General features: G+C 47.3%; 4 protein-coding genes, 1 long non-coding RNA gene and 1 other non-coding gene across 29 annotated transcripts; 5 read left to right on the forward strand and 1 right to left on the reverse strand.

Annotated features, from left to right (window-relative positions):
- The first annotated feature begins 3815 nt into the window (after window positions 1–3815).
- XPO7 (exportin 7) lies at window positions 3816–40188 on the forward strand. 2 transcript variants are annotated; one of them, XM_025281820.3, is made up of 28 exons: window positions 3816–3851; window positions 4387–4533; window positions 6964–7057; window positions 7827–7993; window positions 8963–9055; window positions 11419–11523; window positions 12973–13138; window positions 13733–13806; window positions 15116–15235; window positions 16642–16788; window positions 17607–17779; window positions 19690–19883; window positions 20315–20420; window positions 22571–22706; window positions 23235–23308; window positions 24455–24535; window positions 25751–25814; window positions 26496–26604; window positions 27494–27600; window positions 29811–29899; window positions 30618–30725; window positions 32602–32684; window positions 32926–33140; window positions 33383–33521; window positions 35251–35411; window positions 36821–36919; window positions 37422–37549; window positions 38567–40188. In XM_025281820.3, the coding sequence occupies exons 1-28, from the start codon at window positions 3831–3833 to the stop codon at window positions 38658–38660; spliced, it is 3294 nt and encodes a 1097-aa protein (XP_025137605.1). In that variant the 5' UTR covers window positions 3816–3830; the 3' UTR covers window positions 38661–40188. The 2 variants fall into 2 exon arrangements, with proteins under 2 accessions (XP_025137605.1, XP_006047999.2); XM_006047937.4 differs by having other exon boundaries at window positions 8963–9028.
- Window positions 31424–49181, reverse strand: LOC123332882. Its single transcript, XR_006550038.2, has 4 exons — window positions 49058–49181; window positions 48850–48972; window positions 32022–32235; window positions 31424–31603 (listed from the first exon to the last, which is right to left on the reverse strand). It is a non-coding gene; the product is annotated as an uncharacterized LOC123332882 (long non-coding RNA).
- A 136-nt stretch (window positions 49182–49317) lies between these two features.
- NPM2 (nucleophosmin/nucleoplasmin 2) lies at window positions 49318–63574 on the forward strand. 5 transcript variants are annotated; one of them, XM_025281836.3, is made up of 9 exons: window positions 49318–49459; window positions 49678–49757; window positions 49904–49989; window positions 50156–50281; window positions 60541–60631; window positions 61737–61891; window positions 62027–62061; window positions 63218–63247; window positions 63370–63574. In XM_025281836.3, the coding sequence occupies exons 1-9, from the start codon at window positions 49455–49457 to the stop codon at window positions 63389–63391; spliced, it is 630 nt and encodes a 209-aa protein (XP_025137621.3). In that variant the 5' UTR covers window positions 49318–49454; the 3' UTR covers window positions 63392–63574. The 5 variants fall into 5 exon arrangements, with proteins under 5 accessions (XP_025137621.3, XP_044796030.2, XP_044796032.2 ...); XM_044940095.2 differs by having other exon boundaries at window positions 63222–63247; XM_044940097.2 differs by having other exon boundaries at window positions 49904–49953; window positions 63222–63247.
- Window positions 63575–63690: 116 nt separating this feature from the next.
- On the forward strand, window positions 63691–74805 carry FGF17 (fibroblast growth factor 17). 2 transcript variants are annotated; one of them, XM_025281839.3, is made up of 6 exons: window positions 63691–64722; window positions 69381–69515; window positions 69682–69718; window positions 72656–72833; window positions 73000–73106; window positions 74159–74805. In XM_025281839.3, exons 2-6 carry the CDS (start codon window positions 69481–69483, stop codon window positions 74450–74452), a joined length of 651 nt encoding a protein of 216 aa, XP_025137624.1. In that variant the 5' UTR covers window positions 63691–64722; window positions 69381–69480; the 3' UTR covers window positions 74453–74805. The 2 variants fall into 2 exon arrangements, with proteins under 2 accessions (XP_025137624.1, XP_025137625.1); XM_025281840.3 differs by having other exon boundaries at window positions 72689–72833.
- Window positions 74806–75215: 410 nt separating this feature from the next.
- Window positions 75216–107493, forward strand: DMTN (dematin actin binding protein). 18 transcript variants are annotated; one of them, XM_025281826.3, is made up of 16 exons: window positions 75216–75365; window positions 93130–93336; window positions 93582–93656; window positions 94394–94549; window positions 95486–95530; window positions 95870–95969; window positions 96372–96428; window positions 96676–96831; window positions 97298–97422; window positions 98510–98615; window positions 105224–105288; window positions 105448–105496; window positions 105672–105679; window positions 105863–105928; window positions 106203–106283; window positions 106409–107493. In XM_025281826.3, exons 2-16 carry the CDS (start codon window positions 93319–93321, stop codon window positions 106520–106522), a joined length of 1221 nt encoding a protein of 406 aa, XP_025137611.1. In that variant the 5' UTR covers window positions 75216–75365; window positions 93130–93318; the 3' UTR covers window positions 106523–107493. The 18 variants fall into 18 exon arrangements, with proteins under 18 accessions (XP_025137611.1, XP_025137607.1, XP_044796020.1 ...); XM_025281822.2 differs by lacking the exon at window positions 75216–75365 and adding an exon at window positions 80171–80336; XM_025281821.2 differs by lacking the exon at window positions 75216–75365 and adding an exon at window positions 81335–81498.
- Window positions 103504–103576, forward strand: TRNAG-CCC. Its single transcript has one exon. It is a non-coding gene; the product is annotated as a tRNA-Gly (tRNA).
- Window positions 107494–113242: the final 5749 nt, after the last annotated feature.

Below are 113242 nucleotides of genomic sequence, written 5' to 3' on the forward strand. Positions count from 1 at the left end.
TTGCTAACATGTATCACAGATGATATACTCTACATAGTTATTCCACTTACTTTTTTAAAATAAATTTTTATTGGAGTGTAGTTGATTTGCTTTGTGTTAGCTTCTGCTGTACAGCAAAGTGAATCAGTTTATTTATATATATATCTCCACTCTTTTTTAGATTCTTTTTCCATATGGGTCATTCCAGTGTCTTGAGTAGCTTTCCCTGTGCTATAGTAGATTCTGTTGTATGTGTTGTGTGCTCGTGCAGTTGTGTTCAACTCTTTACAACCCCACGGACTGTAGCCCACCAGGTTCCTCTGTCCATGGAATTTTCCAGGCAAGAATACTAGAATGGGTTGCCACTTCCTCCTTCAGGGAATCTTCTTGATCCAGGGACTGAACCCATGTCCCTTGTGTCTCCTGCATTGGCAGATGGATTCTTAGCACTGAACCACCTGGGAAGCCCAGGTTCTCATTAATTATCCCCTTTTTCTAGTTTATCCATCCCCTGCTTTCCAGTCTCATAACCAGAAGTTTTTCTATTTCTATTATGTAAATAAGTTCATTTGTATCATTTTGTTATGGATTCCACTTATGAGTCATATCAGACAAATTTTGTCTTTCTCTGCCACTTGCTTTTTTAAGCTAAGAATATTTGTTATTACTGGATTTTAGGGGTTTTTAAAAATATTATCTATGATGATTGCATATTCATTATTGACAGTAGGAATGCTTTATCGAATAGATAAAAATAAAATGTAATTAGTATATCAAATCAATTTTATTAGCCCTACACTTTTTAAATCATTTTTTTTCTGGCAGGTTAAGTATACATCTTTTGATTTACCTAACAGAGTTTTTTCCTAATACACAGAAAACTTCCAACTAAGGAAGATCTAAATTAATGGAGTTTATGAACAGGTTGAAAGTGGCTTGATTTTTTTCAAATTTCAGACATCCTGATCATGAAAATTCAGCTACCAAATTGGTAATTCTGACTGTATATCCTCCATGAGCGCTCCTCTGGTTTGAGGGTGTACGTCATACTTTGTACTAGAGCGGTGCTTCTGATCGTTTCAGGTGGTTTGGGTGGCAGTCAGATCAAGGATGTACTTTGCAGAAAACCTAGTCATCCAAAGCTTGTGCTTGTTTTCTAGTCACTACTCAGCACTATTGGGAAAGTCATCAAATCCTTCCTAAAAACGAGTATCCTGGTCTCTGATTAGAAATCTCCAAGTGGATTTTTTTTTCCCAAGCAGTGAGACTTAATTTAAAAATATATACTGTCAGGCTTTTTAAAAAAAGCAGAATGTGACAAAATAAGTTCCAGGATATGCTTTTTGGAGTTAGTATAACATCTAATGCAGAAACAGAAATCTTCATTTTCCCAAAAGGTACAGGCAACTCCTCAGATAAATCATTAATTTTGGAGGCCTGAAGTCTCAACTGATTGCACCTTATATCGAAATGAGAATAATTGAGCTGCATTTTTCTCTATCCTGGTTAAAAACTGTGTAAAATAACATTATTGCTAAATAATAGGATACATTCTTTTAATACTTTTTAATACCTTCATTGTAACTGAATTGTTGGTGAAATCCAAGTGCTGTAGGTTTGGAGGTTTGATTGTCTTGAGTGTCTTGTACTAAAGTAATGCTTTTCTAGTTGAAGATTGCTTTCCAGTTTTGTGAAGATTTCACCCAAACATGCTTTTATATTCCAGTGGGACCAGATGGAGGTTTCTCTGAGAATTATCAGTTTGGCAGCCTCAGGAATAGAAAATAGACTTGCTTCTCTGGAGTCTCTTCTGTGACTGAACCGGCATCGTGTAATAGATGTCCTTAATAAGAACTGGTTGAATGGGAGAAGGAACTGCGCCAGGGGGTGAGATGCAGTGGTGCTAAATGTGAAATAACTAGTTTTAATGGCTCAAACAATTGTAGGATAAATGGTTTTATTCTGGATCCCCCAGAGAGGTGATTCAAAATGATCTAACTATTAGATTTGCTTGCAAAACATTAGGATCCCAGAGAACATAAATGTAAATGTTTGATTCCCCTTTCCTTCGATGGGCAACCCAAATAAAATGACTATTCACCCTGCGGTTTTTAGACGTTTTCACTAATTGTTTGGGAAAACAAGATTGTTTCCCATTTGTTCTTTTGGAAACAAAGAAATAAAGCTTTTGTTCTTCTAAATGTTCATGTAAATGGTCAAATTACTCTTTTGGGGTTTTTTTTTTTTTTTTACGGTCTTGTTTCCTGAGCTGGGAACTCATTACCAGACTTAGCCTGCAGTGTGCTTTTGTCTACTACATTAAAACAAATCAAAACAAAGCAACAACCAAAAAGCCCACCATAACCTGCATGTAGGTTTCTAGCAGTAAGGAACTTAACTACCAGTGACAGATGCTTAGCCATCGTCATGTGAACTACTTTGTTGTAATAAATGTAAATAAGAGTGGCCCCCCGGGTGGGGGTTGCTCCTGGATCTGACTGATCAGACTTCAAGGAAAGTCATGATACCTTAAGCAGCCTGACCGTTTAGGGAGTTCTGTTCAGGATGCTTGTAGTGGGTGGTCAGAGGTTATGAGGCTGCTGCTGCTTACTGAAACCTCATACCACCCTTTGATGTCTTCTGTGTTAATTATTTTTTAAATAATTTGTTCCTGTTTTAGTTAATCATTTCACAGGCAGGGTGGGGGGTGGAGGTGGAACCCAGCCTGCTAGGTTGAAACAAAAACCTCCTGAAGGAGATTTAATCTCTTGCTTAGGAATGTGGGGATTTATAATTAAACGGATGCATTGGGAGTTTGGCCAGCAGTGGCAGACATAACACTGACTTGCACACATGTCTTATGGAGTTTATGGGATTAATTGGCCTTATCCTCTATTCCTCGTGTTTGTTTATAAGCTATATGAAAAAATCAGATTTCTCTCAATAGAACTTTGATCACTTGAGATCTGGCTTTATGAGTACAGTTTTCTCTGCTTTCACATTGAGGAAGGTATTAAGTGGGACCCCTGCAAGTCAGAGAGGAACAGATTAAATAGATACAGAGTCCCAAGATGTTTTGAAGAGTGGTTTGTTTATTTTGTTCTGCAGTGGAGGTGGTGGTTTTTACTCTTTGGAGGGCTTTCTGAAGTGCGACTGCTAATCCGAGTGTCAGCATCTGTCTTTCTTGTTTCCTTTAGGTTAATGTTTAAAATTTATTAATCAGATTGAGTAAAATAGGTATCCTGCCCCCAGGGCTTTCCTGCTTAGTAGAAAAGCTGTGATTTATATATAAAGTCCTAGTTTAATGAAATAAAGTGATAATGAAAAGCCTTGGGCAGACTGGCTGTGTGATATATTTTAGGCTATTTACACAGGTTGGTTTGCCTAATTATTATTTTGGTTCTTGTCAGAATTGTCATTTCTAATAGTAGTAGGATCCCTCAAACTATTTAAACCAGATCTTGCTTGCTGCTGTAGAAGTTCAAAATTTCTTCTTAAAGTCCAAACTGGTCCTTTAAAAACTTAACAGATGTTTGCCCTCCTCTCCAGTCAGTGAAAGGTGATAGTTACATGAACTCTTAGGGCTTTCCTCTTTGCTTTTAAACACCACACTAAGTGGAAGTGAATTTGTATCCCTTTGGGGTTTTGACCAAAGCACACACCCATCCCCTTCCTGCCTCCCTGGAACTGGTTCAAGATTTGGAAAGTAGGGTTTGTTTGGGGGCGTTTCCCATGTCTTATCTCTGCCTGAGCACATGCTCAGGTTGAATTTATTTTGACCCTGCGCTTTAAATTTGGAACCAAAGCACGAGTTTAAAGTACAACAGAAGAGAGTCTGCTGAACTTTAGACATGAGGGACCCGGGGAGGAAGGTGCGTACTTGCATTCTGAAACTTAGAGGTTGGCCATCTTTGCGTGTACACATAATTATAAGCTGATAGCTACAGGCAAAAGGAGAAATTTCAACCTATGTAAAGATCTGTGTGACGCTTACATTGTGTTTATGTGCTTAATTTTACAGTGATGACTTAGTAATCATAATCTTGAAATTGATGGCTGAGCAAGTAAATTCTGCATTTTTCTTTGAAAACATTTTGGAGAAGCTTAGGATAGGTATTTGCAAGGAAAAAAATGTATCATTTGTGTCTGAACTTTAAGCAAATGACTGAAAAAGTGTATAGATTTTAGGCATTCTGTCCTTTTGTCTTCTAAAGCATCAAATGAAGAGGGCTGTATGTGGTTATTTTTAGATAAAGGTCACCCAGATTCTCCTCCACATTGAGAAGCAAGTCTCTCTTCATTGATTATTATTTATCTCCATCTAGTAATTTCAAGCACAGTATGTATGTAGTCAACTTATGTATGTAGTAGACTGGACTGATTTCTTTTTTGACTGATCTTTTCCAGAGCCTGGCCCAACTAGAGAATCTGTGCAAACAGCTGTACGAAACAACAGATACGACCACTCGACTGCAGGCAGAGAAAGCCTTGGTTGAATTCACCAACAGCCCTGATTGCCTGAGCAAGTGCCAGCTACTCCTCGAAAGAGGAAGTGTACGTAAGATTTGAAAAATCCTAAAGAGGAACAGGTTTAGGAAGATACATTCTGGTTCTAAGTTTAGGGGTGGATTGGGATAACTTCTGTTCCTTGATTCTTCTAGGTACCTCTGCCTTCTTAATTTTCACTTTTAAAACAAACCAGACCTGCCACACTAGCAAAAAAGGCCTTCAGAGTCATCAGGAAAATCTCACTGAGTATATTTTTGTCCTATAATTTTTATTCTTGAATCAAATTTCTGGGACTCCTTTTCTGTTTTTTACACTTATGTATCACTTCACACCTTTTACAAAGAAGACAGGGCTATATATAAATGGCCTTTCTTATCCACAAAATTCTTGTCACCTTTCTGCTCTGTTTTTCCTCCCCTGTACCACAGCTGCTACTTTTTGTCTTAGATGTGCAGGGGAAAAATTTTCCTTCACAATGGAAATGACAGGAAGTTAGAATGTTTAAAATGAAATTAGAACTTCTTCCGGCTTAAAAATGGCATGCAGTGATCAAAATAATGCTTTCATGATACGTAATTTGATTAAGTTAATATTTTTGGCAGGACGGAGGTCTTAGGAAGGACAAGCATCCATCCAGGGTATCATGAAAGGGCATCAAGAAAGTTTAGAATCCCAGCTAGACCAGCAGCCAGCACTCTGCCAGAGACCAGAAGGAAGTGTGAAAAGGAGGAAAGCCATTACTTTATTGAGAGTATAGAATTCTCAATGGCTTCATTTTTAAATTTGCATTAATAGTGTTAGAGAATTTATGCAGTAAATAGAACAGACTACAGTTGGCTAAGTGATATCCTTAGTAGCTAAAGAAGTTGACTCTTTCCCAAGCGTCTGGAGGTTAAAGCATCATGGTCAGAGATAGGGTTGTGCTCTGTTCTGATTTTGCATATAGTATTTTTATATTTCTTTTCCATCACTTGGTTCTGGTATTGAACAGTTTGGATTCGTACTGTAGGAGATTCACAACTAACTCTCAGCTGACTGCCACTGAAGCCCCATGGTGTCATTTGTGACACTGTTAACCCCAGTTCCTCACCCTGATAGTCAGCAGGCTGGAATAACACAGGGGTGCTGCAGTACTGAAAGACTTAATTATAGTGGAGTCTTCCTCTGTCATCTCTATCGACTTCTTCATGATTTAGCAGATTTATTGGAGTCATATTCAGAAACCACTTTCATATTACATAGTTGACTGTTATACACTGTGTTCTACAGTTATAGTAGCCTCTTGCATTATTAGTGATCTGACACACCTGCTTTAATCAGTTTAAACAATGTTCAAGCATTGAATAAAAAATCACATGTCAGAGTCACTTTTTTTGGTGTGGAAGCCATTAACATACATTTTTTTTTTAAGTGGAATGTAATTGCTTTACAGTGTTGTGTTTCTGCTATACAACATGAATTAGCTATATGTATACATGTATCTCCTCCCTCTTGAACCTCCCTCCCATGCCCTCCAAAGTCCCTTTTATAGATTTTTTTCATAAGCTTAAGTTATTTTTATATTTGATGATATGATGTAATGCCTGTGAATAGCCTCTATAGATAGCCTACTGCCCTAAGGACTTACAGTTTCGTGGAAAATTATGTTCAACCCTTGATTAAATTATTTTGGTGATTCTGAGTCTATCCCTGTTATGTGATGTTATGTGTAACACAGCTGCATGGAGGAATTCGAATCTGCATATGGCTCCTTCTTATACATTATGATCAGATTGAATACTCGGCTTCTCCATAAGGTTAAAATTCATTAAAATCTACACTTGAGAATATGGTAATGCTATTCCTTTGCTTAGGGCATAGTTTTTTCTTTCTCATAAATAATTGTTATGAATTTACTACTAAAACCAGCATATACATTCCCCAAAGCAGTAGCTGATTGATAATTGTACTGATGGAAAGATACAATTTGGGGATTAACTACACAGCATAAGGCAGTGGTTCCTTCTAATACTACTTCTACTTTTTTTTTTTTTTTTTCTTCTTCTTTCTAATGCTATACTACAGGAATATTATGAGGCGAAACTTTTTTAAACATTGCTATAACAAGGCTATTGGAGAAGATTTCTTGATTTTAATGAAAGAAGAGATTTGTCTTCTATAGAGCTTAATATCTTTCTGTAAAGATCTCCTCTAACTTCTCCTCCGTCAAAATGATACAGATACTTGTATTAGATTCAGTTTGATCAGGCATTCACTTTATCCTGCCCTTTATTCATGACTGAAGTCAGCTTAATGAGTACAGATGATGAATGGGCTCATTTTTCCTTAGTATGAGACCCTTAAAAATCCAGAGGATCAAATGTAACAAAGCTGATTAAAATTCTTAAATCTGAACTCAGATCTCCAAGTTAAAAACTTTGACTGACTTACTTAATAAAATTGAATCCTAAGCCCTTTCCCCCTCTCTTTTCACAGTCATCTTACTCCCAGTTACTGGCAGCTACATGCCTTACAAAGCTTGTATCGCGCACAAATAACCCTCTACCATTGGAACAACGGATAGATATTCGTGAGTAGAAAGTTGTCTTTTCTCTCTTAAATTAGTTTGTTTAGTGATGTTCTAGTAATAGTTACGTTTATGTTGCTTGTTTGATAATGTTCTGAAGTTACTAGGCATACAGAATATCTAGAATATAGTTTCTTTCCAGAATTGGGCTTAAAAGTGAAGAGGGCCCAATATAATTGCTCCTAGATAAAGCCCAAGTTAGCTGTTTTGTTTTCAGAAAGTTTCTTTTACCTGGTCTTCACCATCACTGGTAACTAAGAAAAACATTGCTGAAGATTTTGAATCCTGTGCCAACCATGCTGTTTAACCATCAAGAGCTAGATTCAAGGCTCCCTTACTTCAGATTCTTCATTGTGACTTGTATACAATTCTGAGCTGAAAAGTTTGGTGGTGGTGGTTTAGTTGCTAAGTCGTGTCCGACTCTTGCAACCCCATGGACTGTAGCCTGCCAAGCTCCTCTGTCCATGAGATTCTCCAGGCAAGAATACTGGAGTGGGTTGCCATTTCTTTCTCCAGGGGATCTTCCTGACCCAGGAATTAAATCAGGGTCTCCTGCTTTTGCAGGCAGATGATTTACCAACTGAGCTATGAGGGAAGCCCTCATAGTTGGAAAGTTTAGTGAATCTTAAATTTAAAGTCCTGTTTCTCAGTAGTGTGAATAATTAAGGAAGTTTAGGGTAAAGAGTCTAGATTTACCACTTCTTAGACATTTAACAACACACACCCTTCCCTGGCAGAGCCATCTCCAATGTAGACTATTTCTGTTTTATAGGGAACTATGTGCTCAACTATCTTGCCACTCGGCCAAAGCTGGCCACTTTTGTGACGCAAGCACTTATCCAATTATATGCCAGGATCACAAAGTTGGGCTGGTTTGACTGTCAGAAGGATGACTACGTCTTCAGAAATGCAATCACAGATGTCACAAGGTTTTTACAGGTATGATGTATACATTCGATGAAATAGAAAGAAGTGAAGCAATATATGCTTACTTAGATATTGATCTGCAAATGGAATTGTTTGGTACATTTTCTTCCTTATCCTTTTAATTCTTAATGTCTTGGTTTTACATGTTTACATGTCAGCACAAACCCTACTTCATTCTTTCTATTGCTTACATACTATTCCAGTTTAAAACACTATAATTCATTTAACTCTTCTAGGCAAGTATTTAGTTAGTATCTATATCTAGACTGGTAAATAAATACTTGGGTGAATATTCCTTGTGTGTGTGTGTTTGTGTATTTATACTTCGAGCTAAGTGTGTTTATAGTGTGAATTCCTAGCCTTTGAATTATTCAGTGAGAAGACATGTGTATTTTGGGTTTACATGGATATTCCAAATTACCCTCAAAAAAAGTTATTCCCTCCAACAGTTAATATGTCTGTTTCCCTGTACCTCCACCCTGTGAGCTCAGCTTTCTTATTTTTCCAGTTTCATAGGTAGAAAGAATTGGTAGCTCAGCATTTGAGTTATGAATGAGACAAACAAATTTTCATATGCTCATTTACTACTTATTTTTGCTTTTTGTGAACTTCCTGTTTATATCTTAGGTACATTTTTTTAATCAGTTCTTTGCCCTTTTTTGTATACAGCCTTTCATATAAATTATCTTACACATTCATTTGTCTTTTATCTCAGATGTGATTTGCTAATTTCTCTTCCTACAATATGTATAGTGTAAAGCTTGTGGATATTTTTAACATACAAAAGGTTTCAATTTTGATGCAGTCAGATTTAGCAGTCCTCTTATATATCAGTTAGATTTTGTGTCCTGCAAAGCAGCAGTTTTAAAATACCAATTTCTCATACCTTGTCTAGGCAGTTTAAGTATGACTGCATTCCAGATGCTGAAATCAAGCTGCACAGGCCAACTCTTTCTGCCTTACCTTTTTTTTTTAAACCAGGATAGTGTTGAATACTGCATCATTGGTGTCACGATTTTATCGCAGCTAACCAATGAAATTAATCAAGTAAGTGCTACAGCCTTCCTCATTGAAGTAAGTGCCATATTTTTACTTAGTATTGGTGTTTTCTGCCTGTGTGTGGGATGATCTTTTTTGGCAGTTGTGTGCTTTTGCGGTAAGTGATTAATGCCCTTTTGAAACAAAATAGTTCCATGGGGTTTTCCTCTGTGAGTGAAGTCCGGATGCCCTTCCATCTCCAGAATATTTTTTCTCTCATCTCAGCCTTCCTCAGTGGTATTAATGTTTAATGTTAGAGAAGAGCGCAATGATCCTAAGTCAGAACTTAGGAAACCCGCATCATTGGTGTGCTCTTTCTGCTGTATAAGTTAATGTATTTATAATCATTCAAAAATCAGTTCTCATTTGCCTTTATTAAAGATTTTGCTGATAATCTTCTCAGAATGCACAAAACATTCTGCTAAATATCAAATAATTTTTTAAAATAGTCATCGATGTCACAGATTACTACAGAGGAAACACCAGTGGCTTTCTTTTGCTCTGGCTATAATATTTTTTAGTCATTTACTTTTGTATCCAGCCAAAATGTTATAATTATTGAACAGGCCTGAATTAATTGTAACAGCTCACCCTTCAGCTGTCAGCTATTAATTACATTGGCATCACTGTTGCTATTGCTCATACTTATGCAGACGTTTTAATTAACCCTGAGAAATTTAACTGAGTTGGTATTTTAAATACACTCACTAGCTTAGAGCCTATTAAAATCTGGAGTCCATATTGTATTCTCTGTCACATGCAATCCACACTACGATTGGTAATTATTAAAATAATAATTTATACTTTTGAGTGATTTCTGTGTGGCAGGCACTGTTCTAAGCACTTATATTAATTTTATTCTCATAGTAGTCCTATGAGATAGAGACTCTGGTTATGCTGTTTTCTGGATAAGGAAACCAAGGCACATAAAGATTAACTAATTTGCCTATGATATCACAGTTACCAGGCGACAAACAGTGTATGAATTCAGACCCGCATAGGCTTATTGCAGAGCCTTTGCTCTTAATTTGCTTATTATTTAAGCACTCCTGTCCTTGTAGTAACTGGAATAGGAAATGGCAACCCACTACAGTATTCTTGCCTGGAAAACTCCATGGACAGAGACGCCTGGCAGGCTATAGTCCATGGGGTCGCAGAGTCAGACACGATTGAACACACACACAAACACACACCCTTGTTATAAGAGAGCATGCATTTTTACGTACAGATTGTAGGGTTAATGCTCTTCCTTTGGAAGCTTGGCTCCACAAAATCCATCAGTGTTGGTATTTTAGAATCTTTTCAAAGTTTTGTATTTATCTTTCTTAAGAAAGCAATAGAAATGTGTGTGATGTACTTAAGATGTAATTATTCTCTGGATTATGATCTGTGTAACAGATTGTATATGGCATCTGGTATATAATCTAGTGATATCTTTTTATCTAAGACATTTGTAACACAGTGACACTGAGGCTAAAATCAGAATATCTTGAACTCTGTGCAACTGAATTTTCTATTGGCTTTTTTTTTTTTTTTTTGCTTTAGATTTAAATTAGAAAGCATATTTCTGTTATCATTCCAATTTGAACTTAGAAATAAAATTGGGGGTGGATGTTCCATAATGTGCCAAAAGGAAGATGAGCTCCCTCCTGCATGAGTTGATCAGTATATAGAAGTGACTTGAGCTTACAATAAGTGGTTGGACTAAATATTGTTGGCAACCTTGAAATTCCTTTAACACTCTTATTGAGTACGTACTGTGTGTCAGTTATAGAGGACATACGAAAGAAGTAAGAGATTTAATCCCTGACCGCAAAAACCTTTAAAATATGACTGAAAAGACAAGGACAGAGGAGTGAGAGACCAGTACAGCCCCTTGATTGAAGTCCTCACTTCTGTGGAATAGACTGCATGTTGACATAGGTGAGAAAAGAAGGAGTATTATACAGGCTATTGCCATTTATCTTAAGTTCATGGCTGTAGTAACTTCAGCTCTGACTGGGTTATTTAGCAAAATCCAAGCCTTATGACTGTCTGTTTTTGAGACTCAGCCTCAAAAGAGCATGATAATAATTATTAACAAAGCTTGCAACAGTTTGTTAAATATTACCTCCCTAAGTGCAGAGGAAAGGGAAACCTTGCAGTGGAGTCACTGTGCTTTCTTCCTATCTTCCCTCTGTAAATGGTAGAGACATGATGTCCTGCGGAGCTGTTGCCGCTTACCGTCATCCTCAGTCTCTCACTAAATAGAGTTTAATAGTAACTTAAATGTTTAAAATGTATTTTGTTATTTTTGTTGATCTTATTGAAAAATCTTTCTACTTTATTTGAAGTCTACATGAAAAATTTTTTCTTTGCCATTAATTTTAAAACTTGTGTTGGTTTGTTTTTCTGCACAGGCAGACACCACGCATCCTTTAACCAAGCACAGAAAAATAGCCTCTTCTTTCCGAGATTCATCGTTATTCGATATCTTCACACTTTCGTGCAATTTACTAAAACAGGTGAGATTGTGTGTTGGTACCTGCTTCCCGGTTCCTTTGAAAGAATCAGAGTAAGTGGGGACTTGTTAGATGTCAGCTCTTCACTGACCCGTGAGAGTGTATGTATCTCTTTAATTATCATCTCTCACATAATATATATGTCCGAGATGTTGATGACCTTCCAGTCTGAGAGAAAGAATTATTTCCTGATTTCACATCTGTTCCCCTAGGTAAGGAGCCGAAAGTGAACACTTATCCCATGCTCCTATTTTAAAGAAACTAGTTTGCCATGAAGCTTGAGGTTTTTGTTGTTTGGTCTTTTTAATATCCACATAAGACCTTCCTATATGGAGTTAAAGCATCTTCCTTTTATGGTGTTTGATTCTCAGTGCTCTGAACACAGGCTCAGACTGCATTGTTAGCACATTAAAACTAGGCTGGCTCCCCTGTCCCCTGCTGAGTTACAGGCAGTGAATAAACAAGCAGCATCTGTAAGGAAAAGCAGATTTTGAATTTTTAACATCCATTTAGATTTCATAACCTGAAGGGGCAGACAGTATCACCGAAGGAAATTAACTGTTTTAAAATAGAAAGTTGGTATTTCAATTCATATATTGATAGTCTTGAACTAAGGAAGAAATGTTAACCTGTAAATTGTACACATTTATAGCTGTGTTTGGATGTTTTGTCCATATAGAAAGCCAAATGGAATTACCCTCTGATTTTGTGTTCATTTGGGGTTTCTGTTTGTTTTATTGTTCTTGTTCTCATTTTCCAGTGTGTCTCAATTGTAATATGAGAAGCAAGGTTGGATTTTTCTTTTGTCCCAATTGATGATGTCCATCCATCTTTTCCTTCGGCTACCTAGTTTTACTTCAGAATTCCCCAAAAGTCCTCAGTTTGGGCAAGCTGCCTTGTAAAAACTGTTGTACCCTCTAGAGGGGGAAAAAGCTTGTGAGAAAACAGGATTGAATCCTCTTCTGATACTGATGCTATCAGAAACGAACCAGCTAGTCCCTGAGGTCACAACTGGTAGAAACTTGAATCTCATAGTCACCATAGCTCTGGGGCATTATTGAGCTGTAGGCAGGTACACTGCTGATGAATAAATAAAAAGGCTCTAACATGCAAATGAAGTAACCATTCATCCCATATTGCTTCAGAATTATCTGCGGCCACGATGTCTGCAGCATGTAAAGAGTAAATGTCAAAGAGGGAGTTTCTTTAAATACTAGCTTCATGTTTTTATGAACATGAAATACGTTTTAATAGTAAATAAGGAGCCAGGAGTTTCATGGTGATGGAAGGACTTTGAAGGTACTAGAAGTGCTGCATCTCCTGGCAGAGAACCACCACTCAACTGTGCTGAGCCACCTCCTTTTCTGGCTCAGCAGCCTCCTTGTAAGTCTGGTAGCAAGCTTGGAAGAAAGGAGTGACTGTTTGGGGCTCATTATGTGGTCATTTTTACAGGCTTCTGGAAAGAATCTGAACTTGAATGATGAAAGTCAGCATGGCTTGCTGATGCAACTGCTCAAGCTCACTCATAACTGCCTAAACTTTGATTTCATTGGCACTTCCACTGACGAGTCCTCAGATGACCTGTGCACGGTACAGATCCCCACCAGCTGGAGATCAGGTAACACGGCCACACCCTCACACCAGGCTGCTGCTCCCCTCTACCTGGAGTCAGCAGAGTGGGCTCAGGATCCCTTGGCAGATCCCCTGCTTGCTGTCAGAGAAAACTTGGGAGACTGGTGTGGGTCTTTATAAAGTTAGGGAGCTGCACTTGGGAGGATCCCCCAGCTGGGGCAAACTCTTGGTTACCCGGTTTCTGATGGATGTGAGTTTGACCTTATATTTCTCACCTAGAGACTTCTGCTTTCTTGCTCATTTGAGAGAGTTTCTAGCTTTAAAAACAAAGAACCTGTGCATGTGCTTGGTATTGTGTTCCTAAAAGATAAAAATTCTTTCTATGAAGAATCCTGCTTGTCTTACATTGTTTGAGAATCAGAAAAAATGAATCCATTTCTTAGAGGAACTAAAAACTAATGCTTTTGTAAAAAAAAGAAAGGAAAACAAAAAGCCCCCATTAGTTTGTCACTTTCAAAGGAAATAAACATTCTGTAAGATAAGAAAGCAGGAAGATAACGCTCCCCGATGACTGTAGAGCGCCAGAGTGCACCGGCCCCAGTGTGCAGACAATTCAGTAATGTGCTCTTTTCTCTTTCAGCGTTCTTAGATTCTTCAACTCTGCAGCTGTTTTTTGACCTCTATCATTCCATCCCTCCTTCGTTTTCACCTCTGGTGAGTCAGGACTACAGTTTCTGTTTCTGGAATGTAGTAGTAGCAAATGAGCTTTATGTTCATTGTGTTGTACAAAATCATAGAAGTAAAGTTTCTTCCTAGGAATACTAGGGTTAGTTATCTAGCTTGTTGAGATAAAGCTTGTCAGTTAAAGGTTCTCACTATAAAGTCTTGATTCCTTTTAAACTGTTCCTGTCTAATGACAAATTGCTACAGGTGTCAAGTTCTTTGGTCCCCTTTGTGTCTGACTTTGTACTGTACCTCAAATTGCCAAAGGCTAGAGTGTGGGGAATTCATCTTATGTGGTCTAGTAGAAGATTGCCAAGACTGAGATTTCTGAAAATCCCTCAGGCCTATGTTATGTAAGTGATCAGTGGAAGCTGCATTGGAAAGGCAGGTTTGCATACTTGTCCTTAATAAAATTGGAAAGCTCTTGGGAATGCTGCATTTCTCCTTTAAAGCAATAATTAACCTCAAATCCCAAAATTCATTTGGGTCCTAAAAAGTCAGTGATCTGATATTTCAGATTGTTGGTGTAAAATGTTGTTGTACAAAACTTAGAAAGTAAAGGAACGTCAGTGGGTGTTTTGCACAGTGCTTCTGCGTAGACTGCTTTCCTGGTCACTATGTCACTTTTCCAAATTAATGCGGACTTGCACTTTAGCAGAAACATGAATTTGTGTTGCTTGTATCATTACATTTACTTCTGCTGTTAGTCAACAGAGGTCCACCTCCCGGAGTAGAAAGTAGGGAGAAGAAGGGCAGAAAATAGATCAAGAGGGGCTAACAGAATGTAAATTTCTAGCACAATGGGGAAAGGGGAAAATGTTTCATTGTAAAACCTGTTTTCTTTTGAGCATAGCTCTGACTTGGTTATTTCATGATAGCACTACATAGCAAAACCTGATTAGCCAAAAGGCCTTAATAAAACAGAAAAAAAAAAAAAAAAAAACTATGTCTAAAGCATTGTTTACTGTCAGTTGCTTGGTATTTTCAAGTTTAAATATGTATCTTAAACACAAAGAAGCCGTAGGGGTGGTTGAAAAATAATACCTGTATGAATTTCCAAACTGTGGATTTAACTAGTTGTTATGCTCACTGTGAGTCTAATGCCCTTTATTTTTCTTTAAATAAAGCTGTTTCAGATATCCTCAACTACACCTTCCTTGATCTTTTTTTTAATATCATTATAATGATAGCAGAGGGTGACAAAACAGAGAAGAAGAATATTTATAGCAAGGGAAAGAGTAATGAAAAGAGCTATACCATCTTTTCTGCTCATTTGTGTTTTGGTTGTGCCCTGCTCTAGGTGTTATCCTGCTTAGTACAGATTGCCTCAGTTAGAAGATCCCTATTCAACAATGCAGAGAGGGCCAAGTTTCTCTCTCACCTTGTTGATGGTGTTAAACGTATACTGGAAAACCCACAGGTATGACTTTTGAGAATTTACTTTTATTTTATGTGTATGTGTGTATAAGCATGTATGATTAGTATATACCTCTCTGTTATAATGCAAAAGCTCAATCTAGAGGTCACACATAGCAAAAACCCTAGAAAACAGTTCAATCTGTTATCCTTCAGAAGATTTAAGTGAATGTCTGTACATAGATTTTTAACATTTACCCAGAAAAGGAGCTTGTCCCTAGATTCAGGAGTGTTGAAATTATTGAAAGGGTCACTTTGAAGGAAAATAAGGAGAGAACTAGTCATTTTGTGTGTTTTTTGTTTTTGTTTCCATGATTTTGAATGTAAATTATTTACCTATTTGAATAGAGCTACTTTTAGCTAGGAAGGGAGATTTCTCATTCAAATATTATTCATTCCTAACTCAGTTGTCCTTCTTATCTTTTTCAGTCCGAAAGATTCAGCTAACACCTCCTTTTTTTAAGTATCACTTCCCCACACTAGGAAATATCATAAATAAGACCCACTCACTTTTAAATATACTCAGTTCTGGGACTCCCGTGGCAGTCCAGTGGTTAAGACTGCATGCCTTCACTGCGGAGGGCGTTAAGTTCGATCAGGGGTCGGGGAACTAAGATCCCTCATGCCATGTGGCGTGGCCAAAAAAAAGAAAAGAAAAAGAAAAAAAAAAACATTACTCAGTTCTTTCCTTTTTAAAAAATCATTTTTTCTGTCAGCAAATTGTATGGAGTCACTACCACGGGCCAGAGATGTACTGACAAGCAGAACAACCACCCCCCCCACCCCACCCGCCTTCTCTAATGTAGGAGAACATGTGTAAGGAAACAAATATACTGGTGTAGTGTGCAAACAAAAATGTCTCATATAAGTAGATAACAAGATACATAAATGTACTAATACAGTGAGTTTGTTGTTATGAATGTGGGATAATAAAATACATGAAATATTTGTGTAACTTTGCCATTCTAGTTGTGCTTAATGATAAATTAGACAGCTGTGAAAATGAAAATTTCATTACTTTTCATTCGATCAGTGGGAAGCAAACAAGCCTGTTAAATCTGAGATTGTGCCCCTTTCTGCCATTAATCAACATTACAGCCCTGGCAAGTAGTATGGTCCTTCTGGGCTTCTGTTTCAGACTCTGCCAACTGAGGCCAATAACCCCATCTTCCAACATGATTATTGTGAACAAATGAGATAATAGATGCAATAGTCCCCTTTAAAAGTGACTTTTTTAAAAATTGTTTTTTAATCATACAAATGTGTCGTTCAGAATGATGGCCAGCATCTCAGAAGTTAAAGCACATCTCCCACCGCCTCCCCATCCCCCATGCCATCCCACATGTCCTTTGGGAAGCAGTTTAGTGAGTCATGCTTTACATTTTCTTTTCCTCCCTGTACTGTCACCAGAGTTTGTCAGACCCAAACAATTACCATGAGTTTTGCAGACTATTGGCCCGCTTGAAGAGTAACTATCAACTGGGAGAATTGGTGAAGGTGGAAAACTACCCCGAAGTCATCCGATTGATAGCTAACTTCACGGTGACCAGCCTACAGGTTTGTCGTGGATTGCTTGTCTCTTTATTCCTAAACATTGGAACCTCTTCCCTTGCTTGTTGGTTTTATTTAACCTTGTGGCATTACAAAGAGTGTGGTTAGGAGAACATGAGGGAATTGCAAGAATAATACTTAGATTCAAGGCTGGGAGAATTCTTTCATAGTCCCCCTAAAAGAAACAGGCAGAAGAGTGAAAGGAGACTCAGCACCCTCTCTTTCTTAGCCGTGTGTAGGCAGTGGTTCTCTAAAGTGATGGCTTGTATCAGAATCATCCAGAGAGCTTGATGAGAAATGCAGGTGCTTGGGTCCTATTCCCATCATTTCTGGTTCACTCGGTCTAGAGGGGGAACCTTGGGACCTCTATTTCTAACAGGCTTCCTACGAGACTATCTTGCATACTGATGTCTGAGAGCCACTTACTCAACCAGCTCAGGACAGCTCTTCTCACTGGACGATTAGTCTCTGAAATACCAGTAAACACATTAGACTGGTTCCCGTACATAGAACAAAGCCCATCAAAGTTTATCCTTTTTTTTTTTTTTAAATCCTTTATTCTTTATGTCAAGTGGCTTGAGACTAATGTACTATGTACACAAATGAGAGCTAACATCTGATTCTACGGATCCCTTTAATAGACTTTGCTGTGTCCATCCAGGCACGATTCTTTCTCCTCTTCCTTCCTTTTAGAGCATCTGTGGTTTGATGCTTCTGGGACTTCTAGGAGGTCACATCAGAGCATCTTAAGAGATACTAAATTTAAGATTGGACCTCTAGGCAATATGGTGGTAACAGAGGCCTACTCTCTTGGTTTTCTTTAGCATTGGGAATTTGCCCCAAATAGCGTGCACTATCTCCTGAGCCTTTGGCAGCGGCTGGCAGCCTCCGTGCCATATGTGAAAGCCACCGAGCCCCACATGCTGGAGACGTATACTCCTGAGGTCACCAAAGCCTACATCACATCCCGTCTGGAATCTGTGCACATCATACTCAGGTAAGGAAATGGGCAGCCTCCCTTTTTCCCTACACATGGCTTGGTGTCAGACTTGTGAGGGACCCAACACCCAGTTGGTAGACGCATCCTTGATATGAATCTTACTGGAGCTAACACCAGAATGGGTATTTTTTCCTGTCAGTACAACAGCTGATGAGAGCATAATGTCTGAAAGAAGAGTCTTTTTCTCTTTAACATCCTGTTCACGTATGTCCCTTCTTCACCCACCATAGCAGCATCTTGGAATATGAAGCATATCCACTGATTTTCATTAAACATGAGAGAAGCATTTCTAAGCTGTAGGTGACAACAGTTATAACGTGTAACATATAGGTGTTTAATGTGAACTTCTCAAGAAATAAGTGGATAAATAAAGCATGCTATCCAGAGCTTACTAGAAGATACAAGAATCCCAGGCAGCTGGCCACTGATTGCATTAACCTGACACATGGGTTCTGTCTTCTTGACTGCCAACTGGACCAGAACTCTATAGTAAAGAAATGTCAGACCCTTTCAGAAATGACCTATATAAAAGACAGTTATTCTTGGTGTAGAGACCTTTCTTATATATTTTTTCATTGGCTGTTTCTCAGGAGAATTTACCTGAACTCTGAAGGTCTGGTTGTTTTTTCATTTTTAAGTTGCATGCATAATTTGCTCAAATCAAGTAAATTTGTCATAATAATTATAGTCTCAGTTGTGTATGACTTGAATCATTTCAGAATCTGGGTATTGGTGAAGCCTGCTGGAAAGCATTGTTCTGTTAGTGGCATAGTTTTTATTCCTAAGGACTCAGGTTTCAGGCAGGCCATGTTAGGGAGTGGGGACATGTATGGGCTCTGGGCCCAGTTACTCAACTAATAGCTGTGTGCTCTTGGGCCACATTATAATAGGGATTAAATTACTGTGTCCTGGTCTAGTGTATGGACCATGGTTAACACACAGCTCTGAGCTGCCCGTTGTAGTGGCAGTGATGCTGCGGGATTGTCGTATAACCTTGTCGTAACAGTAGACAGGTTATGATATGATAAGATTTTTAAGTCTAGGAAACCAGTGGATACGACAGGACATGGTATAGATCCACAGTGCCTTGTCTGCATTTCTGAAACTTAAGATGTGAATGTTTAATTTTATAATAAGTTTGACACAAAACTCATTTGATGGCAAAACTTGACCTGTGCTGATATGAGACCACTTAATCTCAGGTGGCGCCAGTGGTAAAGAATCTGCAGTTCAATCCCTGGGTCGGGAAGATTCCCTGGAAGAGAGTATAGCAACCCACTCTAGTATTCTTGCTGGAAAAATCCCATAGACAGAGGAGCCTGGCAGCCTACAGTCCATGGGGTTGCACAAGAGTCAGACACAATTGAAGCAACTTAGCACACACACATAGTAGTGTTTTTAAAAAATTTTATTTAGTGTGACTATTCATAATATTTATATATTTTGATGCAGGAATATTGTATATGACATGTCACAGCCCATGGAGGGTTCATGTCACATGTAGAAGCATACAGTACCTCCCTAAAATCTGAAGATTTCTGAATTCCAAAACCCATCTGATCACAGAACAAGTGGCCTCACAGCAGGGACAGGCCACTTGTAGTTAGAGTTTACTATAGTCAGGACCAAACGAGAGGCTGAGAGCTGGGAGCTTTCAGGGTTGAGAAGCATAGGACTGGGAAAATCACTGCAGACAAATGTTACGGGGCTAGGGATTGAAAGATACTTCAGGAGACTGATGCTTGGGTGAGACCCCTGCCTGCAGCCCGTTCTTACCTTCCTTGGTAAAAAGTTGTATTGGGCCTCTACGGCGGCACGTGGTGGCAGAATGGAGGAGGAGAGCTGCTATGACAGGGAAGTCAGCAACATCCTTTAAGAGGGCTCCTTCCTTCTTCTGTTGGGAGTAGAGATGGACTAGAAGATCCCCTGGAGGATACGGGTCTGGTCCAGCAGCAGTTGGACCAGCTGTCTACCATCGGGCGCTGTGAATACGAGAAGACGTGTGCACTGCTCGTGCAGTTGTTTGACCAGTCTGCCCAGTCCTACCAGGAGCTGCTCCAGAGTGCCAGCGCCAGCCCCATGGACATCGCAGTGCAGGAAGGTAAGTGGACACCCGACTGCCGTCCGTACCCTTTCACTCACTGTCACCTCCCTCTCACCTCCCCGATTCAGAAAACTTTCCATCCTCAGTTAGCTTCATATAAACAAGAATATTTGATAATAAATGCCATGGGGAACTAGGGAAGAGCAACTGAAGTCATATCTGTAGTGGATGTGTTTAAGGAACTACTGCATTCTAAAACTAATGACCCTGTCTGATAGGGGAGCCTTGGTTATAATGAGTTTCACCCTTGGTATCACCCTTACTAAAGCAGAGGAGTAGCTGTTCTCTGAAGGAACAGTCTGACTTCAGGGCCTTTTCGCTTTCTTAAGATTAAGGGAGTTCAGAGTAAGAAATGAACCTCACAGTGAGGAATTACTTCTTGCAGTGATGACAGAAGGTGACACTAATGGGCCTTCTTCCTGTTGCAGGAAGGCTGACGTGGCTGGTTTACATCATTGGTGCAGTGATTGGTGGCCGGGTCTCTTTTGCCAGCACTGATGAGCAGGATGCTATGGACGGCGAGCTTGTCTGTCGGTAAGTGCTCGCACGGAGGCATCCCGTTTCACTGCTCTCACCCTCCCACCCCCTTTTGGGTCCTGAGACCATGGGAATTTGACATACTTCTGTTAGTGCTTTTCTTCCCATTTACAAAGTATAATTTTATGAAGCTGATTGCCGGTGAAAATGAAAAACTGTTACAGGTCCAGATTCCAAAGTTTTTATACAAACAGCAACAGCCATGCCTACAATCTTTACCAAAAAACCGTCTGCAGTAATTCAGCTAGAAAATAAATTGTGGATATAGAATTAAGAGTATAAGTAGGATACAGAGTGGAGAGTAGCTTTTAGTTCTGTTTAAGTGCACTGTCTCAGAGTTAATGAAAATGTGGACTGCTTTTGCCTTGCCTAATAGTCTAATAGGAAGTCTAATAGGAAACTTTGGGTCTTCAAATATCCCTAAAGATGAATTACAGAATTTCTACAGCCTTTCAGATGTCTTGACATACCCTTTTCCATCTACAGGATTTCAAGTTATTTTGTGTCTGTGTGATTCTCATCTTACTAAAAACCTGTAAATGAGCATTTAGTGATTTCTGAAAGTCTACTTACCGTTGAAATAAAAAGACAGAATTTTTTAAAATCTTTTTAAACCTCTGCAGCAGAGATTCTCAGACCTTTTTCTTTAGGACTCTTTACCATCTTAAAAAGTATAGAGGTCCTCAAAGAACTTGTTCATGTGAGCTATATCTATCAATATTTAACTATATTTTTCAGAAGAAATGAATGAGAAGAGTAGCTTTGTTTTAATGTCTGGCACAGTAAAAGTCAGCTGGATTCTTCTCTCTTCTTCTGCATTCAGACTGTAGTGATATCACACAGCTTATAGCCTCTGGAAAAACCCCACTGCACCCTCCTGTGAGAATGCAAGTGAAAGGGCAAATAATGTGTTAGTATTTTTATGAAGGGCTTTCCAGGTGACTGACTGTAGAGAATCCACCTCCCAAGCAGGAGACTTGGGTGGAGAGGATCCCCTGGAGGAGGAAATGGCAAGCCACTCCAGTATTCTTGCTTGGGAAATCCCATGGACAGGGGATCCTGGCGGGCTATAGTCCATGGGGTTGATAAAGAGTCGGACACGACTGAGCAACTAAATAACAACAATTTTTATGAATGTGGTTTGTGACCTTACAAGGAACTGCTACCCTGAAGGGTTCTAAAGTTTCAGATGCTCTCCTTAGATATATTGGTCCCTAGACATTTCAGTCCATAATTTTTATTCTTATGCTGAAAATCCCCATTTGCCTCTTTCTACCCCCACCTTATTTATCAGATGCTCATCTGCCCTAATTGAACAAAGATTAATAAGGATGAAATCCAATACCCTTCTGATTCTGTAGCCTTGTGTAATACTGTGTGTGTGTCATAATATAAATTGAGTTTAGACAATTTCTTGTATACTGGTTCTCAACTTGGGTGTTCCAGAACAGTGACTGAGTCCAGTGCACTCATGATGTCACAAAATGTTCAACAGTTTGTTACCTATTTTCACATTATCAAAATGTCAGATGACTCACTTGTAATAACATCATTCTTACTCATCCAGCATCCACTCACTTGCATTCCAATATGCTTGCTTTTGGGGGAATGGGTACAGGTGAAAGGGATGAAGTCACAGGTAGCATATCAGCTCTTAGTCCCTGGAAGTGTTCCCTGCCTGTGGGCATCGTCCTTCATGTGTCTCCTTTCCTTTTATGGCTCCGTGAGAAAAAGATTGAGAGCCATTGGCTTAGTCCTGTCACCCTCATTTTATAGCTGTGGAACTGGGGCTAAGAAAATAAAATTGCTGTACTTGAGTTCTCACGAAAGTTTCAGGGATGACCATTACCCTAGTACTAGTATTTTTCCCCACTGTTTTTAAGCAGTTACGAGTTCTGCTTCCATCTATAGAATCTCAGGGGACTGGAAGTTTTAAATATCTAGTCATTCATATTCCTTGGCTGTGGTTCCTGAGGCGCAGAAGGGGAGAATTTTGTTCCCTAGTGGAGCTTAGAGCCTGCAGAGAAGGCCTTTCCAATAGGATGATGGGTGAGGGGAGGGGGCGTGTGCCTGTTTCAGAGAGGTTGGTTTTCTGTGGTGACCAGGATATCCTGCTGTTGAGAGAATCATTGCTTTTCCTCCTCCAGGGTGCTCCAGCTGATGAACCTAACAGACTCTCGCTTGGCTCAGGCGGGTAACGAGAAACTAGAATTGGCCATGCTGAGCTTTTTTGAACAATTTCGGAAAATCTACATTGGGGACCAGGTGCAGAAATCCTCTAAGGTAACAGACTCTGAGTTGGCTCCCTTTAGTGCTCACTTCTGCTTGTGGAGTTTCTGAGTAAAAGAAATGGCTGTTAACAGTTTAGATATAGTCTCCATTATCAGAATAATCCAAATAGTTCCTCTTAGTCTGTAGAATTTCAGAAAGACTCCTGAAAGAGTACAAGTCAGCTAGATTCTCCTCTCTGCTTCACATTCAGTCTTCATGTGCTTAATAAATGACCAGTCACAACATCCATTGGTCTCCCCTAAATTGGCATTCTTAGTCCCTATGTACATGAATTGGATATTCAAAACAGCAGAAGGTTTTGAGAGTCTTTTTATCATTTTAGGATTGAAAATAACATGTACCCAGTATTTAGTAGTACTCAGAAACTAGCTCATTCCGTCAGTAAAGACTTCCCCAGGATTGTTGTTCATATTCTTCATATGGTTTTAACCTCCTGCATGAGGACAGAAACAGTATTGGGATATGGTTTTTCTTATCTGTATTTTCTGGTTACTTTCTCTTCCCCAAACACACCACCAGCTGTACCGCCGACTCTCAGAGGTTCTGGGCCTGAATGACGAGACCATGGTCCTCAGTGTCTTCATAGGAAAAATGTAAGTGTTCTGGCTCGCCCTCAGCAAGAGCCCCTTGCAGTCCTGTTGCAACTGTAAAATGTGGTCTTGGCATTGTGCTGCCAGTGCCTTCCAGCATTGATCGTTTGCGTCAGAAACTTGTGCATTTGAGTGTGTGACAAGCTGTGCTTAGAGATACGGCCCGGCCCCAGAGCATTCCAGGCTTGAACAGGCAAGGATTTCATTTTGTCCATATGGAATCTCATCGGCAGCCTCTGGAATCACGGGGAACCTGTTGGGGTGAACCTGTTGTGACATTAGCAAAATAGACCTTCCTCCCCAGCCTCTCGCCAGGTCACCCTCCTGCCCAGAGGCCGCGATCCAGCTTTCGTTTTCTGAATCTGATTGCTACTAGGTGTGCCCCCAGGAGGGGAGCCCCACTCTACTTGAAACGGGCTTACTCCTCTCAGGAACCGTCACACCCTTTCAGAGTCTTGAATCGCAAAAATCAAGTGCTGTTATTTGAATTATCTTCAAAGTTGGAGCTCCTGATTGGCCCTTTTTGGTTCTTTTCTTTTTTTAAGTTATACCACTTTGTTTACATTTCGCCCTTTTTTAGGAGCTCAATTTATCAACGCACACAGTAGTAGCCAAATAAATATATCACCCAGGGCTGTGTGCAGTGCACCATTTGCCTCCTTCCAACCATCCTGGACCTAAACACTCATATCCGTGAGCTGGTTAATCACTTAAGATGAAAAAAACAAAGGGGGTCTAAAGGACTCTGCCAGCCAAGAATCCAGAAGCAAGGGCTACTAGAATTCTGCAGCTGACAGTGGATGGTGCAGTTGCAGAATTGCATACGTCTGCATGTTATCACTGCCGCAGAAATCTCTTGCCCTTGCTGCAGAAATCAGCCCTGGAGTGCCCCAGAATTCCAAGGGCCTGGGTATGGGCCAGTGTAGCTTTGGAACCAAGTAGTGAAGATTATCTGAAGGATAATTTTTCTAGTCAACCAAATGTAAGTACAGAGATTTTATACCCATTTTTTGTGGTTGTGATGTCTGTGAATTGATGATGCAGGTGTGTGGTGACTCGTGATGGATGATTTTCTTCTTCTCCCAACTCTCCAGAACACCAGGCATATCAAAAGTGTCTCCTGCTTTTTCTTTTCTTTTTGTCCTCCAGCATCACCAACCTGAAGTACTGGGGCCGTTGTGAACCAATCACCTCCAAGACACTACAGCTTCTCAATGACCTCTCCATTGGATATCCTTTTCTAAGCTGGCTTCTGGGTGAAACAGGGACCATGGTGTTACACAGTCTGAGAAATCAGGGCCTCTTCCCTTTCTACCTTAATTTAGCTTTATGTATACCTAAGTATGGGCTTCCCAGGCGGTACTAGTGGTAAAGAACCCACCTACTGATGGAGGAGATGCAGGTTTGATCCCTGGGTTGGGAAGATCCCCTGGAGGAGGACATGGCAGCCCACTCCAGTATTCTTGCCTGGAGAATCCCATGAACAGAGAAGCCTGGCAGACTACAGTCCATAGGGTTGCAAAGAGTAACTGAAGCAATTTAGCGCACACACATACTTAAGTATTTTCCATTCTCCTCAGAACCAAAGGCAATGCCCACATACAATCCAGGACTAATTCCAGACCTTAAAAGTGAGCCAGCCGACAAACTAATCGTCTGTTGTTGTTAAGTCACTTAGTTGTGTCATAGTCTTTTGTGACCTCATGGACTGTAGCCCACCAAGCTCCTCTGCAATAGTCTCCCAAAGATTTATTCCTGGCTATCTCTGAGATCTAGAAATCCCCAACAGGTCTTTCTGATAGGTACACACTCTTTGAAGCCAAGGTTTTAGCATAGGTGGCAGTAAAGTCCTTCTGGATTTTTCTATCAGCTTATAGGTAGAAGCAGCCTGATCATAAACTTGGCAATAAAAGTAGTGGCTACACACCCTCTTGACTTGGATTCAGTCTGCTGTAAAGGTTGAATTGCTCCAAAACAGCTGATCACACCAGGGGTCTACAAGAGAAGTAAACCCTATAAAAATTATTTGGATGACTTTTGTCATACAGAGCTAGTCTCATTCTAAATGCATAGGAGAGAGGTTTATTCACACCTGCAGTGGGTGCTGTACACAGGCTTTAGCGCTTAATTCTCTTTCAGAAGCCCCGTTGAGAAAAGCTACTCTAGGATATCATGATTCTTGAGGGAAACTGCTGGGTTTTAGCTATTTTCTTACACATAGACTTCGAGATGGGTATTCTTTCATCTGTCAGTTAAAATGCTGTTAAGAAGAGAATTCCTTTTTCCCCCATTTGGCAGTATCATATTCAAATGGTTAAGACAAATAGGCTATCCAGGCATGGGATTCATAGTACAGGAAGAAACTGCTCTCACCTAGAAGGTGCCCATTCTGCAGCAGAGATTCTTACTTTGCATCACACTTTCCTTGACCCTCTTCCTCCTTACATACAGTAGTGTAAGGAAGCTAGTGAAGCTGAGTGCGGTACAGTTCATGCTGAACAATCATACGGTGAGTGGTTGAGCCCCTTTCCTGGTCCTGCTCTCCAGCCACCTCCCCTCCCACATACTCTCAGCAGTGGACATGTTCACATTGAGCTCCTTGGTGCTCAGTCCCTCATACTGCCTTCATACTGCCAGATGATGCTTACTGTCATCAGAGCTACTCTTTGGGATCCAGATAATCTGAGTTATGGTGAAGTCACGGACTATTGGAGAAGGCAATGGTAACCCACTCCAGTACTCTTGCCTGGAAAATCCCATGAGCGGAGGAGCCTGGTAGGCTACAGTCCATGGGGTCGCTAAGAGTCGGACATGACTGAGTGACTTCACTTTTCACTTTTCACTTTCATGCATTGGAGAAGGAAATGGCAACCCACTCCAGTGTTCTTGCCTGGAGAATCCCAGAGACGGGGGAGCCTGGTGGGCTGCCGTCTTTGGGGTCGCACAGAGTCGGACACGACTGAAGCGACTTAGCAGCAGCAGCACCAACTATTACTGTTACTAAAATAACTTAGTTGTAGGTAACAATAACAGTTTAAAAAAAATTTTTTTAATACTCCTCATTTACCATTAAGGAATGATGATACGGCCATTAGCGTGAAAGGGCTCAGTAATTCTAAAATTACTGGCTTGCATTCTGCTTCTAACCCTGTGTTTTTATTTTTGTAACTTGTTTTCTTTTTTTCAATAGAGCGAGCACTTTTCATTCTTGGGTATTAACAATCAGTCCAACCTGACAGACATGCGGTGTCGAACTACCTTCTACACAGCACTTGGGCGTCTCCTCATGGTGGATTTAGGTACTGCAATAAACCCTAGTGGCTAGTGAAGTAATTTGGCATTGTTCTCAATTTTTACGCGAGGATAGAAAACTAAATGTTGGGAGAAGTCTTTGCTGTTGTTTCAAAAATATCTGAAATTAGAGTTTGATTTCACCAACAACAGATTGTGGTATCATGATCCCTGTAACTGGAAGAGAATTACAGTATGTGTCTGAAGTTTTCATCTGATAGGTTTTAAAATTCTATTCATGATTCTCATCTATAAGATAAGGGAATTGAGAATTGAGATTCCTAAATGCATCTCATTGGCCAGATAATCCCTCCTGCCACATTGGGGTGCAGCCCACCTGAGACGGCCAGTGTTCCTCAGCACCTGCTTCCCTGGCACAGACGAACCAGGAGAGCTTATGTATCTTTCTGGCTCTGGTTGTGATATTAGCAGTTTGGGCTCAGCTTACAACCTGAAGCTTAATAGTATCACAATTTTTAGCTATTTAGGTTTATTCCTACTAGACTTACAAGGTAAAACCTTCTGTGTTTATGAAGGATTACTTAAAAAGGAAGGGGGGGGTAATAAAAAAACTCCACGTGTGCCTAATTCAGGTTCAGGTCTCATCTAGTTCTCATACACCAGACTCAGTCATTTCTCATCAGAATCTTTGATATTGAACCCCATTGGGGCATTCCTGAGTTAGATGATTTCTGCTGTGATGATTTTTCTAGTTTAAAAAATTACCTCTGTACATAATTTTATTCTGAAATTACTACTAGTACCTACTGGGATAATCAAGAGACTGCTCTGAATTATCCCTGGGTCTGTACTTCATTATAGCAACTTACTTTTCACACATACCACAGCCTTGCACGTTTTGTATTGGGGTCACAGCCCGGGTTATTTTCCTTACAGGAGAGGATGAAGACCAGTATGAGCAGTTCATGCTGCCGCTCACAGCGGCGTTTGAGGCTGTGGCCCAGATGTTTAGCACTAACAGTTTCAACGAACAGGAGGCAAAGGTAAGTCCTTCACACACTGATTGATCAGCTTCTGGTTGAGGGCTAGTCCCTGAGAGAGACTGGATTGGATAGCACTGCAGAAAATGGTGTTTTATCTGTAGATTTTCTACTGATACAGCTTTTTAATCAGTCTCTTAGATTCCTGGGATTTTTAAATAGAAGAACCAACATAAGTTTATAAACTCTTTATGTTAAAAGTGTTTATGTTCTTAAACAGTTCTTAGGATTTTTTATCTTTAAGTTTTCACATGTGTTAGCATAATGTTAATATGTTTTCTCATTGCCTTTTTAATCTCTGAAGTATATGTGGTCATGTCTCCTTTTCATTTTTAATACTGCTTATTAGTGCTTTCTTTCATTTTTCTAGATGTCTTGTGAGAGATTTGTTAGTCTGCTCACAGCACACAAAAGAATTCTTTTTTCATTTTCTTTGTTTTATTTCTGTTTTATCTGTGTTTTCTATTTCATTTATTTCTGCTCTTAATCTTTATCTTTGTACCTTTTACTTGAATCTATTCTGTGGTTGCCACTTCACTTTTCAAGCTCTTCTTTCCTAATACAGTCATTTAAAACTATAAATGTCTCTCTAGGTGTATTATTTCATAAATGTTGTTTTGTTTTGTTTTTTTAATTAATGTAAAAAAAAAAAAAACATATAAAACTTACCATCTCAGCCATATTTAAGTGGTTTAGTAGCAGTAAGTTTTCACATTGTTTTGAAACGGGTCTCCAGAATCCACAAGCTGTGATACATAGCATCTTTCATTATCATTCAGCTTTTTGCATTTTATTTCCTTTAAGATTTCGTCTTTGACCCATGAGTCATTTAGAAGGGTTTGTAAATGTCCATATAAATGGAATTTTAAAGTTACCTTCAGTTATTGATTTCTAGCTGTCAGAATAGCCATCTTTTTTTTTTTTTTTGCTTTCCTCCTCCTCTTGTTTCTTGCACATCTGCTCTCTTTACCTATAGATTTCTGTACCAAAACCAGAAACAATGGACTATTAATATTTGTAGGACTTTTCTGTAGTGTTCATGGCACTAATACTGAGTTTTAGAGCCACCAAATAGCCCAGTGATACTGCCCTCTAAAATGCCATACTTTACCTGACATTATAAAATTCTCCTTTTTCATCTCTAGAAAGCCTCTTGGTGTTCTCTCTTCAAATTAACAAGAAAGTCAGAGAGCAACGCCAGTTACCAGACTCTCTCGTCTTTACTCTGGTGTACTGGGATCTGAGATGGGTACTACTATCAAGGATAACTGAGGGATAGCAGCCCCTTCCCTGTCACATTAGTTCTGTACAAAAAAGTAAAATTAATGAAAGAACCACCTTGGCCATGAACTACAACCATCACTATGTCTTTGTCATGTCTCATGTAACAAGCCCATGTCTTAGACTTAAAGTTGAGCTTATGGTATCAGTTTAGGAATAGAGCTGTAAGCAGACCATTAGCAAAAATGCAGACATTTTTTACAAACGAATCAGTATACCCAGTGTGCCTACTCGTGGCTGTTAGCTTTTGGAAAGTGGTTTCATTGCTCTTCAGGGCCCACTAGTCAATATTTTGTTCAGAAAGAGAGCTTTGGATTTGGAATCTTGGTGTCCTAACCCTGGCCCTCTTGCTGCCTACGGCAGGACTGTAATTGGGTCACAGGCTCTTATTCTGTAAAGGCACAGTATTAGTACTTTATAGGTCCAAGATCCATCAGTATTCTTTCTAGATAGCCCAACCAAAAGGCAAATAGTCTTGCAGACTTCTGTCTTGCTCCTGGCGGGGTCTGCATTTGCATTCCTGTGGCACTGACGCCTTTGTAACTAGATGTGGTACCAGACCTTTAGGGATATGACTCTTCTCCGTCTTTTTGTATGTGCTTTTTTCTCCCCCACCTTTTCTTGAATAAGCTTTTTTGCTTTTCCATTTTTTACATAACAATTTATCACATTAATGTCTTAAAATCTTATCATCCTCTGTTTTTGCTATGATGGGCCAGGAAACTATCCCTTTCTCTGGATATAAAAAGCATCCAAAACTAGTTTTTCAACAGAAGAGATTGCACTTCTCTCTCTAGTATGGGAGAGATCGAGTCAGAATACTTGCGAAGGGATACTTGTTGAATGATGGGAGAAGGAAGATGAAATTCCCATTGAGTGGTGATAGGTTTGGTGTTTCTTCCGTCTTAACATATTTTTGCCTTCTGCCACAGCGAACTCTGGTTGGCCTCGTAAGAGACCTGAGAGGGATAGCTTTCGCCTTCAATGCCAAGACCAGCTTCATGATGCTGTTCGAATGGATGTATCCTAACTCAAGCTAGGCGTGCATCTCCACAAGCTTTACCTGAAGGGTAAATGGGTGACGGAGTCACTGGAGAAGGTGGGAGGAATGAATTGTGAGGCTGAGAAGGTGGAGTGTTACCCAGAAGGCAGCCGTATCTTTCGAGTTCTCAATTCCTCAGTGATCCAATGACGTGAAGCTGCCTGGTCATTGAGATTGAGGAGTGAGTGAGGTGGGGCTCCTCAGTTTCTATTTGGGGTCCCAGTTATAAATCCCTTTGGAATTCTTGCATGTGAATTTTGCTACACTGAGAAAAGAGACTTTTCAATCTACTAATGAATAAGACAGCTGTACTAGGAGTTAGAAAGGCTAACCTTACTAACTTCATAATCTGTAACAAAGCACTTAACATCTAAGTGCCTCTGTTTCCTCAAACAGTTATGTACAGTTATGCTTCCCTGTCACCTCACAGAAGTGGTAAGAGGACAGATAACAGGATGAAATGCATTGTGCTTCTCAGAAGAAAGGCATTATGTAAGGTAAAGTGTGTCTTTAGATGCCCGTTAAAAGGTAAAGGACACACAGTTGCTCTAGAACCTTCTGTTTAGAAAGACGCTAAGATTAGCAAGCAGGAGACAGGGGATCAGAGAACTGTAATTTGGCAGTTTGTGCCTGACCAGTGCTGAGAAATTCTGTACCTTTCTGGATTCAGAATTCTTCCTTAGCTTTTCATTTACAGCTACCCCTCCTACATGCCCATCCTGCAGCGGGCCATTGAGCTGTGGTACCATGACCCAGCTTGTACTACACCTGTGCTCAAGCTGATGGCTGAACTGGTCCACAACAGGTAAGCAGGGAGATTCTCAAAAGGCCCTGCCACCCTTCATCTGAGCGGGCCCTACGGTTGTTTGTTTTATCTAGTGTTTTCAGCAGATTATAGAGGGTACTAGGATGCACTGCTGTCAAACTTTGAAAACCTCTGATAGACTGTGTTCTGTTTTTGTTTGTTTGAAAGAAGGATGTCCCCACCCACACAAACCCATAGCGGCTTGCAGGAAGTAAGTCACTTTTTAAAAAGCGTCTCAAGATACCCACTCTTAAGTGAGTCTGGTGACCAAGAGTCTCATTTATAAATTTCTTTTTCATTTATTTATTTTTAATTGAAGGATAATTATAACAGGGATCAGCCATAAGTATACATATGTCCCATTATGTATTCATTGTTAGGCAGATGACAGCTGAGTCAGTGAAGGTTTATCTTAAATTAAGAAAGATTTCCAAAATAGTACATTTTAGATTTGCCCAGCAATTTAGGGGCGTAAAGAAAAGACAACTTCAGCACCTTGACTTCACTAGAACTTCAGCTCTGCATCTGCCTTGCATCTGTACCAGCACACCTGAGAGAATTAGTCATTTTTACAACTACCTTAGTGAAGAAGTGGGTGATAGTCACAGAAGCTGTAGCCACCTGTGAGGCTTATAGTTAAGACTTATTTATAAAATAAACATTGAAGAACATCTGCTCTTTGCCACTTATCACTTTGATATTGATTGTGCCAGACAAAACCTCACCCACTTAGATGTTACATTCTGGAGGGACGATAGGCAGTAAAACAAGTGTGGAAGATCATTTGACAAAAGTAAGATAATAAAACAAGGGAGTTGAAGAAGAGAAGGATTCTCAGAGACAGTAATATAGATGGACCAGAAGCATTCTGGTATTCCCTGCAAGGAGAGGGAAAAAGCAGTCAAAACACAGGAAAGAACTGCAGTGGTCCTGAGACAGAATGAGCTTGCTGGCTGAAGCCTAGGGAAGGAGGGGAGACCATGGTGGACGACCAGTCAGACACATCGAGCAGCAGCTCAGTACCGCAGTAGTGAAGCATGGTGTGTACTCTCAGTATGTGGGAAGCTACTGGAGTATGTTAAGCAGGGATTAAAATGATCTCCTTGACATTATTTAAAGGTGTCCTTCTAGCTTCACGCGGAGAATGAGACCCTAGGGGCAAGAGCGGAAGCAGAAGGACCTCACAGCTGGCGGGTGGGTTCAGGACATATTGGAGAGCTAGATCTTGACGGATTCTCTGTGGCGGGGGTGGGGGGAAGAAGAATCAAGAGGACTCATGTTGGTCTGAGGCCTTACCAGCCATGAGGTCAGCGACCTCGTTAAGCAGTAGAGGAGCAAGCTGAGGAGGAGAACTCTGGCCTAGGGGGCAGTCAGGAATGCAAAACTCAGGTTGATGACGTTGTTTGCCCTCCCGGCTTGACTCCTCAGGTAGCGCTCTCAGTCCCTTCACAGCTTTTCTTCTTCAGAAGTAGGGACGAGGCTTGTACCCCTCCCGCAGTCGCCAGTGAAGCTAGAGAGGTAATATATAATAGATTAAAGTCTGCAGGGCTGTGAGTGAGTACAACCAAGCAATGACTGTGCTAGAACCCATAATTTAATAAATCAAATTGAGAATTTTTAAAAATAATTTATTTCCAGCTTCATTTCCCTTGTTTTTTTTAAATGTTTTCGGTTTGAGCAGCAGAACTTGAATGTATCATGTTTTTCTTCAAGATACAACAAGCTACATCACTGGTTATCTTGTATTAACTTGGTTATTTCACATTAGGATAGGTAGTCTGTGTCTTCACGCTAAAAGTATCACCTAAGGTACTCAGGCAAGAGTGAGTCTTCCAGGAACATATCTCTGACTTTTATCTCCTCTGTGTTTGCTCAGATCCCAGCGACTCCAGTTTGATGTCTCATCCCCCAATGGCATCTTACTCTTCAGAGAAACCAGCAAGATGATAACAATGTATGGTAAGCAATTAAGAGGAACAGAACCCTGGAAGTGAATTCCAGCCCAGTCGCCACACTCCGCAGTATGGGTCTCGGGCCAGCCCTGGCAGTATCCAGGACAGCACTGCCAAGGCCTGCTGTGTTGCTCATGCACTCGTGTTACAGCGCCCCCGGTGCCAAGGGCTTTTGGACTAATAGGGTTGAGTTGGTATGTGAACTGTCAGCTACCACGTGATTGAATAAATGTATCTTGTCTACTCAGGCAATCGCATCCTGACACTAGGAGAGGTCCCGAAGGATCAGGTCTACGCACTGAAGCTCAAGGGCATCTCCATCTGTTTCTCCATGCTGAAGGCTGCTCTCAGCGGGAGCTATGTCAATTTTGGAGTCTTCCGTCTCTATGGGGATGATGCCCTGGACAATGCTCTACAGACCTTCATCAAGCTGCTCCTCTCTATCCCCCACAGCGACCTCCTGGTAAGCCCTGAGCTTCATCATTGACCGAATCTGAGCCCCTCATCATGTCAGTCTTTTTTTTTTTTTTTTTTTTTTTTTGGCTGAGGCCATGATTGAATGTTTCTCTGAAGAACTAGAAGCTAGCTTCACTGGGCCCTTCTGTCTTCCCATCCAAAGGGCACTAAGCTGTTTATTTCTGATCGTGCTCACACGTGCTGAGGTACACATGGCCTCCGCTGACTCTAACCCTGCTTCTCCCACAGGATTACCCCAAGCTCAGCCAGTCTTACTATTCACTACTGGAAGTCCTCACCCAGGACCACATGAACTTTATTGCAAGCCTGGAACCTCATGTCATCATGTATATTCTCTCTTCCATTTCTGAAGGACTTACTGCACTTGGTAAGCACCTGGGTGGGTGGGCGGGCTGGTCAATTGGCTTTTACCACCTCACTAAGCAGAAGGGAGAATCTTGCCTCAATAGGATTACTGCTTTGGGGAGTTGTCCCTCACACCAGAGTATATAACTCTTGAGAACATTCTCCTCCAGCACATACTTACTGATGCCCTCCTACAGACTAGGCACTAAGGACCTAGTAATTAGTCCCTGTCCCTTGGGAGCTTTTCATCTGGTAGATGAAATAGACATGTAAACAGATGACTGCCTGCTCCTGCCCTTACCTGTGTAAGCACAGCAGTGGGGTGAGTACAGAGTGCTGTGGGAGCACCCCAGAAGAATACCTGAACTCCTGGCCTTGAGGAGGGTGTCCTGCAAGGCGCTGAACGGGCATCATCAGATGAATTGGGGAAGAAGCCTCCTGGAAGCAGGAACAGCAAGTACTAGCCCCCAAAGGCAAGGAAGAACCAGGAACTCCAGATGGCAAGAGAGGAGTGAGGCGAAGCTGGAGGGAGAGAGGAGGCAGGGCAGATCTGGAGGTCATGGAGGCTGCCCTTCAGCTGGATCAGGGTGCTTGGATCCTAGCCTTAGGGCAGTGGAAGCAGTGGGGCATTTTACTCAGCGTACTCCGTAAGTCTTTTCATCCTACTCCACCTGGCTCTGGTCAACCATTTTGTTACCACACTGCCCGCCAGCCACCTGTCTTAGTTGGTGTGTATGTGTACAGAGAATAAAATACATTTTCACACTAAGCTGAGCAAAACATAAGTCAACTGAAAAATGATCATAATTTATTGCAAATGCACAGAGAATGACTTTTGAATTGTCTGCCATGGTGAGTTAGCCACACTTCTGTGCCACTTCCTTGATATGCACTTACCCCTAGCAGGGTGCATCTAGAACCATCCAGCCAGGTATCAGATCCTGCTTTAGAAGGCTGTTTTTTAGCTTCTTGAAAAACCTTGGCTTGCACAGAAGCAGCATGGTTTACTCGTTTAGGCCTGTGGTCTGAGCCTCACCAAGTCAGTGCTGTCTGCAGGCTGCACTGCAATGTCCCCTTTATAAATGCACAGACACCTGCAGCTTTACACCACACACTTCCCCAGAAATGCCAGAGAGAAAAGAATGTTTCAGCACCCACTCTTAACAAACCATAGTGTTGATAGGCTGTACTAAGCTGGGTTCAGTGACATCACCCAGGTAACTCGGAGCACAGGCTCACGTCGCGTGCTTGGATTCTAATCATTGCTCTTCCAATTACTTGCAGTTACTAGACCTTAAGGCAAGTCACAGAACCTCTACACGCTTCTGTTTACTCATTGGTAAAATGGAACACCTACCTCCTGGCGTTCTCAAAAGGATAAAATAGAGATAAAGTCCTTAGCACAGTATCTGACACAATAAAAGCACTTGCTCTACTATAAGCTATTTGTTACTTTTTATGAAGCAGAAGACATAAATCCACATCATATGAAGTCAATAATTTCAGTAGTATTTCTGTTATTAGCTATTATGAAGAGCTCATTTTCAGATTTGGCATTAAACCCAGCTGTAAGATGAGGGTGAGAGGTTAACAGACAGCATCCCCAGTGGTAGTGTTGGCTACACCGGCCATGTCCCCAGTCCAGCTAGGTGCCTCTGAGGGGTCTAAGCTTGGCATCTCACATTCAGCTGCATTGCCAGTGGCAGCTCAATATCCCTGCTCTGTTCCATCCCTGCCCTGCTCTCTTCCAGACACCATGGTATGCACAGGTTGCTGCTCCTGCCTGGACCACATCGTGACATACCTCTTCAAGCAGCTTTCACGCAGCACCAAGAAGAGGACGACGCCCCTGACCCAGGAGAGCGACCGCTTCCTGCATATCATGCAGCAGCATCCAGAGATGATCCAGCAGGTGAGGAGTGTGAGGGGCAGGAGGTGGCATGGGAGAGAGAACCTCTCTGAGAGGGGGAGGCCCAGCAAGATAATGAACTTGACCAACATCTCACCTGGTTAATGCTGCCAAGGAGAATTTTATGCCTTAAAATGATAGCAGATTTTTGAGTTTGCTGAGGAATCACTGAATGTGGATATAGAAAATCTGAAAAAATCAGGTTTTGAATTTTTCTTTTGAGTGTCACAGCAGCCCCCATGCCTTGGGCCTGTCCCATGAGCACCGTCCTCCTTCCATGACAGCGGCTTTGCTCATGAGTATCCAGCTGTAAAACTTGTGCTGCCACTTGAGGAATAGAATAGTGTAGGACAGGGAATTCCGGGCAGTCCAGTGGTTAGGACTCCAAGTATTCACTGCTGAGGACGTGGGTTTGAGAGTCCCTTGGACTGCAAGGAGATCCAACCAGTCCATTCTGAAGGAGATCAGCCCTGGGATTTCTTTGGAAGGAATGATGCTGAAGCTGAAACTCCAGTACTTTGGCCACCTCATGCGAAGAGTTGACTCATTGGAAAAGACTCTGATGCTGGGAGGGATTGGGGGCAGGAGGAGAAGGGGACGACAGAGGATGAGATGTTTGGATGGCATCACTGACTCGATGGACGTGAGTCTGAGTGAACTCCGGGAGTTGGTGATGGACAGGGAGGCCTGGCGTGGTGCGATTCATGGGGTTGCAAAGAATCGGACACGACTGAGCGACTGATCTGATCTGATCTGGGAGACTAAGATCCCTGCAAGCCACACTGTGCAGCCAAAAAACTTACATGTTGTTCTACCTTTCAAATAAAGCTCTTGGTTTAACAAAAAGAAAAAAGAGCACATGACAAAAGGAGATAACTGACCACACATGGAGATCAAACCGTATGCCTACCATTATTTAATTTGTATGCAACATATTTTCAAAAATAAGATTTGCAGAAATACACCAGATAAAAATAGATAAGGAAAAAGAATCAATGGAATAATTTAAGATTTTAGCCAATAATATTTTAACCAACCTCACCTTTATCTATGTTTTTCTCTAAGAAATAGTGAACATCCCCAAAATGTTATAAATCTCTCTCTTCTGATACAAGATCCTGAGAGCTTTAGTGCAGGGTGATTTTGCTTATTATAATCATTTACTTGACTGATCCCATTACCCACAAAAATCAGGGTCAACTGGAAAGGTCCATTTTTAAATGAATGATCAAACCAATTCCCTGGAAAGGGAATATCTTATAACTCACCTTATAAGAGATTTAAATGAAGTTTCATGAACTATTTGGTTTACTCTCAACAGAAAAGGCTTTAAGCCTAATAAACTCTGGGATCTGTAGTTCTGTTTTGGGTAGCCACACACCAGGTCACTGCCTCCGCTTCTCCGTTTCCAGATGCTGTCAACGGTGCTGAATATCATCATCTTCGAAGACTGTAGGAACCAGTGGTCTATGTCCCGACCCCTACTCGGCTTGATACTACTTAATGAAAAGGTAGGAGAACCAGCTCCCTGGTATCCAGGGCACTGTGGGAAAGACAAAAATACACCCACAGTGGTGAGAGAGAGAAAGTGGCCCATTTTCTGAGCATATCCTGTTAATGCGCTGAACAGAACATAATCACTTAAACATTAGAAGTCAGCACCTGTAGCAGTTCAGACAGAAGGGGAAGGATGAGGAAGTGTGACAAGGAGAGAAGCCTCTGGAGATCAGAGCACCTGAGGCCTACGTTCTAGTTCCAGTTCTGCCATAAACAGACATAAATCTAAAAATTCTTATAAAAGAAGAATCTGCATCAGGTGACCCTCGTAGCATTTATCACTTTAAGATTCTTGATTTTTAAGTAAGATAATGATAGCCTACAGGTGCTTGCATGAACTTAAAAAAAGTATCCAATTTTGTTTCTTCTAGAACACTCCTGTTCTTCAGATGATGAGGGGCTAGTCAGCCTTTCTGCCTCTTCTCTCCTTACCTTCTCTCTCTCTCTGCCCTGCAGTATTTTTCTGACCTAAGGAACAGTATCGTGAACAGCCAGCCACCAGAGAAGCAGCAGGCTATGCATCTGTGCTTTGAAAACTTGATGGAAGGCATCGAGCGAAACCTTCTAACGAAAAACAGAGACAGGTGTGTGTCGAAGGCTCTGCCAAGAAATCCTGGGCAACTGTTAGTTTTCAGATCATTGAAACATAGGAGATTCCTTCAAAGTCTTCTAGAGGCCATCTAAAAAGAAGTGCTGCCCAATAAAAAAGCAAGCCACAAAATAATTTTAAATTTTCTAGTTGCTGTAAAAAGAAACAATATTCATTTTATTATCTTTTATTTATTTAACCCATGTGTCTAAAATAATATGTTAATGTGTAATCAGTATTTTTAAACTGAGAATTTTAACATTCTTTTTATTGTGCTAAGTCTTCAAGATCTTGCGTATTTTACAATTAACAGGACATCTCAATTCAGATGCTAAATTTTCATCAGAAATACTTAATTTGTATTTAGATTTCCTAAGATTTACAGTTGACAAAGTAGACTCCCATACGTAAGTTGTTCTAGACATACTTAGTTGTCCAATAACTGAACTTATGTCAGGTTTTCCTAAATTGATTTTTTAAATTTTCTTTCATTTTAATTAATTTAAAATAGAGCTTTTAACTTCAAGTTAATTAAGGTACAGTTGGGGAACTGAATTTTAAATGTCTTTTCATTGCATTCAGTTCCTCAGTTGCTCTGAGCACTTCAAGTGCTGTACAGCCACCTGTGACTAATGGCTACCATACTGGACAGCACAGGTCTCTTGGCATTAAGACATGAGACAGCCTCGTTCTCGTCAAGCCCTCACCTCGTGAAGGTTACTTCCCATCTGACAAAGATGAGATTGAGATTCCTTTGTGCTGCCATGAGCCTGAAATGATCCTCAGAGCCCGGGATTTAACCAGATCTTGAGCCTGCCTTGAAGTTGTCAGGGAGAAAGGGGTGCAAAACTAGCCCAGCTTCTCCTTAGTTTTAGGACTGAAATTAACTGACCTGAGAACCTATTGTTTCAAACATTCTGCCTCTCAGTAGCCACTTGCTTGCTAGAAACATTTTTGGCAAAGACCTTTTCCTTCCACTCTGGTCCCCCAACTTACATGCTCCTCTCTGTAGGTTCACCCAGAACCTGTCAGCATTCCGTCGAGAAGTCAACGACTCGATGAAGAATTCCACGTATGGAGTGAATAGCAATGATATGATGAGCTGACACCTCCTTGGACTCTACCTGTACAGAGCAGTGCCCCTTTGGTCTGACCCAGGGGGCGAACAATTAAAACGGAGAGGGCTTGGCTGATCCTGGCCCCCTCCTCCAGGGGTATGGGGAAAATGGCAAAGGTCAACTAGCTTCTTCCCCAGGGAATAGGGGTGTGCGTGCACTCACTCGGGGGGCAGGGCGCTGCTGGTTCCTGGGGGATTGGGTGGGAAGGGTGGTGGGAGGAGATAAGGAGATAGAGGCACAAATGTGTGAGTCTCCAGCCCCCCTCCTCCTGGGGCCACCCACGGGGAAAGAACCCCCAGTGTCCTGCCACAACCTGCCTTGTATAAACATGTACATTTTTTCATAACATTTTGAACAAGGTTTATATTGACTCAAGTTTAAAAACAAAGTGTGACTGAAAAATTTTTACAGAGTCTAGTGCACCAATGCTGATGTGAGGGGTTGTGTATGCGAGTGAGGAAAAAATGTGTATTCTGGTGGCCTGAAGCTTTACTGGACAAGGATGTGTGAACGTGCAGAGATATATTTAGTGACACAGTGTAGAGAGGCAAAAAGAAAAAAAAAAAGTAAAAATTCCAAATGTATATTTTTTCTTATTGCCCTTCCCTTGGCCCCCCAAATTATCACTTCCTGTTACTATATTACCCTTGTTATTAGGAACTCTAAGCCATGCGGAGCACCACCCCTCCTCCCCTGTCAGCCTAGATGCCGCCCTCGGTTCCGTGGCCTCTTGCAGTGACTGTCAACTCCAGCTAAAAGTGTTTGGTGTTCTTAGCTTCATCCTCTTTCCCACTTTGCTGATCCCCCATCCTCAGACATATGCCTCTTGCTTTTAAAAGTCAGATGTAACTCTATAATTTAGGGTTCTTGGTCTCTGTTCAAAGTGGAGACCAGAGAAAAGGAGTTGAGCCAGTGGCTCTCCTGTTGAGCAATTTGGATGAGTCCACCAGAGGCCCAGTCACGTGTGGCCAATAACTTTTAGTCTTCCCCAGCCCTCGAGGCAGTGTGTGTGGATGTGTGCGTGTGGATATTTATATATGTACCCTGCACTCGTGAATGTATGAACTGGAGGAAGTTACTACAGTGGAGGGGTTCTTAATAACAAGGTCTGCCTAGCATGAAGTATTTAACATTCTCCCACCCCTTTAAAAATATACATTTTTATAAAATGAAAACCATAATAAATGTTTTGAATATTAAAAAAAATTAACCTACAGAGGAAAATTAACGGAGAAAGCTATTTGCCTTGTACTTTTTCCACAACTGTTGCTGCTAGTTGTACGCATCTCTAGTTCAGCTCTCGCCCATGGGACACTCATCAATTAGGTTTTATTTTTATTTTTCTCCTCTACCCCCAGAAACAAGCCTGTTAATTTTTTTTTTTTTTCCTTCTCCTCTGGCGACTGTGTGGTGAATCCTTTCTTGCGTGATCAGGTTGCGGATAGACTTGTAAGGGTGTTTGCTGCATACAGTGTAAGCATTGTGACCGCCAATAAACTTCAATGGTTTCTACTGACCTGGTTTCAGCAATCAAGTCTAGTGTGTTGGCAGGGACATGTCTCATTCTGAACACATGAAACATGCATTCCTGAAAGCCAGTGGGTGACAAAGGACCCCTCAACTCTGAAATTAGCTTGTTTCTCATTGGATGAAGTCTGAGTCTATGTCTTTTTAAAAGCAGGACTCTTAATCTATATATTCTCTATATAAAAAACATGCTGGGTCCACAGCTATAACAAGTGAAACCTCTCTAACTCTTTATGAGCTTCCAGGTAACAACAGGGTACCCAGGAGAGAAGTAGTAATTGCAAAGACCCCAGTTAATGTTCTGACATATGCTCGTGGGCTGGGTGTCACTCATAGACCCTGACAAGTTCAAGGATAAATATTATCCCCCAAAATATTTGGCAGATTTCATGAGCCAGAATTGTCAAATGAGGAACAGAACTGTCGTAAAAGGGACTATTTCTCATCCCCTTTGCTATGTAGGACCCAGATGTAAAAGCATTTAGTTTCCAGGAACATTGAAAAGTATTAAAGTACTACAATATCTTCCTGTACCTTAATGCAGAGTGACATTCAGTAATCACAGGCTCTAGAGAGCCACTCTTGTCCACTAGATATACCTTTGTCTGCTGTTTTGGTCTCTGGTCCAAAGTTATTTCACAGGCCAAAATATATATATATTCTAATACCTAGAAGGCAAGTAGAATTGATTCATCTTAGTCAAGTCTGTCTCTAAGCCTAATAGAAAATGGTCAGCCTTCATTAATATGCAGAACACTCCAGTCACATGCTCCCTTGACCTGGACTTCTAATTCTGCAGTAAATAAGACCAAAAAAAACTTTCTCACAGATACTTGAAGAAGAAACCCTCTCTCCCAACTATCCTGAAATTCTGACTGATCAGCAAAACCCCATACCCCTCCCTTTCCTTCCACAAAAACAATTTCAGAGGCAAGAACCTCACTAGAGATGGTGTCTCCCCAGTGCAGTCCTAAGCCCAGTCCAGTCATTACCAAGTGCCGCAGTTAAAATTTCCCCAACCACATCAGACTTTTTAAACAGTGAAGCTGCTCCTTTCTTGATAGTTGTAAGAGGGATACCCCCAAAAGAGGGTATCCCCTTTTTTCTTGATCAGTTATCAGCAATTTCACATGTCAACCTAATAAATGCAAAAGCCAGTTAGTGATCTTTAAACTTTGATTTCTTCAAGAAATCTTGTGGAGCTTTTATTCAGTTGAAGAATGAATTTCTTTCCAGGCTATCCTAGGCATCAAGTCAAATGTCTCTGGACAGTGTTTCCTGACACAAAGTTACCTTACATTGATAAAAACACCTAGAATCTTTACTGCAGATCATCAAACTGTATGTCTGTATTTGTTTTTATTGGCTCTGCCAACAAATAGCGTTATCCATTTTCACTAAAGTATAATTCAGACGAAGAAAGGTCAAATTTTAAGGTTTTTAGGTTTTAAGAAGTACTTTCAGCCAAGTACCAATTTTCTAATGACAAGTGACAGCCTACTAAGAAGTAATAGTTTTATGTTCTGCAAACTCAAACTTATTAAGAACTTGCTTTTTTCCCTATCAAGTGGTAAAATGTTCTAGTAACTTACAAAGTTTTAACCAAGAGTGGGAAAAGGACCACTTTTCAAAATACCCATGGTTGTGGGGTAAGATGAATTAACTCCAGAGAGCCAAAACACTTCTCTGTATCTCAACTACCACCAGCCAACCCGTCCTCCACCCAAGATTTTTAGCTAGATCTACAGCAAACCTACATTGCCACATGAAGTGTTACCCAAGTGCTAAAGCAGAAAGGGAAAGCAAAGATGATTACAGGGAGACTGCAAAAACCATAACCGATAACAAGGGCTGGAAAAAATGTAAATAAGTGTTACTTTAAAAGTCCTAGTTCTTTAAACCTTTCATGTTTAAAATATACTCACCAGCCATAATTAATACAACAACCAATCAGGTGCTAGATAATGTCTAAGAAGCTTCTTGCATCAGTAGCGTGTCTCCTGGGTCTACTATATTTATCTTGGGTTTCTTAGATAACCCTGGAATTCACTAGTCAGCCAGTTTGGTTTATTTCAGGATCAATGGGTCACTAAACAAATGAGCTGCCAGATAGTGGGACATCAGATGATCAAAAGGGAGGATGAAATCAAGCCTCGGATATTATCCTCTTCCTCAGAAAACCCTTAGGGTTCCCAGGACTGCCTCACCACTGCTGCTGTCTGTTCATTCATCAGAATCTACTCTAAGCCATATACCTTTTTGAGGGTCAGCAACAGAAAAGGAAACTAAAAAGGAAAAAACATCATTTGCAAGGCAAATTGGTACAAACTCACCCCAAAACAATGTAGTGAACAATACTTAACACAAGCACAGCTATACTTGAAATTCTTAACAATCATGAAGACAGACCACTCTATAAACAGGCATAACAGCACCACATGTATGGGCCAGAGCATCCCGTTATTGGGTTACAAATGAATGAAGAGTGTCAAGTGGGAAATCTGACCCCTCCTCAGTTCAGTTCAGTCACTCAGTCGTGTCTGACTCTTTGCGACCCCATGAATTGCAGCACGCCAGGCCTCCCTGTCCATCACCAACTCCCAGAGTTCACTCAGACTCACGTCCATCCAATCGTTGATGCCATCCAGCCATCTCATCCTCTGTCATCCCCTTTTCCTCCTGCCCCCAATCCCTCCCAGCATTAGAGTCTTTTCCAATGAGTCAACTTTTCACATGAGGTGGCCAAAGTACTGGAGTTTAGCTTTAGCATCATTCCTTCCAAAGAACACCCAGGACTGATCTCCTTTAGAATGGACTGGTTGGATCTCCTTGCAATCCAAGGGACTCTCCAGAGTCTTCTCCAACACCACAGTTCAAAAGCATCAATTCTTCGGTGCTCAGCTATCTTCACAGTCCAACTCTCACATCCATACATGACCACTGGAAAAACCATAGCCTTGACTAGACGGACTTTGGTTGGCAAAGTAATGTCTCTGCTTTTTAATATGCTATGTAGGTTGGTCATAACTTGTCTTCCAAGGAGTAAGAGTCTTTTAATTTCATGGCTGCAGTCACCATCTGCAGTGATTTTGGAGCCCAAAAAATAAAGTCTGACAGTTCCCACTGTTTCCCCATCTATTTCCCATGAAGTGATGGGACCAGATGCCATGATCTTCGTTTTCTGAATGTTGAGCTTTAAGCCAACTTTTTCACTCTCCTCTTGCACTTTCATCAAGAGGCTTTTGAGTTCCTCTTCACTTTCTGCCATAAGGGTGGTGTCATCTGCATATCTGAGGTGATTGATATTTCTCCCAGCAATCTTGATTCCAGCTTGTGCTTCTTCCAGCCCAGTGTTTTTCATAATGTACTCTGCATATAAGTTAAATAAGCAGGGTGACAATATACAGCCTTGACGTTCTCCTTTTCCTATTTGGAACCAGTCTGTTGATTGGACAACAAATTAAAAGGAGTTCTATGTATATCTGGATTCAAGGTCTGGAGAACAACCAAACCCAGAATACAAACTGATTAACTGGACAATGGACTTGGCCTTTTGTGAAGATCAAAGGGGCCACGCCAGTGTCTGATAGTGAAAGGGAGGGTGAAGGTAAAAGCATGTCTCCCCTCAGCTCGGAAAGACCGATGACAGGGCAATGAAGATAAAGCTCTGCAAGGCTCCATTAGTTGAGCCGGAAAATTAGTGGAAATGAAACCATTCTTTGATCTAAAAATAGGACAGGACTTCATCATTTCTATTTGGCAAGAAATCAGTTCCACACCCTTTAGTCTGGGACATGTGTCACAAAACCAAATCATAAACTACCAGTCAAGCTACAAACGCTGCAAGGAAACCCTTCTACTTATAGAGGACTGCCACTGCCATCTCTTCCTCCACATTGTACCTTGTGCCTTTTCCGAGTCTGCAGGGTCCTCTCTTCTCAATGTAAACTTTTTTGTTCTTTACCCACCTTTTCAAACTCAGAGTAGAGCTCTACATCCTCTTTGAAGTCCCCCTACTGTCCCTAAGTCTCACGGGATTATCTGAGGCATTGCTAACCCCACTCCCGCCCTGTCTCAGCAACTAAAACGTGCTCCTTACGAGCTGGCCCTGACAGAAGAGATTATAATACAGAAGAGATCATAATGAACGAAGGGATGTATATCAGGGGCGTGGGAGCGTCTGCAGAACGGGGGAGTGGAGGGTAGTTGGACCTCCTTTGGGTGAAGCCCCTGCGGAGAGATCCCGGGCTGCCTGCATTGTGCGATTAAGCTCACATCATTACCATAGGCCTCTACCGAAAGGAAAAGGGAAGAAGCCTCTGACACTAGCCCCGAAGCTCTGCGAAGGAAAGCGGGAAAGAATTCACCCCTGACCCAGCACGACTTCCCAACAAGCCTCCGCGCCCGGGAGGCGGTTCGGTGCTGTCTTTCGGTCCCCGCCGCGCCTGCGCACAGAGGCCCGTTCCACCGGCGCGTGCTCTCAGGGCCGCCGCTCACCCCAACCTCCGCCTCTCTGCGCAGGCGTAAATCGTGACTCCCAGCGTCCGCTGGCTGCGGTGGCGGCTGGGAGCAGAGCTGGGCTTCTCTGTGGTTGCAGAGCGTTCCTCTCAGGGAAGGCCAGAGCTGGGCACTGTACTGGGTAGAGAGGTTTCCACAGTGACAATCACAGAGGCACTGTTCAAGGACTTGATCCCTGGCTGGGAAGAACTCAGTGGAATGGGCAAACAGGCTGAAAAGGATGATTACTGCATGCTGTTTGCTCTGGGATACAAAGGAGGAGCCTCCAAGAAGAGCAGTAACAGAAGCGAGTTCATCGAAAGAGGGCAAGGGAGAACATTCAAACGGCGTAAAAATCCTGAGGCACGAAATGCCTTGTACCTTTGTGGGGGCTGCAAAAACAGCATGACTGGAGGGAGAGTGCAACCCTAAACAAGTCTGGATGAAGGGTGGAGCACAAGAGGTTGGGATTTGATCTTAAAAACCATTAAGTTTGAAAGCAGCCTAGTGACCAATCTTTAACTCACCACTGGTGAGTAAAAGCCTTTAATTCACACTAGTGAGGAGCCTGGCATGCTGCAGTCCATGGGGTCACAAAGAGTTGGACGTGACTTAGTGACTGAACAACAAATGAGTAACAAGGAGTTCGAGAAGGTAGGAAATATTGGGGGTGAGGGGTGGACTCAACAGGACGTTGGGAGGGTAGAGAAAAGTAGATTGTAGTATAATTTCCCCCCAGGATCTGGAGTAGGACAGCAATTAAGTCAAGGCGGAGGAACCGTGGGACATTATGGGAAAGAGTGCTTGGTGAGCCTGAATGGAACTCTGATCTAAGGAGACGTCCCTGCTTTTGCAAGCAGAGCACTTGGAATTCAACAAGAAATTAGAAAATAGAAGAAGAGGGAACAGTACTCAATCATAATAAGATATAAACAATCAAATCCAGGAATATGTCAAAAAGCATAATACATCATGACCAAATAGGATTGGTCCTAGAAATGCAAGGTTGGTTTAAAACATTCAAAAAATCAGTAAATGTAATTGACCATATAAACAAAGGTGAAGAAGGTGAACCGTCCAATGAAGAAAAAGCATATGACAAAAATTCTCACAAACTAGAATTTAAAACATTTTTAGTATGTAGAAATATGAAATATTTCATAAAATATGAAAATCAACTATATACTAATTTTGAAATATATTACTATTTGCTATAGCATCCAGAAGTATGAAATACATTAGAATAAATTTAACAAGATATGTGCTGGATTGGAACACTAAGATCTCTAAAACATCACTGAGGAAATTAAAGATCTAAATAAATTAGATTAAAACATGTTCATGGACTGTTGACTCAAAACTGGGATGGCAATTCTCCCCAAACTGAACTACATTCTACAGGATCCAAATAAAAATCCAAGAAGGCTTTTTTCTTTTTTTAAGAAACTGGCAAGCTGATTCTAAAATTTTTATGAAAATGCAAAGAACCTGGAAGAGCCAAAATATCTGTGAGAAAGATCAGCGTTGGAGGATTCAACTGCCTGATTTCAAGGTTTACTATCATGCTACAGTAGCCAAGACAGTGTCGTATTGGCACCAGGATAGACAGACCAGCGGAACAGAATAAAATCCACAAACAGACAAACATATATGGTTAGCTGACTTTTGACAAAAGTGCCAGTGTAATTCAATAGAGAAAGAACTGTCTTTTCCAGAACTGGTGCTAGAAGAATTAAATATTCACTTGAGGGGGGAGGGGAATGAACCTCGACCCTTACCTAACACCATGCACAAAAATTAACTTCAAATGGATCACAGATGTAAAAGTAAAAGCTAAGAGTACAAGGCTTCCAGAAGGAAACTTAGGAGAAATTTTTCACAACCTTGAGTTAAGCAAAGATTTCTTAAAATATCAAAAGCATGATCCACAAATGAAAGAAAACTATTTGACTTCATCAAGTTTTAAAATTTCTGCTCTTCAAAAGATACCATTTGTTTTTTAAATGAAAAGGCAAACCATAGACAGGAGTGAAAAATATGTATGCCTAACACAGTCATCCGAGTATAAAGAACTACAATAAGAAGAATAACTGAATTTTAAAATATTTGAACAGATTTTATTTCAAAAGAAGATACACAGATGACCCATAAACAATTGAAAAAATATTCAACATCTTTTGCTATCGAAGAAATATAAATAAAAACCAGAAGAGATGTCACTATAGACATCTACCAGAATGACTAAAATTAAGAAGATTGACAATGCCAAGTGTTGACAAAGATGTAGAGCAACTGGAATTTTCATACATTTCTGGTAGAAATGCAAAGTGGTACAGGAAATTTGGAAATAGTTTTACAGTTTCATATAAAATTTAATATATGCATACCAAATAACCCAGCAATTACACTCCTATGTATTTATCCTAGAAAAACTAAAACATTTCCATGCAAAGACTTGCTCTCAAGTGGTACAGCATTTTTATTTATATAATCTAAAACTAGAAACTACCCAAATATTCATCAACAGGTTTATCAGTCAGGGATGTAGCACAGGGAATTGGCTAATGCAATCTTGAGCATTGGCTAGACAAGTCTGAAATTGGTAGGACAGGTTGTCAGGAAGAGCAGTCTGGAAGCTCTAGCAGGAGCTGAAGCTGCAGTCCAGGCAAAACATCTTCAGAGAGACTTCAGTTCTGCTCTTAAGGACTTTGAACTGATTGCACCAGGCCCACCCATGGTATTGAAGCTAATCTTGACCTAAAGGTAACTGATTGTGGATGTAAATCACATCTATAAAATACCCTCAGTAGAAACTGCCACATAGAAGGTGTCAGCCACACCCTCATTTTGATCAAATAACTGGTTGCAATAACCTAGCCAAACTGACACCTAAAACTGACCAGGTGTCTGGATATACAAACTGTGGAGTACTACTCAACAATAAACAGAAACAAACTACTGATACAGCAACAATAGGAATAAATAAATCTCAAACACATTTTGCTCAGCAAAAGAAGGCAAAAATACCCTGTATGAATCTGCTTATATGAAATTCTAGAACAGTCAGTACAAATCTACAATGTCAGAAAGCAGAGAAATGTCTAATGCCAATTAGTAAGGGGAGGATATTGACTGCAAAGGGAAACAAGGAAATTTGGAGGAGTACCAGAAATTGGAGAAGGCAATGGCACCCCACTCCAGTACTCTTGCCTGGAAAATCCCTTGGACGGAGGAGCCTGGTGGGCTGCAATCCACAGGGTCACTAAGAGTCGGACACGACTGAGCGACTTCACTTTCACTTCTCACTTTCATGCATTGGAGAAGGAAATGGCAACCCACTCCAGTGTTCTTGCCTGGAGAATCCTAGGGATGGCAGAGCCTGGTGGGCTGCCGTCTATGGGGTCGCACAGAGTCGGACACGACTGAAGCGACTTAGCAGCAGCAGCAGAAATTGTAACTTGGCTGAGGTGATGGCTACCTGGTGTGTTGGTGGTAGTGTTGTTGTTTAGGCACTCAGTCGTGACCAACTCTTTTGTGACCCTGTGGACTCTGGCCCATCAGGCTCTTCTGTTTATGGGATTCTCCAGTCAAGAATACTGGAGTGGGTTTCCATTTCCTCCTCCAGGGGATCTTCCTGACCCGGGGATGGAACCCTCGTCTCCAGCATTGGCAGGTGGATTCTTTACCACTGAGCCTGGTGTATACATCTGTGAAAATTCAAATTATATGCTTTAAATGAGTACATTTTTGTATATGAGTTATTTCTCAATAAAGTCAGTATTTTTAAAAAATAAGCTCTTTCCTGCACAGTAGAAGCTCCACTCCAATCCAGGTTCCAGAGGGATTCCTCCAGCACCATTTGTGGAAAAGACTATGCTTTTTCCTTGACGCCTTTGTTGAAACTCTCTGAAGCTTATATGTAGGTGAGAAGTTTCCAGGATAGAAGTGATGCATAAGAACACAATGAGAGAGGTTCCTGGTTACTTCTGACTCCCAAACAGAGGTATCACTTGGAGGAGGGAGTGTCAACCAAAAACCTGCCTCCTGTTCACTACCCCCACCCAAACATTTCAGTGCTTCACTGTGCCGAGTGAACTGATGTTTGTTAAATGAGTGGCCCTCGTAGTCACGTGCCCCATGGTGTATAGCTCACCAGCTGCGTCTGCTGTCCCCTTCCTCATCTTCACTCCTTCCTGGCCTTAGGAGAAGTGAGCCTTTTGGAAACTGGGCTCTTCATCTTTGGGGACCACAGCCCTGGGGGTCCGGCCCTCTGGGCCTGGGGAGAGGGCCGTACTTGGCATCGAGGGAAAGGAAACAAGCAAACAAGGCAAAGGAAGGGCGGACAAGGCTATGCTTCCTACCCGCGGCAAAGCGTCTCCATGGAGGGCGCAGGCGGGCTCCCGCAGCAGGCCGCAGTCAGTCCCCAATAGTCAGGACCGCGGTTCTCACGGTATGGGCCTAGACCCGCAGCATCCACCTCACCTGGGCACCTGTTTTGAAATGCTAATTTTCTGGATCCCTCCGTAGGAAACGGTGGAGGTGGGGCCTAGCGCTTGTTATTTTAACAAGCTCTCCAGGTGCTTCTCAGGCTCCAAGGGGAGGAAAGAGTGGAAGAACGGGATGGGGGCTGATTAGACCCCTCCCATGCCCCCTTCCCAGGCTTCATAACGACCCGCTGTGGGCGGCGGGCCCTCAGGTGAGGCCGCGATAAGGCCGGAGTAAGGAAGCCCGAGAGGGAAGCGATCTGAGGAGGAGCCGATGAAGTGAGTGGAGTTAGGGACGGTGAGGTGGAGGAGAGGTTGCGAGAGGGCTCGGTCCCGGGGTAGGGTGGACCTGAGGCCGAGCACCGAGCCGCCTTCCCCGCAGGTGCCGGGCGCTGCACCTCGGGGTGCTGGGAGGGCCGGCGGGGCAACCCTTCCGCTCGGGGCGCTCCGCGCGGGGGTCTCCAGCCAGGGGATTGTAACGGGCCTTTCCTCGGCAGCTGCTCGGCCCCCGCCCGCATCATGAATCGCAGTCCCATTAGTAGCACCTCCGAAAAGGAGACACTAAGCCTGCTCTGGGGTGAGTGAGGCCCCAGGGTGTCCTTGGAGCAGCGGGGGTCCTGGTGGCGGGGGAACGTCTTGGGGGTAAGAGAGAGGGCTGGAGGGAGAGAGAGGACGCCTCTCTGGAGCCCGCCCTCCGCCATCTGTCTCCGTCTCCCTTCGCAGGCTGTGAGCTAAACCAGGAGCGGCCGACTTGGACCTTCAAACCCCAAAAGGTGGGGAAGCAGGACTGTGTGCTGTTGCTCAGTACGGTGGGTACCGCTCTTCCGAGGAGGGGAGAAAAGGTGGGGCAGGGAGGAGCCAGACACGCAAGAGCAGGTGGCATTGCCTGGTCCCCACAGCTGGTGCCAGGCTTCCCTCCTCCGCCCTCGCCCTGGGGATGAGGAGGCGCCCTGCCCCTTTTTCCACCCCGCTCAGATTTCCCTGGGGGAGAAAGCCAAAGAGGAGGTGAACGTCGTGGAGATCCTGCCCTCGGCAAGCCCGGACGACAAGAAGAGGAGGCCCCTCACCCTGGCCTCGCTTCGCGCCTCAGTCCTCCCCATGGTGAGCTTCCCCGAGGGCCTAGGAAACCCTGGCTCCAGCCCGCGGAGGCCCTGCTCAGGCCTCACCCCTTGTGTGCAGACGGACGCAAAGGTGGGGTACAAGCTCCTGCAGACTTACGGCCGGTGCCGGAGAGAGCTATTTTTTGTTGTTTAGTCGCTAAATCGTGTCCCATGTGACCCCATGGACTGTATGTAGCCCACCAGGCTACTCTGTCCACTGGAATTCCCAGGCAAGAATACTGGAATGGGTTGCCATTTCCTTCTCCAGGGCATCTTCCCAACCCAGGGATCAAACCTGTGTCTCCTGAATTGGCAGGTGAATTCTATACCCATGAGCCACCTGGAAAGCCCTAGAGAGGCATATAGCCCAGCACTAAAAACCTGGACTCAGGAGCAGGGAGCCAGGTTTCCATCCTAGTCCACTCCCTTTTAGGGGGGAAGAGGGGTGCTGTGCGCATTGAGTCCTAACCACTTGACAGCCAGGGAACTCTAGTCCACTCTTCACTAGTTGTGTGACTTTGGGCAAGTTAAATAACTTTTCTTCAAATCCCATTTTTCAACTGTTTACTGCTGGTGATCGTATACTGTTGGTAATTTACACACTGTTTATGTATCCAGATTGTGTATCCAGAAATCCTCACTTCTAGTCATTTGAGTTTTCTGTGTAGATCTTTGTGAATAATGGCAGTTTTTGTATTTGTTTTTTTTTTAATCCGGTACACAGGCTAGGACCTCCAGTATAATAATGGATAAAATGATAATGGTAGATATCCTTGTTTCATTCCTTTAAAAAGGAATGCTTCTCACATTTCTCCATTCAATATCAAGTATGTGCTCGATACCCTTTGTCAGGTTAAGAAAGTCTCCGTCTAATCCTACTCTATTTTGAAAAATTGACTTTTCTTCTTTTTAATCATGATTGGTTATTGAAAGTGTTTCTATTCATATGATCAGGACACTCTCTCCTTTAATCTGTTAATGTGGTAAATTATAGTAATAGAATAATATTAAACCAACTTTGCATTCCTGAGATAAACATTACTGATTGTATTATAAACTTCTAGATTTGCTGTGTTAATAAGACACTTTTTTAAAACTTACATACTCATAAGTGAGCTTGGCATGTAATAAATTATCTTCTTTGGATGTCAAAGCATATTAGCCTTATGAACAGAGGCATGAAGTGTTCCCTTCTTCTCTGTGGACAACAGTGATTTGAAGACCAGGATTATCTGCCCTTAAAGATCTGGGAGGTTGATGTGTAAAACTGCCCTTAAACCTATTTTTTTCTCTATCAACAAGATCTCCCTAGATCTATCCATTCCCATAGTTTTACAGACCACCTGTACAAATGAAGACTTGGAAATTTATCCTGTAAACCCAGCCTCTCTTGTGCTCCAGATACTCTGTCCAACTCAATACGTTAACAGTTATCTGATAGTTATCCCTGGTGGGTCAGCCAGTAAAGAATCTGCCTGCAATGCAGGAGACCCGGGTTCAATTCCTGAATCAGGAAGATCCCCTAGAGAAGGAAATAGCCACCCACTCCAGTGTTCTTGCCTGGGAAAATCCCATGGATAGAGGAGCCTAGTGGGCTACAGTCCATGGGGTCACAAAGAGTTGGGCACGACTGAGCAACTAACACTTCAATAGATATTACAAACTTAACCTATTAAATCCAAATTCTTAATATTTATGTATGACCTCTTCCCCCATCCCCAAATCTGATATCCTCCCAGTAAATAGCTATTTAGAGCAGCCATAGCTAGGACTTCAGAAAACTATATTGAATAAAAGTGGTGAGAGTGGACATCCTTGTCTTGTTCCTGATCTTAGAGAAAATGTTTCCAGCTTTTCACCATTGAGTATGATGTTAGCTGTAGGTTCAGAAATGGTATGTTAAATTTTTATTTTATTATTGTTCAGTACTAGCATATAGTTATATAAGTGGCTTTTGTACTAACTGACCTTGCTAAATTTGCATATTAGTCCTAACAGCTTTTTATTGATGCCACCGAATTTGCTATGTGCTTATTCATGCCATCTGTGAATAAAAGCAGTTTAACATCTTCATTTTCTATCTCTATACCTGGCATTTCTTTTTCTTGTCTTACTTCACTGACTAGGACAGCAAGTACAGTGATGAATAAAAGTGGTAAGAGCAGGACTTCCCTTGCCTTTTTCCAGAGGGCAAGTATTCAGTCTTTTACCATTCGGACAGATAAAAGATTTTTGTAGATACCCTGTGTTAGGTTTAACAGTTGTATCAGTCTTTTTCAAGAACCAGATCTTGGCTTCATCAGTCTTTCTCTATTGTTTATCCATTTTTAATTTCTTTCTTCTGCTTCTGTTTTAATTTGATCTTTTTCTGGTTTCTTACAGCATAATCTTATATTATTCATTATGAATCTTATATTATTTTTTAGACCTTTTTTGGATATAAGCATTTCATGCTATGATTTCCTTCTGAGCATCTTTCTGGCTTCATCCTACCAATTTTGCTAAGAATATTCATTTTTAATTTAGTTCAAATTATTTTCTAGTTTTATTCTTCACTCCCTGGGGTACTTAGAAGTATGTTTGCTTTTTAATTGCCAAATAATTAGAGATTTTCCATTATTCATTCTTTAATTGATTTCTATTTTAATTTGATTGTGGTATGAAAATATATATTATTCGATTTCCATCTAAATAGGGTTGTGATTTATTTTATGGCCCTTAATATATTTTGTCTTGGTGAATATTTTATTTATACTTGGAAGAACATGTGTTCTCCTGTGGTTGGGTATATTGTGATGTAAATGTTGATTATATCATGTTGGTTGATGATTTTGTGTGAGCCTTCTATATCCTTACTCATTTTCTGTCCACTTGATCTCTTAGTTACTGAAAGAGGAATATTGAAGACTTCAACAATAATTGTGTCTTTTTTCTATTTCTCTTTTTGATTATCAGTTTTGCTCCATGTATTTTGAAACTCTTTTGTTAGGTACATCCTAATAAATTCTGTGTTCTAAGATGATTAAATCCTTTTGGTTAATTGATCCATTTATCATTATGAAATGTTCCCTTTTTCGCTGACAAATATTTTGAAGTCTACTTAGTTTGATTAATATAGTCAGTCTAGCTCTCTGTATTAGTGTTTGTGTATTTTTCCTATTTTATTGTTATTTTACTGAAACCTCTGTATCTGTATGTATAAATTGGATTTCTTTTCTATAACACATAATTGAGTCTTACCTTTTGTTTTTTTACACTTTGATCATCTGACTTTTAGAGCATTTGCAAACTTTTGAGCATTATTTCTTCAAACATTTTTTTTCTGTTCCATCTCCTCTCTCATCTCTACTGAGGAATCCAATTATCAATACCTGCCCCACACTTCATTTTGCTCTGTCTTCTTAAAGTATTTTTCCTGTGTATTTCATTTTGGATAGTCTTTATTTATTCAATGTCATTTTTCTTTTCTTGCACAGTACCTAATTTGCCGTTAATCTCATTAGTGTATTTTCATCTAATTAGATGATAAATCCACAGATCTAAGAAATTCTATGAACCCCAGTGTGTCCTATAATAAAATTGTTCAAAACCAGTGATAAGGAGAAAAATCTTAAAAGCAGCCAGAGTTAAAAAGGCATCTCACGCAGGAGAATGAAGACAAGGATGTAAGTAAACTTCTCCAAATAATGCAAGCTAGAGGACAATGGGGAAATTTCAAGTGTTTCATCTTGACTGTATCTGTTATTATATTCCTCTTTTTAAAATTCTTAGTAGTGCTTATCATCTTTCCTTTTTTCCCTTCGTTTCAATCACTGGGTATTAGCCTTTTTCTTTTCAAAGAGCAAGCTTTTGTTTTTGTTGGTGTTTTCTATTGTTTCCTTATTTTCTATTTCATTAATTTCTCTGGTTAACTGATTTATGGCTTGCTTTGTTCCTTTTTCTTACTTCCTGAGTTAGCTATTTAGTGTATTCATGTTCTAGCTTATTTTTTCCAAGTACATTTTGTTTATTTTGAATACTATAAATTTCCCTCTGAAGATTTTTTTAACTGCATCATTTAATTTGTGCTTTGTGATATTTTCACAATTTTATTTTAAATGTTTTCTGATTTCCATTATGATTCTTTTTTGTTTTGTTGGGGTTTTTTGTTTGTTTTGCCCGTGCCTCAAAACTTTTAGGATCTTAGTTCCCTGACCAGATATCAAACCCACGCCCCCTGCAGTGGAAGCATGGAGTCTTAATCACTGGACTGCCAGGGAATTCCCCCTGTTAACAATTTATCTGATGCATGAATGAATTAAGAGTTTTTAATTCCCAAAGATATATATATGTATATATATAAATTCTGTGGTATTTGAAACTTGATTTGTGGCTTACTACAAGGTAGTATTATAGGATTATATGTATGTCCATTAAATCAAGCTTATATAGTCAAACCTATACATTTTTTTTCCTCCCTGATCTGTTGATTACCAAAAGAAATGTGTTAAAACTTCCTACTGTGATTGTGAAGTTTCAGTAGATTCTTCTCATAATTTTGTTTACTTTGTATATGCTTATTCTTTAATTGAAAATTTTTTAGATAATTACAGATTCACATGCATTTATAAGAAAAGATACTGAGAGATCCCTGTATGTTTTGCCTAGTTTTCTCCGGTGGTAACATTTTACAAAACTGTAATATAATGTCAAAGCCAAGATATTGACGTTGATACAATGCATGGGTTTTGTTCTATACTACTTTATCACCTGAGTTTCTTTTTTCTAATTTTCTCTCTCTGTTTTGGCTGCACTGTCTTTGTTGCTGCGTGGGCTTTTCTCCAGTTGCAGTGAGTGGGGTTACTCTCTAGCAGCAGTGCACAGGCTTCTCATTTCTGTGGCTTCTCTTGTTGCAGAGAAGCCTAGGGTGCACGGGCTTTACCCTAGGTAGTTCAGCTCTCGGGCTGCAAAGCACAGGCTCAGTAGTTGTGGCCCACAGGCTTAGTTGCTCTGCAGCATGTGGGATCTTCCTGGACCAGGGATCGAACCTGTGTCTCCTGCATTGTCAGGAAGGACTCTTCACCACTAAGTCCCAGGAAGCCCTCACCTAAGTTTTGTATCCACTATCGTAGCCAAGATACAGATATCATAGCCAAGTTTCAACAGCCCAGAGATCCCTCATGTTTTCCCTTTATAATCACATTCACCTGTCTCCTGTTTCCTCACCCACCCTCAATCCTGGCAACCACCAGTCCTCCATTTCTAAAATATGGCCATTGAAACATAATCAGACATATGTAACTTCTTAGGAACTGGGTTGGGTTTTCCCCCCTCCTCAGCATACTCCCTGGAGATTCATCCAAGTTGTGTGGTTTTTTTTTTTTATTGCTGACTGGTATTCCATGGTACAGAAGTACCACAGCTCAACCAGTCATCTGTGGAAAAACTAGTCTAATTCCAGTTTGGGGCTCTTAAAAATAAAGCTTCTATGAACATTTGTATATAGGTTCTTGTATAAGCCTGTTTCCATTTTTCCTGGGATAAAAGTCCAGGAGTGCGATTGCTGGGCCATATGGGGTGGGTGCACATGTAGTTTCTTAAAACTGCCTGTTTTATAAAGTGACTGTACCATTTTGCATTTCTACCAGCAACGCACGAGTGACTGAGTTTCTCTGCATCCTTACTGACATTCATGTTGTCACTATCTCTTATTTTAACCATTCCAATATGTGGGCTTCCCAGGTGGCACTAGTGGTAAAGAAACTGCCTGCCAATGCAGGAGACATAAGAGACATGGGTTCAGATCCCTGGGTTGGAAAGATCCCCAGGAGGAGGGCGTGGCAATCCACTTCAGTATTCTTGCCTGGAGACTCTCGTGGATGGAGGAGCTTGGTGGGCTACAGTCCATAAGTTTGCACAGTCAGATACAACTGAAGCGACTTAGCATGCAATATGTGTGTAGTTATGTCTCATTGTACTTTGATCGCATTTCCCTGATGGCTAACAACGTTGATCGTCTTTTCATGCAGTTTTTGCCATCTGTATGTTCAGTTAAATGTTCATGTCTTTTGTTCACTTTCTAATTGTATTGTTACTGTTGAGTTTTGCTAATTCTTTACATACTGTAGACCCTAATCATTTGTCAAATACATGGCTTGCAAATATTTTCTCCCCAAGTTACAACTTGTCTTTTCATCCTCTTCATGCAAACTTTTACAGAATAAAAGTTTTTAATTTTGATAGGGTCCATTGTATTAATTTTTCCTTGTATGATTTTTGATGTTAAGTCTAAGAATGCTTTACTAGTTTGAGATCATGAAGGTTTTCCATGCTTTTTGTCCAAAAGTCTTACAGTTCTATGTTTTATGCTAAGTCCATGATCACTGTCACATATGCCATGAGGTTTAGGTGAAGTTTCATTTCTTTGCCTGTGGGCGTTCAATTGCTCCAGCTCCATTTGTCGGAAAAGCTTCCTCCCTTTCATTGATTTCGCACTTTTGTCAAAAAGGTTGCAAGTATTTGTGTGGATCTATTTCTAGGTCTTATGTTCTCTTGATGTCTGTGTCTATCCCTCTAATATCACACTGTCTTGATTACTGTAGTTTTATGTATGTCCGGACTATGTTGATGCATATAATTTACAGGTTTATCTTTCTTGTAAAATTGTTACCTTCCTTGTATAATTGTAAATATCTTCCTTACCTAATTCTTTTCTTTATGTGATCTTCTTTATCCCTAAAATGTTTATTGAATTAAAGCCTGTATTGTTGTTGTTCCGTTGCTAAATCATGTCCAATTCTGCCACTCCATGGATTGCACCATGTCAGGCTTCCCTATCCTTCACTGTCTTCCCGACTTTGCTCAAACTCATGTCCATTGAGTCAGGGATGTTTTCTAATCATCTCATCCTCTGCCGCCCCTTCTCCTCTTGTCCTGAATCTTTCCCAGCATCAAGGTCTTTTCCAAAGAGTCGGCTCTTTGCATCAGGTGGTCAAAGTATTGGAGCTTCAGTATCAGTCATTCCAATCAATATTCAGGGCTGGTTTCCTTTAGGATTGACTGGTTTAATCTCCGTGCTGTGCGAGGGACTCTCAAGAGTCTCCTCCAACACCACAAAGTCTGTATTGTCTGATAATTATTTTGCTTCCCGGGTACCATTAAAACATTGACAATGTCATTCCATTCTTCTGATTTCTGATGTTGCTGTTGAAATCCTCAGTGTGTCTGATTATTGTTTCTTTTTTGAAGATGTGTCCTCTCTAGTTGATGTTAAGATCATCTCTCTGTTCTTATGTGTCATTTCACCATGATATGTTCAGGTGTGGGTTCATTTTTATTTACCTGTTCATGGCTGAGGATCTGTCTTTGATTGTTTCTGGAGAACTCTTGGTTGTTATTTCTTGGAACACTGACTCCATCCTCTCCAGTCCCTAACTCTGATTGGATGTACAGTGGACCCTCTCATCTGTCTACCATGTTCGGTTCTTCATATTTTATTCATCTCTCTCTCTCTGCTGCATACTGGGCTTTCTACCCAGCACTTCTCCAGCTTATCAATTCTTCTTTCAGCTGGTTCACTCTGCTTTTTAACCATTTGTTCACTTGATTTCAATGCATGTTTTTTTATTTAAATGTATTTTTAATTGGAGGATAATTACTTTATTGTGTTGGTTTCTGCCATACAGTAACATGAATCAGCCATAAGTATACTTATGTCTGCTCCCTCTTGAACTTCCCTCCCACCCTCCTTGCATTCTGCCCCTCTAGGTTGTCACAGAGCACCAGATTTGAGCTCCCTGTGCCATACAGCAAATTCCCACCAGCTATCTGTTTTGCATATGGTAATGTGTCAATGCTGCGCTCTCATTTCGCCCCACCCTCTGCTTCCCCCACTGTGTCCGCAGTCTGTTCTCTCTGTCTGCGTCTCCACCGCTGCCCTGCAGTATTTCAGTGCTTACGATGTCTAGAAGCTGCTTTTGGTTCTTTTTATTTTTGTTAATATCTTGTTCTTATGGTTCTGATTCCTATTTTACATTTATATAAATATATTCCTATTTTATATTTATATTGGTTTTCATCAAACTTATCTCATGTTGCTTAGGTCGTTATTCTTTCTCAGATTCATGATTGTACTAGGCCATCATTTTGTTTCCGTCTGGTACCTCCAGCAGCGTTGTTCCTCGTGTGTTTTGTAATTTCAGATGGTGAACTCATCTTCCGGTTGGGTTTGGTTCTGTTTTCTGAAAGAATTCTGCATGAAAAGAACTCGGTCTCCCAAGAGACGGGTTTCATTTGCATCTGCCATTTGCCCCAGATATATCACAAGCCTAGGGTTTTTATACAGCTCTTTTAACTTGGCAGTCCCCACCAAGTAAATTCAGACTTGGTGTAAGTGAGAGGTACAACCACAGCTCTTAGCTTCTCACAAGAGACTCTGTTATCTCACACAGGAGTTCTTGCTTCCCTCCTTTGATGGTGGGTCGTTCCTGGTTGGATGGCTTGGGGTCCTTCAGTCCACTCTCCTCAATCCTTTACTGAGATGTAGGCATTTGAGGATGCCAGCCTGCATGAGGGGGCTCCATTACAACCCCCCTCTTGAGCCCAAGCCCTTTGTCTCCTGTCCACATGACTGTCACAGCCCAAGGACATTTTCTTCTTTTGGGAGCCTGTGCTGGGTCATCTTTGCTGAGTGCAGGCTTTCTCTAGTTGTGAATGGAGGCGGCTCCTCTTGGCTGTGGTGTGCGGGCTTCTCATTGCAGTGGCCTCTCTTGTTGCCACTCGGCTCTAGAGCACAGGCTCAGCATGGGCTTGGTTGTTCTGTGGCATGTGGGATCTTCCTGGACCAGGGATGGAACCAGGATGCATTGCAAGGTGGATTCTTGACCACTTGACCACCAAGGAAAACATCTTTCCTTCTGCTGTGGCATCAGCCCCTACAAGGGCTGCTCTTCTTTCTGACCACGGGGAGCCTCTTTTCTGTCTTACTGTTCAGGCAAGCAGCAAAAACATCAAATTACATTTTGTCCACCATTTCTAGGTGTTTGTGGCTGCAGAGTTTGTTTTCACTTATCTGCTCCCTGTCTGAAATAGGAACTCTAATTTCTCTAAGCCTCAACTTCCTTCTCTGTAAAGTAATAGCACCTCCTTTGTGGGCTTCTTGTGAAGATTTAAATAAGATAAATGAGGTAAAATGCTTAGCATGGGGCCTGGCACATAGTAAGAACTCAAGGAATTTAAGTATCATTATTGTTACTCTAGAAAATTTGCAAACTTTGGAAAAGTAGAAAGAAAATCAATACAGTACTGTGTTGTGCTTAGTCACTCAGTCGTGTCCGACTCTTTGTGATCCCATGGACTATAACCTGCCAGGCTCCTCTGTCCATGGAATTCTCCAGACAAGAATTCTGGTGGGTAGCCATTCCCTTCTCCAGAGACTTTTCCCAGCCCAGGGATCAAACCCTGGTCTCCTGCAGGTGGATTCTTTACTGTATGAGCCATCAGGGAAGCCCTTTAAGACAATAGTAAAACTATAACATAACTTTGCATCTGCTTTTCTCATTCGATCAGTGCTTTAGTCAGCTTGGCTACCATCACAAAATACCAGAGTAAGTGGTTTAAACAGCAGACATTTCTTTCTCACATCTCTGGAGACTAGAAGTCTGAGATTGGGGTGCCCACATGGTTGCTTTTTGATCAAGGACCTCCTCCTGGCTTGTAGATGGCCACCTTCTTTCTGTGTCCTCACACAATCCAGGGAGAAAGCAAGCTCTCTGGTCTAGCCTTCTAAGGGCACTAATCTCATGATGAGGGCCTTGCCCTTGTGACCTCATCCAACCCTGATTATGTCTCAAAGCCTTCATCCCCAGTTACCATCACATTGAGGGTTAGGGGGCTTCAGTGGGAACATTTGAGGGGATGCAGTACAGTCCATGGCTATAAGATTTCTCTGTTTAACAGCTGCCCCCTAGCTTGGAAGCCCACCTATGATCTTGGCAGGAATGAAATGATCAGATCCATGTTCTTCTCTGACAGAGTCCACCTCAGCAGGGAAGGCCAGGAGGTTTGAGAGTGCAGAATGGTTCAGGGAACCCCTGAAGTGTGTGGTGGAGGGGAGGGAATAAATTGAGTATTTCTGCCTGAGGCAAGCTCCCCCACCCCCCATCTCAGGTGCCAGGTCTCAGTACCTTGTCCTGTCTCCCCCTCCTCCCCTCGCCCTGCCCCTCTTCCTCCCCCTTCTCTGCCTCTCCTTCCCTCCCCATGCCCCTTCATCTCCCCCTGCAGGTCGTTCTGGGGTTGGAGTTTTCCCCTCCAGTCACGTTCCAGCTCCGGGCTGGCTCTGGACCTGTGTTCCTCTGTGGCCAGGAACATTACAGTAAGTCCAAGCTTGGACCCTATAAAGGTCTTCGAGTACAGTGCCCAGCACAGGGACAAGGACGGACGTAAGAGGTCCTCAAACACTTGATAGATTCTTGAATGGTTAGAAAAGATTGCCAAGGCAACAGGATCACCAGCAGCCTGGACCGAAGGCGTGGGCACAGGTCTTAGACCTGGTTCTCCTTTACCCCTCCACCACATCCTCTGTGGACCACGGACCCCTCAGCTGTAACACCAGGGAGGGTGGGGGTATACTTGGTTTCATCTTCCAAGACTAGTTGTAAGGAATACATGCCGTATTCAGGAAAAGCACTCAACATAATTCCTGGTAGCAGCACACATTTAAACATTACCTGCTGTGAAGTATTGTTGTTTAGTCCCTGAGTCGTGTCTGATTCTTGGTGACCCCATGGAAAAAGCCTACCAGGCTCCTCTGTCCATGAGATTCTCCAGGCAAGAATACTGGAGTGGGTTGCCATTTCCTTCTCCAGGGGATCTTCCCAACCCAGGGAGTAAACTCACCTCTCCTGCATTGGCAGGCAGATTCTTTACCACTGAGCCACCTGGGAAGTAATGAGTTGGTCAAAAGTTCCTTCAGGTTTTCTGTATGCTGTTATGGAAAAACCCAAATGAACTTTTGGCCAACCCAATGTGGAGCTGTAGCAGTACCATGGTCCCCAACAGATGACTTTGTTTGTCACGTCCCTTTAACTGCCTTCTTCTCTGTCCAGTGGTGCCTCTTTGATCAGGGTTCTCTCCTGCTCCAAACCCCAGGCAGGTTCCACCTCCCTCAGGATCAGATCTGAGCTCCTTGGCTGCTGTGTCCCCACCCTCCCCCTCCTCCTCTCGCATGCTCCTTCCTGGCGTGCATCCGCTTCCTGCCCCCAGAGCTGTACCTCACCCCGTTCCCCCACCCTCCTGCCACGGCCTCAGCCTCACCCACTTGAGCTGCGCTTTGTCAGGGAGGCCAGAGAGTGTCTGTGGGAGGCGGGTAGGCAAATGCTTCCCACTCCCAAACTGGGAGATCTGGGAAGGGGAGCTGGGCAGAGATCCCAGGGCCCCGAGGCCCTGCCCCATCTCCCATGCCATCGCTGACATTTCAGATCGATTCTGGGATGAAGTGGAAGAGGAGGAGGATGACCTGGAGGAGGAGGAAGATGATGATGACGACGATGAAGATATTGATATGTTCCTGGAGGAGACGCCCGTCAAACAAGTGAAGAGGCTGGCACCCCAGAAGCAGACAAGTGCTGCCAAGGTGAGGGAGGGGTGCCCCAGGACTCCCCAGAAACCTGGGCAGAGGCTCCAGGCAACCCCTGCCAAGTGCTCAGCCCAAGTCTTCTCTGGCCCTGGCCTCACCCAGACTCCCCCTAATGCTCGTGTTGGTTTCCAGGAAAAAAAGATGGAAAAAAAAGAGGAGGCAGTAAGGTAACTCTTTCCATCTATTAAATTAGCCACAATTAGTATCTCTTTTAACTGAGATACACAGTGCTTGAAAGAGAATGCTACATGTGTGTGCAGGTGTGTGGTACGTGGGGGCACGGTGGACTGCTGCTGTTGGTTGGCAGAGCCTTTTTGAAAGGATTAGCAGTTCTTCTCTTCTGATTTCATTCCACTTATGGCAGTTCCTTCCAAAGAACCCCATCTGAAATATGGGGGAAATTATTCCCAGGTGGCTCTGCCTGCCAGTGCAGGAGATTCGAGTTCCATCCTTGGGTCCGGAAGATCCCCTGGAGAAGGAAATAGCAACCCACTCCAGTATTCTTGCCTGGGAAATCCCATGGACAGAGGAGTCTGGAAGTCTACAGTCTATGGGGTCACAAAGAGTCCAACACAACTTAGCAGCTAAACAACATATGCACTAAGAAACTTATCACTTCATTATTCTAATAATAGTATAAAATGGAAGCATTTTAACATCCGTCTATGTAACAATTGCTTAAACTGTCACGTCTTCTCAATGGAATGCAACATAATGCCCACGAAGAATATAGCAAGCTGAAAAGTGTTTATGGAATTCAGACAACAGGATATTATTTTCATTTTATTTCACATGTTTTCAGAACAAAAAGTTCTGAAGGGAAACAAAATGTTAATATTGGTAGGAGGTAAAGAAAATTATAGGTAGTTTATTCTCATCTCTATTTGCTATATTTTGTGCAAGGTGGTTAACATCTTTTATGATAAAGAACTATTTGTGTCTTATACACAAATAAAGCAGATAGAAGTTTAAGAAAAAAAAAAATCTTGTTTTGAAAAGAGGAACTTCCACTGGTGGTCCAGTGGTTAAGACTCCATTCTTCCACTGCAGGGAGCACAGGTTTGATCCCTGGTTGGGGAACTAAGATCCTGCATGCTTTGTGGCACAGCCAAGAAATAATTAAAAAAAAAAAGAGAGAGTTGGTCCCTGGTAGGTGACAGGTGGAGAAGTGAACCTCTAAATCACAGTCCCTGCTTCCTGGAAGTGTCCAGGGCTCAACTCTGCAGCCTGGGCTCTAGTACAAGGGCCTGAGGCTATTGGCATGGAGCTGAGTCTCTCTCTAATCCATATTCCCACTCCTTGTCCAACCCCACTCCATTCCAGACAGCATCTTAAAGGGAGCCCTGCTGGAAAGTGAGTATTGCTAAGAGGCTGTCCTCCTGGGGAAGTGGGGATGGTCTCTGGGAAGGCGCTAGGATCGGGAGGGGGTGGGACACTGGAGCCCCCCTTCTCTCCTATGCCAAATCCACACCCAGACCTAAAAAGCCAGGACGTTAAAAAGAGATGAGGAGCCAGGAGCGCCTGGCTGCAGTGACCAAGGGAAGGCCCGTGAGACCACCGTGTTGAGTCTGAATGTGATGGACACGATGGGGGGGCAACACAAGAGCCTCTCACCCCAACTCTCGGCTGCTGCAGGAAGAGCCCTGACTCACAGTCACAATAAAGTTTGCTTTGCTAGGACCTTGTTTCTGCAGTGTCTCCCTGTCCTGAAAGTGAAGTCGCTCAGTCGTGTCGGACTCTTTGCGACCCCATGGACTGTAGCCTATCAGGTTCCTCCGTCCATGAGATTTTCCAGGCAAGAGTGCTGGAGCGGATTGCCATTTCCTTCTCCAGGGGATCTTCCCGACCCAGGAATCGAACCTGGGTCTCCCGCATTGCAGGCAGATGCTTTACCGTCTGAGCCACCTGGGAAGGCCTCCCTGTCCTAGCCGGCTGCAATGAGCCCACATGTCCAGCAGAGGGAGGCCTTGTGCCAGCACACCCGGGCATGCCCACACCAGCCATCTGTGCTCTGCTCTTTACCTTCCTGTCTCTCCCTGGCATCACCCCTATCCCCACCTTTGGGGGGAAGAACCAAGTGCCTCAGCCCCTTCCCTAGCTTTGGGAGAAGGAGCTAGAGCTGGGGTGGGTCTTCCTAGGTCCACAGTCCCTTCTGGCAGGGCCTGGCTGTCCAAGATACACAACTGAGGGGTGATAGCTGCCCACCACCCCCCACCAGGAAGGGGCCAGCCTGCATCTCAAGGGCCCGGCCTAGACCTGCTCTCCCAGGTCTGCGTCCTGTTTGAGGGGAGCTGCTCACAGGATGAAGGTCTGTGTCAGTCTGTACCTTCAAGGGAACCTCCCAAGTAAGGAGACAGGCAGGCTTCCTGAAGCCTATAGAAGGTCTCTTCCAGAAGGTGGGCATTGAACACTTTCAGCTCCCAGGCTAGCATTCCCTGAGGGCAGCAGCCAGAGCCACAAGAACAGGGCTCAGTAAATTGCTGGCTTGAGGCCAACAGAGGATTGGAAGGGGGGTGAATGACTCATTGCCTGGCTCTGGGCTTCTGCTCCCAGCAGCCTGCAGAGCCACTTTGGAGCCAGGTTCAACCATGGTGACACGCAGGTGGCTGTCCCGTTGGGGCCTACTTGCACAACCTCTCTGAGCTGCTCCCTGCCTCAAATCGGCACCCCACTGGCCAGGCTGAAGTGGACCAATGGGGAACTGGCTCTGCCCTCCCTCCCTAGGACCCCCCAAGTATGGGTCCCAGGAGGCTAGAGGTCTCTGAACACCTGCATCAGAAGGACAGGCTTCAGTCTCCCTATTCAGCTTCTCTTGATGCCAGAAAGAGGTAGAGGTGGGCAGGGCTGGCATTGTTTTTTTTTGACTGTGCTGGGTGGGTGTTCACTGCTGTACGGACTTTTCTCTGGTTGCAGCCAGTGGAGGCTCCTCTCGTTGCCCTGCTCAGGCTTCTCCCTGTGGTGGCTTCTCTTGTTGCATAGCGTGGGCTCTAAGGCATGTATGCTTCGGTAGTTGTTGGTCACAGGCCCTAGAGTACAGGCTCGGCAGTTGGGACACATGGGCTTAGTTGTTCTGCAGCATGTGGGATCTTTCCAGACCAGGAATCAAACCCATGTCCCCTGCATTGGCGGGCAGATTCTTCTTCACTATACCACCAGGGAAGTCCAGGGCTGGCATTCTTGCTTCTGCTTTCTACACCCCATGAGGCAGATGTGAATTTTGTCCTGCCTTCTAACAAGGGAGAACACTGACCTCAGTCACCCAGAGTGACAGGGGACATCAGGTCTGGCTTCAGGTAGGCAGCTGGCACTGACTGTGGCCTCATGCCACCAAGATATGGGGTGGGCAAGACAACTTCCTTCAAGTGGCCTAGAGTCTAGTAGAAACGAAGAGCCAACAACGTAATTTCAATGACCAACAAGCACTGCGGAGGAAGTAGAACAGGCTAATTTCGATGGTGGGGGTAGGCTGTTTAGTTAGATCTGAGAAGGTGCCTCAAAGGAGACCATGGACAGGAAAGGGATGATGGGTACGTGTGGAGCTGGCAGAAGGACATTCCCAGGAGCAGAGGGTGCAAAGGGCCAGAGGCGGAACAAGCACAGAGATATGGGCAGAAAGGAGGCTGATGTGATTGCGGTGATCACACTGTTAGCTGGGCACTGCTCTGAGTGCCTTCAGTGGATTCACGCCTTTAATCCTCATGACTCTGCCCAGAGGAGGGTATTATTAGCCCCATTTCTCAGATGTGGAAAGTGAGGTACAGAGAGGTTAACTTGCCCCAAAGTCACACAGCCAGGATTCAGGCTTAGATAGTCTGGCCCTGTTCTTAACCACCCTGTGGGTGAGAGGGAGACATGAAACTTGGAGGGCATTGGGAAGTCTCAAACTGAGAGCAGGGGTTAGCGTTGAGTCCGTGCGTAACTGGAGCCCAGGACGGGCAGCTTCAGAGCTCAGTTATAGCCAAGCCCATGTTCCCCTCAGGGCCTTCTCCCCTGCTCCAGCCTCAGGCAAGCGCCCCTGTTGTTCTCCTTTCCTCTGACTCAGCCACAGGCAGTCAACAGCTAGACTGCTGATACTTGATTTCCACGTGCTGGCTGGTGGTGGGGATCAAATAGCAAAGATGGGGGGATCCGCATTGCTGCAGAGGCCTTTGCCCTTCACCCTTCCTCAGCCCAAGCTCTTCTGTTTGTCAACAGGAAAGGGGTGGGCTGAGGTCGAGCAGGTGGTGACGAGGGGCAGGCCTGCAGGTGGCCGCCTGTCTGCACGCCTGTCTGCACAAGCTGGGCTGCTAGTGGCAGGCGTGAGACGTCCCCGCTGGGGGGTGTTGAACTTGGCACTAGGGGATGGGATTAACCACCAGGGCCCAGGCTACTTCTCACTCCCCTTAGCACCTCCTGCCACCCCCCATAAATGTTAATGAACTCTACCCTTCTGGCCCCTCCCAGCTACCTCGAATCAGGGGAGAAAGTCAAAGTTTAGGTAGACTCAGGCTGGACTACATAAGAGGGTCTCTGCCTCTCTCTCCCTCATTCCTGTAGCCCTTGACCCTTTGCAGGAAGTGTCCTTCCTCTTAGCTGATGTGATGGATGGTAGTTTTGACATCATCGCTTGTGGCCATTTCCTTTTGAAAAATTAGGAAGCTGAGACCAGAGAGGTGAAGGAACTTGCCACAGGTCACACAGCCTGGAAGGACCTGGGCCAGGGAAGAGGGATAAAATTCAGAGGCCAGGCCTGAAAGATTCCTCACTTGGGGCCCATCACTAGGGTTCCCACGGGGTAAAGAAGCAAACAGAGTCAGAAACCAGGCCTGCAGGTGCAGAATAGGAAGGGATGAAGAGCACAAACAGGCTACCCAGCAGTGCCCCAGAGTCCCTGGCACCAGCCCCCTGGCTGAGCCCCAAGGTCAAGCTTGACAGCGGGCATCTGTTACCATGGAGACCCAGGCTGGGCTGGGGGCTGGCCAGTTAGAGCAGGCCCTTCCCCCACTGACAGGAACCAGGCTCTCTGGCTCAGAGACCTTGGACCTGGATGGAACTCCTCACACCTGGCTCTCCTCACTACCTTCCATTCCCCGAGCTTACCCCACCACCCCAGACCCCAAGTTTAAGCCTCTCCGCTCTTACCTGTGAGTCCTAGGGATTGAGGTCAGAAGAAAGTAGCTCTTAATACTCTTCCAGGGAGTAAGAACAGGTGAGGATGAGGGCATGGCTTCCATAGAGGGAGCCGGCACCAATCACAGTGGAGAGTTAGAATCAGGATGTTGCCGTGGGAGAGACAGAGTTTAAATGGGGCCCCCAGTGATGGTGCCAATGTGGAAAATGGAAATAACCAGGGGGACTATTGGTACCTTGTCCCAACTGCTCTGCTAACTAGCTGGGAGACCCTCTCTGGACCTCGCGGGTGAATGAGGAGGTGGGACCAGATGAAGAATCTCTTAAGATCCCTTCCAGTTTTAACATTCTTTCTGATTGCTTCCGGGGCTTCCCAGGTGGCACAAGTGGTAAACAGCCCACCTCTCAACACAGGAGACTTAAGAGACATGGGTTCCATCCCTGGGTCGGGGGGAAGATCCCCTGGAGGAGGAAATGGCAACCCTCTCCAGTAACCCTCTCCAGCAACCCTCTCCAGCCTGGAGAATCTTACGGACCGAGGAGTTGGGTGGGCTACAGTCCATATGGTCACAAAGAGTTGGACACAACTGAGGTGACTGAGCACGCAAGCACGCATGCGGACTGCTTCCAACCCAGGGCACGTAGTTAGAGACATCAGGGCCGGGGACAACACTGCACCCCCCAGGCCAGCTCAGGCTCAACTCACCCTTGAGCCCCCAGCGGGGCGCCTGGGGTGGAGCTGGGAGTGAGCATGGAGTTGGACCCGAGGTGTCCCTGCTTGTTGGTGGGTGGGGAGGGGTGGCAGACAACTTTGTGGATTGTTCCAGCTCAGGAAGGTGAGAAGGAGGCCTGAAGGTGAGAGTTTCTCCCTCTGCCTCATCTCTTTAGGTAAATAAATCCCCAGCCAGCACTTCCCCTTCTCTTCCCAACCTGGGGGCACTGTGACTTCCAGGGAGCCTAGAGCTGAAGTGTGAGTTTCCCCCAGAGATGCCCCCTAAGCACTAGCCCCCTCCCACAGCCACCATCAGCCAACTTCTGCAGGGAAGGAACCCTGGTGTAGAGTCCCTGCTCATCAGCTTCCAGGACCGGGGATATTGGGTCATCTTGAATGGGTGCTGTGCTGGGCCGGGAGGGCATGGACACAGTAGAAAGAATGCATGTGGAAGAGAAAGAGCAGGGACTTTGGAAACCTGACCACATCATTTGCTAGATGGGTATGTGGACGTGTGTTAGTCGCTCAGTCATGTCTGACTCTGAGACTCCATGAACTGTAGCCCACTGAGCTCCTCTATCCATGGGATTTCCCAAGTAAGAATACTGGAGTGAGTTGCCATTTCCTTCTTCAGGGGATCTTCCCAACCCAGGGATTGAACATGGGTATCCTGCAGTGTAGACAGATTCTTCACCATCTGAGCCACCAGGGACTAGCTGGGTGATCCTGAACAAATGACCTATCCCTGTGCCTCAGTTTTCTCACCTGCAGAATGGGGTGATACTTGGCATGGTACTGGGCAGTGTGGGACCACTGGGAGGTTGCTGGGCACTTTATCCCAGACAGCTGCTGGGGGACGAGAGGAGGAGGCCCCAGGCTCCTCTCAGCTCCCAGAGGCACTAGAGATGGCTTCTGGCCTGGGGGGAATGCCAACTGGGGCCCAGGAAATATATCTCTGGCTTCTGCTTAAGCGTGACCATCCCACTGGGTCCTCTAACATCCCGAGGCATCACTGTGCCTATCTCTCAGAGGAAACTGCGGAGACCCAGAGGCAAGTGGCTGATGCCTGCTTTCCTCCAGGGGATCCACCCAGAGCCCCAGCTGTGCGGTCTCCCTGCCCCTGGCTCCCAAGTTGGAGCACCCCCTATTTGCTGCTAGTCTGGAGAGCCTTAACCCCTCCTTCCCGGTGACCAGACAGCAGATAGGGGGAGCAAGGGGTGACAGAGGCAGTGGAAGCGCCTAGCCAAGCCCACCTCCTGCCCCCTGGAGGGAGGTTCCTCCTTTTAAGGCTGCTCCTGGTAATTTCCACCCAGAGAGCCAGAATCAGCGACCCCAGGCCTGGACTGATTGATACCTGCGGCTCACCCTTGGGGAAGTGGGCCAGGAGGAGGAGAGAGGAGGAGGGGCCCTGCTGTTGAGGTCCTTGAGGGTCTGCAACAACGCAGGAGCCTGTCTTCCTGATCCAGGAGCCCCCATCAGCTCCATCCTCTGTGCTTGGGTAGCCCCCCCAGAGGCTGGCAGCGCCCCACCAGTGGCTGCTTTGCAGAGAAGGTGGATTCCTCACACCTCAGTCTCCCAATTATACCCTCCTCCCCCTCCACCCTCCGCCCCTCTCTCCTCCTCCCCTCTCTCTCCTCTTCTCCACTGAAAACCTGTGGCTCGAAGAGACCTTGGCTTCTCTGGGACTCTGCCCCTGGGGACTGCCCACATCTGCTCCTGACTTTGGGGGCAGGAGGGCAAACGGCCCCAAGAAATCTCTCCGGCAATGGGAGCCGCCCGCTTGCTGCCCAACCTCACACTGTAAGTGCACTGCTCTCGGACCCCGCTGTCTTGTTGCCATTTCCAGCCTTGGGGGCAGACTTAATGGTCCCGGGACTGCCACGAGGACTGAGGGGTGGGCACCTGGTGTACTCTTGGGCTGGCTGTTTTGGCACCCACAACCAGGTCCACCTTGTCTCCCACACAGGTGCCTGCAGCTGCTGATTCTCTGCTGTCAAACTCAGGTAGGTGGGCATCCCCCCACTACCCCCACCTAGCTTTTTCCCATCTCTCTCACCCTACCAATGCGGGGGTGGGGGTGCAGTCTCCTTTCGGTGGACAGAGGCATATCCTAGCCTCTTCCCGGTGCAGGAGACTCTTGAGGTTTGGGGGGCTGGAATGGCATGGGGTAGGAGATTTGGGGATTGACAGATGTTTTCATTTCAGCCCAGTTCCCCTGGGGTCTCTTCCGCTCCCTGCATCCCTCCACACTGGGTTCCCCCCAAGGCTAAATGCACAGGGGCAGCCAAGCCTGAGGGATGGAGCCTGGGAGTGGTCGGAAGAGGGCAGAGGTGATGGCTCAGGTGAGGCTTGTATCAATACTTGCAAGTTCCCCAGAAAGGACAGGTTTCCATGCAAAACCACCTGTGTGCACCACGCACCCCACCCCACTCCCACCAACACATGTCCTGCCAGTCATAGTCCTGGGGGGCATCTCGTTGGCACTCAGAATGCCCAGCCAGGGCGGGCGACTCCTTACCTATAGGGCAGTGAGGTCAAGCCCAGAGGTTTGTATGGCACAAGATTCAAGGGTTTGCTGCTCCACACCCCCAACCCCAAGTCAGCCTCCCCCCAGCCTCAGCCCCCGTGCGAGGCTCGGTCCCTTTTTGTGATCCTCCATAAAAGTGCAGCTATTAAAATGCACTGGTCCAGAACCGCTCTGGGGAGACATCTCTTGGCTTTCCCAGGCCAGAGGCCGGCTTCTCTTCATAGCCAGTGGGGACTTTTTTTGAAGGTAAATGCCTTTTCTCTGAGCGAGGGAAAGGGGCTGCCTTTGAAGCGGTGGGGGGGTGGGAGAGAGAGAGACACCCCCCCTTTTCCTTCCCCCTTTTGCTCTAGCCCCCGTTCCAGGCCTTTTGCTTCACACATCCAGGGAGAGCAAGAAGAAAGCCCCCAGCCCAGCCAGGAGGGGGCTGGGGGTGGGCCCAACCTGTTCAGGAGGGGGAATTAGCACAATGGTGCGGCTGGCCAAGGCGTTTATGGCCTGGCTGAGGCCCCATTCAGGACTCCAGGAAGGTGGCAAAGCTGTCCTTTCCCCCTTGAAGTGCCCCCTCGCCCCCCTTGGTGGGGGGGCCAGCAGGCCGGACCACAGCCATGCTTGAGGAGCCGTCTGACAAGCAGCTGTCTGCGGCAGGGGAAGGGGAGGTCCCCCACACCCCCACCCCGCAGCGGGAACATGAAAGGGACAGGCCAGGTCCCGCGGGGAGAGCGACTTGTGGGCTGTGGGCTGTTGGGGGGGCGTGGGGCTGCTTTTGTGCAGGGCTAGAAGGGGGATGGGGAGAGGAGGGGGTTTTGGGGAGGGGGCCCCCTCTCTGCTCCTGACCTGGAACAGACAGACAGGAGGAGGCTGCCCGCCAAGAGGGGCGGAAGGTCTGAACCTGGGCCAGGAGGCTGGGGCTGGGGACGGGCCGGACCCCCTCCCCCTGGCACGGAGGCAGGTCCCCCACCCCAAATGCTGGCCTCAGGTTTTCTCAGGGCCGTGGAGAAGTGGGATGGGCAGACCCTGCTCCCACGGGCTGGGGTCTTGGCAACACTCCCGGGCTGTGGGGAGCTGGGGTCCGCCCTGGGCAGTGACACACACACATGAAGGGTTAACCCTGCGCAGGTTCCCGAAGGTTCCGCTGTCAGCCTGGAGCTGCTCCCTCACCTCCCGCTTCCTCCAAGCTGATACTTCCCACCCCTCCCTCCAGGAGATACAGGCCCCTTACAGATGCGGGGGCTGGGGGGTCTAGCTCTGTCCAGATGGTTGCGATTGAGCTGGGATCAAGGTGGACTCAGGAATCTGGGGCATGGAAAGGCGGTCCCAGCACAGGCCGGCAGGATCCATGTGGAGAAACATTTTAGAGCTAGAGCCGGAGCTGTCAGCTGAGAAATGTCATCCAGGTGTGCACCTTGCCGGAGAGTGAGCAGGCAGGAAGTGGTCTGCTTCTTTCCCATTCAGCGCTGCAGATGGATAAGGAGAGACTATGCTGGAGAAGGCACTTGTCCTGGCTTTGTATGGAGCACAATGCATGGTGGCAACAGCCCCTTTCCCCGCTGGGGAAGCAGTGGGAGGCAGTATCACCCCTGCCTGGCAGACAGCCTCCCAGAACAGCCCCTGGGCCCACACTGATAGTACCTCTCTGCCTTCTTCCACGAAGGAGGCCTCTCAACCCTAGAGCAGGGAGGAATGCTGGATGGGGCAATGGCTTCACCGAGAGCCCTGAGCACCTAGGGGGAGTGGCAGGGGAGATGGGCGTGAGCTCAGGAATTCTTGGTTAGCAGTGTAAAGAGGTGTGAAGAAATGCTTCCAGGGGACCAGCAGGAGCTACAGAGAAGAGTCTTAGTGTCCCCACAATGGTCCGTAGACCAGCTGCTGTGTGTGCACGTACATGTGTGGGAGCGTGCACACATCTATGTGTGTGCATGTGCTAGGCGTGGGCTGTGCAGAGGACTGGGGAGAAATCTGGTCACCCTGGCTAACAGAACCAAGCCCCTGGCATTTTGGAAAAGGGACAAGCTCCCATCCTAGAGGCAGGGCAGGGGTCTGTCACTAACCAGCTGTGTGGCCCCATGCACCTCCTCCCTAGATCATGGAGATCATATAGCACCAGCTTGAAGCTTCCTTCCAGCTCCCAGGGTCACCATTCCAGACCTGAACTGTGTCCCCAAGTGTCCCTCGAGCCTGGGCAGCTACCAGTCCTCTGCTTCAGGGCAGATGAGGACCCATGAGGTCATGATGACTGGCTTACACACTGGCCTGGGAAGGTCACGGCCAAGTGCCCCCTTCCCCCACCCCCCCTACTTCACAGGGCAAATGACCTGCCCCCACCACACTCACCTCCGCACCCCTCCCCCGGATGGACCTGCGGTGGTGTCACCCAAAGCAAATTGACACTATTTTTCCCTTGGTAACCGCAAAGGGGGAGAATCACCCGTCTCCTAATTTTAACCAGTACGTGAGGGACCAGGGCGCCATGACTGACCAGCTGAGCCGGCGGCAGATCCGTGAGTACCAGCTCTACAGCCGGACCAGCGGCAAGCACGTGCAGGTTACCGGGCGTCGCATCTCCGCCACCGCCGAGGACGGCAACAAGTTCGGTGAGACCCAGCCCTCCTGGGAGGCCACCCACACCCCTGTCTGGCCTCGCCTGCTCCAAGGGCCTCCCCATGCCCCTCACCCCCACCCAAATTCAGAAGTCAGGCCCCCTGCTGCACCCCTGGGCTGGCAGCCCCAATGGACGGAGGTTTCTCCCCCTCCCCACAGCCAAGCTCATAGTGGAGACGGACACGTTTGGAAGCCGGGTGCGCATCAAGGGGGCTGAGAGTGAGAAATACATCTGTATGAATAAGAGGGGCAAGCTCATCGGAAAGGTGAGGCCTGGGGGACAGGGAGTAACAGATGAGTCTGTCTTCCTGGGGTGAGGGCAGGCCAGGTCCCGCAGCATCCCACCACCCTCTGCCAGGCCCCACCCAGGACTGTGACTTCTGCTCTCATCCCACCATTCAGCCTCTCTCTGATCCCTTTAGTCCCTGTGGGTCTAGAAGCCCTCTGAGAACACTGGCTGATCCATAAGGATCCTTGGCTCTGGTTTATGAGGTAATTTCTCAGTATAGTGAGGAAGAATTTTAGCACCTACATCACGTGCCGGCCCTCGTGTTGAGGGCTAAGGTCTGATCAGTGTTGAGAAGGCCAGAAGTTCCCGTCTTAACCCTCGCCCAAGGTAAGTGGAGTCCACAGGCTCCAAGTGGCAAAATTCATACTAACCACCTACTAGTGTAACCGCTAGTCACTCTCTCTGTAATGGTGGGTCCAGAGTTGTGCAGGGAGAATTCCATTTCCTTTTGCATCAGCCCATCCTGCATTCTGATTCTGGCTGTTCTCAAATATTTGCTTATTTTTGTCAAGTCCCAGTCTTCTCATCTGTAAAATGGGCATAGTGTCAAGATTATCTACAGAGCCAGATGGGTGGATGCCTGGTTCTTGACATAGTTGGTGTTCTACACACGTTTACCCCTTCTTTCCATCACACTGTTGCCTACCCTCCCTCCACCCACCAACACCATTCACCCAGATAGAGGACTGTTCTGCTTTAGGAGTGCCCATTGGGTATGCACTGAACTGCATAGTTACCTTGATCATTACACCCAGCTGGATAAACCAAGGCTCAGTCTGGCTACATACCTTGCTCAAGGTGTACAACTTAAAGGACAAGGTTGTATTTAAGTTCAGATCCGACATCAGCAAAGTTTGTTCCTCCCTCCACCTCTGCCTCTCCATCAAGGGTGCCCACCTCACCACGCAGACATTCTTGGGCTCCCAGTCTCTGTGGTTCCTTCCTTGGTCCTATAACACAGGCCCATAAGGCAGATGCCAGCGAGGGTGGGCAGACAAACTCCCCTTCTCTCCTTCCTACCCCCGGCAGCCCAGCGGGAAGAGCAAAGACTGCGTGTTCACCGAGATCGTGCTGGAGAACAATTACACGGCCTTCCAGAATGCCCGGCATGAGGGCTGGTTCATGGCCTTCACACGGCAGGGTCGGCCCCGTCAGGCCTCCCGCAGCCGCCAGAACCAACGAGAAGCTCACTTCATCAAGCGCCTCTACCAGGGCCAGCTGCCTTTCCCCAACCACGCCGAGAGGCAGAAGCAGTTCGAGTTCGTGGGCTCGGCCCCTACCCGCCGGACCAAGCGCACGCGGAGGCCACAGCCCCTGACGTAGTGGGGACCCGGGCTACCGCCCCTCACTCTCGGGCTTTCCCATTCCCCTCCCTTCCTAATCCAAAGACTGGGCTGGGGGTGGGGGCCGGGGAGCCAGAGCCCCCAAGGGGGATGCTGAGGACCACCGAGCATCACAGCCACCCCCCCCCACCCCACCCCCGCTGGAAAGGAGCAGGACTGCCACTAACTAGGGCGGCTCCCCGGGGCCCACGCTGGAGTCTCCCCTGAGGGTGGAGCGGGCTCCCGGGAAGGAAGGTAGAAAAGTCAGGCTCCCTGAACCGAATGGGAAAGTCAGCGGATTCAAGGCTCCTCAAATTCTCCTCCCCGCGTCTCCCTCAGTCTGCCCCCAGCCTCCGAATTCCTCCTGGCCAGACGGTAGGAAGAAAAAAAAGAGGGAGAAAAAAAAAAAGAGGGCTGGCCATTCTTCACATTCCACTACCCAGGCCTGCACCCCCATCCCTCAACTCCCAGCCCCGGAATAAAACCATTTTCTTGCAAACAGGTTATCTGAAGGGGTGCGGGGGAACGGCAAAACTGAACTGGGGACAAACTGCGACAAACTTCTCTCCGAGAGGAGAGGAGCCGAGCGCACAGGCCCGGGCGTGGTGCGACAGGTGGAGGCCGGCTGGGCCCCACACGTCCCCGCAGGGGCAGGGGACAAGGACAGGGGCAGCCAAGAGGGAGGGATGGCCGGCAGGCCCCGCACCTCCACCCCGCGGGAGGCCGGCGGCCCACGGCGCGCCCCTCCTCCGCGGGCTCGAGTTTCCTGGCTGGCACCGCGCATCCTGTGCGACCTGCTGGGGCGCAGAAACCCCAATCCTGGGGCCGGCCGGAGCCACCGGGGCCTGAGTCCACTGGCCGGGCAGCCGCGGGCGCTGCAGCCTCCTCGCCGGGCGCCAGATTGCTTTTTTCCGGTGAGGAGGTCAGGTGGGGGAGGAGCGCGGAGGGGCAGAAGGGGAGGGAGGGCGAGCCCGCGTCCCGAGCGCCCAGGTCCCCGTGGGGGGCGGGGCGGGGGCCACACCTAGGGGAAAACGCGATTAGAGGCTGAGGCTAGAGAGGGCGGGGTGTGCCGGGCGGCAGGGGCAATTCACCCCCGCCTTCCTCCCAGCCCGGAGCTCCTCTGGTGGGCTTTCCAGACGCCTCCAGGTGTGCATTTGGGGAGTGGAACTAAGAGGCCATAAAACCCGCCCCTTTCCTCTTTTGCCACGGCTTTTAATCTTGTCAAGGGGGGAGGCCCTTCCTAGCTATGGCCCCTTCTCTGCTCTTCTCTCGGAACACTTCCCTGAGCCTTCCCTTCTGCGTATGGACCCCCCCCCCCCACCCAGCCTCAATTTCCCTTCCCTTTCTGCGAAAATGTTAAGGGGAGAGGGGGTGTGGATTTTGGAGAGAGAAGAAAGGATGAAAGACATCCCTTTTTCCCCTCTTCCAACAGTGGCCTAAAAATAAGGAAAGAATGGAAAGTGGGTGGGGGATGGGGGCTGGTTTAGTCAAAAGGGGAGGTGAGTGGAGTGTGGTGCAAGTGGATGGGGGTGGAGGGATCAGTCACCTCTCCCTGGGTGAGCACTGGAGCCCAGGCTGACACCCCCAACTCCTGGGGAATTTAGACGGCCATAGCCAAGAGGGAGGTCCCCAAGCCATTCTCCCTCCAGCTTGTCATAATTGCTTTTCACTAGGTTGCTTTTTCCTCTTCCCCCCCAATCACAAAGAGTCTTAATCCTGGCGGGGACTGCGGGAAACGTGTAGGGGTCGTTTTCTGCGGGGGAGAGTAGGGAGGGTGGTCTGGAACTACTGCACATAACAGGCGAGTTCAATGGGATTTTCAGGGAAGGGGCAACGCCCCGCAATTACCTGAGGACAAAGGGTTGGGGCCCCAGGTGTGGAAGACTGGATTTGGGGGGCTAAGGGAGGGGGCTGAGAAGGAGGTGTGCTGGGGAGGGGGAGTTCTTACAATCCCTCTGATTTCCGCAGGAATTTGAGACATTCTTTAAAACTCTGGACCATTTCCCCCCAGCCGGGCTCTCAGGCCCACCCCCACCACTCCCTGGCTGGGGTTAGAGAGAGCTTCAAAGGTGCACGGGGCCCTTTGTCTTGCCTCCCCTTTCTTCTCAGCCTTTCTCCGGCCCCTCCCTCCCTCTCTGTGACCTCCCCAGCTCAGACAGGCCTCTGGGGGCCGGCTCCAGAAAGCCCTCACTGTTTCCTTTCTTGCTTTTTGAGGTGGTGAGACCTGACGGGGAGGGACAGGGAACGGGGAAGGGTGAGAGAGGAAGGCAGCTGGGGAGGCCTGTGCCACCTCAGACAGTGCCCTAGCCCCACCCCCACCCCAAGCCTGGCAGGTCTCGCCCCCACTTGTGGTCATGGGTCCCCGGCTGGGCCCTTGGAGCCATCTCACCCCACCTTTTCGTGCCTCTGCAGAATGCAGGCTCTGTACCCGGCGGTGGAGGGGGGGGGAGGGGGGCTCTTCATGCTCTGTAGAGATACGGAGAGTGCGGAGAAAAAAAGAGTATGTTCAACTCATTCCCTCCTACTTGGCAGTGATTTTCAAGATGCTAAAAGGAAGAAAGCAAAGGAATGGGTCTCTAATAATGGGACCTGGTGTGGGGGCATGGGGAGGGGGTGCAGAGGTGAGATTGAAAGTATCTGTGACTGTGGCAGGAATTAGAAGGAGAATTCCCGTGGACCTCCGACGGCTGCAGGAGCTCTGGTTGCTTCTGGGCGCACTAAGTATTCCAAGCCAGTGTGAGGGTTGGGAATGGACATGGTGGGTTGGAAGACACTTAGGGTGAGTTGAACACATCCGCTTCAGGGAGGGTGTGGCAGGAGGCGGGTGGTGGCAGCTCGCCTCAAATCCTGTGCTCCGTTTAGGATGCCCAAGAACTCTGGCTAAGAATAGCCTACCTATTGATCTCACCTTTTCTGTCCTGTCCTCCAAACAGCCAGCTGAGGCAAGAGGGCAGCTGAGGCAGGAAGTCAGGGCAGAGATCCTCTCACGCTTTAGCCGTCCAAGCTGGTTTCTAACTAATGTCTGTCTGTTCAGTCCCTCTGACTCCCCTGGCTGTGACTTCCCAGTCACCCAGCCCCAGTCTCACTACCCTAGACACCTGGAAGGATCACCTGTCCTGGAAGCTCTTTCCTCCCCGGCCCCCCTAGACCATCCTTCCTTCCTTCTCTCCTTCTCAGACTGTTTCTTTCCTGGCCCTGCTTCATAGAAACGTGCCCTGAGATTTGCGCCACTCTCTTATTCCCCTGTCTCTTTCTGAGAAAACCAGCATGTCAGTCTTGTACCCAGCTGCTTTCTCCACCAAACTCTGCACCTTGGCTGGACTTCCCAAGGTGCAGAGACACTGAGCTCTGTCTCAATGACTGCAATGGCTTTCCACTGGTCTCTCTCCTACACACACATTCCTCAGGACATCACATAGTTTGTTCAACTCGCCTTGCTTTCTCTTACACCACAGCTCTGCCTCTATCACACCATCTCTAGCAGACTCAGCATGGCTTGCAAGCCCCTGCCCAGTCCTGCCCAGGCCCCCCCTTCAGCCCTATCCTTCCAGCTCCCCTTCAAGAATGCTGGCCAAACTACAACCCTTGCCATCCAACAAGCACACTGAGCCTGTCTTTTTTTTGGCCATGTCACGCAGCTTGTGGAATCTTAGTTCTCTGATCAGGGATCAAACCCTTTCCCTCTGCAGTAGAAGCACAGAGTCCCAACCACTGAATTGCCCAGGAATTCCCGCTGGACCCATCTTTGCTCATGAGTTTCCCATTGCCCAGGATACCCTTCACCAGCACGCTGGCGTGTCCAGACCACAGCCATCTCCTCAGCTCTACAGATGCCCTTCACTCCCCCAGGGACAGTGGCCATCTCTGCTGTCCCTGGTTCCTCTGACCATAAACTTGCCCTGGCTTTAGGGCACATATCACGGCTTTTCCAGAACTGTACTTACTATGCTCGTGTCATGGTTCTGCGGGACAACAAGGGACTCCGATGTAGATTTAGTCAGTCTTTGGCTCCCCCATAATACCCAGCACGGTATGTTACACAGAGTATTTATTGAAGAAATAAACCAACTGGAGACCCAGAAAGAAGTCCAGCACCTTGTGGTCCCTGAAGGTGGAGGTGGGATGAAAAGTCAGAATCCTGCCTCTAAGCTCCATCCTTAGGTGGACTTGAGCAGGAGGGGTCCTAAGCAGTTAATCCAAATATTTATGTATTTCCTACAACATACGCCGCCGTGTTAGCCCTTCAGTTACTAAAAAGATGGACAGGACACTGTGTCATCCTCTGTCAAACTCAAGATGCTGAAAATTTAATTGAGGCGGGGGTGGATAAACCTATGGGGCTTCCCAGGTGGCTGGAATGGTAAAGAACCCACCTGCCAATGCAGGAGATGTAAGAGATGTAGGTTCGATCCACGGGTTGGGAAGATCCCCTAGAGGAGGTCATGGCAACCCATTCCAGTATTCTTGCCTGAGAAGTCCCGTGGACAGAGGAGCCTGGCAGGCTACAGTCTACGAGGTCATAGAGTCGAACTCAACTGAAACAACTTAGCACATAGGCTATACCTATAAAAAGACAGTTCTTTTAAGGACTGTGGGAATGTCTCTTACCCCTAATGGATGTACCAAAGATTGCAAAGCGGCATTTGGTACATTCGTGGGAATTCCCTAATGGTTTAGTGATTAAGGATTCGGGCTTCCACTGCAGGGGCGTGGGTTTGATCCCTGGTCAGGGGACTAAGATCTCACATGCCACAGTGTGTTAAAAAAAAAAAAAAAAAAAAAGGGTGGTACATCCCCAAAGAGTGAAAGGGGAGGAAGTAAAGACATTGATGGGTACTGAACTCCAGAGATGTGCCAGGCAGCACACAAGGCCAGCTCACATGGAACCGCTCATTTAGTGGGTGAGATTATTCCCATGTCATGTGTGGGTGGGCTCAGACTCCGAGATGTTAACTCACCTACGCCCACAGCCAGGGAGGAGGACAGTCCAGATTCTCTCCTGTCTGTGACGTCTATAGTGCGATGTCCTCCACTCCTTGGCCAGGCACAGTGGCTCCAGGGATGTATACAGGGGGGCGGTGCTGGGAAGGGCTGGGGTTTGCATGATCTTGAAGAATGAACAGGATCTCTGTTAGCAAAGAGGACCCGCAAGGGGGAAATATTGAGAGTGAAAACAGCAGGGGAAGAAGGGCTTCAAGACAGGGAAATGTTCAGATTTGTTACAGGGCAAGGAGGAGCTGTGAGCAGTGAATGGGTTTGTCTGGCACTGAAAGTTTGCATTCAGGAAGCAGCAGGAAAGGATTGAGCCACGTTATGGCGATTAGGTCTCTGCTGTGGCAGGAGGAGATGGTGAGGGGCTTTGAGAAGGGAGGTGACCAGGTGCAATTGTGGGGTAAGGGATTGGAGGAGAGGGGCTGGTCTGGGGCAGCCACTGGGACTAAGATTCTGGGGTCTGACAGTCAGTCCAGTGCTCGGAGATAGGGGATGTATCTTCCAAACTGATGAGAAAGGCTCACTCGGAGGCCCTTGTCTTTCTTTTTGTTCCCGCTGGTCCAGTTCTCTGGCACTGTCCCTTCTTAGCCGCCTAAGGGCCCAGCTAGCCTCTCCAGGAGTTAATGTTTAGACCTCCTCAGCAGGTCATGCAGGGGGCGGGGCAAGGGGTACTGGAGTGAGACCAGAGGAGGGCATAGGCCCCAGGGAAGGGGCAGGCTGCAGGGCCAGCATCCAGTCAGGACAGCTGGCACCAGTGACCTTGCTGGGGAAAGAACCAAGAACTAGGTATCTTGGGCCTGGGACCACCCTCCTGAGAGGGGCAGGAGCCCCCGCCCCCTCCTGTGGACTCCAGCACCCATCCTCAAGGCCTTGAGGCACTGCTGAGCTGAAAGGTAAGCTTGCTCCTCCTGTTAGCAGCCTCCTGGGTGCAGCCCAGCAGTGCCCAGGAATCCTGCCCGGGCCCAGCTCACAAGTAACCTGGTGTTCAGGGGTGCTTGCTTCTGGGATTGAAGCTTTTGCCTCTAGTCTCCTCCCAGCCTGATGGGGTGACCAGCAAGCAAGGGGGAAGACTGGACCATTCTGCTGGCCTTGAGGAGTCTGGGGCCTCCCCAAGAGGAGAGGGCTAGAGGCAGAGCAAGTCTCCCCATAGGGCAAGACCAGAGATGAAGGGAGGCAGGCGAGGGAAGGGTCTTCTGGCCTGGCTGTGCCCTCGCAACACACACACACATACACACACACATACACGCATCAGGATCCCTCAGCAAGGAATGACCTTGACAGCTACCAAGCCTTGGGTCGACAGAGGGAGCCCTAACTCCGCAGTCCCCTCGGCTCCAGGGCTGGCCCTTGGGAGAGTTTCACCCATGGTATTGGCCTGCCCCTGGATGGACATTCCTAAGGACTGAGGGACAGTGGGGATGGGCCCTTTGGGAATGAAAGAGCTCTCTTTCTAGTGCCGACCTTCCTCTCAGTCGGGGGAATGAGAGGATCTATGGCTGGAAGGAGGTGCTCAGAGACAGTGGAGGGGTGGCACCGGGAGGCTTCTGAGCCCCGTGGCCTGCGTGCCCAGCCCCAGCCACACCCAGGGCCTCTCCTTCCTGCCAGAAGCCGCCCTCTGACCCTTCAACAGAAGCCATCCCTCCCTTGTTCCTACCGTTCTTCCCAACTCCACGCTGAGCTTTCTCCACTGGGGGATGTTGCCCAGTGCCGACTCCCTCCCCAAGATGGGCCTGTTATCTGGCCCTGAATTAAGGTTCTCCTGAGGCCGCCCCGGAGCCAATCCCAGAGCCTTATGGAAGGAGAGGGAAGGGGAGAGTGGTGGGGCTCCTGAAGCTCTCCCACCCCCACCCCAGCACTGAGGCCCCCTCCATCACCGAAGAGGAGGCAATAGGAGTCACAGCCGCCTCCTCCCCCCTCCCTGCCGCTGCTGCCTCCTCGGCTGAGCTGGCAGGTTGTCTTGGCAACGGGAGGCGGAGAGGAGATGCGCCGAGGGATGGAGGTGTATGTCACAGAGGAAGCCGCTGTGCTCCTGCCCCACGCCCCAGGCCCTTGAAGGTACCAGAGACCCCCCCATCCCTTCCCCCTCCCCCTGCCCTTTCCCCTTGGCACCCCCACTCTCTATCCAGTGTGCTTTTTTCCCTGGGGAATGCTCCACTCCTATCCATTCCTCCTGAGCCACCTCATTCCAGGCCCCTGACCCCAGCTGTCTTTCCTGGCAACAGCTCATTCCAGCCCTACCTCTGGGGACCCTGGCACCGGAAGGCGAATCTCCTGGAATGGGGTCTGGGGGAGGGGGTGGCACATGAAAACAGAGAAGGATCCAAAGTAGTGGGAAAAAATGAAGAATTCTAAAGGGCTATCTGGCGTTTGGTCTCCTGGAGTGGGAGACGGAGGCTGTGCAGGACTAGGGTGGGGCCAGGGCAGTAAGGGTGGGGCTGCAGGGTCAGAAAGCTGAGAGGCCAGGCTGGCTGTCTAGAAAGGCCTGTTCCCCTCTGCTGGGTGTGTGGCCTGCTCCTGCCACATCACGGGTGCACCTCTTCCTGCAGCATCTCCTGGTCTTTTTCTCAAGGTTCCATGGATCCTGTGTTTCTCCCTGTCTTCCCATTCCGGGGTACATCCAACAGCTAAGCCCAGATTCTTTCCACTCTTCCTCAGCCATTCAGTGACCTGTCGTCTTAATTTCTTTCTTTCTGGAGCCCATCCTTCAGGATTCTTTCTTCTCTGTCTCCCACTAACCCAGACACATCTCTCCCTTCCTGTCCCTACCTGTCCTCTCCTGCCCTACTCTCTTTGAGAAAGAAGTCCCAGAGCACACTCTCACCTGTCCCCTCAAGACCCTCCCCCTTGTGATTTTTCCATTCTGTTAACCCAGAGCCCCCTCCCCAGATTCTAGATTTCCCCAAGGACAGCTGATAGCATCAGCTGAACGGCTGTGGGCAGTGGTTACCAGGGCAACGGTAAGGACTGCCTAGGTAGGCAAGTGCACAGAGGTGGAGAGGGGGCAGGGCTGGGGCCAGGGTCAGCTGGCAGGTTTCCCTCACCTGCTCCCAGGGGTCACACGTGAACCAGACTCTGCGCTGAGCCCAGAGGGAACCAAAAGGCCAATGACAGGGTCCCGGAGTTGTGGGTGGTTTTCCCAGTGTCTCTGTTCCCACAGTTCTACACAGGGGCCTGGGCATGCCCTGGCAAGAACTTCTCTTTTGAAGACCCTGCCCTGGAGAGAGAATTGCTTACTTCCCACTAACCACCGCTGTGCTCTATCCCCCAGAGATTTGGGTTATGGAAGGGCCAACCTGGTCTCTTGTCCTGAGGACCTGGTCTCCTGAATCCTCCCATTCTGTCCTCCCCAGGAGAGGGTTAATCCTCGGGTAACCAATTCCGGCATCCAGCCCACACACCCATCCCCTTTGCCATCTATGGGCTTTCACACCCTGGGGGGTGGGGGCGGGGAGGGGGAGGCAGGGACCCCAGAGGCCACGCTGGTGGTGGGTGATGAGTGGGAGAGACAGGTACTTGGAGAAACCAAGTGTCGTCACCCCTTCTGTGATCAGTAAAGCCCCCTCCCCCCGTCCCCGACGCAAACACTGGCTGTTTAGGAGGCTCGAGGGGCTGTGTGTGTGAGCATGAGTGTTGCTGGGCAGGGGGTGGGTGTGGGAAAGGGAAAAAGGCCAGCGGCTGGCCGTGTCTGCTTCCGATTCTGCTTCGTCATGATGCCTGGTTAATGCTCCTCTTGTTTGAAATGGATTGAGCTGCAGCGAGCAAGCGAGGTGGAAGAGCCGACACACAAACACACACCCGCAGGCCAGCGGCCACACGCTATCAGCTGAAGGTGGGGAGGGTGCAGGAGTGGGGAGCTGCGGCCCGCCCTGCCGCCGCCGTCTGCCTGGCCTGCCCACCCGCGCACACGCCCTCTCGCCTGGCCAGGGATCGAGATCCGGGATCAGCGGAGGAGTAGGGTGGGGGTGAGGGAGTGGGGGCCCAGAGGGTAGGTCCCCTCCTTCACCAGCTCCCCACCCACTCGCCCACCCCAAGCCGGCTTTTATCTGGTTATTTGTACTCCGGGAGAGCACGCTGGGTTCCTGGAAGAGTCTCCTATTACCTGGACTCGGAGCAAAAGCTGCAGCCCCGGATCTGCGTCTGCCCCTGCCGGCTTGGGGCCTCAGAGCATCTGGGCCTCAATGTCTGGGAAGAGGTAGGTGGCAGGAACCCCGACATCCCTCCCATTCCCCTCCCCGCCTCTCTTCTCCTCTGTGGGCATTTTGGCCACAGCACCTGCCTAGAAGTGAGGTTCTGAGTGGGGGTAGGAGTCCCTGGGGAGGGGTCAGCTGTGGCCCCTTGTTCAGTGGGAGAATGGGCTGGACCCCAAGGCTAGCCGGGTTTGGTCTGATCTACCTCCTTCTGATTTGAGGGGCTGGGGTGAGCCACGGTATCACCGAGTAGCCCCCTTCCCCTAGCTATGCTGGCCAGACGTCCCAATGATGGTGGGTTGTAGGGGGTGGGGTATCGCCTGGTTGGGTTGGAGAGCTTTCTGTCTTTGCTGAATGTTGGGAGGGGAGTGGGGGTTGCCGGTCTGCCAGTCTCCTGCCACCTTGCCACAGATGCTCTTGAGAGGGGAGTAGTTCACTCGGAGGCCTGAGTGCCATTGGTGTAGGGCCCGCTCCTTGGGGGAGGGGCCCAGGGAGCCCCCTTCCAGCCCTTAGCTGGCCAGACTAGGTGGCAGGGCGTGGCCACAGGCCTGACTACGGTGCTCTTTCGGTGTGGGCTGTAGAAATGCTTGAAGGGGAGGTGGGTGCGGGGGAGCTGAGCAGATGCAAAGGCACCCAAGGAGGATCAGAAGTACCCCCTTGCTAGCTCTGCCCCTCCCTCTGCCTGGCAGGCCAGGCTCCCTGCCCTTTAGGGGCAGAGTGTTTCCTTCCCAGGGGACTGGGTTGCCAGGATGCGCGAGTCAGGGGAGCAAGGACAGGTATGGGAAAAAGCAGGCAGTCTTGCTTTGGGAAGGAGGGGACATGGGGAGTGCCCACGGGATGGGTAAGTGGGGGCTCTGTGTGCCTTGCCATGCACATGCTTGGGGAGGGGGTGTCAACCCATGGGGCGGGTGACTGTGAGCGTGGAGAACAGCAGACAAGGTGGGGGGTGTGAGCGGGTGTCAGAAGTACCGCATGGCAGCGTGGGGGGGGCCTTGCTGGGAAAGTGGGGGCGTGATCTTGCAAGCAGCATGTGTTTGCTCTGCAACTGTGTTTCAGCGGGGGCTGCCTGTGTAGGTGAAGTGCCTGTGCCCCTAAGGGGGGGTCTGCGCTCCGTGCTGCCAGCCTTGCCATGGCCACATGTCCAACACCTGAGCCAAACTGTCCACCTGGGGGTGCAGGTCTGAGGAATTCCTCCTTCAGAGCTTATGCGTGTATGTAAAGACCAGAATAGGGATGCCCCCAGGATTCAGGAAACTGAATTTGGGAGCCCATCTCCCTTGCATCTCCCCCAGTCCTATCCATCCAGCTGGTTAAAGTGACACCACCACCTGCCAACAGGACCAGCTATAAATAGAGGCCAGAGCAGGAACAAGCTGAGGACCAAGCAAACCTGAAGGGCTGGGGAGCATAGCAAGAGGAGCCTCTTCAGAGCTGGGGGTGTAGATTGAGGATACAGAAACCCAAGAGAGAGCTAAAAGAAACCGGAAGATGAGATGCATATTTAAGGGAGGGGGAGGAAGGGGGAGCCTAGGGCCGGGCCCTGCTATCATCAGAAGTAAGGGGCAGCAGGACCTTGAGCAGATGGGTTCCCAACACGGGACCCAGATTTTGGGCCCTCCTGCCCCTGCGTGATGATGCTTCACCAGAGTGTGAGAGGGTGCTGTTGGGGGTTGGCATTAGTGGAAGCTCAACCCTACTCCTAGCAGATAGAGCAGGGCTTAAAAATAGGGTGGGGAAGAAGGATAAAATAAGAGGAGGGGAGTGGGGACTCCAACAGTCTTAAAAAGGTGCAGGCGCAGGCTTGGCCAGGATGTTTCCATGAACCACCAGCCCAGGGTAGGGGGATTTGAGGGGCGACTGTGGGTGTCCCCCGCTACCCAAACACAGACACAGACCCCAGCCTCAGGGCCTCCCCTGTAGGGCCAGGCTGCTCTGGCCCACCCTTCCCCTCTCCACCCTGGGATGCTGTTTTGGAAACTGGTGACCTAGCTGGATCCTGCCTTTATTTCTGGCATTGAGTTGTTGCCACAGTAACTGCGGGGGTGGGGCCGGGAGGGGGAGAGGGTGAAAGGGAAACAGAGCCAAGGGAAGAAAGATGAAGAAAAGAAAGAAAAAAGGGATGGAAAGCAGAAAGAGCGGGATGGGACTCAGAAATGGGGTGAAGCAGGCAGGGACACTGTAAATGAAATTGGTGAAAAAGGAGAGGAGTAGAATCGTGCCCACCTGACCCCTAACCTACGGGGACAGCCTGCCCATTGCGTAACCCGTTTAGCCGTTTACTGTCTGCACAGCCAGCCTCTAGCCTGGCTTCTCCCTGCCCCAGGGCACAGAGCCCGTAGGCCAACCCCCTCCCCCAACCCCCAGCCTCTCTGCTCCTTGTCCACAGGCCAGTTCAGCGAGCAGGATTTTGGTGGCTCCGCAGTATAAGGTTAGAGCACGGGACCCCAAATCCCAAGTCCATATTAAAGTGGGATCTTTGGGGACCCACGGAAAAGAGCATTCATCGGCTTTGACCCGAGATAGACCTGGGTAGGAATTCCAGCTTGATTTTTATGGGGAGGTGCGGGGGTAGGGGCGGGGGGAGTTGGCAAGTCAATCTCTCAGCCGTATTCTCATCGCCTAATGGGGAGACGTAAGCGTGTGTGAAGCTAGAGAGGATGGGTGCAAGTCCCTGGCCCAGAGCAAGTGGTGGTTGGTTTAGAATGTGGGCGGGGGAAAGCTGACTAGAGGATCCAGACCTCAGGTCGAGCCTCCGTTTCTCAAAGTCCAGGGAGCCGAGGCAGGTTCAGCTCCTACCTGGAACCGGCCCCCGCGAGGATGGGTGGGCGGGCCTTATCACCCAGGCCAAGCGGCTCTAGTTGCTATGGAGACGGGGCGGGCGGTGTGAGGTGGAGCCGGGCTGGGGGCTCAGATAAGGCGCAGTTGCACAGCTTGGGGAGGGTGGGGCAGAGATGGAAGGACTGGGAGCCGCGGACCAGCTGAGATGGCCCTTCCGCCACCTGGGCTGGCCTTCCTCCGCGGCGCTTTCCCTTTCCTCTCATTGCGCCCTCCCTTCCTGCTGCAGCCTGCCCTCTTGGTCTGTACACCGGAGGCAGCCCGGACCTGGGAGTGCACGTGCATAGACGAGGGCTGTGCACCGGTTGGAAGCAGGCGCGGATCGAGCAGGGGCAGCTGGTGCGGACGCGCGAGGAAACTGGCTTTGGGAGGGGCTACGCGTGGGTGGAGTAAGCGGTTCGCGGGCGTAAAACGTGATTTGAGAGAAGCTACGAAAATACTCCCTCCGTCCCTCCCTTCCCCCTCGCCCTTCTCTTCCCCCACGCCCCTACTCCACCCCGAAACATTTTCTCTGCTGGCTTAATATTTCACTAGTAAGACCTTCACTCCTTCAGGTTAGTCCCGAATTAACATGCCAGGTCCCCGAAAGGGTAAGATATTAACAATTGCCGCAGGGTGCTTTCCAACACACCAGGCGCTGTGGAGAAAGAAGGAGGCTCAGAGCAGAAAGCGAAGAGACCCAGCCCAAGGGATGAGGCGGGCGCTGTGCAGAAGGGGCTGGGGCCAGAGCGGGGACATCGTTATTCTGAATCATTTGAGTGGCTGCGCCTGTAGGACCATGTTCATGCAGGGGAGAGTGGGGCGTCTCAGTTCAAGACCTTGTAACCTGTGACCTGGTTCACGGTGGCCCCCTTCCCTCCCTCTTTGGGCAGTGACCACTCTGATGGGCAGTCACTGCCCCACGCTGTAGCCACCCGCAAATGGTGTTCAAGGGAAGGTTGCCTGGGCCACCCCCAGCTTCAGCCTGAGGCTCCAGGACACGTAGAAGGTCTGTTCTCCCAGATGCTCAGCTGTCCACAGGCCCCACCATGACCCTTACAGTCCTTTCTACTCTCTTCAGCCTCTGCCTAACCCACCTGGGCTTCCCTGGTGGCTCAGACGGTAAAGAATCCTCCTGCAGACCAGGGTTGCATCCCTGGGTGGCGAAGATCCCCTGGAGGAGGAATTGACAACCTACTCCAGTATTCTTGCCTGGAGAATCCCATGGACAGAGAAGCCTGCCGGGCTGCAGTCCATGGGGTCACAAAGAGTCTGACGCAACTGAGAGACTAACACAACTGAGAGACTAACCCTTTCACTTTTAACCCACGTGTTGGGTCTGCATATGCCCTTCTCTCGATTTTCTCGGGAAAATAGAAGCCTCCTAATTGGGATGTGCTACTGCTACTGCTAAGTCTCTTCAGTCGTGTCCGACTCTGTGCGACCCCACAGACGGCAGCCCACCAGGCTCCCCCGTCCCTAGGATTCTCCAGGCAAGAACACTGGAGTGGGTTGCCATTTCTTTCTCCAATGCATGAAAGTGAAAAGTGAAAGTGAAGTCACTCAGTCGTGTCTGACTCTTAGTGACCCCATGGACTGCAGCCTACCAGGCTCCTCTGTCCATGGGATTTTCCAGGCAAGAGTACTGGAGTGGGTTGCCATTGCCTTCTCCAATCAGCTCCCTCTAAATGCCCCTAGGTTGCAGTTACCAACTTCCCTTTCTTCTCCTTTCAGAGGAGCCATAATTTCTTTCTCTGTACTCTTCACTCTCCACTGAGAGCCTTTACTCCTCACTCCCCACTGCTTACAAACCTTTTCCTGAAAAACCTTCAACCAGGCTCACCTCCTCCATAGTTACTCTCCTGCCTCCTGCCTGCCTATCACACTTCTCAGAACTGCCCCTCCCTGGCCTATGCCTCCTGGCCACCTGCACCCCTCCACCCTGCACCCCATTACTAACAAGGAGGCTTCACGCTTCCTTTGCGGATGCTCTCAGAGGCTGCCAGGCCTTGACAGCCAAACTGGTGAGCTGTATCTCCTGTACACACATCTTCCCTTCTCTGGGCAATGGACTCTGGGCTTCTCGACATTCTCTCTCTCTCTTAAAAAAAAAAAAAAATATATATATATATATATATATATATACACACACACACACACACACACACACACACTTGGCTGCACTAGGTTTTAGTTGGAGCATGCAGGATCTTTAGCTGTAGAATGTTCCCTGACCAGGAACCCAGCTTTGGGAATATAGAGTCTTAGCCACCAGACCACTTGGGAAGTTCCTTCATGACATTCTTTCTCAACCTCTCTTTCCCTCCCCAAATGCCTTTCTTTCCGGGTGGCACAGTGGTAAAGCATCAGCCTGCAATGCAGGCAACTTGCGAGTCAGGGCTTCCATCCCTGGGTCGGGAAGATCCCCTGGAAAAGGAAACGGCAACCCACTCCAGTATTCTTGTCTGGAAAATTCCATGGACAGAGGAGCCTGGTGGGCTACAGCCCATGGGGTTGCAAAGAGTCGGGCACGACTGAGCACAGCACACACCACCCTTTCTCTCATATTTATTGTACCTTCACTGTTTATTAGGTCCTTTACTGAAAATACAAAGAATCACTAGGTATACCCCCAGCCCTCGTCTTCGCCCTCCCTTTCAGGCCATCTCCAGCTCGTTTTTTCTTCTAGTCCTCTAGGTACTTCCCAGAATGCTATTTTTGATCTTCTTTCTCCATTGGCAACCTCAAGTGCAGACTACCACCTCTAGCTCAAATGGCTCCCAAATTTGTGTTTCCCGCTACTGCCCCCACCTCAATATCAACCTGGCAAGAAGTGAACTCATTGCCTCCCCTTCTCCTGTCACTACCTGCCCCTCCTTCTGTGGGGTTTCCAGATCCAGTTCTGTTTTGCACATTCTGCCTCTTCGGCCCCAGGCCCAAGTCTAGCACCTCACCATCCCCTGCCTGGACTACTGCCATAACTTCTCGGCTGGTCTCTCTGTGGACCTGTCTAATCCATCTCCCAGTCTGCAGCCAGACTCATTTCCCCAAAGCACTGCTTAGATCTATCACTTCTTCATTTTGAAAAAAGTTCCTAAGCCTTCCATAGCCCCAGTTGCCCACAGAATATATTCGGAATCCTCTAGTCTAAACTCAAGGAATCTACAGTCTGGTCCCCAGCCTCCTGCCCTAAAACTGTCTCAGCCTCTTGAGCTCCACAGTTCAGCCGTGTTTGCTGTCCCCAGACAGACATAGCGCTTCCCCGTGTCTCCAGTTTCCATCATGCTGCTATCTCTTCCAAGGATCCCTTTTTGGTTTTTCCAGGATCTCCAATTAGGCACCTTTCAAGGCCTGCCTTAAATACCTCCTCTTCAAAGAAAGGGTTTTCTTTGTGGCTCAGTCAGCAAAGAATCTGCCTGCAATGCATGAGATGCAGGTTCAATCCCTGGGGAGGGAAGATCCCCTGGAGAAGGAAATGGCAACTGACTCCAGTATTCTTGCTTGGAAAATCCCATAGACAGAGGAACTTGGTGGGCTACAGTCCATGGGGTACCAAGAGTCAGATGTGACTTAGCAACTAAAACCACCAACACTTCTAAGAAAATTTTTTTATTCCCCCCTCTTGATACTCCATTAGGAGTGATTCCTCTCTCCTGTGACCTCTCACAGCCCCTTATACCATCTTTTTTTGTTTTGGCTGCACTCCATAGTTTGTGGGATCCTAGTCCCTCAACCAGGGATTGAACCCTGGCCCTCAGCAGTGGGAGTACAGAGCTCTAACCACTGCATCACCCCTTATACTATCTTATCGGCATATGTAACTGTTTGTTTGCAGAGGTATTATCTACACACATGGTCTCATTTCTGGAGGGGCAGCTTAGCTTCTTTGACTCATCATTCTATTCTCCATAAGACCACAGTGGTCTGTGGTCATTGAAGAATAGGTAGATGGGTGGATGGATGGATGGGTAGGTGGGTGGATGGATGAGTGCTTGCCTCTAGGACTAAGTCAAGTGTATGGCTATTTTGATACTGTCTGTTAACAAGGTAAAGATGAAAGAGGAGTGAGAGGGAGCTAATAGCTCTTTGAATATATACTAGAGTTTATTCTGGTCCTCAGACACCTAGTTAAAAGCATTACAAAATAAGTGTTAAGAAAGCAAGAGAAAGATGAAGCTCTGGAATGGAGTCTTTCCATGGGCACCAAATACCTAGTGTAACCCTGATGGTCAGAGTCTCGTCTTAGAAATGCCTGACTCTAAAATTCCAAAAAGACTTACGAAATGTGGCAAATGCTAGCCTGTCCACACCGTGAACCTGACACAGTACTGGGAAGGCACTATGAATCATGCCAGTGCTGAAGACACAGTCATTTTCACCTCCACGATGCTGGAAAAGTTTTTAACCTCTTTGAACCTCTGTTTTCTCATCTGTAAAACAGGTCAACTTTATAGGGTTGTTAGGGGGATGAAACAAAATAATCCTTGTAAAGTGCTTGTCAAAATACCCAGCTTGAGTATTCAAAAAAATAATAGCTATTATTATTGTAGAAATTAGCAGCCATTCTAGTTGGCAAAAATACATGTCAGGCAACATATAATCAAGGACTGAGTTACATGGTCTCTTTTTAAGTTCCACTGGAATTCAGAGTAGAGTTTATCAGTGAGGACTAGAATAACTGGGAAGGTCTCCTAGAGGAGAAGTGTTAAGGATGACCCTTGAAGGATGGGTGGGATCTGAGAGAAGAGAATAGTTCAAGGGCATGCACAAAAGCAGGGGAGTGGGAGTGAGCTGCCTGTGCTCCAGGAGGCAGTTTGGTGGTGGAGAGACAGTGAGAAATAGAATGGCCTGATACAGAGTAACAGATAAGACTGGGAGCACTAATGACCTGTCTTTCATGACCTTCTGTGGCAGAATGGCTATGAAAAAGCCATCTAAATTCATCAGTCTTCAGGGAGATGGACATCATGCTGCTGCTGCTAAGTCGCTTCAGTCATGTCCGACTCTGTGCGACCCCATAGGCAGCAGCCCACCAGACTCCCCCATCCCTGGGATTCTCCAGGCAAGAACACTGGAGTGGGTTGCCATTTCCTTCTCCAATGCATGAAAGTGAAAAGTGAAAGTGAAGTCGCTCAGTTGTGTCCAACCCTCAGCGACCCCATGGACTGCAGCCTTCCAGGCTCCTCCATCCATGGGATTTTCCAAGGCAAGAGTACTGGAGTTGGGTGCCATTGCCTTCTCCAATAGACATCATAATAGTTAACATTTTACATAGAATTTATATTTCAAACACTTCACATGTTATAACTTGCCTAATAATCAGAGCAACCCTATAACACAGATATTGTAACCATCTTCCAGTTTACAGATGAGAATATGAGTCACAGAGAGGGTAAGTAACTTGCTCAAGGTCACACAGCTTCTGAGTAGCCGAGTCTCCTCTCCCCAGTCATTCCAGGCCAGAGCCCACACTCTTAACCACTACGTGATTGCTGCCTCTTCCCTGTACCTTTTGTGGCCATCAGCTTTCTCATTCTGTGGCTTACTGCCAGCAGCGGGAAGACAGTCTCACTGTCACCATCACACTGGAAACTCAGCCAGGCCTTAAATGAATGGTTATTATGTGTTTGGTCCAGGGGTGTGCAGGGAGGATGGGAAGATTGCTAAGAGAGTTACTGAGGAAGCAGATCTGGGCTGTGCCCCCAGGGGAACTCCTAATCTTTGCAGCAGATAGGACCCAGCTCCCCAGGATCCAGCCCAGAGGCCTTCCTGCTGAACCAGGGGGCCCTGGCTTGCAGCAAAGTAGTACCTCAGAGGGCAGCCTCAACTCAGGCATTCCAAGATGGTAGGCAACTGGGATGTGGCCTTGGTCCCCAGGGTGCTTTACCAAATGCCTGCAAGTGAGATTTTCTGCTGTACGGGGACAGGCACAGGGGGCTGTGGCTCCCCTCCCTTCTCCACTGGTTAGGGATCCTACCCAGGGCAGAGAGACAGTTCCCAGTCAGTGACCTGATTGCTTCCCATCAAGTTGCCTTGGCTCTGTCCTTCCCGCCTGCTGTAGCCACCTCATAGTATTACTAAGACCTTCTGTGTTAAAGCTTTCTGGGGTGGCAGGGGACTTCCCTGTCAGTCCATGGAAAGTTAAGCCTCTGTGCTTCCAACACTCGGGGGCATGGGTTCCATCCCCTAGTGGGAGAACTAAGATACTATATGCCATAATGTGGGGCAAAAAAATAAAAACAAAAAAACCACCACACCTTTCTGGGCTATGAGAGGGTGTGGTACCTTGGACAGTAGGTTAAGAGGGAGAGGGGCAACGGCCCAAGAACAGAGCCAAGGAAAGGCCATGGCAAAGGAGTGAGACCCTGGGCCTGAAACTGACCACAGGCCGGGCAGGGCAGGTGTGAGGAAGAAGGGATGTGGAGACTGCCTTGGGAAGGGCTGACCCCTGCCGTCATTTCCTTTCCAACCAGAGAACAATGGCTTAAAAACAAGTGCAGCCCGTCCGCTTTCCCGTCTCGCCGAGGGCGACGGGCGGCTGGATGTCCCCGCGGGCTGAGCAAATGAGAAAGCCGAAGCCCTGCTCCCCGGAGATAGGCTGGGCCAGAGGGGGCTGTCCTCGCCCCCGCTCTCGGAGATTACGGGTCCAACAGACCCGGCTGGCACGTTCTCCCTCCCCTTCCAGGCCCTGCACTCGGCCAGCAGCCTGGACAGTCACCGAGGGATGAGGGCGCCACAGCCCGGGGGAGCGCCCTCTCTGCTCTCGCGGCCCCGAGCGCGCAGCACCCAGGAGCCGGACAGAGCCTGACGCCTGCGTCGTCTCCCCTCGCGCACAGGATCCCGAGAGTGATCCGGCCGTCTACATCCTTGCTGCATGGAACGACTGCAGAAGGTGCGCGGGGCTGCACCCACGCAGGGGCAGTGGGATGCTGGAGACAGAGGGGCACGCGGTGGGGGCCCGGCTCCCTGCAGAGGGTCAGGTCCGGGAGTCAAGGGTGCCACCTGGTGGTTGCCCGTGGCACCGCACCCCGGGGCCCCGAGGCCTAGGGAAACCCTCCCCTTCCCCAGCCCGCTTGCTCCAGCCCGGCCCTGGCACCCACGCACATTCCCACCTGCTTGCCTTCTCGCTCTCCCCAGCAACCACTTACCTCCCCTGGGAGCGTCAGCTCCTCCCGAGACTCCAGTGTTCCCGGCTCTCCCTCCAGCATCGTGGTGAGTACCCGTTAGCCACCAGCGTCCTCAGGCTGGGAGGAGGGAGGAGTCGGGGACAGGCTGTGTGCTGGGCAGCTTCACTCAGACGACGATGGTCCTGCCAGGATGGCAAGCAGAGAAAGCCCCAGATCCAGAGAAGATTCCGTGTACCCCCTCCTGCTGGTCTGGTCCTGTCTCCTTGTACCCAAAGTGCTAGGTGAAGGACTATCATTGTTTTAAGATCACTCTAGCGTCACCGACTAAATGGACGAGTTTGAGTAAACTCTGGGAGTTGGTAATGGACAGGGAGGCCTGGCATGCTGCAGTCCATGGAGTCGCAAAGAGTCGGACACGACTGAGCGACTGAACTGAAAACCCCTTAGGGGCTGCCCTGGTGGCCCAGTTGGTAAAGAATTCGCCTGCAATGCAGGAGATCCAGGTTTAACTCCTGGGTTGGAAAATTCCCCTGGAGAAGGGAATGGCAACTCACTCCAGTATTCTTGCCTGGAGAATCCCACGGACAGAGGAGCCTGGTGGGCTTCAATCCATGGGGTCACAAAGAGTCGGACACGATTGAGTGACTAATATTTTCACTTTAAACCCTTAGAATGAAAACAATAGAAATGTTAACTTATAGGAGCTGATCTCTATCATGGCTGCCCATCTTCTTCCTAATAAATTGCAAATCGGGCTTATAAGGTCAGTATTCTAGATGAGGCTTTTGGCTCCTCTGTTCCATGGGTACCATTTCCCTTCAGGCCAAGATGGACAATCAAGTGCTGGGCTATAAGGACTTGGCTGCCATCCCCAAGGACAAGGCCATCCTGGACATCGAGAGGCCTGACCTCATGATCTATGAGCCCCACTTTACCTATTCTCTGCTGGAACACGTGGAGCTGCCCAGAAGCCGGGAGGTAAAGGGTGGGAGGGTCCTCTTGGACGGGACTCGGGGCAAGGACTCCCCCAGTCGCACTGGGTGGGGGACAGAATCCCTCTCACACTTTCTTTCCTGGAGGCCAGATGCCAAAACAAGAAAGAGAACCTGTGCACGGGAATCACCAGTCAGCTGGTGACTGAGTGTTTGTACTACAAAGCAGGCAGAGATGGACTGGCCTCCAGCTGGTTCCAGGTAGAGAGCAGGAGAAGCCGTGTTTGAATGGTAGCAGCACGGAGTGGGGTCATGTAGGAATGGGGTGCGAGTGGGCAGAAAGTGAGCACATTTGTGGAAAGCATGCCGAAGCCAGCAGCTCAGAGGCCGAGTTTAGCAGCCTGAACTTGGAGGCCGGAAGTCCTAGCTGAGTGTGACCTGTGTGATGGTGTGGTCTCAGTTTCCCCTCCTCCAAAATAGAAGTGGTACCTTTGCCGGTCCACCTCACCAGGTAGTCAATGCACGAGATAACTCGGGACAGGTACTTTGCAAACTGTATTGGAGAAGGGGACTGTGTCATGGCTGAGCAAAGAGAGAAGGCCAGGCTATGGGGAGACTTAAATGCCTGGTGAGGGGCCCTGACTCCATCCTGGATACTGTGGGTCTTGTCCCTTCCCGTCGTTGCTCAGCTCTGGGATCAGGGCCAGAGCCACCTTCAGAGCACACGGACACTGATCCAGAATCCTCAGCTTCTTCTGCTTCTTCATGGATCCTCAGGAAAGTTTTAGGACCCTCTTCAGGAAAGAGAGGGTGGAGGGCCAGCCCTGAGAGCTGCCAAGGACTGAGAGAGAAGAGGTGGCCCAGAAATCAGCAGAGCAATTGCAGGATTGGGCGAGGGGGAAGAAGTAGCCCACGTGGGGTCCTAGGGACGAGGGTTTAATCCCACCCTTGTGGCTCTGACCAGCCTCCTCTCCATTCACAGCGCTCGCTGTCACCCAAATCCACATCCCCCCCACCATCCCCAGAGGTGAGTCTGCCCCTCGCCTGACACTGGTCCAGCCCTGCTCTGATGGAGCTAACCCCTGCCCCACACACATCCAGGCTGGGCTCGGCAGAACCTAGGGGGTGATGGAATCAGTGGACCTTGTCCTGTCACTGGCCAGCTCTGGGTCCATCTGTGTCTGACCCAAGATCTCACTTAATCCTTTCTTCTGGATCAGGCACCATTAGTAGATCAAGTCCTTGGACAGCCCTCCTCTGCCCTGGGGTTGGGGGCATGTGGGCTGCTAGGGTGGGAACACCAAGATAGTGGAAGGGGTGGGGTGGGGGCCCGGGAGCTGCAGTGAACCACACTTCTGCTCTGCAGGTGTGGGCAGAGAGCCGGTCTCCTGGAACCATCACTCAGGCTTCAGCCCCGAGAACTGCTGGGACCCCCCGGACCAGCCTGCCCCATTTCCACCATCCTGGTAGGTTTTACTATCAGCGTGGCTACATCCTTGCCCTAAGACCTCTTTTTTTCCTTCAGAAACCCAATTGCCTTACTCTTGGTCCTCTATTCTCTGGAATATATGCACACCACCAGAACTGGCTAATGCTGGAACCCAGGCAGAGCTCCCAGAGAGGGTGGACCTGTTGCATTTTCCCTCCCACCCAGACAGAAAAGTGTGAAACGTCCCAATCCCTGAGGGAGAGACAGTTCTAGGATCTCCAGTTCTGTCTTGGCTCTTGGAAGGCCCCTGAGAACTTCCTACCTCCTCCCAATCCATGTCTCCATTCCCTTCTCTGACCCAGCCTTCCCGTCATCATCACTGTCATCCCTCCCCATTATCACCGCCTCCTTCTCATCCACTGTTGCTCCCTCTCCACAGAGACCACTCGCCCAGATTCCAATATCTACAAGAAGCCCCCCATCTACAAGCAGAGAGGTGAGGGTTCCCCTGACGGACCAGCACCCCCTTTCCCACCACCTGCTGGGAGGCTGCACTGAGGGTGGGAGGACCATAGAAGCGGAGATGTTCATAACATGCCCTGTGCTCTTCCTCATGTATTGCTGTTGTATCCACCATCTTACAGATGTGAAGAGGGAGACATGAGCGAGTGGGGAGCTGGGGTGGGAGGTGGCCTGCTGGGCGGGGTATGCCCGGTCTGACCTTGACCTCCCCCTCACCCCAGCAGAGTCCACAGGAGGCAGCCCTCAGAGCAAGCACCCCATTGAGGACCTCATCATCGAGTCCTCCAAGTTCCCCGCAGCCCAGCCTCCCGACCCCAACCAGCCAGCCAAGATCGAAACGGACTACTGGCCGTGCCCCCCATCACTGGCTGTTGTGGGTAGGAGAAACTGCTGGAGAGGGGAGGGAGGCCCAGACACTGCCTCATAGGCCCGGCTGAAGCCCCAGGAACCCACTCCCACACCCTACATGAGCCCTCCTGGCTCCTGCTCCCCCATCCCCAGCATTCCCATCCCTCTCGGTGTAAATGACCCTGCTTGTTAGTCATTCATTCACTTTCCATTCATTTCTTTCACTGCTTAACAGATATTTGTTGAATTTCTACTGCGTCCCAGGCTCTGTGATGAGAGCTCTGGAAAGAGAAAAGAGAAATGAGACGAGGTCTTGGTCCCCAGTGACTTTTAAGTCTCGTGGGCATGTGTGGCCTACCCAGCTTCACTACAAGACTAGAAAACATTGCTTTTGTTTTAATGATTTGCAGTGTTCCCTTCAAGGTGCAGCCCTAGGGAGAGGCAAGTTGAGTGTGTGTTGATTGACTGATGTGCCTGTTTGCCTGTGCTCCTCAGAGACAGAATGGAGGAAGCGGAAGGCGTCGAGGAGGGGGGCCGAGGAGGAGGAGGAGGAAGAGGATGACGACTCCGGGGAGGAGATGAAGGCTCTCAGGGAGCGGCAGAGAGAGGAACTCAGTAAGGTAGTGTCTGGAGACCCCTGCCCGCCTCCCTGTGTCATCCTGGGCTTCCTTCCAACATGGTGGCTGGAGAGGAGCGAGGCAATCTGAGAACCCAAAACTGGAAGCTACCAGCCCTCTCAGAGCCTGGCCTCAGAAGCCACGGGGCATCCTTCCAGTGTCTTCCGTTCTGATCTGAGTGACTTCATGTCTGAAGAGTATGGTGGTCAGAACATGTGAGGAGCTCCCCTTCTTTGCCAGGATGTCAGGCTATGCTTTGACAGGGACATGGGGATTGCATGTCACTGTGGGGGACGCCACTTATGATTAGGACCAAAAGCACAGAAAAGGGTGGCGTGGACAGTGCCTGGCTTCAGCAGCCACAGTAGTTCATGGGACGAGGAGAAAGGAGTGAGCAGACTGCTGGCCTCCAAGCAGAGAGAGGGGGTCCAGGGAGTCACAGAAAGACCACTGTTGGTGACATGGGCTTGTGCTCTGGGCATTGTGGCCTGGGATGCAGAGGCCCCTGGGGCAGAGTTAACACCAAGCAGCTCTGACTCCTTGCTCGCAAGGGTGACCAGACCCAATGTGGCAGAGCTTCCCACAAGAAGGACAGGCTCCATGGGCTCCAGGCTACCACCCAGCCCCTCAGGAACTCTGTCCCCACTCCTGCCTGTGCTATCAGATCAGATCAGTCGCTCAGTCGTGTCCGACTCTTTGCGACCCCATGAATCGCAGCACGCCAGGCCTCCCTGTCCATCACCAACTCCCAGAGTTCACTCAGACTCATGTCCATCAAGTCAGTGATGCCATCCAGCCATCTCATCCTCTGTCGTCCCCTTCTCCTCTTGCCCCCAATCCCTCCCAGCATCAGAGTCTTTTCCAATGACCCAACTCCAAACCTTTTGGAGATGAGAAACAAGTATCAGGACTTCCCTGGCAGTCCAGTGGTTAAGACTTCATGCTTCCAATGCAAGCATGGAGTCTCAAGTGAATCCTTGGTCAGTGAACTAAGATCCCAGATGCCATGCAATGCAGTCAAAAAAGTTAAAAACAAAAAGAAACAAGTACTGATGCCACCTTGGATCCATCTTCCTCTCTCCTTCCCCAGGTTACTTCCAACTTGGGAAAGATGATCTTGAAAGAAGAGATGGAAAAGTCATTGCCTATTCGGAGGAAAACCCGCTCTCTGCCCGACCGGACACCCTTCCATACCTGTGAGTGTCATCGAGGGGGCTCAGAATCACCTGGCTAGACCCTGAATCAAATACTACGCTGAGTCTGTCACATGCCCAGTCCTGTGCTACTGTGGGTATACGAGATGGAGAAGATTCCGGTGCTGGCCCAGGGTGCTCACACCCTCCTTAGGGCAAGAGCACCAGCTATGGAACAAAATTAGATGACAAAAAATGGCATCAGTTAAAACAGAATTAGCATATTTAATTTAATTCAACAAGCATTTATTGGGTGTCTACCATGTTCTTAGGGCTTCCCTGGTGGCTCAGAATGTAAAGAATCTGCTTGTAATACAGGAGACACAGGAGATGCTGGTTCTATCCCGGGGTTGGGAAGATCCCCTGGAGAAAGGAATGGCAACCCACTCCAGTATTCTTGCCTGGGAAGTCCCATGGATAGAGGAGCCTTGTGGCCTACAGTCCATGGCGTCACAAAGCATCGGACACGACTGATTGAGCAACTCACGCTTCACCATATTCTTGATCCCTGGGGATATAAAGAGTAAAACACTATAGTGCTGCCTTCTGGTAGCTTCAGGGCATGGGGAGAAGTAACATGGAAACTGGGGTTTTAGCACAGCATAGCAGGTGCTGGGAGATGAGAGCTACATTTGAAGTGCTTTGAAAGGATGCTGACAGGGCCTGGGTTCCAGAGTTGGAGTCTTGCAGAATGAGACACAGTGAGTGGGGGAGAAGGGCAGTGAAGATCCTAGGGATGGTGTGGGAGCAAAGGCCAGGAGCAGCAAACATCCAGTCAGTGGAGAGGGCCTCTGGAAATCTGGAATTACAGAGCACAGAGCCTGTGGTAGAGTGGCCAGGGCTTTGGTGCCACACTGCTCATCACCAAGGCTAGCCTGGGCTTCCTTCCAACATGGTGGCTGGAGAGGAGGGGGGCAGATCTGAGAACCCCAAACTGGAAGCTTGAGGCCTCTCACTGCCTGGCCTTGGAAGCTGTAGGGCATCCTTCCAGTGCCTTCTGGTCAGAGCAGGTCATCAGGCCCCCCAGACACAAGGGAGAGGAAAGAGATTCTGCTTCTTGATGAGAGGAACCACCCAAGGGCACACAGGCTCAGAGATGATGTTGAAAGCCATCTTTGGAGACAATCTGCCACCCTTTCCAGTTGTCTGGTTAAATGCTAAAGATAGTCATAGGCCAGGGAAGAGGGAATGAGTTTGAGAATTGTACAGACACAGTCTGTATAGTAATAACCCAGAACTTAAAATTTTTCAATTTTACAATGGTGCAAAAGCAATATGCACTCAGGAGAAACTAACTGTATGTCCAGTTTTGAATGTTGACCTTTTCCCAGGCTAGTGATGTGCAGTATGATGCTCTCTTGACTTTTTTTTTTTTTTTGGCCACATTGTGCAAAAATGGAGATCAAACCCACACCTGTGCCCTCAAGAAGCCCAGAATCTTAGCCACTGGATCACCAGGGAAGTCCCATGGTGCTTTCCTGAGATGCTGGGCAGCATCCGTGAGCCATAGCTCCCAGTCAGTCACACCATCAAGACAGGAGACAACCCGTACACTTAACAACCATTCTGTACCCAGGGAGCTGTTCTGTTTCTCACTTTCAGTACAGTATGCAGTAAACTACATGAGAGGTTCAACACTGTATTGTCAAATAGACTTTGTGTTAGAGGATTTTGCCCAGCAGTAGGCACCCCACTCCAGTACTCCTGCCTGGAAAATCCCATGGATGGAGGAGACTGGAAGGCTGTAGTCCATGGGGTCGTTGAGTGTCGGACACGACTGAGTGACTTCACTTTCACTTTTCACTTTCATGCATTGGAGAAGGAAATGGCAACCCACTCCAGTGTTCTTGCCTGGAGAATCCCAGGGACAGGGGAGCCTGGTGGACTGCCGTCTATGGGGTCACGCAGTGTCGGACACGACTGAAGTGAGTTAGCAGCAGCAGCAGGCTCCTGTAAGTGTTCTGAGCACGTTTAAGGTTGACTGGACTAAGCTCTGATGTTTGGTGGGTTCAGTGTATTAAATGCTTTTTTTTTTTTTTTTAATTTTTGACTGTGATGGGTCTTCATTGCCATGCAGGCTTTCTCTAGTTGCAGCGAGCTTGGGCTAATCTACTTGTGGTGGAAGGGCCTCTCATTGAAGTGGCTTTTCTTATTGTGGAGCACAGGCTCTAGGGTGTGTGGGCTTCAGTAGTTGTGGCACATGGGCTCAGTAGTTGAGGCTCATGGGCTCATTAGTTGTGGCCCATGAGCTCAGTTGCCCCGTAGCATGTGGGAATCTTCCCAGACCAGGGATCGAACCGGAATACCTTGCATTGCAAAGTGTATTCCTAACCACTGGACCACCAGCAAAGCCCTGTTAAATGCATTTTGACTTACGATGGTGTATGGGCTCGTGACTCCATCATAAGCCGAGGAAGATCTGTAGAGGAGTTGGAATCAACAGGACTGAGTGGCTGATTGGATTTGGGCAGTGAGGGCGAGATGAGCGGGGGTTTTGCCTTGGGTTCTGGGTAATGACAGACCTGGGGCAGGTGTCAGGGGAAAGGTGAGGACGCTGTTTGGGATATGTTGGGTCTTAAGTGTGTGTAGGTGGGATGCTGAGTTTGACTGAGTTGGAAGCTTGAGGGGTGAGTCAGGGCTCAGGTAGAATCTTCAGCTTATATGTGATAATGGGACCATGAGAAAAAATCCCATTGTGTCGAGATAGAGGAGAGAAGGACAAGGCACCGAGGGCTTAACAAGGTTCACCGAGGGCTTAAGTGCTTGAGGAGCACTTAACTATGATCCCCTGGGAGCCCTGGCTGGGAAGAAGTGGGGAAAGAGACCCAGTCTTAGGATGCAGGAGGCTGACCTTGAAAGGGTCTGGGACTTGGACCTGAGAGCAGGCCACATGAGAAATTGGGCAAAGAATCTGCCTGCAATGCGGAAGACCCAGGTTTGATCCCTGGGTTGGGAAGATCCCCTGGAGAAGGGAATGGCAGACTGCTCCAGTATTCCTGCCTGGAGAATCCCCATGGACTGAGGAGCCTGGCAGGCTACGGTCCATTGAGTCGCAAAGAGTCAGACACGACTGAAGCGACTTAGCCCACACGCATACTGAGCTCAGGGTGAGGCTCAGTGAGAGTGGTGAAGGTTCAGAACAGTTTCTGCTGGGAATGGGGACTGGGTAGAGTGTTTGGGGTCTGTAGTGATCCTCACCCACACAGGGTGGTGCTTCCCATAGCCTGTGGGCTGAAGGGGAGCACAAGGTTGTTGCAGATTAGAGTTTTTTGTTTGTTTGTGTTTTAACAAGAGGAGTTTTTTCTTCATATTAAATTTTTAAAGTATTTAATTTATTTATTTGGCTGTGCTGGGTTTTAGCAGCAGCAGGCAGGATCTTCGATTTTCATTGTGGCATGCAGGATCTTTAGTTGCAGCATGTAGGATCTAGTTCCCTGACCAGGGATCGAACCCGGGACCCTTGCATTCGGAGCATGAAGTCTTAGCCACTGGGCCACCAGGGAAGTCCCAGGGTTAGAGTTTTGTAAGGCAGGTGCTGAGGGACTAAGTGGCCAGAGGAGCTGCTAAGGAAGTGTTAGTCTCTCAGTCGTATCCGACTCCTTGGGATCCCATGCACTGTAGCCCACCAGGCTCCTCTGTCCATGGGATTCTCTAGACAAGAATACCAGAGTGGGTTGCCATTCCCTTCTATAGGGGATCTTCCCAGCCCAGGGATCGAACCTGGGTCTCCTGCATTGCTGGTAGAGTCTTTACCATCTGAGTCACCAGGAAAATCCAAAATACTCAAGGTTATATGCCCAGTCTGGAGAAGGCGATGGCACCCCACTCCAGTACTCTTGCCTGGAAAATCCTATGGATGGAGGAGCCTGGTGGGCTGCAGTCCATGGGGTCGCAAAGAGTCGGACACGACTGAGCGACTTCACTTTCACTTTCATGCATTGGAGAAGGAAATGGCAACCCACTCCAGTGTTCTTGCCTGGAGAATCCCAGGGACGGGGGAGCCTGGTGGGCTGCCGTCTATGGGGTCGCACAGAGTCAGACAAGACTGAAGCGACTTAGCAGCAGCAGCAGCATATGCCCAGTCACAGGTTGAAGGTCAGGGGAGAGTGGGGGATGCAGATGCTGGAGGCCCCATGGGACTGACCAGCAGATGTGCCAGGCATGTGGCTGATGGAAAACTTCAAACAAAGAAAGGCGCTGTGACCCCAAAGTGGGATACCCAGGCTTCAATGTCAAGGTGAAGCCGCTATGGACAACAGGATCCAGGAGCTGACCATTGGAAGGGGTTGCCTGCTGTGGAGCAGAAGTGAAGGTCACTGGGTTGGGGGACTCAAGGAACTGTTAAGGCTCATAGATGGCTGGGACATCCACCTGGTCATCAAAGTGATATTTCAGCTGGATGATATTTCAGTGTGGGTGGGAAGAGTTATGGTAGGCTTTTTTAGAGAATGTAGAAAAAATAGTTAAGGCCTGAAGAATGAAGCAGAAAGAGAGAAATGTCCCGGAGGTTGGATTCAGCCCTCATGCTCCACCAGGATTAACTAGTCAGGCAAAATTAGCTCTTTAATGTGCATTCGGCCTTGCAGAGTTGAGTAGTGAAACGCCTGCGTCAGCATCATTGTTGGCATCCCTGAACTTGTATGGGACCAATGGTCACATGATTGAGTAGGTTACGAGCATAGCTGATCAGCCTTGACAGTTGCAGAATTACGAACAGGCTTGTCATTCTGACTTAATGGTGACATTGAAATTAATGGTCACTTTCAAACATAATCTATCTAGAAGTAATTAGGAGTGAAAACCTTATACTTGAAATTCTACTAGTCCATCAAGGAAGAAGTGCATACTTATTATCACAAAGGTGAAGTACTTCAGTAATGAATGAAGGACTTCTCTGGTGGTCCAGTGGCTAGGACTCCACACTCCCAATGTAGGGGCCCCAGGTTCGATCCCTGGTCGGGGAACCAGATCACACAGGCCATAACTAAAGCCTGGCACAGCTAAATAAATAAATATTATTTAAAAATAATTAATGAGGGTTGTCGGAGAAGGCAATGGCACCCCACTCCAGTACTCTTGCCTGGAAAATCCCATGGATGGAGGAGCCTGGTGGGCTGCAGTCCATGGGGTCACTAAGAGTCGGACACGACTGAGCGACTTCACTTTCACTTCTCACTTTCATGCATTGGAGAAGGAAATGGCAGCCCACTCCAGTGTTCTTGCCTGGAGAATCCCAGGGACGGAGGAGCCTGGTGGGCTGCCGTCTATGGGGTCGCACAGAGTCGGACACGACTGAAGCGACTTAGCAGCAGCAGCAGCAGCAGCAATGAGGGTTGTGAAAGCAGACAGTTCTCTATATAAAAGTAAGAAGTATCAAGAGGAAAAAAACGAGGTTGCCCTAAACGCATTTTATTCTCACAAATTTCCAAATAACATATCCTGTAAGAATGTTTGAAGAAAACAATTATTCCTCACAGTTTTGAGTCTACCCAGGCTAAACTTTCATGCACACAAAAAAAATTCTGGTCAAAACAATTGCTATAGAATGCCAGCAATGTCTAGCCTCTGGAGATGAAGGAATTTTGAGATTAGCCCAAACAAAGAAGCTTTCTAAGAAACCTGTTACTGAAAACCAATTTTCCTGAATTATAAGCTGTAGTTCTTGAAAGCTTAGTGATGTTGAAAGTGAAAGTTGCTCAGTCATGTCCCACTCTTTGTGACCCCACAGACTGTAGCCTGCCAGGCTCCTCTGTCCATAGCATTTTCCAGGCAAGAATACTGGAGTGGGTAGCCGTTCCCTTCTTTAGGGCATCTTCCCAACCCAGGGATCAAACCCAGGTCTCCAGCATTGCAGGAGGATTCTTTACCATTTGAGCCACCAGGGAAGCCCTTAGTGATACTATTAGAGGTCTAATTGCAAGTGACATCTGACTTGGGAATGTCAAGCCTAAGCAACTGGGGTGCCATCTAGCAGCTGACAGTGCTGGGAGAATGACTGCTTCTGTTTTATGACATAAGGCATTTGAAATTTGATTACTAACATTGCTAAACATAAAACTGTAATAATTTGATTCTTTTGACTTATTTTAGACTTATTTTTGTATCCCAGAGGTTCATTGTATGATGGTGAGCCTCATCACCTGGGGCTTCCCAGGTGGCACTAGTGGTAAAGAACCTGTCTGCCAATGCAGGAGAGATGTGGGTTTGATGCCTGTATTGGGAAGATCCCTTGGAGAAGGGAATGGGAATCCATTCCAGTATTCTTGCCTGGAGAATCCCATGGACAGAGGAGCCTGGCAGGCTACATTTCACAGGGTCACAAAGAGTCAGACGTGACTTAGCTCATCATCTGACTCTGAATTTGAACACTTGGGCCTTTGACCCAAATGTCTATTTTGCGCACGTCCGTTAAAGAGAGGGGAGGCGTCAAGGGCAGTTCAGAACTGCAGCAGGCTGTCACCTGCTGCAGGTAACAGGCAGGAGCTGGAAACCGAAAGAGGTCCACTGGGTTCCCCTGAGTCCCCTCTCCATGGCCCTGCCCCTGGCAGGGGAGGCCAAGGAATGACTGTCAGGCCAAAGGGACTGAATCAGGGCCTCCTACTCTCTTCCAGCCTTGCACGCAGGAACGTCTAAATCTTCTTCCCTCCCCGCCTATGGCAGGACCACCCTGAGCCGGGTAAGGTCCCAGCACCGAACTCACAGATTGCTAGGGAAGAGTGGGCATGTGGGGCCTGTGAGGGACGGGGTACTCGGGCAGGCGGGGCAGTGGGCAGGGGGTGAAGGGGAACGATGCAGTATACTCCCATCTCCTCTGATCCTTTTGTATCCTTTCCAGCTCCAGTCTACAGACTTCAGCCCATCTGGGAGTGAGGCTGAAAGCCCAGGTGAGAGACAGGGCTGACTTGATGCTGGGCAAGGGGCTTGAGCAGGCCTCAGGGGCAGCCTGTGCGTGCAATGTGGGCAGGGCTCTGTGGCTGGAGGTGGGGGAGGCTGAACTCGCAGGTTGGAGGCCTGCTGACCTCAGAGCCACCTCTGAACAGTGCCTCTTCTCTTCTGCAGGCCTGCAGGTGAGTGCCCTCCGGAGGGGAACATGTGGACCACGGAAGCCATGGATGGATGGGGAGACGGCAGTGCTGGGGGAGGGGGTTGTGGGGCCACAGAGTCACCTGGTGAGGCCGCAAGAAGCACATGAAAAGGCTGGGGAGGTCTCCTTGCCGCGCTCTGGCTCACTGCGGCTTTGGTCTCCCCAGAATGGAGAGGGCCAGAGGGGGAGGATGGACCGGGGGAACTCCCTGCCCTGTGTGCTGGAGCAGAAGGTGAGGGGCAGGGGCAGAGGCAGGGGGTGGCGGGCAGGGGACAGAACCGTCTCTAGCGGGGGAGGGCCAGCTTGGGGAGAAGCCAGAGAAGTGAATGCACTGAGGGGTCCTCTGGGCTGATGTTGGGAGGGGCAGCACGGAAATTGAATGGCAAGATGGCATGAGCCCCCACGGCCCCTTCAGGCTGATAAGGGGGCCTGGGGAACAGCAGGGGTAAGGTTGACAGGCACCTCTGTGAACCTAATACTGCCCCCCTCTCCTCCCCAACCCCCAGATCTATCCTTATGAAATGCTGGTGGTGACCAATAGGGGGCGAACCAAGTTGCCTCCAGGTGTGGATCGGATGAGGCTGGAGGTATGCAGGGACAATGTGCAGGGTGGGTGAGGGGCTTCCTGCTGGGGAGGACCACCTCCTGGTCACTCGGCCCAGCCCCACCTATGCCTCCTCCCCCTAAACTGCCACCATGTGTCCCCTCGCAGAGGCACCTGTCAGCAGAAGACTTCTCTAGGGTCTTCTCCATGTCTCCTGAAGAGTTTGGCAAGCTGGCTCTGTGGAAGCGGAACGAACTCAAGAAAAAGGCCTCTCTCTTCTGATGGCCCTCACCCACTCCGTGACTGACCCTCATCCCTGCCGCTTCAGGGCCCTGAAGCTGGGGTCCCAAGACCCCAAAGCATCATCTCTTGGTGGGGGGAGCAGGGAGGTGGCACAGGGGTGGGGTTGGCTCCATCATCCAAGTTGAGAGGGAGCAAGAAAGACCTCTGCCGTGTTGGGGTTGTAGGATGTGGACTTTCTTTCCCATAATGAGCCAGGACAGGGGAGGGGGGTCTCCTTCTCTCATCCCTGGTCCTCACAGTACAGGGCAAGTGCATGGACTCCAGCACACACAGAGTTAATGTTTGCATCCTCTCCCTGCCCCATGCCCACATGAATGTCCCAGAAGAGAGTGATGAGAAATGAACATGGCACTTAGTGGTCAGGCCTGTCTGCTGGGTGGGGAGATCTCTTGGGCCTGGTAGGAGGTCCCGTGAGGGTGGGGAGCAGCCAGGTAGGCAGAGAGCACCCCAGTACCCCATGTGTACCCAAGCACTCCTCTGCAGCTCACCTGGGACAGGTTCCCCTGCACCTGGGCCTCCCACCTCTCAGCCTCCAGCAGGGAGGCCACCTGGTCTCCAGCTCGCGCCCTACCCTGCCCTTGTGACCCCCAAGCTTTGAAGCCTCTTGCTCTAGCCCCGTGGTTTCCCCAGAAGCCTGCGGCATAGAGTGGAGATGTCGCCTATACAGACCCCCAGCCCACCATCAGCCTGCAGGCACGGTTGGCTAGAATGCTGCCTTCTAGCATCCAGGTCTTGGGTGGAACTCATCTCCTTCGATGGGATGAGGAGCCAGGCTGAGAGTCCTGGCCATCGCTTCTGCCCATGCCCGTGCACGCCCCACCACGCTCTCTAAAGAATGTAATTTATTGGGGCACCCCCAGCTGCTTTCCTCATCTTACTTTCTGCCCTACCCTAATCACGCTCCCAGCTTTTCTTCTCTCCAAATACACATGTGTATATAATTATATATATATTTTTGCCCGGGTCTGGGTTTTGTTCCTGCCCAGACCCTGAGATCCCTTTCTGCAGTGTGTGTGTGTGTGTGTGTGTGTGTGTGTGTGTGTGTGTGTGTGTGTGTGCGCGCGCGCGCACGCGCGCGCGCACGTGTGATCATGCTGAGGGAGAGGGACTCTGCTTGGAATTAAAAGGTTGCATTGGGGCCCCAAATCTATTTGTATTTTATGAGCTTCCACATCTAGGTAGGAGGGACAAGTGAGGCCAGGCTGAGAAAAGCCATGGAGCAAGGTTTCAAATGGGGGAAGGGGGGAGGCAGAGCTGGAGGAGGGAGAGAGATGGCACACATACTACCGGCCCCCTATCCTGCCCCAGGAAAGCCGGGGCAGGCTAGCAGTTCCTGTCTGCCTCCTCTCCTTCAGGGGCTGAGCGATGGTGGCATGGACAAGGGGCCAGAAAGTCACACTCTGGAGGGTGAAATAGAGCCAGCTGGGAAAAAAGGCTCTGCCCTCCACTGAAGCCCTAAGTGTAGCCTTTGCCAGTCAAGCTCATCAATAGTCAACATGGTTGTACCCTTCCAGGCCTGTGACACCCACAGTTTAATGGGGGGGGCAAACACCCAGGAAAGGTCAGCGGTATGTGAGTGGGAAGTGAGCTGACTGTCAAGGGTCAGGAGGGAAGAACTGGGGGGTGTTGTATTTAGTTGTGTCCAACTCTTTGTGGCTCCATGGACTGTAGCCCGCCAGGCTCTTGTGTCCAGGCTGGGATTCTCCAGGCAAGAATACTGGGGTGGGTTGCCATTTCCTCCTCCAGGGGATCTTCCCAACCCCGGGATTGAACCCACAAGTCTTGCATCTCCTGCACTGGCAGGCGGATTCTTTACCACTAGTGCCACCTGGGAAGCTGGGTGAAGAAATGATGGGTGAAATCTAGCAGGAACAAGGGTCAAGTGGAGGCTGAAGGAGCAGGGGTAACTTGGTTGACTTGGCAGGACCGCCCAAGGCAACTGGGCAGGGAACAGGCCTGTTTGAGTGGGTGGGGGCGTGAAGACTGCACTGGAAGATTAGAAAAAGGACTTTGGCTGTGGGTGCTGAGGGGGGCAGGCCCAGATCACCCAGCAGGATCAGAACCTGGGTTTGGGCACCTGAAGAGGTATGCAGTCTAGAGGACCTGGTGAGTTGGAGGAGGGCCCGAGTGTGAACCCAAGGCTGTACCTGATACCTGAATCAACTCTTCTGCCCCCCTGAGTTTCTAGGCCCTTCAGCTGCAAAAAATCAAAGTGGATAACAGTCGCTCAAATGGGAATGATTACTTCTTTATTTTAACTTTTATTTTGTAGAGTATTTATTTATATTTATTTCTTTTTAGCTGCACCATGCGGCATCAAGATCTTGGTTCCCAGACCAGGATGACCAGGGATCAAACCCCAGCCCCCTGCATTGGGGATGTGGAGTTTTAACCACTAGACCACCAGGGAAGTCCCTGAGTGATTCCTTTAAATGGTAGGAGTTCTGTGACATCCAAAACGTTGTTTGATCCTCTTAACAAACTCGTGAGGTCAACAACACACACAGGTTGTTTTCATCCTTTTCCAGAATGAGAGAATTGTGGAATAGAGACATTTCACGTGAAGTTTTCGCTAGAGGCTACAAGCAACTAATGAATGCAGACTGGAGACACACATCCCAGTTTCTTCACCACTAAGCTGGGACCTTCCCAGTACAGACAGTTGTCTCTCCAAGGGCAGCAGAGAGAGGAATGGGTATTTAGTGAATGTTTGGAAGGCTTACCGTGTTCTAGCACGATGGACAGGAGCTCCCAGGATGCTTTGCACCAAGGGGTGGGAGGAATGTTTGATCCCAGGGCACTCTGGGAAATGTTTGTGGTAGGGCTCAACTGGACTTGATGTCCTAAAGGATTTGAAGTTCCCAAGAAATTTAGAGCAGCTCAAAGTGGAATGTGTTAGCTCAGAGCCTCAGTCATTTCCAACTCTTTGCAATCCCACTGACTATAGCCCGCCAGGCTCTTCTGTCCATGGGATTCTCCAGGCAAGAATACTGGAGTGTGGTGCCATGCCCTCCTCCAAGGGATCTTCCCAACCCAGGGATTGAACCCAAGTCTCTTATACCTTCTGCATTGGCAGGCTGATTCTTTACCACCAGCACCACCTGGGAAGCCCTCAAAGTAGGGATCTAAAATAAAACCTAAAATAAAACCTTGGTGATTATATAGTCCAGTGGTTTCCAAACCTTTTTAGTAGCCAGTCTTTTTTTTTTTAATTAGATCTTACTACTAGTAATTAGAATACATTTATAAGTGAATTTTATAGTCAATTATTATGAAATCAATCAATGAGAATAAGGAAGCTATTTGATGGGTATAAAAATTTTAAGCCAGGGATTATATATGACCACTGCCCTTTCAACAAGTGCAGGACCTAAATTACTCTTGTTTTTGGTTGCAAAGTATCAACAAAATCCTGATTCACATAGATTCAGATAAGGAGCTCAGTCGTGTCCAACTCGTTTGAGATCCTGTGCACTGTAGCCTGCCAGGTTCCTCTGTCCACGGGATTTCCCAGGCAAGAATACTGGAGTGGATTGCCCTTTCCTTCTCCAGTTTACATAGATAAGTAGTTACAAAATTTCAGTGGTTTAAAAATGCACACAAGAGACTTCCCTGGTGGTCCAATGGTTAAGAATCTGCCTTGAAATGCAGGGGACTCCCAGTTAGGGAACTAAGATCACACATACCCCAGGTGACTAAGCCCAGTGAAAGATCCTGCATGACACAAGGAATACCCATCATGCTACAACCAAGACCCAGTGCAGCGAAATACATAAATAAATATTTTAAAATAATGACACACACAGATGCGAACAGCCACATTCCTAGTGTTGAGAGACAGCAGCTAAGTCCCTTCTCTTGAATCTGGGCTTAGTGACTTGCTCTTTCAAGCTGTTTCTTCTGCAACAGCCTTCTACCTTCATTTACATTGACAGAAGGGGAGGTTTATTCAAACCTCTTCTCAGTAAGGTAAACTGGCAGCAGAAGTTAGCTGCATCAGTAGGCTCTAGTACATACACAAGAGTGTCCACTGACTTTTATTAGGGCTTTTAAAATTAAAATTTTTAAATTAAACCAAATAAAATATTATGAAGTTCTTATACACTTCCCCTATATCCTACATTTCCTTGAAATATCTTGAAGGAAAAAAAGTGGATTTAGCCTATCCAGCCTGCTTCCTTTACCTATGAGGAAGAAGACCCTGGACTACACTCTAGATTACTTCTGTTTTGTTTTAATTTTTTTTAATTTACTTATTTTGGTGGGATCCAAATACTAGCCCAGCCCGGGCTTGGCCGAACTCTAGCCTCTGCATTGCTGCACAGGCTTTTCTCTAGTTGTGGCGAGGGGAAGCTACTCTCTAGTTATAATGTGAGGGCTTCTCGCTCCGGTGGCTTCTCTTGTTGCTGCAGAGCACAGGCTCTAGGGTGCATGGGCTGCAGCAGTATCAGTTCCTGGGCTCTAGAGCACAGGCTCAGTAGTTATGGGGCATGGTCTTAGTTACTCTGACATATGTGGTATCTTCCTGGACCAGCGACCGAACCCTGGTCCGAAAATACTAAAGATGATCTTATTTGCAAAGCAGAAATAAAGAGACAGAGAACAAATGACTGGATACCAAGGGGGGAAAATGGGGGTGGATGGTTTGGGAGGTTGTGACTGACATCTATACAATACTACGTATAAAACAGATAACTAATGAGAACCTGCTGTATTTAGCACATAGAACTCTACTCAGTGCTCTGTGGTGACCTAAATGGGAAGGAATTCCAAAAAAGGACATTCCAAAAATGTCTCATGCATTGTTGTTGTTGTTCAGTCGCCAAGTTGTGTCTGACTCTTCGTGACCCCAAGGACTGCAACACGCCAGGCTTCCCTGTCCCTCACCATCTCCCAGAGGTTGCCCAAGTTCATGTCCATTGAATTGGTGATGCCATCCAGCCATCTCATCCTCTCCTGCATTGGGAGGCAGATTCTTTACCAATGAGCCACCAGGGAAGCCCTAGATTGCTTCTTAATACACAATACAGGCTTGTTTCTTGTCTTTGTTCTTATATTTTATACTTTTTAGCTTAAAAAGCCTCCTCTCATTTCCCACAGGCTTCTCACCAGGGACCAATTGTAGATGAACTGTTTGAAACATCTATTTTTCCCCAAGCAGCTGCCGGAGAACTGAGATCCAAATACTAGTGCAGCCTGGGCTCAGGGGAACCCCGGCCTCCCCATGACTTAGTCTGGACTTCAGGCTCCACTCACAGCACACAGCCACCTCTGGGCAGGTGCTGCCTCTGGGGCCTCAGTCTCACTGGTGAATGGGGCCCCCAGGGCATGGCTGGAACAGTGAGGCTCCAGAACCCCACAGCTCTAGGTCCTCAGATCTGTGACAGGGGCTACCCCCTTCCTTCACAGAACCCCTGGTGCCTTACCTTCTCATCAGATGGTGTCAGGGGTCAGCAGGAATACATTCTGAACAGACATCAGTCCTGTAGTCGTGAAGAATATCTTTCCATTCTGGGGAGGTGGAGGGGTGAGGTGGGGGAATGGGCTTTGACCCGGCAGAGCTGGCTGCTAGAAAGCCTCCTTCTTAAGGGCCCAGCTTTGGACATTATGGGAAAGTCTATTCCTGTTGAAGGTTCTGCCTGTGTGACTCTGGGGTGTACTTTTCCAGTGTGGCCCCCACTTTTCCGGGAGACCCACCATCTGTATCTTTCCTTGGTCTGTCTACAAGGGCAAAATGGGGCCAGTGTGACTTCCTTGACAGGAAATATGGACCAGCACTGTAGCCACTTAAAGTAACAAGCAACAATGAAATTAATTTTTATAATATACTTTGGTTAATTCAATTTACCTAACTGATTGCATTTGAACTTGCAATCAACCTAAAACATCATTGTGTGTGTGTATGTGCCAAGTCACTTCAGTTGTGTCCAAATTTTTGCGACCCTATGAATTAACCGTAGCCCTCCAGGCTCCTCTGTCCATGGGATTCTCCAGACAAGAATACTGGAGTGGGTTGCCATGCCCTCCTTCAGAGGATCTTCCCCACCCAGGAATAGAACCTGTGCCTCATATGTCTCCTATATTGGCAAGCAGGTTCTTTACCACTAGTGCCACTCGGGAAGCCCAAAATATCCTGTGACTATTTTTTAATTGAAAAAAATTTTTGTTTATTTACGGCTGCATTAAATCTTCGATGCTGAGAGGGCTTTTCTCCAGTTGCAGCAAGCGGGGGCAACTCTGTAGTTGCAGTGTGAGGGCTTATCATTGCAGTGGTTTCAGTGCTGCCGAGCACGGGCTCCAGGGCATGCAGCAGGTGGGCTCAGTAGTTGCGGCACATCGGCTCAGTTGCTCTGTGGTATGTGGGATCTTCCCATACCAGGCATCAAACCCACGTCTCCTGCATTGGCAGGCGGATTCTTTACCCCGAGCCACCAGGGAAGCCCCGTTAGTGACTATTTTACATTCTTTCCTTTGTCCAACATGTCTTCAGCATGTGTCAGTTAGGAGTAACATTTTTCAGCTCCATAGCCACAAGTGGCCAGTGGCTACTGTGCTGGACCGGGATGGGGGGAAGAAGTCACACTGGCTTGGTTCTGCCCTTCTGGACTCAATAGGTGGAGAAACAGTGTCTAACTTGGGGAAGGGGATAGCACACTGAGAAAATCAAGGCCAAGGATTACATAGGCAGAACCTTGAACG

This window comes from Bubalus bubalis, chromosome 3 (assembly GCF_019923935.1).
Source record: "Bubalus bubalis isolate 160015118507 breed Murrah chromosome 3, NDDB_SH_1, whole genome shotgun sequence".
NCBI lineage: Eukaryota > Metazoa > Chordata > Mammalia > Artiodactyla > Bovidae > Bubalus > Bubalus bubalis.

Excerpts from the sequence above, each read along its gene's own strand:
- NPM2 (XM_044940095.2), top strand. Across the intron at positions 60,632-61,736 it reads CTGTGGCCAGGAACATTACA|ATCGATTCTGGGATGAAGTG; the intron begins GTAAGTCCAAGC and ends CTGACATTTCAG. Across the intron at positions 63,248-63,369 it reads AAAGGGAGCCCTGCTGGAAA|ACCTAAAAAGCCAGGACGTT; the intron begins GTGAGTATTGCT and ends ATCCACACCCAG.
- FGF17 (XM_025281839.3), top strand. The coding sequence starts at position 69,481 with ATGGGAGCCGCCCGCTTGCTGCCCAACCTCACACT. Across the intron at positions 72,834-72,999 it reads CGAGGACGGCAACAAGTTCG|CCAAGCTCATAGTGGAGACG; the intron begins GTGAGACCCAGC and ends CCCTCCCCACAG. Across the intron at positions 73,107-74,158 it reads GGGGCAAGCTCATCGGAAAG|CCCAGCGGGAAGAGCAAAGA; the intron begins GTGAGGCCTGGG and ends TACCCCCGGCAG.
- XPO7 (XM_025281820.3), top strand. The coding sequence starts at position 3,831 with ATGAGGGACCCGGGGAGGAAG. Across the intron at positions 7,058-7,826 it reads GGAACAACGGATAGATATTC|GGAACTATGTGCTCAACTAT; the intron begins GTGAGTAGAAAG and ends TCTGTTTTATAG. Across the intron at positions 13,139-13,732 it reads CCCCACCAGCTGGAGATCAG|CGTTCTTAGATTCTTCAACT; the intron begins GTAACACGGCCA and ends TTTCTCTTTCAG.
- DMTN (XM_025281826.3), top strand. Across the intron at positions 94,550-95,485 it reads AGCTGCCCAGAAGCCGGGAG|CGCTCGCTGTCACCCAAATC; the intron begins GTAAAGGGTGGG and ends CTCCATTCACAG. Across the intron at positions 106,284-106,408 it reads TGGATCGGATGAGGCTGGAG|AGGCACCTGTCAGCAGAAGA; the intron begins GTATGCAGGGAC and ends GTCCCCTCGCAG.